The sequence below is a fragment of the Anguilla anguilla genome, chromosome 13 (genome assembly GCF_013347855.1).
Source record: "Anguilla anguilla isolate fAngAng1 chromosome 13, fAngAng1.pri, whole genome shotgun sequence".
NCBI lineage: Eukaryota > Metazoa > Chordata > Actinopteri > Anguilliformes > Anguillidae > Anguilla > Anguilla anguilla.
The window spans coordinates 17,671,218-17,810,706 of NC_049213.1; the positions used below are offsets into that span (position 1 = coordinate 17,671,218).

General features: G+C 41.7%; 16 protein-coding genes and 1 pseudogene across 18 annotated transcripts; 10 read left to right on the plus strand and 7 right to left on the minus strand.

The window, feature by feature from the left end:
• Nucleotides 1–5,495: 5,495 nt before the first annotated feature.
• akr7a3 (aldo-keto reductase family 7, member A3 (aflatoxin aldehyde reductase)) lies at nt 5,496–10,197 on the plus strand. Its single transcript, XM_035388860.1, has 7 exons — nt 5,496–5,862; nt 6,300–6,487; nt 6,673–6,777; nt 7,504–7,600; nt 7,866–7,962; nt 8,605–8,734; nt 9,272–10,197. The coding sequence occupies exons 1-7, from the start codon at nt 5,568–5,570 to the stop codon at nt 9,431–9,433; spliced, it is 1,074 nt and encodes a 357-aa protein (XP_035244751.1). The 5' UTR covers nt 5,496–5,567; the 3' UTR covers nt 9,434–10,197.
• Nucleotides 10,198–12,031: 1,834 nt separating this feature from the next.
• Nucleotides 12,032–15,034, minus strand: mrto4 (MRT4 homolog, ribosome maturation factor). The gene is made up of 8 exons (XM_035388862.1): nt 14,899–15,034; nt 14,475–14,533; nt 14,261–14,364; nt 14,025–14,106; nt 13,819–13,886; nt 13,504–13,655; nt 13,230–13,306; nt 12,032–13,019 (listed from the first exon to the last, which is right to left on the minus strand). The coding sequence occupies exons 1-8, from the start codon at nt 14,924–14,926 to the stop codon at nt 12,867–12,869; spliced, it is 723 nt and encodes a 240-aa protein (XP_035244753.1). The 5' UTR covers nt 14,927–15,034; the 3' UTR covers nt 12,032–12,866.
• A 1,610-nt stretch (nt 15,035–16,644) lies between these two features.
• Nucleotides 16,645–28,905, plus strand: aldh4a1 (aldehyde dehydrogenase 4 family, member A1). The gene is made up of 15 exons (XM_035388872.1): nt 16,645–16,861; nt 18,677–18,770; nt 19,535–19,627; nt 20,218–20,265; nt 20,606–20,761; nt 21,300–21,449; nt 21,961–22,035; nt 22,404–22,591; nt 23,198–23,271; nt 23,823–24,019; nt 25,558–25,605; nt 25,714–25,866; nt 26,431–26,552; nt 26,787–26,905; nt 27,123–28,905. The coding sequence occupies exons 1-15, from the start codon at nt 16,821–16,823 to the stop codon at nt 27,233–27,235; spliced, it is 1,671 nt and encodes a 556-aa protein (XP_035244763.1). The 5' UTR covers nt 16,645–16,820; the 3' UTR covers nt 27,236–28,905.
• A 4,118-nt stretch (nt 28,906–33,023) lies between these two features.
• On the minus strand, nt 33,024–34,173 carry her2 (hairy-related 2). The gene is made up of 2 exons (XM_035387311.1): nt 34,031–34,173; nt 33,024–33,909 (listed from the first exon to the last, which is right to left on the minus strand). Exons 1-2 carry the CDS (start codon nt 34,082–34,084, stop codon nt 33,475–33,477), a joined length of 489 nt encoding a protein of 162 aa, XP_035243202.1. The 5' UTR covers nt 34,085–34,173; the 3' UTR covers nt 33,024–33,474.
• Nucleotides 34,174–38,883: 4,710 nt separating this feature from the next.
• On the plus strand, nt 38,884–40,117 carry LOC118210851 (transcription factor HES-5-like). The gene is made up of 2 exons (XM_035387312.1): nt 38,884–38,978; nt 39,112–40,117. Exons 1-2 carry the CDS (start codon nt 38,913–38,915, stop codon nt 39,520–39,522), a joined length of 477 nt encoding a protein of 158 aa, XP_035243203.1. The 5' UTR covers nt 38,884–38,912; the 3' UTR covers nt 39,523–40,117.
• A 7,185-nt stretch (nt 40,118–47,302) lies between these two features.
• Nucleotides 47,303–51,814, minus strand: LOC118210790 (annotated as a pseudogene).
• A 752-nt stretch (nt 51,815–52,566) lies between these two features.
• On the minus strand, nt 52,567–54,150 carry LOC118210854 (transcription factor HES-5-like). Its single transcript, XM_035387313.1, has 2 exons — nt 53,987–54,150; nt 52,567–53,874 (listed from the first exon to the last, which is right to left on the minus strand). The coding sequence occupies exons 1-2, from the start codon at nt 54,047–54,049 to the stop codon at nt 53,455–53,457; spliced, it is 483 nt and encodes a 160-aa protein (XP_035243204.1). The 5' UTR covers nt 54,050–54,150; the 3' UTR covers nt 52,567–53,454.
• A 4,058-nt stretch (nt 54,151–58,208) lies between these two features.
• LOC118210855 (transcription factor HES-5-like) lies at nt 58,209–59,369 on the minus strand. The gene is made up of 2 exons (XM_035387314.1): nt 59,206–59,369; nt 58,209–59,093 (listed from the first exon to the last, which is right to left on the minus strand). Exons 1-2 carry the CDS (start codon nt 59,266–59,268, stop codon nt 58,674–58,676), a joined length of 483 nt encoding a protein of 160 aa, XP_035243205.1. The 5' UTR covers nt 59,269–59,369; the 3' UTR covers nt 58,209–58,673.
• Nucleotides 59,370–61,192: 1,823 nt separating this feature from the next.
• Nucleotides 61,193–62,673, minus strand: LOC118211662 (transcription factor HES-5-like). Its single transcript, XM_035389046.1, has 2 exons — nt 62,558–62,673; nt 61,193–62,445 (listed from the first exon to the last, which is right to left on the minus strand). The coding sequence occupies exons 1-2, from the start codon at nt 62,618–62,620 to the stop codon at nt 62,023–62,025; spliced, it is 486 nt and encodes a 161-aa protein (XP_035244937.1). The 5' UTR covers nt 62,621–62,673; the 3' UTR covers nt 61,193–62,022.
• A 2,722-nt stretch (nt 62,674–65,395) lies between these two features.
• On the minus strand, nt 65,396–67,312 carry LOC118211638 (transcription factor HES-5-like). Its single transcript, XM_035388992.1, has 2 exons — nt 66,826–67,312; nt 65,396–66,713 (listed from the first exon to the last, which is right to left on the minus strand). The coding sequence occupies exons 1-2, from the start codon at nt 66,886–66,888 to the stop codon at nt 66,294–66,296; spliced, it is 483 nt and encodes a 160-aa protein (XP_035244883.1). The 5' UTR covers nt 66,889–67,312; the 3' UTR covers nt 65,396–66,293.
• Nucleotides 67,313–72,185: 4,873 nt separating this feature from the next.
• Nucleotides 72,186–74,356, plus strand: LOC118211632 (transcription factor HES-5-like). Its single transcript, XM_035388986.1, has 2 exons — nt 72,186–72,407; nt 72,520–74,356. Exons 1-2 carry the CDS (start codon nt 72,345–72,347, stop codon nt 72,940–72,942), a joined length of 486 nt encoding a protein of 161 aa, XP_035244877.1. The 5' UTR covers nt 72,186–72,344; the 3' UTR covers nt 72,943–74,356.
• Nucleotides 74,357–78,523: 4,167 nt separating this feature from the next.
• LOC118211671 (transcription factor HES-5-like) lies at nt 78,524–79,755 on the plus strand. The gene is made up of 2 exons (XM_035389058.1): nt 78,524–78,639; nt 78,752–79,755. Exons 1-2 carry the CDS (start codon nt 78,577–78,579, stop codon nt 79,169–79,171), a joined length of 483 nt encoding a protein of 160 aa, XP_035244949.1. The 5' UTR covers nt 78,524–78,576; the 3' UTR covers nt 79,172–79,755.
• Nucleotides 79,756–83,557: 3,802 nt separating this feature from the next.
• Nucleotides 83,558–84,921, plus strand: LOC118211719 (transcription factor HES-5-like). The gene is made up of 2 exons (XM_035389135.1): nt 83,558–83,673; nt 83,786–84,921. The coding sequence occupies exons 1-2, from the start codon at nt 83,611–83,613 to the stop codon at nt 84,212–84,214; spliced, it is 492 nt and encodes a 163-aa protein (XP_035245026.1). The 5' UTR covers nt 83,558–83,610; the 3' UTR covers nt 84,215–84,921.
• A 2,163-nt stretch (nt 84,922–87,084) lies between these two features.
• On the plus strand, nt 87,085–100,216 carry LOC118211130 (draxin-B-like). Of its 2 annotated transcripts, none has more exons than XM_035388009.1 (7): nt 87,085–87,302; nt 93,208–93,709; nt 94,726–94,925; nt 96,536–96,656; nt 97,022–97,114; nt 97,248–97,337; nt 98,909–100,216. In XM_035388009.1, the coding sequence occupies exons 2-7, from the start codon at nt 93,226–93,228 to the stop codon at nt 99,019–99,021; spliced, it is 1,101 nt and encodes a 366-aa protein (XP_035243900.1). In that variant the 5' UTR covers nt 87,085–87,302; nt 93,208–93,225; the 3' UTR covers nt 99,022–100,216. The 2 variants fall into 2 exon arrangements, with proteins under 2 accessions (XP_035243900.1, XP_035243898.1); XM_035388007.1 differs by having other exon boundaries at nt 87,086–87,302; nt 93,205–93,709.
• A 1,760-nt stretch (nt 100,217–101,976) lies between these two features.
• On the plus strand, nt 101,977–108,826 carry LOC118211131 (type-1 angiotensin II receptor-associated protein-like). Of its 2 annotated transcripts, none has more exons than XM_035388011.1 (5): nt 101,977–102,133; nt 102,621–102,655; nt 103,045–103,153; nt 103,759–103,969; nt 105,932–107,137. In XM_035388011.1, exons 1-5 carry the CDS (start codon nt 102,107–102,109, stop codon nt 106,003–106,005), a joined length of 456 nt encoding a protein of 151 aa, XP_035243902.1. In that variant the 5' UTR covers nt 101,977–102,106; the 3' UTR covers nt 106,006–107,137. The 2 variants fall into 2 exon arrangements, with proteins under 2 accessions (XP_035243902.1, XP_035243901.1); XM_035388010.1 differs by lacking the exon at nt 105,932–107,137 and adding an exon at nt 108,029–108,826 and having other exon boundaries at nt 101,978–102,133.
• Nucleotides 108,827–117,771: 8,945 nt separating this feature from the next.
• On the plus strand, nt 117,772–120,958 carry LOC118211252 (protein-S-isoprenylcysteine O-methyltransferase-like). The gene is made up of 5 exons (XM_035388321.1): nt 117,772–118,049; nt 118,941–119,029; nt 119,270–119,439; nt 119,975–120,192; nt 120,583–120,958. Exons 1-5 carry the CDS (start codon nt 117,777–117,779, stop codon nt 120,763–120,765), a joined length of 933 nt encoding a protein of 310 aa, XP_035244212.1. The 5' UTR covers nt 117,772–117,776; the 3' UTR covers nt 120,766–120,958.
• Nucleotides 120,959–125,184: 4,226 nt separating this feature from the next.
• On the plus strand, nt 125,185–130,167 carry rpl22 (ribosomal protein L22). The gene is made up of 4 exons (XM_035388322.1): nt 125,185–125,281; nt 126,315–126,419; nt 126,590–126,714; nt 129,980–130,167. Exons 1-4 carry the CDS (start codon nt 125,270–125,272, stop codon nt 130,122–130,124), a joined length of 387 nt encoding a protein of 128 aa, XP_035244213.1. The 5' UTR covers nt 125,185–125,269; the 3' UTR covers nt 130,125–130,167.
• Nucleotides 130,168–139,489: the final 9,322 nt, after the last annotated feature.

The following is a 139,489-nucleotide window of genomic DNA, read 5'->3' on the forward strand; positions in this document are numbered from 1 at the left end:
TTATTAAAAAAAAAAAAACAGCATCACCACATTTGAACAAAGCAGGAAAAACCAGCTTTGAAATTAAGCATGCCCGACGCACCAAAATGGAAATCAAAATAATCTACACATTTTGACCTAATTAAAAATACAATCTTCCCTCCTCAACAACAATTCTCACCTAGTGTAGCATAAGCAACAATCTCCAAAAAGCCAAAAAAAAACACAGCAGCATTCCACCAGTGAAAGTACATAACCAGCCCCTTACCTTTGATGTCTTCTGGCAGACGAACCTACGACCCACCACCAACACCAACTGTGCAGCAGCAGCCCTGCTTCTAACTTCTCATGTAAACTACTCTCTCAAATGCCACTCTCAAATCAGCAACACACAGCTAAGATCTCTACACCTATAATTAATTCACATCATCATATTATCACACAGCATAATCAGTCCAGAAAAAACAATGACAGCACCAAAATGGAAATCAAAATAATCTACACATTTTGCCCTAATTAAATATAACCTTCACTCCTCCAAAAAGCCAAAAAAAAAAGCACTTCAGCACAGTGGCATTCCATCAGTGAAAGTACATAACCAGCTCCTTACCTTTGATGTCTTCTGGCAGACGCACCTACAACCCACCACCAACACCAACTGTGCAGCAGCAGCACTGCTTCTAACTTCTCATGTAAACTACTCTCTCAAATGCCACTCAAATCAGCAACACACAGCTAAGATCTCGATACCTATAATTAATTTACAACATCATAATATTATTCACAGCATAATCAGTCCAGAAAAACAATGACCGCACCAAAATGGAAATCAAAATAACCTACACATTTTGACCCAATTAAAAATACAATCTTCCCTCCTCAACAACAATTCTCACCTAGTGTAGCATAAGCAACAATCTCCAAAAAGCCAAAATAAAAAAAACAGCACTTCAGCACAGTGGCATTCCACCAGTGAAAGTACGTAACCAGCTCCTTACCTTTGATGTCTTCTGGCAGACGCACCTACAACCCACCACCAACACCAACCGTGCAGCAGCAGCACTGCTTCTAGCTTCTCACCTAAACTACTCTCAAATGCCACCAACTCAAATCAGCAGCACACAGCTAAGATCTCTACACCTATAATTCAACATCATAAAATTTAATTACAGAATAATCAGTCCAGAAAAACAATGACAGAACCAAAATGGAAATCAAAATAATCTACACATTTTCCCTAATTAAAAATATAATCTTCACTCCTCCAAAAAGCCAAAAGAAACACAGCACTTCAGCACAGCGGCATTCCACCAGTGAAAGTACATAACCGGCTTCTAACCTTTGAAGTCTTCTGGCAGACGCATCTACAACCCACCACCAACACCAACCGTGCAGCAGCATTGCTTCTAGCTTCTCATCTGAACTACTCTCTCCAATGCCACGAACTCTCAAACCAGCAACAAACAGCTGAGATCTCTACACCTATAATTAATACACAACACCATCATAATATTATTCACAGCATAATCAGTCCAGAAAAACAATGACCGCACCAAAATGGAAATCAAAATAACCTACACATTTTGACCCTACACATTTTGACCCAATTAAAAATACAATCTTCCCTCCTCAACAACAATTCTCACCTAGTGTAGCATAAGCAACAATCTCCAAAAAGCCAAAAGAAAACACAGCGGCATTCCACCAGTGAAAGTACAGAACCAGTTCCTTACCTTTGATGTCTTCTGGCAGACGCACCTACAACCCACCACCAACACCAACCGTGCAGCAGCAGCACTGCTTCTAGCTTCTCACCCAACTTCTCTCTCAAATACTACCAACTCAAGTCAGTACCAGGGCTTTGGCAACAACACCGCTAAAATCTATACACCTACAATTAATTCACAACATCACAATATCACCAGATCACTACATTATCAGTCCAGAAAATAAGACAGCAGCAATTTCCAGTCAGCAGCAATCGCTTCTGAACAGCACAACAGCAACGCAGCCATGATCCAGAAGAAAATGATATCAAAATCACTACAAATTCCTCACAGGAATCAAGAACTGGAGATCCAAACTAAAAAATATATAATCTTCACTTCTTGTCAACAACTCTCACCAATCATAAGCAACAATCTCCACACAGCCAAAAAAAAAAAAAAAGCAGAAGTCTTGAGCACAGCAGCATCCAACCAGTTAAAAATACATAACCATGGTCTTACTTGGTGTCGATTGATTGATGCATCCAGGTGGGTTTTACACAGGCTGCTGGGCTGTAATTGGCTGTAGGAATTTGAATTTGATTCAGCCAATTAAGAAGCGCGAGTGGCAGTCAGTGGGTAGATACCTGTTGATTGATTGATTGAAATTCTTTATTGATCATTAAAATACAAGTCTAGCCAGAGATGCCCCAGATACAGAAATCATCAAAAGGATAAATTACAATAAAGCCCAAAGGCTTATTTCCATTGTGGTCCTTTTTTATTTATTATTTGTGCATAGGGGTGCATGGGCTATTTTGATTTATGATAATCTGTTGGATTGTGCCCACCTGTCAATTTAAATGGTTTAATTTTGTCTTGACAGCTGATTCTCTTATCTCATTACATCCCAGGTTAATGCAGAAATTGCTATTTGTTTACCACTAGAGGGCAGAAGCATACACAAAACTAAGGCATATCCATTGATAAATGGATCTTCATGCAAGATTTGGTTCTGCTAAAGTAAATGCTATTCAGTAAATAGTGCTGCTGTAATCACTGTCCATTTAACCCACAAGCATTGTCAGAAAAATGAGAAGTAAAGTGGGGATGGCTGAGTTTTGAGTGATTTTTCACTCCAAGCTGAGTGAAAGTCTCTAGTATAATTGCTGGCAGCAATTGATGCCACGATGCTTTAAATGGTTCTTAAATTAGGGCAGGGGTGGCCAACTCTGGTCCTGGGGAGCCGCAGGATCTGCAGGTTTTTGTTTTGACCTTAACTCCAACAACCACTTACACAAAATAAACCAGATTGATTTTACTCTTTTACATTTGTTCCATTATTCTGAGATAATTCTTTTTATTCTAATAAAGCCATATATCTTATCAGTGAGAGATTGCAATGGCAATTAGGATGTCATTGCCAATTGGAGAACCACAGATTTATTGCACATTTGTTGCACTTCCCAGTGGAAACCAACATACACAATAGCCATGCATCTGACTTCAATTAAAACTGTTGTGGACATCCTGTTGCCACACTGCAAATACACATACACCATTGGCATTGTACTATTCACTTGAAGAAATCATAAATTGTGCGAAATGCAAGCTCAATTTTACCAGTACCATTTGTACAATGACTTCTGTATATATAAAAGTGTCATGAAAAGCACACTCCTAAACTACATAACACTCCACAGACAGGCTGGAATTGTCATGTTGATAGTAAAATAAACTGTGGGAATCTGTGATGTATTACCTTAAGATGAAAGGGAGATAAACGCCTGAGAAATAGTTTGGATTCAGACAGGCCTGTATGCAGAAATCTGAGAAGAGAAATCTGCGACTTCGGCAAAACCCATGAGATAATGATTGAAATATTCACCAATTTGGTGATAACGATCAAAATTAAGGTACTCGGTTGGATTTGGTCAGAGAAATCACTCCCTGTACCACATAATTATGTACCATGGCAAGGAGTTTAACAAGGTCTCTTGCTTGGTACAGGTTCTTGCACAACAATGTAAACATGAAAATAATGTTGACAAAGTTAAGCAGAACAATACAGTCTCTAGAGACACTGATGCACCATATTGTTATAGTACTTCAAGACATCATACATATCGTATGTTATGGGTTAACTAAATTTGATATTTACAAGCATGAGCTGACCAAACAGTAGGCAATTTTGCTCTGTTCATGCATATAAATTTAACAGCATTTTTTGGGGGTACTTACACATCTGTGATAACCACATTTTAGGACAGGCCCAGTTTCAATGATCTCTTTCTAAAAAATGAACACAAAATATTTCTCCCACCACGAGGACCCTGCTGTGTTACCATGCAGGGTTAAAGGTCACAAACCCCTGCCTTTCTCACCCCCACTGATCTCACAGCAGCTGAAAGGGTGGGCGGAAACATCTGTCATGGAAGTCAATGTGACAGCTAACGCACTGCAACTACTCTCCCATTAATTGTAGAAGAAAAATCAAACCTTTTCTACAAACCAAATAACTTTACTGCTGCGTTTGATTTGTCCTTCATACATGTTTAAAAAACAAAGTATCATAGTTCTTTCTTGATTTTTGTTTTGTGTTTAATGTGTTATCTCAAAACGTCACTGAACTGACAGTCAATCCAAATTAAGCACTGCCCAGTGCATGCAGTTGTTTTGAAATTAATTTCATATTTGAGCATATATTAGACACACTGTAGTAAGGCCTGGAACACAGAACCTTTTCTTCTTAATTGGTTTCTGAGCTCAGAAAGTTTTTGGAACATCTGGTCTAGAGCAGTCTAGAGTAGTGCATTCAAAATGGTGACTTGACTTAAGCAAGTAAGTTGAACAAATGCACATAGGTCAGTGTTTCGCGCGTTTACATGTGTTTTACTGACATCTTGTGGTTTTATTGAGAATTGCAGTATTCTTTCGAGGGAACGTTCATAACTGCGACGGATACAAACGCAAACAGAAGCGAACGAACAAAACTTTTATTTAAAAACTTGCCGTTAGTATGGTCGGGGAGTTTTTCCAATGCATTTGATGCAGCAAAGGCGAAGCAACATATAAATGTGATGATTGCATCACCACTGGATGACTACACCATAGACCATTGTTCTGAAACTGGTGTAGATGCTTTCTTGAAAACAATTTGTTTATCATTTCACTATACGTCCAACAAACCACGTAAACCTGCCTGTTATGGTCTTCAGAGTTGTAAACCACCCCCATTAATGTATATGATTTAACGAGGTTAGTTAATTTCATTTTTTTTTGAAAGGAGAAGAAAGGTGATTAATTTAGTTGTGTTAACACACCTCTTTCCTGGGTATTTAATATATTAGGTATATGTGAGCTATTAATTGAACACTGACATAAACACATTTTCCATTAAACTTGAATTTCACACATACATCAGTTCTTTGGGCTTTATATGTATTTTTTATTGAAGTGAAGCATATAATTGAAAGTTTTTTCTCTAGCATTCATATTTATTTAAGAAGATACACAAATTATAAATACAAAAAGTTGTTAATGTCCATTATAGCTAATTAATCGTTTTTTATTTATTTAAAAAAATACATCTACAAAAATACACACATTTCACTCTATGAATAGAAGATCCTAAGATAGATAGATAGATAGCAAAAACAGTATGATCTAAATTACAAAACAGAGACCCAGCACTGAACTTTGTACTGCTCAGTACTCAGTCAGCGTCCACCCCCAAATTCAGACCAATGGTACAGTATTTTCGTAGAGCGAAGCCACCCCTTTCCGTCCTAGTGTAGGCAAGAAATTTTGACACACTCCCTTTCTGCGCTCAGCGTGCGTGTCCTTTGCACTCGGTTATTCTGCTGACTCGTGGTTTCTATTATGCTGTGGGGTGCGAGAGCAGGCCTATGCGTAATCCAACGAACATTCACGACCAGAATCAAGCATTTGTCTTTAGTCTCACATCGAAACATGTCTTCGTTAGATGGAACTCCCTCTAAAATCCCCGCCACCCTACTTGGGACGATGGCGTTTGGGGGGCGTGCAGACGCGGAAAAGAGCACGGCTATGGTACGGGTTTATCTGGAGCGTGGCCACAATGAACTGGACACAGCCTTTATGTATACAGAAGGACGGGCGGAGACAATCATTGGCGCTATGGGACTTCCCAAGACAGGTAAATAAGTGTTAACATTGGGTGCTGTTAAGCAAACAAAATGTATCGCTTTAAATGCATGTCAAAACGACATGCATATACAATAGTCTAATTCAGCTTTTGTTAGCTACCAAACTTTTTCCTCCAGCCAAAATCAGGCAACCATTCAGCTGACTACACCAAATGTAGGTCTTACACTAAAGCCAGCGCCATTTCAAATTAACGTTATTGTCATTTGTTTAACCTTGAATAAAGACAGCTTGGTTACTGATTGTGTCAAATTGGCTGGCTACACGTTTTTAACCAGAAAACAACACTTATAAATTTTATCCATTAAACAGAGACGAGTCATAAAAGTTGCAGGGGAACAAAGGCAAATAATACATTAACAGGATATGATGTGTGAAAAACTCCAGGTTAACAACACTTAACACTCATAAAGTGTCCTGTCTCATCAGTGAAGATCGCCACAAAGGCAAACCCCTGGGATGGGAAAACCCTGAAGCCTGAGAGTGTGCGTTCCCAGCTGGACACCTCTCTGCACAGGCTCCAGACCCAGAGTGTGGACATCTTCTATCTGCACGCGCCCGACCATAACAACCCTGTTCAGGAAACCCTGCAGGCCTGCAATGAGCTGCACAAGGAGGTTCCACAATGCTTGAGAACACATCTGTTCACTCATGATCAGTGCCAACCCCTCCCCGTCCCCCATTACATGATTTTATTTAAAAAAAAAAAAAAAAAAGTGTGCACTGCTACAGTCTGCTGTCTCTTACTATTTTTTAAATGAAGCCTAAAATGCCTGAGTGTTCAGTTCTTCTTTGTTCTCAGGGCAAATACAAGGAGCTGGGCTTGTCTAACTACGCCTCATGGGAAGTGGCAGAGATCTACTGCATCTGTAAGCACAACGGATGGGTGCTTCCGACGGTTTACCAGGTGAAATGGGCGATCCTCAGTGTTCTTTTTGGGCGTCCTCAGCGCCTCATTGCAAGCTGTCCACAACACACAAAATATGGGTTATGCTGGACTCAGTCACATTTACATAGAGTTTGTGCAGATCCGCTGGTCTTCACCTGTTACGGATTGCCTTGGTGAATGGAATTTGCTATTCGCCTGCTTTCAAGATCATTGAATCTGACCAGATGCTAACCCCGTATCCTGTCTAGCAGGATGTGACCATACATTTTGGGCCAGGCAACAAATATTCAGTCACCATGCAACGATGAGTCCTGAGGATTCAACACTTGTTTATAAAATAACTGGGAATGTTTTTCCTACTGCTGCCTAATTTGTGATTTCTGAATTTACCATTTATACTAAATGTAATTGGAAAAAAGTCATTTTATTCATGATTGGGATATCCTTAGATGGCTTATGCAGCTTTAGTTGCATGTGTGTACATTAATGTGCGCATTACTGTACACAGTCTTGCCGAAAAGTACTGCTGTGGCATTTGTGTCTGGCTATTCAGTGTGTATTTTGTGTGTTTCAAATCCAGCCCCCAGTGAGATGGCACGAGCAATTCATTTTGTATTTGATTATCGCATAATATAGCATCATCATATACATTTAGGACTACCATCTCAAATGTGATTCATTAATCTCTTTTTACATTTGAGCCTTTGACAGTACCTCTTCCTCCCCATTGCCCCCTTGATACAGGGCATGTACAATGCCACTACACGGCAAGTGGAGACAGAACTGCTGCCCTGCCTGAAAAACTATGGCATTCGCTTCTATGCCTACAACCCCCTGGCAGGTAGGGTGTGCTCTATGGTTTTCTTTTTTTTTGCAAAAATGGCTGTGGATATAATTTGGGCCTGATTGACAGAGCCTGGCAGGTAGAGAATTAAAACCGTAGTAAAACTAACTCAAGGTAGTGGCTGACATGGTGGAAACGGGTGTGATTCCTCAGTTAAGCAGTAGATATCCCAGCATGTTCAGGGTCTTGTGCAAAAATGTTGGAGGTATTTGGGGATGTCAGATGCAAGGTGTAAGTCTCCTTCGCTGTTCCTCCCACACAGGGGGTCTCCTCACAGGGAAGTACCAATACCAGGACCAGAACGTCCAGCCCGAGGGGCGCTTCTTTGGGAACAGTTGGGCCGGTGCCTACCGGGACAGGTAAGTGACCTGCACCTGTCAGACCGCTGGATTCACATAACGGCTGTGAACGATGGGCAGCTGGGGGAGACATCCGTTTAGAAAGACGGGCGCGGTGGGATGCGTCAGTTTCACAGATCACAAAACACGAGTCAAGAGAAACAGTTGTGATTGATTTGATGTGGAACGACAGCTTTTAAGATGTGTTGTTATCCTTAGTGTGCCAGATTGACTTGAAGATCTGTAATTTGCTCTTCAAATCATTTTCTTCCAGGATTGGGTGCAATCCTGATTTTCAAACTAATATCATCCTTGAAAAACACTGATTTTATACAACATACCATTTAAAAAATACATATGAGAATACACACATAATAGTACATTAATTGTTTGGACAGTACTGAAAAATACTATAACTGCTTTTATATTACCTGATATATGGCATTGCTGGATGTTGGCCCAACCATAATTACAGCATGTTGTGTTGTGCTACTGTAAAAATAGCAATTGTCATTCTGTTAAAGCATATTTCTGTTACATTTTATTGAGGCTGTCAATCGGTATTGAAGGCCTTGCGGATGGTGATATTAGTGGGTGTTGTTGGATGGGGAGGTTGGCATTAATGGACATTGATGGTTCATTCTTGTTGGTGTGGTGAGCCAGGTACTGGAAGAAGAGTCACTTCCAGGGCATAGATCTGGTAAACGAGGCTCTGGAGGCAGCGTACGGTGCACAGAAGCCCACTATGACCTCTGCCGCCCTGCGCTGGCTGTACCACCACTCCAAGCTACAGGTACGTCACAAATGGGAGCATCACTGAAGCCCAGGGGCCGAATGTGGCCTACTACAGCCACCCCTCTCTCATTTAAAGGTTCTAATTTCCCTCCAGGGTTTGACATGAGAAAGCTTGGTGTGGATGCTGAAATCGTACCACAGCTTAAAACCTTTACACACATAGTGTATTGTGCCCTACAAGTGCCCACAATTGCTGGCACATAATTGCAGACGTTTTGGTTTTCCTTTTCACTGGGTTAGTGCTGAAATGCTCATTTTAATGTGTAAAATGGTGTGTAACCAAGATGCAGTTTTTCAAATTCCGTGACAGTTGCCCGTAAAAATAGCCAAGTGTGACCCATTTGCACTGTAATCAGTTGCCATGAATTGCCTCGCAGTTTGAAGTCTTATGACGTTGTGGAATCACCTCTAAGACTGGGTACATAATTTTCATCATTAGCAAAACACAGGATGAGCACACCTGTATGAGGTTACTATTGTTTCTGTGCGTGTTTCTTCTGTGCCAGAGATTGGTTTAGCAACCGTTTCCTTGCAGGGGGATCTTGGCGATGGCGTCATCATTGGCATGTCCTCCATGGAGCAGCTGGAGCAGAACCTGTCTGCCACCCAGGAGGGTCCCTTAGACCCAGTGGTGGTACAGGCCTTCAAACAGGCTTGGGACCTGGTAGCCCATGAATGCCCCAACTACTTCCGCTAAAAGAATTCTCTGCTCGGAAGACACCCCCTCTACCCTCTTCACAGTCGGCGAGGGACAACAGTGGATAAAACTAAAAAGTTTCATAATCCACCAGATAGGCTATTCACTATTCCATTGATCTTTAAGTCTTTGATTGACTTAAATAGAATTTTCTAAACTTAAGGCCTCATAAAGTAAATGTATATTACATTTGATATATTTGGTGTGACTGGGAGATAACTACATTGCAATTCTGCAACAACAATGTGCAAGTGTGGCAGATTGGTCCACGTGCAAATGAAAAACTGGAGAGAGTGGAATGGAGAAGACTGAAACTAGCGAAGAGACTGGAGACAGCCTCCACTGCCTGTGCTGAGAGCAAAAGATTTTGTTGCCCAATAAAACCAGGCTACTTTTGACAGCCTAATAAAATGTAGAGCCTCATGTAGCACTCTAACAAGCTTGCTTCTTGCATTTATTAGCTAGCTGGATGGCTGGCTTGCTACATATTCTTAGACCATATGAACATGTTTAGTTCATTTTCTTTGTTTTTTATATTGATACAATTGTTAGCAAATGGACAAAGTGATTGGGCAGGTTATAGCCCAATGTGTTAAACTAGATGGTAAAATAGAAAGTCCATGCAAACATTTAATGCTTCTATTAAAATTGGTTCATTTTCAAGTAATTAGAATATTGCTATCATCTCTCTATATCATTGCTAAAACTCATTGCTATCACCATATCATGCTTATTAATACCAGAATAAAACTATATGCTAAGGACCTTGCACGTTTAGAAACTTATATGGGCTCTCATCCACCCTGATCAAACTGGGTTTATGAAATCCCTATTAGCAACTGATAATGTCCATCACTTGCTGCATAGTATTGATTCTACAACAGATGCATACTCCTCACTACCTCAATACTATTCCTTCACTTGATATTAAAAAAACTTTTGACTGTGTAGAGTGGCACTACCTATGGCCAGTTCTGGATAACATGGGCTGTTGTCAGACCTCAACAGATATGATTAAAATAGTGTGATGCCAGGAAGGGAGTTCAGGCACTGTCCACCAGGGGGCAGTGCAGACCCTATGCACGGGTATGGCAGAGGTTGTGGCTGTGGCTGTGGCTGGTTGCTATCAGTGCAGCTGCTGCCTATTGCCTAATCATTAGGCCTAATAACAGGACTGGCTCCCAGGCCTAAAGGCCAGTTTGAGGGCTGGTTTCTAGTGGACTTTGCTGAATGTCGGTGTCTCTTTCCTTTTGTGACTTTCTACCTGTCCAGTTTCATGGTGTTTTGGTTCCCAGATAGTCATTTTCCTTGTTTTGAAAATATTTTTTGTCATTTTTAGTTTATAGCCTAATTAAAAGGCAACAGGCTAAATGTACGTTGTCTTTCTGTGTCTGTTTGTCACGTGATGCAAGGGCCATCTCCAGCAGTGCATCACTGTACTGTGTTCTCTTCCCAGCGCTCCTGTCCTTACAGGTGGTGTGCGCCCTCTGCTTGCTTCCCTCTTCCTGGAGGAACCAGGCCAGGTTGTCTCTTAAGTCCATTTCTTTTTGCAATTTTTGTGGAACCCATGGCTCAGACTTTCAGACACCAAGCCGAACATTCTCCAGTAAGTAGGTAACTTACAGCAGTGGATCCCTGTATGTGCAGAATCGCCGATCTGCCATCTCTGCTGGTCTTATTTGGCCGATCTAAACAGACGGACCCTAATGCAGATTGTTCAATCATGTCATTAAGGATACTCCCAGGTCTTTGCCTACCAAATATTTGGGGAATTGATATTTTATGAATTAGTAGCCAAAACTCTTTAAAAACTGGGCACTAGAAAGGATTGAATCTGATCTGGGGATTAGGATTATGTTACCGGTATCTCCTACCAGCGCTTCCCTGCCTTAATTTTGTGGGCTCCATGCTTCCCTTAGAGCCACCCCTTCCTGGATTTTGGAAGAAGTTTTATAGCTTTATCTCAAGGTTTATCTGGCAGAAAAAACTCCTCCGTATCAAATTATTCACTTTGTGGAGAATAGCCGTGGGGCTAAATTGCCCTTAACTTTCTGTAGTATTGGTCCTTTATGCTGTAATCTCTATCATATTGGTCTGATTATGGAATTTTTTGCTTATCAGCTTGGTAACCAATTTAACAGCCTATTGTAAGTGGAGAGAGCAGGGAGTGCATTCCTTTAAGAGCATCATAGGCGACGAGGGCCTTGGCTCATTCCTTGAATGGAAAATTTAAGGTTCCAAACCCTACATTTTATTTTTAGTCATAATTACGCAGGTTTTCATCTCATTACCTAGCATAAACTGCCGTTTCTGCCGGTCACATTGCCACTGTTCACAGCTGTGATGCCAGCTAGCCAGTGTCATCCTGTTTAACTTTCGGAAATTAATTTTTGATGTTCATACATCAGAATTAACCAATACAATTAAGTAATTTGTTCAACAAATTCCAGATTAGTCATTTTACAGCAAACCAAAGCATAATCTCCTTTTATTATGAGTAGACTGCTAATATACATAATACTTAATTCAGTTAATTACTTGGAAAAATTGGAAATTTTGTGTAAAACTACCATCAAACGCAAATGAACACCAACCAGAGGTTGAAAAGGACACAGTTTATTACAATGGCCCTGATTATGCACATCACCACAGCGAAATTCACCGCACTATGGTAGACTGCAAAACAGAACATTCACAAAGGCTTCTAGAGTACAGTTCTACCACGATTCCATTGCTGGCGATGTAAAAGTGAGGAATAGGGCAGTTACAGGCGGTGTTGCTCTATTCTGTCCATCTCTGACTTAAGGGAATTCAATTGCATCGCTATGCTTTAACAATGTGCGCTTTAAGTCACATCATCGTTGTTGGCAGAAATGCCTCCCTGTTGCAGAATTCACTGAATAGTTACCAACGACCGGTACACACCATAAATGTACACATGAATACTAACGCCATCCCTTCATATCGCTCTCAGTATGGCCTCCCTCATCCCCCACGAGTTACCCAATTTAATATTCATTTATCAGAGATTATGCTCTAATGTCTGCACTACTGGTTACAAACCATTTACAGTAAATACAGCAAACTGGGAAAATCCCTTGAGTTGAACCACTCAACAGCTTTCTGTATTCATCTTTCCAAAGTCAGCAGAATTAAGCATTTGGGGGGAAATTACAACATTTTGAACCGTCCCTGGAATATGCTGAAAAGTCACAAGTATTTGGTGAAATTCACGTTTAACAGGCAATTCCATGATGGAACACCATATCCTCCAATTGAAGATATTCATCTGGATGCACATCCACCTGTTACAGCATTCTTGTGTAAAAAAATTTTAATAAAAAAAAAAAAACCCTTGCCATTTGGGTTTTAGACCGCTGGTCCAACACACTGGCCTGTTGTAAAAACAAAGCTCTGACAATTTAGTCTAATCTCACTCATCCTCCTCTTCCTCTTCAACTTCATCACCCTGCATGGCCTCTTCATCCTCTTCCTCCTCCTGCAGTTTCTCAAAGTCTCCAGTCTCAGAGTTCCACATGCACTTTATTGTCACTTTGAATTCCACCATCTCAATATTGAAGAGTTTCTGTAAAGAGGACGTTGTATTGGTCATACAAGACTGAGTGATACTGTTCAGTGCACACAGTTATGAGTTTTACTAGTCTGCCATGTATTAAGTCTATGCGAGATCTCGGCATATATTCTTAACTGGCAATCCGGCAAGTAACAGGTTACTCAAGTGAAGGTGTGGTGAACCCTCGGGAAGTGTAGTAGCAACAGATGGCGTTCCACTCACCAAGATTCGCGCCTGCTCTGGTGTCAGTGTATCCCCATCTTTACACACCCCATGATCCTTCAGCAGTGTCACCACACCTAAGGAATGAACAGCGCAATAAGGACTCTTTCTGGAGAAGTCAGAAAGAGGTGTTGCCATGACCACATGTGCTGTTCTTAGAAACTTCAGTGTTTGTATAATGTTATTGCATAATGTTATGGCCTGTTTAACTGGTTTAAGATACGTTTTTAATCAAATAATGCACCCAAAGTGAAGACCGATGGCCAGACTTCACCTTTCTTGAGGGCTGTGGGTAGTCCCAACTGCCTCAATTGAGGCTCCATAGAGTGGGGGAACTGAGTGAGGGGTCCTTCATCCAGAGTGATGGCCATGTGTGCTTTGTTTCCTGCCCGAGCAAAATCCTTCTCCTTGAAGTTACTGAAATACCTGAGAAATATGCACAGTGGGTAAAACAAAGTAAAAAAACATCACATTGCTGACGCCACAGTTAAACAAGCTCTTATTTAACCTTAAAGAAGCAAAGAAATGTACATCCAAAAGTATCAGACCACAGTAATATACCAGCCATTAACGACAATTCACTACTCACTCTTGCACCTCATCCTTGGTTTTATTAGTGAACAGGACCCCCACTTCGCCTTTCAGGTACTTGCTGATCTACAAGATACACATACTCAGACACACTGGACATTCGAACCTGCCGGAGTTTAGCACTGGCTACGGAGTACAAAAGTATTTGTTTCGGGAACTCGGGACAAACGCTTGAAAGCAAATCCTTAGATATCACATACACACCTTGTGCAAATTGTCCTTGTACTCGTCCGTTGGTCCTTTCCCCAGAGCGATCATCATGACTTTGTTTTTACCAAAAAAGAATCTGAAAACAACAACGAGGCTGAGTGATGGAATCTGTACACAGCTCGCTAGAAAAATGGAGCAGCGTTCTAGAGATTATGCCAGCAGGTTGTAATCCTTACCAATGCGCATCAGTGAATCTGTGTTTTAAACCACTTTAAGTAAACGTTACTCACCTACTGTGTTTCCATGCCGTCCGTATGTCTTTCAGTTTGTTGTTCCTCATGTTGGCAACGGAGAAAACGAAGACGTATCTGTACGTGTCCACACATTTCCGCAACTACAGGATCAGAGACAAAACCGTTTATCCAAAAAGGTACTGGGTACCTAGTTAGCCAAATGAAAAACGAAATATAAAAATGAATAGAATTAAATTAAGTTATGGCATACCTCCTCCATTAAGTTCTGTTTCGCTTCCAATCCCTTTTTAGTCGTTTTTGTTAAGGAAACTGAAAACAAATAGGTTTTTAGTAATCAGGCCAGCTATAGCAATACTAGGCTAACGGTTTAGCTTGTAATAGCCATATACTCCGTACATGTACTGGCATAAAATAATATGCAGCCATTTCGGAAACAGCTGTAAAATGTTCGGGCTATAAGTGTCAATAGCGAAATAAATCTCACAACAAGTTTGCTATCGAAAAATGGATATTTCAGTAACACGTGCGGGTAGCCTAATCGCTCGCTATAGTAACGTTAACAGTAACAACACAAACTAACTGAATGCCAACATACAGTAAAACTCCACGATAAAGTCATAAATTATCATCAAATTATTCGAGCAAAATGCACCAATAAATATTTTAAAACATACTTTTCTTGTCCCTCTTTGATTTCGGCATGGTTGTCACGCTGGGCTGTATGACCACTGCAGGAAGGACCCCGTAATGTTTCTCTTGTCAGAAAAGGGCAACCTTAGAACTGCCTGAGCATAATTGTGCGAAAATGTATCAGTAACCTACACTGATACCATGTCTCCCTCCCTGGTAGATTCCCAGGCGTGTTGCCTAAAAGAACGGACAAATGCTTTTTAAATATAAGTTTTGAATATTTAAATAATTCTGGAAAAATTACAAACCTTAATCATCTGAAACCGCTGTAAATAACCTACATTCAGGTTAAGTGATGTTGATTTAGTGATAACAGAAAGGTCCCATTTTCTTTTGCATAAAGCACAACTGTGAAACATCACTGAAATTTGTTCAGAATCACACATTTTATACATTTTGTTTGGTTACAGTAAATGCAGTTTACTTTTGAGTTAAGTCAACACCGATATAATGTTCATAAATCAATTCATCTCTTTGTCTTTGGTGCAAAACTGGAGTTTTAACAGGGGTAGAAGAACCAGATTTATTTCAATTGATCACACCATTTTTACTACTTTGAGGCATACAGAGCTCCGATGCTTGCGTCCAAAACGGTCTGTGCAGTTGTGGTATAATTTGTTTCAGCTAGTTAGTTTCGGAGTTCTTTTTTTAAAAAATAAAGAACCCTTTCAAATGTACGAATGGCACAGTATTTCACAGTATAGTAAGAATGCAGATACTGGTCCTAATAAGAGACTTAGTGCTTACCATCCTAAAGAGGTTGTTCTGGAAACAAATTTCTGTCAAGTTCCAAAGATTTCTTCTGCATAATGCACTGAAAGTATTGAATTTATGTCACATATCCAAAATATTGCATCTCATCTTTCCTGCCACACTTCGTTCAAGCTCAGCAGATGCATGGAACATATATAACCAATGCAATATCGATTTCCCAAAATTGTCGTTTCATTACTGGTAGACGTGTAGAAGTTTAATACATTTGTGCGCTGAAATTATGCGTTAGCTTGTATAGTACATGCCTAAAATGTTTGATGTCTGACATTCTTTAAACCCAGGACTGGCAGTCAATTTTTTCTAGCTTAATTTTGCCTTAGTGTGGTAAACAATGTTTTTCCTGTAAATTGCTGTCTGTTTTCATGCTAATCACATGAAATTTTGGTTGGAGCTCGAATAATGTAGCCAACCTCCTAACGAATACAAATATCAATAGAAACACAAGTTATCACATAGGCAGACAAAAAGCATCCATTAAGCCAATACACAATATAGAAATACGTCACAAATTAAACAGCTGAATCGGTATAATATCAAGCCTACATGATCCCATACAGGACACCTACAAGTCTTATTTATTGAGACTTAAAATGCCAACACGCGTGTGCAGTGATGATGGTTGATCCCAGCCATTTAAAAATAGAGCCTCCAAAATAAAAAACGAGTGCTCTATGATTGGCTGTGGAGTTTTTCTCCTTCGCTGAATGGCCATGCACAGACTCGCCCACTAAGCCTCTCGTACTTTCCATTTAGAAAAAAAAAACAGGTGTGGAGGAATCTTAGGTCCATCGCAAGAAAAATTGAATATGAAACAAAACCAGATTAACTTTACAATAAATGACTAACGATGCTGTTGTTTAAAAGCAACCTTTACTGAATGTGAATAGTTTGGCACGCTTTTGGTCTTAATTAAAACGGTCAATTATAATGGAATTCCCCTTAATTGTAGTGGTATAGTCTAAAATAGTCTGCACTCGCGATACAGGAAGGCAGTTTTACTTTCAGGACAGTTGGGGTGGGTTGTGTATCTTATCGATTAGGTGCAACACAGTGGAATAGCATCATTTTAGACAGATTTTTAACCCTTATTTTTATTTATTATTTGCCTGTTGTGTTTAATCTTCTCTGAAGCATGCTGCGAATGAGAGCGGCGCTGTATCAGTCTTTGAGAAGGTACGTATCCTCACGCGAGCGCAAACGACCCTCATTCACCTAGACTACTTACGTTTCAGAATGGCTAATGCATCATAGTTAACGTTAGCTCGCTAATTTAGCTGCGTTCATGCTGGGAATATGGCCAACCCAGCGCCCGTTTCTGCAAGTCAAATTCATTGACTTGGCAGTACCACTTGCCAACAGTTGTAAGTCAGGTCCTGTTGGTATTACGCAACGACCATTTTAGCAACTTTGCAATTCCAGAAACACCAAGAAAAATGTCTGAATCTGGTTATTCGGTTTAGTATAGCACGTGAAAATATTGTATTGCTCGTGGGTACTACAGTAAATCTATGTGGTTACCCAGGTTCCTTTGCTAGGATACCTTTATTGTCTCATTTGTTTAAACCACTCGTTCATAAGGGCAATTCGACGGTAGCAATTATAAACTTCGTGCTCAGAAGACCAAGAAGTAGGTGACAAGCTAGTGTTTAAATAAAGCCCCCCCACTCCAAAAGAAGGAAAAATAAATAAATTAGGATAATTTACCTGATCTGCAATTTGGTGAGAAAAAAATGAACTAATGTTAGGCTAGTTGACACCTAGGTAGGCCTTACAACGTTACTTGCAGAACCTCAATTCATCCTAAACCATAGCATCGTTCTGGACTGGCTAGTTCATTTTGCTTAAACTGTCATTGCTAAGGTCAGTAGGTATAAGTAATCTATCAGATTTTGTCCTCTTGGTGTGCTTAGTCTGTTACATTTGAATTTGAAAAAATATCAAGCTGCTGCAAAGAGAGTAAATCTTTTTGCTTGTATGTTATATGTAAAAACAGTGCTGGACACGTTCAGTCTGCTACATTATTTCCAGTATTAGCTATGTTGTGTCCTGTTGAGTTTTTGATATCCTTCTGTTCCAGTCCTGATAATGTATTGACACAGAAAAAATGCTTTAACCATTATACTCTTATACTCTTGGGCCGCTCCTATACTCTTGGGGCATAGTTAAGTACAGTTAGACAATTTTTTGGCTGACAGAAGAGCTTTTGAGCCAAAAACTAACTGGTGACATTTGGAAAGCAAACAGGACTGGACTGAACTGTGCCTGCTGAGGTATCAGAGGTCAGACAGCTTGGTAGCATGCTTAACTGATTTGTGGTGCCATTAAAAATGTTTTTGAAGGAGAGGAGATAGTTTGCCCTTGTATTTTTTTCTCGCTTTGTTTAGGTAGGGGAAGGAGGGAGGGTACAATACATAGAATACTTGTATATGGGTTTAGAGTTGGCCACCCTACTGACTGTGCAACAGTGGTCTCCCCTTTGGTGCCAGAAATACCAATCTAAAACCCGGCTGAAAAGGACAATTGTTGGTTGTTGTATGTTTTGGACTGGATCGTGGGTCTTGTATTTTAGGATTTTCAGCAGTTTAACTAGCTATAAATACATACACTCACACACATGCAACATCTGTATTTGTACATATCAGTGACAATAATTAAACATATATCATATTCCTTATGGAGAGTTTTTGAGGCTACAGAAAGGCTGTAGTGCAGATCAGAGTCTTTGGACCAGGCAGTGAGTCAGTTGAAAGTGCACGACAGACCACTGTATGTTGAAGGTCAGCCAGTTACTGTGTGTGGAAGCGCTTACTCCGCGAACAGTTGATAATGCGAGATCTGAGGAGCGACCAGATTACTGATTGTGAGTGTATGTGCGTGTGTGTGTGTGTGTGCGCGTGCGTGCATGCATACATGTGTGTGTGTGTGCGCATGCATGTGTGCGCGCCTGTGTGTGTGATCATGTGTGTGTTTGTTTGTTTGTGTGTGTAGTTTCAGGACGTTTCCCTGTGCAGCTGTTGAAGTGAAGAATGAACCCATCCTGGGGTTTAAGGAGGGGAGCAAAGAGAGGGCGGAGCTACTAAAGGTGAACAAGCATACACTCTCATACACATGCATGCACGGAGTTGTCCATAGCGGTAGGGGTCCTACTCACTGCAGAGAAGATTATATTGAGCCCAGCTGAATCAATAGGCTTCAGTAGCAAACAACTCCATCATGCTGGTGGGAAGACAGTTGTACGTCAACCAGTATTGATGGCCTATTTATTTTTCCTTTGTTCTAATTTGCATTGAGTTCAGACCAACATGCATCTTCTCTGAAGTGTGTGCTGCCACCTGCTACCTTTCTCACTCTGCAGTCCACCAGCTGAGTTGTGCTATCATTGCATCAGTGGAGTAGACATTGTGCCCTTGTTGGCATGGACAGAGTGCAGGTGCCTGATCGATTGCAGGAGTTGCTCTTGTGAAAAAAAAACATGGGACAACCCTGTTGGCTGAAACCTTCCTCTCTTAGTGGTGCTACAGCCAATCATGTGCTTCTCAGTCTGACCACACTTCTGTTCTGTGCCTATGGGCAGCAGCACTACACGGAAGTCTGTGTGTTTTAGCAGGGCATACTGTCAGGCAGCCCAGAAAAGATTTTTTTTTTTTTAAAAACAACAAAAAAAACTTTTCTGTCCCTGCCTCGTATACCACTAGGGTCTGATATATACCCGAGGAAAGTGACAGCTGTGGTGTGGTGTATGAAATCCTAGAATCATTTAGTATTTCTGTGGTGTATCAAACCTGAAATCATTAAATATTGTATTGCTATTCTATTAATACTCCCACGATGGTGTTTGGTTGGCAGGCCCTGCAGGAGCTGAAGGGTAAGACTGAGGAAATTCCCTGTGTGGTGGGAGACGAGCATGTCTGGACCAAAGACATCAGATACCAGCTGTCGGTGAGCAATGCCAATCAGCTGCCAAGCCTGTCAGATACTGCAGCAAAATGACCCCACTGTGTGCTCTGTGCAGGCCTTAGGATCAGGGACATAACATTCGCTCCTAGACTGAGGAGTATGCTTCTGAGCACTGATGGGGTACTCAATTTTGGAGAACAGTGTTCTTGAAATGTCTGAAGTGACTGCCTGTGTGGTCAGTAATGGTGCAGAACCTGTTGTTTCTGGTTTCGTTATTTTAATAGAAGATTACATATTTTTGACACTTTGAGGCATAATAAAGCTTTTTGGCCTATCTTGGGTGATATTACCTTCTTTGCAACATATTGCATGTTTATGTTGTACTAAATGCATTTTTTATTTTGATAGTATGCTATGTCCTGTTTTATACATGGTTCTGTATTAATGTATTAATGTATTAATGTGTTAAATAGCCGCTGCAGCCTGCAGTGGATGTTGGATAAAATCTTTTCTTTTTTTTTTTGCGGATGGCAGGTACTCGGTCACAGCGTGGTCATTTTGGTTTTGTTTTTCTTGCTATTGTTGTTCCAAAAAAAGTCTCATCTTTTAATACATTTTTGCTTTTGTTTTAGCCCTTCAATCACTCTCACAAAGTGGCCAAGTTTTGCTATGCTGACAAGGTAAGCTAAATGTCTTCTGTCAATTACTGAAAAGGCGAGGAGTCTATCATAGTTATCATGAATCTGCAAGGTTTCTGCAAATGCAGCTACTGTATAATATCCTGTATGAGATTCTGTTTATGCATCTGCTATTCTGCATTCACACAGTAACCATTCCTTAACGGTATATTACGTTTGAATAGGGAACTGAAGATTTTTGCAGTGAATAGGGACTGTATGAACACTTTTAAAGTACTGAATATGAAACCTTTTCTCTATGTAAAACTGTCCTATTTATACTCTGTTGGTGGAGTCCCCGCAGCCCTCCTCACCCTTACCCCTGTTGGTTCTGTTTCTCCAGGACCTCCTGAATCGGGCCATATTGGCCTCAGTAGCTGCCCGCAGGGAGTGGGACCTGAAGCCCGTCCAGGACCGAGCCCAGGTTCTCTTCAAGGCTGCTGACATGATCAGTGGGCCCAGGAGGGCTGAGGTGCTGGCTAAGACTATGATTGGGCAGGTACTGTGCCACACCCTCTTCTGCCACCATCTTGCAATCTCTACATTACAACTTCTGCATTCTTTGAAAGTGCTTTGACTGTGATGGGCTAGGGTTGTTGCAATGCCCCACTGGACAGCCAGTTATCCCAGATTAGGTGCTTTCTCTGTAGCTTGCTGCTTTCTTCACAAAATTGGGCAGTTCTTGTCTGTACTGTGTAAATGTAGCTGATAATGGGTTACTTACTGTTTGAGCATTGGGGAGGTCGGGCTATAGGATATGCATAGGATATGTTGGCAGCGCAGAAGAGGAGTGATCTGGGAGATGTTGGAGTGTAGATGTACTGTGGGTGATGTTGGAGTGTAGATGTACTGTGAGAGATATTGGAGTGTAGATGTACTGTGGGAGATGTTGGATTGTAGATGTACTGTGGGAGATGTTGGATTGTAGATGTACTGTAGGAGATGTTGGATTGTAGATGTGGTGTTGTGTTGTGTTGTGTTGTGTTGTGTGGGGCATGTTGGGAGTATATAACACTTGCACTGGCTCTGCCCTGCAGGGTAAGACGGTTGTGCAGGCGGAGATCGACGCTGCTGCAGAGCTGATCGATTTCTTCCGCTTCAACGCCAAGTACGCCGTGGAGCTGGAGCAGCAGCAGCCTCTGGACAGCGACGGCAGCACCAACACCATGCTGTACCGAGGTCTGGAGGTGAGTGCCCTCAGCTCTGCCTGTCACATGACACTTCACTGTATGATTACACCTTCAGTCACTAACGGCATTAAATGAATATGAGCTTCTTATTTTTAATAACTTCAATTTTAATAAAGCTGACACATTGTTTTTTCTTTTGTATGTTTTCAAAAAACTGTCCTCCTCCTTCCCAAGTAGCAGTTTCATATATTTCTGTATTATTTTGAAGGAATTTTGTCTTTAAAGTAGGAATATGGAATTTAGTGTGGAAAAACCTATTAATAATATTGATTTAGCCAATTCACTATACATTTGTATTGTAATCCGAGTGATCATAAAATATATTATTGATTTCACACTATCTATGGTTTTTTTAGGTCTTGTTACGGCACAATGAAGGCAGTTGCACACTGTGCTCAGCTCTTTTGTTTTTTGCTTTTGAGAGGGCTTGCGTGTGGTTTCATTTTGTCTTCTACGCGGAAAGCGCTGGCTCCGCTCACGTTTGATTGGCTGATCCGCTCTCCTCCAGGGCTTCGTAGCCGCTGTCGCCCCCTTTAACTTCACGGCCATCGGAGGGAACCTGGCGGGGACCCCGGCCCTCATGGTGAGTCTCGTTCAGGTCTTTCACAGAACGCAACGACTGAAATGCATACAGCGGAGGATCACTGCGCAATGATAAGTCGGCTGGTGAAGTTTATTTCAGGTGTTCAGGTGTTGTGTTTCTTGTGGCTCGCCGCTGTGTGAGAAGGCTTGTGGGTCTGCTGGGCGATGCTCTGGGGGAGGGAGAGCACTGCTTTGAACGCTAACAGAAGAGTTCAGTCGGTTCAGCTGGGACAATGATTGCGGTAGCTGAAACAGGATGGTAAATCCGTGGCAGAAAGGAAAGCCCAGGTTGAGCAGCCATGCATGGTGCAGCTGTCCAGGTCGTGGGTCAATTAGCCCCGGGACTAAATGGCTCTGTGTGGTTGCCAGGGTAACGTGGTCCTGTGGAAGCCCAGCGACACGGCCATGTCTGCCAGCTACGCCGTCTACAAGATTCTGAGGGAGTCCGGCCTCCCGCCAAACATCATCCAGTTTGTGCCGGCCGACGGGCCCGTGTTCGGGGACACCATCACCGCTTCTGAGCACCTGGCAGGCATCAACTTCACTGGCAGCGTCCCGTATGTCCCTGTCTATGACTCTTTATACCGACCTATGTCATGATACCCCTGTGTACTGGTCATTACCCCTCTGTACCTGCATATGTCACGATACCCCTAAGTATTAGTCATTACCCCTCTATAATTGCATATGTCGCGATACCAAAAAGTACTTGTCATTAGCCCTCTGTGTCTGCCTATGTTACAGGATCCCTCTGTACCCATGTACCTCTCTCTGCCTGCCTATATTGCAGTTCTACCTGTTTATACCCATCTGTACTCGTATTATGTATGGATATGTCTGCAGGTATTTGTGTATCCCTCTGTACCATTCTCCCAGTCTGTACCAGTCTGAATGACTTAAATCTGTGGTTTATACCCTGTGTGGCCAGGGACCAGGTCAAAGTTCAACATGTTTGAACACCATTTGACCAATAACAATAGTCAATACAAATATGAATTGTATTTCGTATAGCCAAAGTATAACTGTGTACAATGTCAGCCAGGCAAAATACCCTTTATTACAGGCACCATAGTGAGTAAGGTACCACATGCCTCTTTATTGCACAAATTCAGGTCTTACATTTTGTTGTTCTGGAGGCAATAAAAGCCTATTCCTTTTCCCAGAACCTTCAAGCGGCTGTGGAAGCAGGTAGCCCAGAACCTGGATCACTACAGGAACTTCCCGCGAGTGGGAGGAGGTGGGTTCTGTCAGGAGCGTACGCAGAGAGATAATGGCCTCATTCCCCTCTAGCCTTATCTTCACTTTTTAAAGATTTAGATAATCTATCTTTCCTAGTCTTTAGAAGCTTAGATAATGTTTCTTATGACCCCCTGTCCCCATTAGAAGGTGTACACAGTGAAACCATGGAAAGTGGAGGACTGTGTTTGGGGCTATCAGAAATATTGGCTCCCTTTTGACTGTTGCACACATGGCCACACAGCAAAATATTCTGTGTTAATTCAACTTAAGCATTTAAAATATTTTTATATTTAATTTCAAGGGGGTAAAATGTATGCAGGTCCTCCCTAGTGAAAGAGGTTTCATTCTCTTTCAAGGGCTTTTTCATGGTAAAATAACTAACCTGGATAAATAATTAAAATGTGCTCTGTCATAGTTGTTTTAACACCGAATGTTTGACTATGTAAAGCCAGGCTGTATTATGGTAAGGCTCTTGTTTTGCGTGGCTGATGCTGTAAGACTCTCCCAGTTGGTGCGATGTGAAGTGTTTGTGCATTTCTCGCGGTGCAGAGTGCGGGGGGAAGAACTTTCACTTCGTGCACAAGTCGGCGGACGTGCGGAGCGTGGTGACGGGGACCATCCGCTCGGCGTTCGAGTACGGGGGGCAGAAGTGCTCGGCCTGCTCCAGGATGTACGTGCCGGACTCTCTGTGGCCCCAGATCAAGCAGGAGATCCTGGCTTTGCACAAAGAGCTCAAAGTGGGAGACGTGAGTGAGACGACAATGCATGCGCTCGCTTTCGCTGGGCCTGACCCCGTTTCTCTCCACCCCTGCGGTACCCGTTAGTGTAATAGCTTGCAAAGCAGACACCCCTCCCTTGGGAGCCCCTGGTTTTTGTTGTGTCCAAGGCCTTGATCAGTTCAGGTTGTTTTAAAGACGGGTATGTTTTTCCCTTATTCTTTCCCCTCACTACTCAGGCAGCGTTTTTTATTCAATTAAACTGAATTTTAAAGGAGCCATTTGCTACATAGCACATTACAAAAAAAACGAAAGAATTCCGTGTTTTGAGAACTGATCTGACATAATGGCCTTAAGAGTGTAAGTTATCCTTCAGCAGACTTTAAAAGTGATTTCATTAAGAACAAATACGCTCCAGTTAAAATTCAGGAGCTGTACTTATGGTTGGAACAAAAGGCAGCATACACAGGAGGAGCCCAAGGCCCAGTCTGGGCTTGTCTTGGAAAATGGCCACTTTCTGTTTAGGGCTGTTAGGCTTCTTTATGACATGCAGCATAGAGAAATCTCTGCACTCAGGAGTGCAAAACATCTCTGGGGGGAGGCAATGCAGGCTTTTTTTATAGTATGTCTGCATATGTAAAGAGTACCCCAAAGTTAGGATAGTAGAAAAACAAGGAGTGCTATGGACAGTTCAAGGGCGCTTGTTGGCACAGGTGGATAAACAATAGATGTTTTGCTTACCAGGGCAAAACAGAACATACACCTTAGTTCATCTACAGGACAGTGCTTTTTCTCTTTTATTTTCTCTTTTCATTAAGTTGTATAGTGAACAAAGCATGTGAGGCAGCAGTGTAGTATAATGGGTAAGGAGCTGGTCTTGTAACCTAAAGGTTACAGGTTCGATTCCCAGGACACTGCCATTGTACCCTTGAGCAAGGTACTTAACCTGTATATATACAGCTGTATACATGGGTGCAATGTAAATGCTATGTAAAAAGTTGTGTAAGTCACTCTGGATAAGAGTGTCTGCTAACTTCCTGTAATGTAATATGAAACTTTCAGTGGATGCACTGGCCTAAGGCAGCTTCTGTACTAGTGCTATGTGTTTTTGCACGTTAGTTTCATACAGCTCATTTTGCAAATCACTCACATTGTTAGCAATGACAGGAAACGAAGTACCTTGTTATGCTCTGGGTGATTTACCTTATGGCTTGAAGCAAATCAGAATTTCCCAAATAGACACTTTCAGAAGAATTCTGAAACATTTATGTCCTCGCTGTTCCTCATACTGCACACACTATTCATCAGTGAATAAGATTAAGGGAAAAGGCATTTTTTAACACACGTGGATGACACTTCTTTAAAATCACTGAAGAGCCATTCAATTTCCCTGCTTTGTTGTTCTCCAGCCCCTCTCAACCGACTTCACCATAGCAGTTAAACATCAACTGTCAAGAGGACACGGTTATATGCTAGTTAATATAGTTAACAAGATACTATGTGATGCAAAAAGTTAATTTTGTGACCTGTCTGTCTGTCCGCCCGCCCCCTTCCATCCCTCCCTCCAGCCTGTGGATGACTTCAGCACCTTCTTCTCTGCAGTCATTGATGACAAGGTATGTACCCCCATGCAAATCCAGTGCTAATGTGTACAACACTTTTGTGTAATCCGTCTTGGTCCATGGATTTTTAATAAGAGGTATTCCCTCCTCTGCCTCCTCCAGTCCTTTGCCCGTATTTCAAAATGGCTGGACCACGCCAAGTCTTCCCCTAACCTGACTGTCATTGCTGGGGGAAACTGTGACAGCAGCAAGGGTTACTTTGTGGAGCCAACCATCATCGAGACGAAGGACCCACGGGACGCTATCATGAACGAGGTACGGGAGGGGGGATCCATGCCGGTGCTTTGCTGTTACGCTTGAGATTTTCCGAGGCTGCCGGCAGGTGCATTGTGGGATATGGCTGTTGAAAGGAGTGGGATGAGTGACCGGCGTGAGAGAGGAGGCAGAATCCCGGACCACCGCGGCGGTGAGCTCGTGGCGAGAGGCGGCAGGCTTAACCGGGCGATTGCACCCGGCCGCTGGGCTCGCTGGCGCTCGGGGCTCTGCCTGACCTGTTTATTTAGCGGAAGCCTCCGCGACCCGCGGATTTCACGCTTGGGTGCGCAGGCAGGCCGCTGCTGCATAACGGCCATCTTCCCAGCCCGTGTGTGTCCAGCTCCTACTTAGAGTCTGCCCTCCCCTTTTACAGGAAGGGGACAGTGAAATGTCTGCAGCAGTGTGCACTGAAATGAGTTTGGAAGTTTTATTTAAGTTTGCTTGATCCAGCTTCTGCATATGAAAATCCATGTCCTTGTTTTATATGTTTGTTTGCAACAGTGGTATATAAGACGACTGATATCAGCGTCTGCAGTTTGATATCAGTTGTACTGTCCTCTGCAGGAAATTTTTGGCCCCGTCCTGACCGTTTACGTGTACCCTGAGAATGAGTACAAAGACGTGCTGAAGCTGATCGACAGCACTTCCCCCTACGCTCTGACGGGAGCCGTCTTCGCCCTTGATAAGTAGGTCATCCACTCATATATTTGCAAAGATATATTTAACACTGTTGAGCAAGTAGTAAAATAGTGCTGTCTCTGTTGTTAAACCTGACTAACTTATACTTATTGTAAAGAATGACTCTCACAGTGCCAGCTGTTGCAGTCGTATAAAAGCCTCTGTTCGGTAAGAGAGCGTTACTCTGACTCATTACTCTGGCCCTGTGCCAAAGAATAACCCACTCCCGCCATTCCTTTCAGGAATGTGGTGGATGAAGCTGCCAAGGCCCTGCGGAATGCTGCCGGGAACTACTACGTGAATGACAAATCCACTGGGTCCGTTGTTGCCCAGCAACCATTCGGGGGTGCGAGAGCGTCAGGTAAGCATGGCAAAACCATTCGTTCTGCACGAAATCTAGATATGTAAGGCTATACAAGCAGTGTGTCATCTAGGAGTCCAGCACACAGCCTAAGGTTCAAAGAGAAGTCGAGGTTCAGACCACTGCATTGTCAGCTGCCCTGTTTACAGCAGACATATTTTCACTTTGTGCACCAGATCATAGTATAACCCTGTCTCAAACTCTCGCTCGTACACAGGCACTAATGACAAGCCCGGTGGTCCAAACTACGTCCTAAGGTGGACCTCTCCGCAGGTTGTCAAGGCGACCCATGTTCCGCTGACAGAATGGAAGTACCCCTACATGGGTTGAGAGGGAACTTGATTTTCCCCTTTCTCCCCACACCCCCACCCTACCTTGCCTAACCCCAGAACAGCAGTGAACCCCCATCCTCTTCCGCCTTATCTTTTCTACCTATCACTGGAGACACAGAAAAATGTATCTACTTGTTACAGGAGCCCACCTTCCTCTGGAACAGAGCTTACACTGACCTGTAGCTGAGCCAGCTAAAGAGGGAGGGGGGTCCACAGTCCCCCAGCACTGCGTGGTACAAATATGGGATGATGCAGTATTTATGAAAAGGGATCGCTAATCCAACCTCCTCTCATTGTGTCTGAGAGGGGAGAAGGAACAGACTCTGCCTGGCTTGCCTGGCCACTGCACTCACCTCAGTGTGAACCGGCACTGAGGTGAGCGGTCTAGCGTGGTTCTACAGACGTAGGACTCCACTCCAGGTAATGCTGAAGAAGAGCGCCGCTGCTGGCTTGGCTTAGAAACAGGAAGGAATGTCAACGGGCCGTGCCGTAAACTACCGCTCCGTGCGCCTGGAAAAATGCTGAAAAACCTGCAGACTTAAGTCATTTAGCGTCTCACCCTTTGTCCTCAGAAGGTACTCCTGGCTTTTATATTAAAGTTTTAACTGTGCCCCTGGCACAACAATTTTTAAGGTAAATTGAAGATGTTACTTAGCCAAGGAAATGAGGTTATTTTTGGGAAAAAAAGAAAACTAAAACATGCGCCTGTATATTAATATCTTAATTGGAAGAAACACATTTGGAAAAGTTGTATTGTAGCATTGGACTGCAAAATGTTGTACTATCTTTGCTTTTAGAAATATTGGCCTTGAGCAGAAAGTTAATGGTTTACCTCGCTAACCTCACTGCCAAACAGCAGTTTGTTCAGTTAACATTTTGTCTGGGAGATGTTGGTTCATTTTAGGAGGTAGCAGAATAAAACATAAATTCTGTGATTGGTCCTTTGTTGCTTAAAATATTCAAGACTTTTCAGAAGCGTCTGTGTTCAGTGTATACGTATTTGTTTTTCAAAGCAAAATTAACAAATGGCTTTTCTGAGACATATCCTCATCAGTGCCCTGTGCCTCTCCAACCCTAAATTTTTAATTGGTGGAGTCAGGCATCCTGACCTCTGACCCTTTGCCCCTGGGCTGTGACTGTTGTGGGCGGTTACCTTTTCCACTTTGGCAGACAGCTTACACATTTACCATGATGATTGCAGCTATGATTACTTTATTAAGCGAATAAGGAAAGTGGATTATGCAGGCAATGTTACTCAAATGAAAGTTGCAAATTATTTTTATATTTGTCCTTTAAACTGCTGAACTTGCTCCCTGAACGGCAATTTATTTTCTTAGTTTTAAAATTTTAAATTATGGTTAATTAACTTATTCATCATAAAGTCATTTATTAATAAATAAACTATACAGCAATGCAATATAGTAACTGAACATGTGCCTGAATGAATGATTCTGAGATGGGTGATATTTGGAATATGAAACATTCTTCTTCATTTGTTTTAGTAAAATGACAAAATGGCTTGGTCAAATAGTTGTTTTGCTGTGTTATGTGTCTTTTCTTTGTTTTTATTATTATTGACTGTCCTTTCTGAATGCTGTTGACAAATTGGAACATCATAAACGTGTGCGTCTTCCTCAGAAAATAAATGCTGTTAATTCATCACCCTGACCATGGCTCAGCAGTTTTATTACCGGTTTGCTTATAACGAGCCTGTAAACACAATTAAACGTCTTTCATCAGTTGAGCAGTTATTTCCAGCACATGTGCATAAGAGTGTGAGAGCTCTGTAGATTGAAGTCTTCCCTGGGCAAAGCCTTGGCCAGTTACTCATTGATTAGTACAGGAGTTCTCCGACCTGCTCTGGAGCATTCCCTGTTTTGCTGATTTGTGTCACACCCAGTATGTACAAATCCGTACGGATGGATTATCACCTATGAAGATTTTTTTTTTAAAAAGGACACGCTGCATCAATTAGCACCAGCATGGCCATTTTCAGTCGGTCCTGTATGGTGACTGTAAGTATTCAGAGCACTTTTGAAAACAGGATTGTATAAGAGGCCAGGTATATGTACAATGGCTCAAATTTTGGATGCCCAGTGCTTGTCTTGTAGGGCCACAGGTTTTGCTGGTTTTTCTTTCACCTTAAGATCTGCAAACCAGTTTGCAAGGAAGAAGCAAGGAAGGTGTAGTGAATTATCTGTGTAATCAACTGCTTTAATGAATCCATTATGTATCGACTATCAACAAAAACAGATTGACAATGCTAAACATTTATAAGATTTCTGCCTTATTTTTTGCAATGGCCGAATCGTGCTCCCATTGCATATCTGTTTGAGCCACTCCATGTTTAACAGAAACAGGTCTTTTGGGTGGATGCCTATAACGAATGGCTGCAACCCATTACATACACCTACCGTTAGTGAGACCTTGACTGTCTGAAACTGATAAGCATTTAGTAAAGCTCAGCTTTCCCAGGTTGAACATCAGCCCATCATACATGAAGTACACTGGCACCTGTTCTATAAATTAATATTCATGTACTCATAGTAAAGTTGATTTGGTGTGAAAATTGTGAGATGTCCCTGGGCTTGTAGGAAATGATGCGTAAGACTATTCCACTGTCTCAGATGTCTAGCTTGTCTCTCTCCCCTACAGTAAAGTTGAGTGAACTCTTTCAGAGCAGTATCCCTCTGTTTTTTTGCCAGGAAATATTAATAATTCACAGCCTCGTGTTCAACCAGTTGGTGTGTGTGGAGACTGGATCACCATGCTGCCCCCAGAGGCGACGGTGACAGGCTCTGATTTGAAACCTGGTTGACTATTCAAAAAAATTGAGGTAACATTGCAGGTAGCTATGCTTACTGTGGAATAGTAATTTAGTGTGGTGGGAGAATGTTGCAACTATGGATTTCTGTACTTGTTTCAAGTTCAAAAAGCTCCCAGCAGGTGGCGCACAGTACCTATTTTCCCTTTGTTATTTTTGAACTACAGTTGAGTGGATATCACTGGGTAATACATGCTACTGCTGCTATGGCCACCAGTTCTGGTACTGCCTCTGCCACTGCTGTTCTCTTATGTTTGAAGTGCTCCTGATACAACTGGAGTGTAAAAAATTGGCCCTGCTTTGTGAAGTGTTATTCAGGAATATCTTGACTGTGTCATATATGTGTCTTTGTATCAGCGATGAGAAAATGTTTCAAGTCAAAGAGATTAAATCGAGAACCGTAACCAACCGTCTTGTCCGTTTTAAGAGCAGGCGCTGGTCATGTGAGCGTCCCCCTTTGTGTTCCCCCATGGGTCCACGTCTGCGCGTTCTGTCCGTCTCTGTATAGGGCAGAAGAATGGGACATTGTGCGGACAGACCGGGTAAACGTGACCGTGCCTTCTGTTGGCGCTGCCGACAGCCGGTGCCCCTTGTGCCGGTGGGCATGTGTGCCCGGGGTTGGCAGAGCAGAGTGGCTCGTGGGCTGAATGGGCAGGCTTGATTCATGCCCTGGTCCTCCCACAATGTCTCCACAGATGTCCCAGAATCCTCTTTGTGTTTCACATGGATTCACTGGAAGCCGTGGGTGACCCGCCCAAACTGGCTGACCTCAGATAGAGACCCCAAGCAGCTGCAAGACAACTGCTAACCAACAGACACACACAGCACTGAGAAACACTCACTTAACCATCAGGAGTACCACCTTCCCTGTTTATAAACACTCAACAATATTTGCACTGAACTGAATTTACAGTGGTTATCAGTTTACTCCGAACAAGGCTTTGAAAACATTTTCCACACTATTAGACTAAGCATTAACTTATAACTTCACAAGTGCATCTACTGTGGTTTTTGTCTTCCCATCTCTCAGCACTGACTCTTGAGTGAATTTTAAATCTCAATGTGGCTTATTCGCATTATGATTATATAATTGCCATTGTGTATTGCCAAAGAATGCACAATACATTAAAATACAATACAATATTTACAAAATAAATACAGTACTTGACAATGAAACAGAATCTCTCTCTTTCTGTCTCTCTTACACACCCACACCCACACACACTTGTGTCCCACGCAGCCAGTCATAGCAGTAAATAGGGTTTTGGTCTCAGAGTGATTGTGTATATCTGGGAAAGAACACCTTTGGTAAAACCTTTGTCTGATGAGAGCACAGGTGTGGTCTCGTTTATCACTGTTGTGTACAGTAACCGGCAGTCCACACGCACCCTTCACTTTGATCTGTAAGCCACAGTGCTGCTCCGGGCACCTGCCCGTGCGTGTCTGTCTGTCTGTCTGTCCCTCCCTCTCCGGCCTTGCTTTATGCCATAGCTCCCATGTTGCCAGCACTAAACTGCAATGACTATGCTCGCATCACCTCCCCCAGTCCTACACCCTCACAATAAACTTTGCCGCCAGGTGTCCATACACCTGTCCCACCTGCCAGACACACCGCATTACACAAAACAACCAAGACTCACCAATGTTCTCAGTCTGGCTGAAAACCACAAAAGGCAGGCACAGGGCACTGCCTGTTTGTTTAAACATTCTCACGGGCAGGTCATTCAAATCCGTGATATAGCCAAACTATTTAATCAGCACTTACATTTAATTGGTAGTCAAAGAGGAAATTTGAGGGACAGTTACCCTCACTGAGAAGTTCTCACAGTATCATGAAGGATAAAAGATGGAGATTAAACCTGCACTTTAATTTACCACCAGGGAATAACCGTCCATCAAATGATTCTTGAAATCATCCTGCATACACACACCATATAGGTCTAGTCTTACAATGCAGCAGGTGTTGGATTGGGTAACAACTGGAAAAAAAGGCACTGGGATTTTTTCATATCAAAAATGTATTTCAGTACTTAAATAGTATTTACGTGTACAAGTGCTTAGCTTTTTCACGTGTCTTATATTTAATAAATGTCATAGGCGACTCTTTAATGCTTAAAGTCACCTTATTTTACACTAATATTTGTCTCCATGGGTTCCAGTAGCCTGTTTCTTACATGCCTGTTAACTGTAATAGGCTAGAATAGCTTCTACAGGTGTATTTTTCTTGCATTTATTTATTCGCATCACTGGTAAACTCTATTTTCAGTTGGACATTATAGACGACTTAGCATCCCTTGGGGAATCAAACCGTGTATTGAATTGCGAAATAGGGCACACTTCTTTTGTCCGGCGTTTGAAAGCACTGAATGTGGAGGGAGTGTGGGAAAGCCGTTTAAGCTGGAGCTCATGCCCTTCTGGAGACGGGTGCTGCTGCTTTGTTTAGGATGGCGGCAGCTGGATTGGCCCCCTTTGAAAACGTGAACCTCAACAGACTTTGTCAACATGCTCCCTTGCTTTTCCCGCCCAAAATTTCCCTTCATGCCTCAAAGTTAATTTAATAAGATCAGGCCATTTAATCGACGAAAAGACAAACAACTCTTGTCCAAAAAATATTTGCCTCAATATTGCCAGTAAATTTAAATTAAAGTTAAATATGAATGCAGATGAAGTAACTATAAGTTATTTTTGTGTATGTTTTTTAACACTCGTATTATGAAATAAAATACTTGTGTTATTCCTGAGGCAGGTTACGGGCTACTACTGTTAAGGCAGTGACTTTAACTTTGCGCTCTAGGCCTAATATTTTATTCTTCACATGAAGACCAGTGACACTCAACTTATGGTGATAATGTCAATTTGGTAACGTAATGAGCAGTGTATGCAACAACTACTACCTTCCCACACCTTAACCAATTTTGACAACAGCTGCACATATAAAACCTCAGAAGGAAACAAGTCATTAATTTGTTTTAAATGATTTATTTTTCTTCACACAAGATTGCATGATAGAAATAAGTGCAAAAATACTATCAATATGATAAATGCACGATCACACAGGAAGCACAAGCCAGAAGCTGGGGATCTAGATCTGAATACAAAGCGTAAAAATCCCCCCTCAGAAGAACCCTGAGATAGGCAATGACAACATTTTTTACAATATGTAAAGAAAAAAAATCTCTTCACAGCAGTGAAGTTAGTAGTACAGCATTGTTAAATGCAAACGTGTACAAAATAAACCATTCTATACAGAATATTAGAATTTACGACAACTTTTGTCTACAAGTGTTAGATTTAAAAATGGGAATAAACATTTCCTACTCATTAGAGAACGATTTAACTATGGCTGCACAAGAAGCCAATGCGTCCTCTGGAATTTTACATGGACATAGTCTTAAATTGTGACGAAGACGCGTTCACCACGGCCTCCACAGCGGATTTCTGTCGCTTGTTCCAGCGCGTTTTGGAGCACGGACGGCGGTAGGGCAATGCTCTGCGACCGCCGGGCTGCGCTGGTCTCTGTCACCCTTCCATTCCGCCCGGTGAAAGTGTTTCAGCAGTTTGTGTTGAGAGTCTTTGGATCGCTCGTGCATGGACAGGAAGTGCAGAGTTTCCTCCAGGCATTTGGTGAATCCCTCCGTGTAGCTCTGGCGGGGAGCAGGCGAGTGGCATTGGGTAGTTGGATACGCACTGCCCCGCAAATAAAACACGGCCATTTCGAGAACGTCTGCTTTCTCGAGCTTGGAGCTGGACTGATTCGCTTTGAACTCGTTTTCAAGCAGCGCTTTCAGCTGCTCGATGCTGTTGTTGATACGGTCTCTGCGCATCTTCTCCACAACAGGTTTTCTCATCTGGAGGAAAATAAATTATAGGACAAGATTAGACAACTGCACGCGTACAACACACACGTTAGCCTGCAGCTAAATAAACTTAACATTACATTATATACCATGTTTGTAAATGTGTACTTACTTTAATTTTTTCTTTCGTTGTCAGGGCTGTGTTATACACTTTGACAGGAGCCATACTGATTGTAGACTGCGAACTCTTCGGTCTGTGCAAGTCGAGTAGCGAAAGCAGTTGTCTGGTCTCCAGCTTGCTCAGAGACCTGTATTTATACTTCTTGGCCGGAGTAAAACACTGTGGGTTTAAACCGGACAGGGGTTTCCCACACTCCACAGCCAATGAGAAACCAGAACAGGCAGGACAATAGAGATGGCTTCAATTACTTCATGGTAAATTGACAGCATATTGCCTGCGGATAATAGACGTCTTCCACATGAACAGGTGGAGGGTGGACGATAATGGGGAGCACCCGTGGAATCGTGTAGAATCTGGGAAATAGTTGACCACCAAAGGACCCTTCAGCCCCCAGCCCCAAACAGTTTTCCCTGCGACCACATTCCGAGACCACACGTCCAACCATTCAAGTAAAAAAGATATGCGCAGAAGGCGGGAAAATGACAAAAAGCAAATTCAAACGAAAGTCCAGAGGGGACCCATTATTCCTGATTAAGGGATTTCAGGCATTTATTATTTCCCGCCAAAAATAATTAATCCTATAGTTGTCACTGAGTCAGTCCTTTGGGGCGATGATTTAATAGGCTATATGTATGCTACATATTTAGGTTACTACATATATGTATCGTGCTAATGATAGGCTACCTGTTACAGACAATACAGTAGGCAATTTAAAACCGAAAATGTGTGATGTTAATTAAATCAATTTAAGTTAGGCCTATAGCCCATAATTATACGACGATGGTATGGATTTGATTTGTTACTGATTAGTTGAATCAACTGTTTTAAATGTAAAACAGATTATGCCAATAATCTGTTTTACATAAATAAAATGTCAAACATTTTCATCCCACGATTAATCATATCATATCAAAACAAACACAACATTTGATGCAAGGGCTAGTCTATACTGCATCTGGAACAGGAGGTGTTTTTAGATGATAAAAGGTGGGGGAAACTTGCACCAACCTGATACTTTTTCCAGATGTCCAACTGGGAAGTGGATAGGCTACTAAATAGCACCACTGCGAATGCTACACTGAACACGGCACACTTCCATTGTGCTGGTATTGAATGTGGTGTGTGGGAAAGTTGGGGCATCGCGGTCTCCAGGGCTCCTTTTAAAAGACGACATCCGTCGGCTCAAAAGAGCAGCTGCCTTCTGCGCGCGGGAATCTTAAGTAGGTGCTGACTGCTGTCATCAAAGGCAAGCATAACAACGCGTTTTTTTGCGGACACCCTTCACCATACCGCCTCAATATTCAGCGTTAGATATTCCGCGTGTTCTGGGCTCGTGTTTACGCTTATGGGCAGAATGCCTCCTATGCCTAATAAAAACGAATGGATTTTCACAAGTCAAATATCTAGTTATCTTCAGAGAAACTTGCTGTATTAAAGTATGGCTGCTGTACAACCCATTTTTCTGTTTCCCAGCAGGAGTAATTAAATGTTTAGTGTCGTATTAACAGTCTTATTAATAATTTAACCTCATAAATGTAATATTTATTAATATAATTTCAAACAAACATTTACCCTAAAATAAACATTACCAGGTCAATCAAATCCAGTCTTTCCCCCCAAAAAGAATAGGTGGTATCATGAAATTCAACAAATAATAGTTACAAAGCCATGTGTTAGTGTGTACTAACACCAGGTTCTACAGTTCCCCCAACAACCATATGAATTCACTACACACTCTAGTCTAGTCCCCCTATGGCTTAAAATGTAGGCTCTACCTGTCTATGTTTTATTGTCCTATAAACCCAGGGATTACACCACTGAAATGTGTGTGTCTCCACCTGAGCTATGTTTCCCACACTTCTTGCTTTGAATGCTGCTAAACAGGCTTTGGTGTGGCTTGCCATGCATGGTCCTATACAGAGGGGCAGGTGTGTAGCATTGAATGGAATATGAGCACTGGCATAAGCGTGACCCGGGCACTCGCGTGGGACCTGGGAAGTTCCTGACTCCCCGTGGGAAGGTTGAATTATTCTCCCTATCTGTGTGCTCTTCAATGGCATTCCAGTATCACATGATCTTCATGCTCACATTAAAGCCTTGAAAGGGAGAAAAGAGGCGGGAAACTGTTCAATGCTCACTGCTACCATTAAAGAAGGCCCTGTTTGGAATGCTGTGATATGTGTGTGGTCAGGTCATGTTTTTTTGTGAGATGGAGGTACCTTTTAAGCATTTTTCACCTCATTTAAAAGATCCTTATTTCTCTTCTCAGTAACCATAATCATTGTTTTCAATATCACAATTCAGCCTAACCACCTGCTCAATGCAAATACATAGAGACAAAACAATGTTGATAGCTTATCGCTTTTTTGTGTTAAGTGTGATATATACCTACATATTAATATCGGCCTATACCGGCGGTACCATGGGCTGGTCTACATTTCAGGATATTGTTTTCTTTACCAGTATTTTGATTAATTTATTCATTCTCATTCATCCAAATTAAGACAAACAGTATCAAGTCCACGTGTTTTTAAGGAGAGATTATCCAGCTCCATCTCCCTGTGCCCTCTACTAAGGTGTGCGAAGCGCGCAAGCGGGCTTGGCTCGTGCAGCGGATGTCCAGATGGCCTATTGAGGGAGAGACACAATGCAGGCCTCGGGGCAACCGGGGCACACTTGTTTTGGGACAATATGAATGGGCACGAATTGTGGGAAAGCGGTGCAGGTCCGAGCTCCCACACATTCCTGACTGGCTAGTCGAGTGGTTCTCTTGCGGTGTTTAAACACCAGGGCAGCTGGAGTTGTTTGGTGTGTGTGTGTGTGTGTGTGTGTGTGTGTGGGATGGGGAGGGAGGGGGGGGGGGGGGGGGTATGTGGCTTTTCTTCATGAATGAAAAGAATGTATTCATTGGAATGCCTTAATACCCAGATGATGTCTTTTTATCAGTATAGTGTGTTCCAATTCACTGTTGGGATACTATACAGGCTCTGAGCACAGAACAAAAAGAGAAGTGAAGTGGTGTTTTCCCTCCAAAATGGACCTCTGGCATCTGCCTTTGTAAACACTGGATGTTATTGTATGTTCCCCAAGTAATTCAATTTTCACTTGATTAAAATTTTGGCTATAATAAAATTATAACCTATGCATTTATTGATTTGTACAGTATATGCAGTTATTCTCCTATATCTCTGCAGATGCTGGAACCATTATTTGATATTATTTAGATTACAAAAAATTCAAACTGCAGAAGATCTATTTTCACGCAGGTCTCCAAAATGGATATGCAATATAGAGATGTGTGGAAAAACAAGGCTCTAAATTTGAAAGTTTGTTATGTTTTGTTTTACTTTTACCAAAACTCAGAATTCAGGTCAACTTTGATGACCAAGTTACAAAACTACCGTTTGCTAAAGCATACTAGCATACCTTTTGTGGGAAAATATACATTTTCTGATTTTGTAGGCTCACAGACACAGCTGAAACTTCTTCCCTGTGGCAAAAAAGTCTATGTATGATCTGGACCTATTCATAACTGAGTAGAAGGAAAGTTCGAAATTGTGGGTTATAAAAACAGAAACCTAAAAAAAAGTAGCCATAGTGTTATTTATTACTACTATACACAACCTTACTGCAGCATTGTAAAAAATGTGGTAGAATTTTGTACCAAGTAAAGCAACAAGAACAGTAACAGTAGTAATTATCATAACCATTAGTAGAAGATGTAATTATAAGAGTGTCTTGTGTTTTTTCTATCAACAATAATGGCTCCCACAGAAAAAGAAATCTTCTATTAAACCAATATATTGCTGTCAGCATTATAGTATTCTGTCATCTTCTTGTTTATAACTCCAGATTTCAGCTAGTGGCAGATGTTGGAGCGGCTCTGCAGTCCATAAAAAACCAGAGAGGGTGGGGCAGTCGGGTGAGGACAGCGGTGTAATCACAGAAAGATTAGTTCTCCGGAGATACAGAGAGCAGGTGATGGGTGGGGGCCGCAGAGTGAACACACACTCATTCTAGGGTGTGTCGGTGCTTCTGATCTCAACTGTGTGTGTGTGTGTGTCTGTGGGGGTGTGGATGGGGGGAGGGGGGGGGGGGGGGGCTCTATTGATGAGAGGACGTGTGAGCAGGAGTCCTCCCAGGTTTCCCACACTATCCACTCTTTCACCACTCAATATTCTCAGGGTGGACAACAATGGGAGTGTGCCGTCACTGAAGGGGCTGGATAATTGCATTTAATTGGCAGTCCCCCGCAGAAATGTGTGTGTGTGAGTGTGTATGTGCACGTGTGTGTCTGTGTGCCTGAGAGAGAGTGTGTGCGCGCACGTGTGTGTTTGCGCATGTGTGCATGTGCATGCGTGAGTCTGTGTTTTGATTATGGGTGTTTGAGTAGAAGGGGAAACAATGGGCAGAATGAGAACTTTGACGATGATTTCAGTCAGGTGAATAGTCTAGGATCTTATCTATATGGCTCAAATGACCCATGCAGTGATGTAGCTACTGTCTCACACACTCCCCATCTGTGCAGAGTGTGTGTGTGTGTGTGTGTGTGTGTGTGTCTGAGGCTGAGAAAGGAGTGTTCCCAGGTAATAAAATAGCAGTGGCCTGATTGTGGTGTTTATCAGTCTGTGCCACTGTAAGGATGATTGCTCCTCCCTCTGGGCGAACACACAGCCAGTTACCCGTGAGATAACGGATGACTCTCCCATTGTTGTGAAGGCCACGCGCACAGTGCTGTGAGTGTGGGAACCCTAATCCTGGAGGGGCCCCATGGCTTTGTAATGCTAATCTCCAGCTATAAATGAGGGAGAGGGGGCCCTACCGCAGATCACAGTCAACCTCCTCACACTCTGATAGCCTCACTGATACCAGTATGGCTCCAAGCTCACCCAGCAGTGACTACACAGGCCTCCAGCACTCCCACAGAGAAAAAAGAAAAGTAAGTTTCATTATCATTATGAAAATCTAACTGAATACTGAGATGATTTTGCCTACTAATTGTTATATGCTGAGAAGCGGTCACTGACAGAGCTGCTCTCTCTCTCTCTCTCTCTCTCTCTCTCTCTCCACAGCTGAGAAAGCCTGCAGTGGAGAAGATGCGCAGGGATCGCATGAACAGCAGCATCGAGCAGCTCAGGATCTTGCTGCAGGAGGAGTTCCACAGGGAAGACCCCAACGGCAAGCTGGAGAAGGCCGACGTCCTGGAGCTGGCGGTCAGCTTCCTGAAGCAGAGACTGCGGCGTGGGGCTGCAGTCAGTCAGAGGGCTCACAGTGAGGGTCACTCTCAGTGCTGGAGGGACACCCTGCACTTCCTGTCGGCGAGCTCTGAGAGAGAAGTGCCGCTCCAGCAGCTACACCGTTTCCATGACACCCAGAGAGACACCCAGGAGTTCCACCCGAAATCTCCAGTCATTCCAAAACACAGCCTGATCCCAGCAAAACAAGACACAACCACCCAGATGACCGTATGGAGGCCCTGGTAGAGTCTGTACAGGCACATCAGAAAAAGACTGTGACAGACATATCTGGTAGAGTCTGTACTGATGTATGTGAGTCTTCATTGATTGCCTAATAGGGTCTGTACTGACATATCTAAATAGTCCATACTGGTGCACCTGTTAAAGACTGGACTGTACAGACTTACCTGGTAGAGCTTACCTGCTTTGTAAACTAGAAAGGCACTTGATGACTCTCAAGGTGCCTGAAATATAAATTTACAATATTCTTCATTGTTAATATTTGTACTGAGTATGATTTGAATTGCTTTGTAAATTATTTTTACATTTGGAGAAAGCTTTTTTGGTTCAATGAAAAGCTTGATTCAAGTTACATATGTATCAGTGGCCTATGCTTTCAGTGTCTAACAGACCTATGCTGATAGTACCCTTTATCAGAAGTGTGTTGTTGCATAAGAACACAATGTTCAAGTTACTGTGTAAATTTTAAAGCTGTTTGCAATGCAAACTCACATCCCTGAAATTCACCCATTTTATGAAACCATTTCTTTGTGTAAAAGACCAGTGTTCATTTTATTGCTGACACCACTGTGTGGTTAAATTATTTGTTAACATTTTGTGATCTTCACTATGCCTTAATAAAATGTTAAAGGTAAAATGTTACTCAGTTGCATACCCTTTCATTTGCTCCTTTCACCTGTCTCTTTCCTGTCTGAAATGACATCATAAAGAGCCTAATTGAGGTTTCCCACATAAACTTAATTATTTAGTATTATAATTGCGACATAGCTCAGGAGGTAAGACTGATTGTCTGGCAGTCGGAGGGTTGCCGGTTCAAACCCCGCCCTGGGCGTGTCGAAATGTCCTTGAGCAAGACACCTAACCCCTAACCCCTAACTGCTCTGGCAAATGAGAGGCATCAATTGTAAAGCGCTTTGGATAAAAGTGCTATATAAATGCAGTCCATTTACCAATTGCCCATATTATCTAAAAATATGTTTTTGCTCTCTAATTGTCATTTTGAGAACAGTATTGACGTTGGTGCAAATAGCATCAAATGTATAAGGCCCTGAATTTTATGAAAGTTGCCATTCATAGACTCCCAAGTGTCTCAGTTGGTAATGGAGCTCAAATGACATGTACAGTTGCTTCCACAGCTGTTTGGATGCTCTTATTTAGAAATGTCATTGGGTAGGCCTGTGGCAGCCATGTTTTTTCTTGTTTCCACTTTGTTTAGCATTTACACATTTTTAGAGTATTTACACATGTATTAATGTGCAAAGGAGTTAAATGTGATATAAATTAGATTCATGGTAATGCTTTCTAATGCAAACATGTTTTAAGATAAATGAAGATATCTTAAGATACATTTAATGCATGAGCGCACCTTACAGCAGATCGTGCAGAAATGCTTAAAATGTACCTTTAAATTTGCTTAATTTGACCCAAACCAGTCAACTGGCTGTTCGTGGAAGCATGCCAATTCAGTAGTGCAGCTAAAGGCTCAGACATAGGGCTGCAGATTAAATCAGGAAATAGCCTGTACAAATGGGCATGAGGAAAGTAGCAGATGAAAGACTGCTGTCCTGAAGGGGGTGATTAGCTCATTTCACCACAAGGGGGCAGCAGCAGATTAGTGCAGAAGAGAGTGCTGAAATATGTGTTATGAGTTCAATTGCATGTATGTAAGAGAAAGAGAGAGATTTTGTTTTTGTAAAAAAAATAAGGAGGGTTTCTTTTAAACTGCATAACTAAACAAAAGAGCAAGCAAGTTTTAACCCTTCCTGTAGAATTTCTCGACAAAAAATAATTCTGATATTATTGTAGTTCTTCTTTGAACTGTGACATTTAAATAATTGAAATTATTGAACAGCATTGAACATTTGGGACCCACACACCCAATAATAAAACATTCAACTTCACCCAGAAATTATATTAACAAGCAATGTTTATTTGCAGATGTATGTGGGCTTGGATTGGTTGCACTGGATGCCTGAAGTTTTGATGATGTCATGATGATGATGAGCCCCTGACTTTGCCATCCGAAGGCCTGGAGTTCAAACACAGTGTGCTCTCCCACACCTTGCAGCTCACCAGAGAGCAGGGTCACGGAAGATAACCTTAATCGCTTTGCTCTGAATTGAGCCAGTCGTCGCCTGAGGGCATGCCTGCAGTGGCAGGGGTGTGAAGTGTGTCTGCTGGGGATGATTGGAGCTGGAAGAAGAAAGACTGGCACCTGTGTGAAGGGCTACAGCTCCCGCCTCTGGGAATCAAAAAACATTCGCCAGCACCACAGGCAGGATGTCCTAACAAGTCGACGGGTGGGTGTGATATAACTCTGCCTTTTTAAAAACATTGTATTTATTGGTTTTCCATTGAGACAGCAGCAATGAGACATACAACAAATTAACAAAATGTGAAAATGATCACTTTTAATGTGAATTAAAATGAGAATGTTTTCACAGTTAAAAAAGGCTGAAATAGGGACAAGACAAGGGAGATCACAGGGGCAATAACTTTTCACAGGAAACAGGAAAGATTTGCCATCGGTAGTGGCGTGTTAGTGTGAATTGCACGTGAATCACCCCTCCACTACAAACCACATTTTCTCAGTCATTTGCTACTGCAGACTCATACTATTGAAGAAAATACACTCTTTGATGAATGTAAGTTCATACAACCAAGTTTTACTGTTGATAAAAATGCACATGCATTATTATTTCATCATATTTGTTATATTTATCATAATGGCAGGCAATATGATCTATGATGGAATACAAGCAATAGGCCGTGAAAACTGCCTCAATCACAAGAAGGCATTTTTTCAGATTATTGTGCATATTAAAATAATTATATAATAATAGCTGCACTGGAAATCGACGTCACATACCCGTCTAACTATTGTGAACTGTAAAAAATAGTCCAGTAATACTGAGCATATTTAACTGTAATGAGGGTACCCTGTAAAAATGTCCTTTATTTATTAATTTTTTTCCAACATATGGGTTAGATAGGCTTTAATACAGCAGTCTATAGAGCATTAAAAATCTTGTGCAAATGGCAACCACAATTTGATTTGAGAGTTACAGATGAGTATTTCCATGCTCAGTGACCTTTTGCTTTGCAGTATCAGTCACATGTCAATTATAAATGACAGACCAATTCCTATTCTGCCCCCCAGAGAGATATTTCTTGAGGCATGGGGTCAAAGGCGTCGGAATTGCCACTTTTGCCCCATGGGGGAATTGGTGCGGCACACTTCTTTTGTCCTGTGGCTGAAAGGGGAGAGACAGAGTGTGGGAACCCCTGAGTGGAAGTGACCTCACACGTGTGACAGTGAGACCACTGTGCTCCACTCCACTCTGTCTGCGCTCACAAACTGTTAAATACAACATGACTGTAGTCATGGATACTGTGCCCATGCAAGTACTCTAAACATTCACCGGTAGTGTGCATGTTTGCGTGTGTGTGGTGTGGGCGTGATGTGCATGTGTCTGTGTATGTCCTGCAGCTCCAGGACGTCGGCCTTCTCCAGTTTGCCGTTGGGGTCTCCCCTGTGGAACTCCTCCTGCAGCAAGATCCTGAGCTGCTCGATGCTGCTGTTCATGCTGTTCAGTGACTGCTGCTCAGCACATAACACTTAGCACTTAGCAATGATCTCAGTTTGATTTTCATAATCATGATAAAACTTACTGTTTTATTTTCTCTGTGGGAGTGCTGGAGGCCTGTGTAGTCACTGCTGGGGGAGCTTGGAGCCATACTGGTATCAGTGAGGCTATCAGAGTGTGAGGAGGTTGACTGTGATCTGCGGCAGGGCCCCCTCTCCCTCATTTATAGCTGGAGATTAGCATTACAAAGCCATGGGGCCCATCCAGGATTATGGTTCCCACACTCACAGCACTGTGCGCGTGGCCTTCACAACAATGGGAGAGTCATCCGTTATCTCACGGGTAACTGGCTGTGTGTTCGCCCAGAGGGAGGAGCAATCATCCTTACAGTGGAACAGACTGATAAACACCACAATCAGGCCAGCAGTTTTATTTCCTGGGAACACTCCATTCTCTGTCTGTCTGTCTGTCTGTCTGTCTCTCTCTCTCTCTCTCTCACACACACACACACACACACATGCACTTACTCTCACTCACACACACATACACACTCCTGTACAGATGGGGAGTGTGTGCGACAGTGGCTACATCATCGCATGGGTCATTAGAGCCATATAGATAAGATCACAAACTCTTTATCTGACAGAAGACCAGAGCTCTACTGCAGGGGTGGGGAATGGCCCTCTAGTCAATATCACACGGCCCGCTGGATGTTCCCGAAATTTGATATAGCTAGTATATTTTTCCTGTTTTGAAAAACAAACAAAAGTCGGTATAACATAACAGCAATTTGCAAAACAAAATAAAACGTTGCCCTCGAAGATTAAGAAATACGAAAGATAGGAAAAAGGCAACAGTTTCATCATCCTATTAAAAACTAGCAACGTCACTCGTGCAAGCCCTCAAATAGTCATATCTCAAGTGTAGGCTACTTTTTAATTGGTGAAAATGGCAAAGCGAAGAAAAGTTGATGCCGAAGGTCGCGTTTTTAAAGGGAAATTGACGGAGGATTGCTTTTTTGTGGAAGTGATGGGCAAGCCCGTTTGTTTAATTTGTGGAGAAGCTGTTGTCGTTCTCAAAAAGCGCAATCTCGAGAGACATGACACCTGCAGACATGCAATATATGTTACTCCTGAAGGAATGGTGCGAGTGGAGAAAATCAAGGCGTTGTCGCTGCACAACAAGTGTCTTATCCTGCGGCCTGAAAAGGAGCTGGGCTGTGTCTCAGAGGCAAGTTACGTGGTGAGTGAACTGATAGCTAAAAGACCGTATTCCGAAGGCGAATTTTTAAAGGAGTGCATTGTTGCTACTGCGCAAATACTTGCTCCAGAAAACTGAAATTGTTTCGGAACCTTAGCTTAACACAATTAAACATTAAAAAACATACTTAAAATATAATATATTCACTCGTCTGTCGTGAGCAACTGTAATGAGACGGATTTGAACTGCTAGTCGGTGTGCTTTATGGGTCAAGGTGGGAGTATACTTGCAGTGAAAACAGACTTTGGATAGCTCATACAAACTAAATGACCTGAATGACACATTTGGTGTGCACGTCTCTGCTGGCCGAACTAGTCAAAATGTTCGCAGATGGACAGATATTGCCTACAATTGGTCTAAAATATCACAAGGGTGCCTGCATTGGCTGCATCCCATTTCCTACTCTGATTGCGGGGATAAATATACCATTTCCTCTTTCTTCTTTGGTTTGTTGCAGTGCTAAATAAACTAAAGAGACTTTTTATTAAATCATCAACCTCTATCTGACAGAGTTTCTGCTTCTTCACCGCAGCCATTGTTGGTTTCTGTGTTTGGTGCACCAAATGGTGTCAATTCCATGTTTCCCATGGTTATCACAACCGCATGATCTGAATCTGCACCCCTCACTGGTGTGGAGTGTTACTAAATGAACAGTTTGAAGCCGCAGTAAGTGTACACACATTTGCAGTGCCATGTTTGGCTGTAGTTCAGTTTTGGCTGAGTTCTTTTCAAGTATACACCTGTCTTTAATGTATACATTTAAGAACATCATGACAGAAATATGACATTAGAAAGATCCACTTTAGAATGTGATTTATTAATGGCTATTACACAGCTCTTTTTTAACACTCAGAATCTTGAACATCCTCTATTGGGGCCTCTTCAGCCACTTCGTCCTGCGCTGCCATTGGCTTGGTCTGCTGTTTGTCTGCAGGTACGTGCAGTTTGGTGCTGTCAAACTCCAGGCATTTCACAGATTCGCTCAGCTGCTTTATGGTGTTTTCCATTCCCAGGCCCTTTAACACAAGCTTATACAGCCTCCTGAAGAAGTCCTTCTCCTCGAGCTGCATGTTCTCCCAGGCGCTCTTCAGCTGGTGGATGTTGCGCTGCGTCTCCACGTATTTCTCCTCGCTCTCCTTCAGCTTGCCCTCGAGCCGTTCCATCTCCTTCTGCATGGACAGCTTCTCCTTTAGCATGTCCCTGCGGCGGCGGGTGTTGAGCTCCAGCCGCGCCTCGCACATCGCCAGCTTCCTCTGCGTGTCAGCCAGCTCGTCCTGCAGTCGCCACTGAGCGCTGTCTCCCTCTTTCCTCCTAGAGTCCGCAAATTTGGCAGATGTAGCTGCTAGCGCCTCGCCCTCGTCTGCCACGTGGATATTTTCCTTAACGTAAGATATTATCTTGCCTAGCCTGTCATTTATAGACTTTCTCTTCACAGTTTTGCCTTCTAGCTGCTCTTGGAGAAAAATGACTTCACTTTGTCCTTGTAAGGCCTGTTCAGCTACGGGTGGCGCCTCCTCCCCAACTTGTGCTGCCTTTCTTTCTTCTTCTGCCTGTGCATGGACCTCCTCATACTCTGTGTTCATCTCTGCCTGTTCACAAACTCCCTGTGTTTGAATGTCTTTGTCCATCACTGGCATAGCTAAGAGAGAGCAGGAATTCTTATACTCTGCACTGAGGCAAACAATGCCTTCAGTAAGCATAACAATACCACTTGTAACATCACAATACAATACCTTGGAATTCTGCTTATGAACATTCTCTGTGGCACAGTTCTAAGAGCCATAACTCCATGTGTACTTGCTGACTCAGATAGTACAATACTGATATCATTATTTTTTTTAGATGAATGTAAATTTATTTAGCCTATTTAGTTAAAACTCTTTACGGATTATCTTTGGGACTTGGCCTGTGGCCTCTTGCCCACAACCAAACCAAGTATAACAGCAGTCCCTCTCATTTAATATTGCTTATTTAAATGGTGTGTTTGAGTTTGAAATGCTGAACAGTGGTAACAAGGAATGCAAGGAAAAAACATATTTTTTGAACATTTATTTTCCTTAAATATTGCTGTTACAATTTTTAAACAAATGAATCAGTCATTCTTGAAATAAATCCAAAAATCAAAATCCCTTCATAGAAGGTGACAACATATTCCCAGTAAAATTTAAACAGTGGTGGATCACCACATCAATTGCTTGGAGACATCTCCAAAAGATGACACTCCTAATAGAATGTCCAGTACACATTGATTAAAAGACTTTATAGAAGACATATCGATGCAGACAGCTCCAGCCTTTAAACAGCTGTGAGACTGCTGACGCATCAATAATATTTCAGTTTAAAACAGAACTAAACATAATTTGTAGTCACAAAATACACATAAAGTAAAAAATTCCATATCATTGCAGATGATAATGTAATCTATTTTCAGTTTAAAAAAACCACTACCTTTGCTTGAAGACATCTCCAAGACATGAACACACTCTTAATAGAGTGTACAATACAATGTTGCAGGCCTTTATAAATACAGGCAACGTTAACACTTCCACATTTCTCAAATAACTGTGACAATAATCATAGGTCAGTGTAATATACACATCTTTTATACCATGCTGTAATCCATATCATTATAGTAAAACAGACAGATATCAGTCTTTCCCGCACAAAGCACATGCTACAAGATTCCATTATTCTGTCAAATAAGGTTACATTTCATAAAATTCAAATGAAAATAAGATTTAAAATGATCCAAATATGGAAACATAATCTTCATAGAAGAACACCTTTAGTATTGAACAAATCCTTAGTGGATGAAATACAATGGAAAGAACTTCATAACAAAGAAGAGATTGAAAAAGATATGCTAGACATTTAGCAACACTCATACTGGATAGTCTTACACCTTCTCATTGAGAACATATCTTCAACCTCCTGCACAAGTAGTTGGGGAGAATTTCTACATACAGAGAATAACTGTCCAGGCCCACCTTCGATAGGTCTCTTAAATTCTGTTTGACTGAGTACCCAGTGACAGTTTGTAAGACTCTACCAGGGTCTCCAGAGGGCACTGTTGGCTGGGGTCTCCTCTTTTCTGGTTGTGTGCCCAGCTGGGGGAACACGCCCTGACTCTTGATTGCATCAGAGGAAGGTGGCAGGTTCTGGAAATGGTTCATCTTTTCTGGGACTGAAACATCACTTCCTCCCTGGACAGGAAATGCTTGATTTCTTGGCCACTAGAAGAGCTGCTCACAGACTGCTGCTGCTGTTGACGTGTGAGGAAGAAAACGGCCATCTCCAGGATGTCTGCTTTCTCCAGCTTGGAGTCTGGCTGCTGCTGCAGGAATGCTGCTCCAAGGAGAGACTTGAGCTGCTCAATGCTGCTGTTGATACGATCTCTGCGCATCTTCTCCCCCATCGGTTTTCTCAGCTGCACGAACAAGACAGCAAATCTGTTAATAATCTGGATCTGGAATACAACATGACTGAAGCTAATGAAAAATGACATATGCATTTCTTCAGAGATCAAGTTCTGAATTTACCTTATTGGTCAGAATCAGGTGCTCCTTAGGGCAGGTCATTGCTGCAGGTACTGTAGGTGCCATGGCTGTGTGTCTGTGCTGTAGAGGTCTCTGTGTAGAGTGAGTCTGATCTGTGCTGGCTTCACCTCTCTTATTTATAGTCCCAAATCTCCATACCAATGTGTGGGTCTTGCTCTTGTTGGAGTTTCCCACAGTATGCAGCCAATGGGAGAGCTTGTGGGGACAATGAGGCACGTGTGGCTGTCACATGCTGAATGAAGTGCTTATTGCTGGGGGACAATGGCTGTGTCTCAGGGGAACAGGTGGAGGGGTGGGGGTGATGGAGAGAGAGTCACAGAGAGCTGAGAGAATCTGGGAATATGATGACCCTTGAGAGAGCAGATCTGCTGCCTGATGTTGGGATCAATGATACTGACAGAGCACAAGCTCATCATCTCCATGTACACATGTGGGACTGACACACATCTCCAGCATCACACTTTACTCTGCTCCATGATCCAACATGACATCTGCATTCTTCACTGTAGCCTTCTCTCACACATATATACACTGTCAGTCACATTTTACAGCTTTCAGATGGATTTGACCTCAAAGAAAACTGCAGGTGCTTCACACTTCACACTTAGAGCTTTTCAACCATCAATATTTTATTGATTGTGCATATTTGGGATTCATATTTTAAAAATAAAAGAAATTGATGTTTTGGCTATCACTGTCTATGCTCAGTGTCTAAAGGAGTACTATTCATTAGTAGTCACATTTTCTGTGTTTCTGGTAATATTTTTCCATGATTGCAAATGCCAGGAAATTACATTTCTTGATGACATTTAAAAAAAAAAAAATGTTCATAACACTGACTGTGCAAATGAGACGAAGCTATAGGCCTAAGTTCAGGAAATATGTGTAGTCTTAATGGATAAGCGTGATATATCACTGGCTATGAACACATTATTCCAACATCTCCTCTGCTCTGTTAGTTGACAGTGGACACTCAGCGGTGTGAGACCAGATGTCACAGATGTGTTCTCAGTCTTGTGGCTGGTGGTCAGTGTGAGTAGAGTGCTGATCTGTGTTTCCCACACTGAGTCCTGTGTGCTGGGATCAATGCACAACAAAAGCTGCTCCATGCACTGAATGGGCCATTAATGATGGCTATTGGCTCTGTGGTGTAGGACAGACACAGCCTGACGTCACAGACCATCTGGAGGGAAGGATTATCAGTGACTGAAACTGACTTTGGCCAGCCCATATTTCCTGTTTAATTTAACATGTTGTGCATCAAATAGCAAAACACAACATGAAGATCTATGATTTATGCTCAAAAGAGAATATTAACTTCAACTTGGTCTCACATGCTTAAAAAACATAACTATGATTATTAATTTGCAAAGTAGCTGCCCTCATTCAGTGCTGTTTGGATAGCATTGATGTTTTTAAAAAAATCAGTTCTTTCAAATTACTGTTTCACTACGGAAATTCAAGTACAGCAGCAAAAGCCCACATGGACATCAAATCTACAGAAATCTACATTTTTGGAAGAATTATTTTTTTAGATAAATTCACCAGTAACTTTTATGTGGAGTAAGATTTACACATTAATGATTACAATCATTATATCCTGTATTCTTAGTACATACACTCTTCTGCACTGCGAATAGGAGAGGTGATTTTCACTTATGGTTTTTTTTATCCAGTTGATCAATTTAAATTTACTGAATAGGCTCAGGGCAATTACAGTAACTGTAATGTACAGTTCTAGAAATCAGACCACAAACATTATGCTTGCAAGTCTACCATTAATTCAAAGACCAAAACTATTGCTGCTTTAAATGGATATTCTGAAACGACCGTTTTCATTCGAATGTACCCTCCTTAGAATCGCCTTTGCTTAATGGATATTTTTATTGGCTATTTGCTTTGGAACATATTTACCATGATTTCATCAGACTAATGTATGTATATATTCCTTAATATTCCAGTGTAGAGGCCTACCTGTGTCCAGCTGCTGCTGGGATTGAAGATGTTAATGACAGTGGAACTGGGACTCTGCTCTCCAGAGCTTTCCCACACTTCGTTCATTGAGATCATCCTATTGAACAGTATAAGTGTGCCTTTTTAAATGCTAATTCATCTGTCCACAAGCAGCCTTCAACAGGACCCTGGGGGTAAATACTACAAGTTAAATAATCCTCAATCAGGCGCCATTTAAACAAGGCACTGAGACAATGAGGTCCAGCAGTAGTAGTTGCTTTCGTGGACATCAGAGCGAAGAGAAACAACAAGCTAATAACAACAGCACCAAGTTCAGTATTTTTTCAACGAATGCTTTACTATTAACTGTTTCAAGGTGGACAAAGTCAAGTCAGTTCAAGTTTTCTTTTGAAATGGATCTGGTAAATCTTAAGAATTCATTCTGAAACCAATGTTTGAACATTAATAGTGCTTATGAAATATAATATTGGTTTGTAATGTTTGTATGAAGTACTCTCTGGGTGCAGCTCCCAGTATCCATTGTCCCAGTGGGGCTCTGTGACTGAGTCTGACTCTGTTTCCCACACTCTCTCTATTCACTGTGTTCTATGGGGGAACAAAAGAAGTGTGTCTCATTACACATCACATTAGCCACAGGGTTTGATCTCCTAGTGATGGAGAGGGGCACCTTCCTCCCACTGAGACCATCTGGACTACAGTTAGTGAGACAAGTCTAGGCTGGCCACACATCCACGACTGCTACACATACATGAATTGCATTTTAAACCCTGGCTTAACATTATCTTTTGTGACACGCGTTTCCTAAGACACATAAAGACTGACATTTCACTTTTACGATTGTATATCCTTGTGGAAAACACAGTCCTGCCAGAAGGTAAAATGTACCTTTTATGCTTAATAATTTGTCCTTCATCTTACTAGGAATGCCTCATTGAAATAAATAAATATTTTACAAGTGTCTCCTGAATAAAATACAATACATATTTTTAAAAACACAAATGATTGGATAATACAATGAAAAATTCCACAGGCTAAATATCACTTCATTTGGTTGTTAGAATCATGATCCTATCCCAGTTAATGTGCTTTCAGCCGAATCTTTGAATTCTGCCAAAGTAACAGGACTGTCAGTCTTTAGGCCTATTTGTTTTTTTGCAGCATGTTGCAAGATAAGCATATATTGTAATTAAAAGTCATATTTCTGAATTATGAAAAAATAATTATTTAAGAAGCAAAATAGAATTGGAACACAGATTAAAAGTACTTCTATTGTCTGTCAAATTAGCAGATAATTTGGAGGTTTACTTAAAATATCTTTGTAAATGAAGTACCCATAACACAATCTGCGATTGTTTAGAGTAGTTAGACCCACCCTCTGATAAAGGAGGCAATGATGGTTAAGTGACCTGGCATTTGTTATTACCCATAATGCACGATGATACACTGTGTGTAACAATGGTGTGTAACGCATGCAATATTTTAGTAATTTAAATATCCTAGTCTTATAAAAAGCAACTGACACAGCTTACAATCTTTTCACACAGAATCCATTGATAATGCTGGATAGTTACTTATGAGGTTACATGCATTGTTAAAAGGTACAGTGATAATATCCCTCCTGAAAATCGAACCTACAACACTGTAGCATTCGGTCCGCCGGAGAATCGGATTACTTACGGCTGCGCCGGCAGGTGGAGAGAGCACACGCACCTGGGTTGCGTTAGCTAATCAGCCCAGGTGCTTAAAGGTGTTCTGCTCTTCACAGTTCGGGCTCGAGACCAGGAGTTCACACCGAGAGTGCATTTATTATTTTAGTTTCTTTATATCTTGGAGCTTGGTTCGAGCAAAAAAAAAAAAGAAAGTAATCCGCCACTGAGAAGTTGGAGTAGCTGGCGCCGGCTGGAAGGCAGGCCAGCTACGGGCGGCGCACGGGAAAGTGGTCGCGCCATTTTACTTTCTTTTGTCTTTGTTACTTTAGCTTGTTGTTTTAGTTTATTGTTTTTGCCTGGAACCCGTGATGGGGAAGGGTGAAGATGGGTATTTATTTTATTTTGTGTTTCTGTGGGAGCGCGCTCTCTCTCCAACCGGCAACCAACGGTGGTTCCCGGAACTGCCGAATCTCCCTCCCAAGGATTATCACACTGGCGTGTGTCACTCTCAGAACAAAGTGTACAAAAAAGTGCTTAAAGGGCACACACACTTGTCACTTGGGCAGTATCGTTCAGGTACATAAAACTCTTCCCCTAGCTAGCAATACATAATTAATTTATACCCTTTTCAAATAGATCATTTTTGCACTTTTAGGGTACATTAGGAAATGTGTTCCTAAAATAACAAGGTACCTCAGTTTCTGAGAGTGAACTTCAGTGTTCACCCAGTTCTGTAATCATTGTTTCCCTGCTGCTCTGCTGCCCTGTTCACAAAAACAGTGAAATACTGATGATATCTGACTTGTGTGCAAAAGCCTCTGAAGAAATGGAAAAACATGCAAATATGATGACAGAATTTTAAATGTATGCGTAATTTATCAACAGTTTATTACTTTGATTAATTTGAAAAATAACAGGTGTTACAGAATAATTCCAGTACTTCATTTAGATGTTGCAACTAGCCAAGAATCATTTCTGTTTTCTGTTTTTTGGTGTCAGTTTGAATTAAGGAAGAAAACAAGGTATTTTTGACCATTTATTTTTCTTTTCTGAAACAACGCTTGTATGAAAATGTTTCATGCAAATAAATCCACAATTTTCCCAGAAAAATCTACATGTAAACGTGCCATCACAGAAGGCAACAAAAAATATTCTCTGCAAAACATAAACGATGAAAACTTTTCACTGCTATTGCTTGAAGGCAACTTGAAGGCAGGAGAACACACCAAACAGTGCCTTCATTAAAGACCTGTATTAAAGATCAAGCAATACAGAAACCATTAACACAGTAATGGCTCTCAACCATAATGAGAAGAATTATACTTAAGTGCATGTAATGACATGCAATTGTTGTGTGATTATTCAGATAAGTACCACAAACTAACTCTTACCATGTACATTTTAAGAATTATACAAATATTTCCTTCACTGAGCATATGCATGCTACAAGATTTCATCTTTCCTTCACGGAAGGTTACATTTTGTGTTGTACTGAACCATACACCTCATAATCCAGTAAATTAAGTGCAGAATATCCACAGTGGAAAAATAATACTCAATCTGAGTAATAATAATCATAGATGCTTTTTAAAAAAAAGCATTGAACATGTTTTTGTAACAAATTAAAATTTTTAAATCCTCTATAGGAAAAATATATAACTGACTTCAAGAAAAATACACTTTCTCAGAATGTCCTAGAGAAGAAAAGGAGAATTCTGAATACAATCTTTCAGTTAGAACCAACACTGGTTAGCCTTATTCTGTCTCATTGAGAGCATATATTTAACCTCCTGCACATGCAGAAGAGGAAGATAAACACTTCCTACAAGCTGAGAATTACTGTCCAGGCCCATATTAGACAGGCCTTTTTAATTCTGTTAGTCTGAGTGTCCAGTGAGCATCTGCAGGACTCTACCACGGCCTCCAGAGGGCGCCTTTGACTGGAGTCTCCTCTTTGCTGGTGGTCTGTCTGGCTGGAGAGTTCAGCTGAGGCAACACACTCTGACTCTTGGTCATATCAGAGGAAGATGGCAGGTTCTGGAAATGGTTCAGCAGTCTTTTCTGGGATTGCGACATCACTTCCTCCCTGGACAGGAAATGCTTGATCTCTTGGACACACCTGGAGTACCCCTGACTGACAGGTGAGGAGGAGCTGCTCACTGGCTGCTGCTGTCGTTTGAGGAAGAAAACTGCCATCTCCAGGACGTCTGCTTTCTCCAGCTTGGAGTCTGGCTGCTGCTGCAGGAATGCTGGTCCAAGGAGAGACTTGAGCTGCTCAATGCTGCTATTGATACGATCTCTGCGCATCTTCTCCACCACTGGCTTTCTCAGCTGCACAAACAAAACAGGAAATCTGTTAATAATCTGGATCTGGAATACAACACGACTGAAGATAATGAAAAATTACATAAACAATTCTGCAGAGATCAAGTTCTCAATTTACCTTGTTGGTCAGAATCAGGTGCTCCTTAGAGTAGGTCATTGCTGCAGGTACTGTAGGTGCCATGGCTGTGTGTCTGTGCTGTAGAGGTCTCTGTGTAGAGTGAGTCTGATCTGTGCTGGCTTCACCTCTCTTATTTATAGTCCCAAATCTCCATACCAATGTGTGGGTCTTGCTCTTGTTGGACTTTCCCACAGTGTGTAGCCAATGGGAGAGCTTGTGAGGACAATGAGGCGTGCGTGGCTGTCACATGCTGAATGAAGTGCTTATTGCTGGGGGACAATGGCTGTGTCTCAGGGGAACAGGTGGAGGGGTGGGGGTGAGGGAGAGAGAGTCACAGAGAGCTGAGAGAATCTGGGAATATGGTGACCCTTGAGAGAGCAGATCTGCTGCCTGATGTTAGGATCAATGATACTGACAGAGCACACGCTCATCATCCCAATGTACACGTGTGGAACTGACACACATCTTCAGCATCACACTTTACTCTGTTCCATGATCCAGCATGACATCTGCATTCTTTACTGCAGACCTCTCTCACACATATTTACGCTGTCAGTCACATTTTACAGCTTTCAGATGGATTTGACCTCAGAGAAAACTGCATGTGCTGCGGACTTTACATATGTGCAGCTGTTCAACCATGAATATGTTATTGAGTATACATGTATATATGGGAACCACTTTACATTGTATATGATTTGTGTCTAGAATGGGTTAGAGTATTCTTTTAATATTTTCTGCTTTTCAGGAAATATCTTTCCCGATTGCAAATGTCATTGATAAAACATTTGATGACACTGAATGTGAAAATTAAACAAAACTAAAAGTTCTGAGACACTTATAATGTGTAAATGTATAAGAGCCATATATCAAAGAGTGATGTATCACTGGCTGGAAATACATTATTCCAACATCTCTTCTGCTCTGCTAGTGGACAGTGGACAGTCAGTGGTGTGAGACCAGATGTCACAGATGTGTTCTCAGTCTTGTGGCTGGTGGTCAGTGTGAGTAGAGAGCTGATCTGTGTTTCCCACACTAAGTCCTGTGTGCTGGGATCAATGCACAACAAAAGCTGCTCCATGCACTGAATGGGCCATTAGTGATGGCTATTGGCTCTGTGCTGTAGGACAGACACAGCCTGACGTCACAGACCATCTGGAAGGAAGGATTATCAGTGACTGAAACTGACACTGACTGGAAGATATATTCTGTTTCACATATAATACACATATAAGTTTAATTTTTATTGTAATTTCATATTTTAAGTAATTTGTATGTGAAAACCTGTTTTGTTTTTAAATAAAGATAAACTTAATTAACTACACTCCTGCCTCCAAAAAATAAGTTTTACTTTTGTAACAATGCCATCGCCTATGCATTGTGGTTGTAAATGTGCCTTCCCACTGGGAGAGAAAATCCATAATTTCAGTGGTGCTTATCAATATATTCCATAGTAGCCCAGCAGTGGCCCAGTTGTCCAGCCACTGCTGGGATTGAGGATGTTAATGACACTGGAACTGGGAGTCTACTCTCTAGAGCTTTCCCACACTTCGTCCATTAAGATCATCCTATTGAACAGTATAAGTGTGCCTTTTTAAATGCTAATTCATCTGTCCACAAGCAGCCTTCAACAGGACCCTGGGGGGTAAATACTACAAGTTAAATAATACTCAACCAGGGGCCAGATAAGCAAGGCACTCAGAGATTTAGGATTTTAGGATTTTATTAGGATCCCCATCAGCTGATGCAGAACATCAGCTACTCTTCCTGGGGTCCACACAAAAACATCACAACAGATAAGCCACTTGCAGACAAAACAACCACATGAAATAAAAATCAAAAAAGTATAACTAACAATATTCTTTCTCACAAACATATTACTATACGATAGTAATATGTATAGTATAGAGAGACAACGCGGTCTAGCCATAGGTATTTTTATGGATGTCAGACCCCAAGAAATAAAAGTAACAACCCACTATAGACAATGCATGATCATCTTAAATATTCCATTTGAAATATCTGCTATGATAGGTACATTCTAGAATAGGTGAATGATGCTTATTAACAGTCATATTACATTGTAAATTAAATTTTACTTAACCCATTAAAAGTATTTCTTTCAATTCTTTCAGGGTACCCATCACTTTATATTATTACAACTGGTCCCTAAACATGGAATATATTTATCTGCAGATGTAAACCACCCTAAAGAATGTTCTGGAGTGAGACTGTTCACATACAGTATAACCCTGAGTCCTGTAGTCTCGGGGTGCAGCTCCCAGTATCCATTGACCCAGTGGGGCTCTGTGACTGAATCTGACTCTGTTTCCCACACTCTCTCTATTCACTGTGTTCTATGGGGGAACAAAAGAAGTGTGTCTCATTACACATCACATTATCCACAGGGTTTGATCTCCTAGTGATGGAGAGGGGCACCTTCCTCCCACTGAGACCATCTGGACTACAGTTAGTGAGACAAGTCCAGGCAAACTTCTCATAGTCTTCTGCCACACTGATGCTGTATACTGTGTTTCCAATGCTTAGTCCTAATTGCCCTCATAGTTCTGAAACTCATTGATGCAGATGCAATGCAGAGTAAAATAACCTGGATTTTAATCTTCTGGCTGATTATATGAGAACCTGCAAGTGGTTGAACAGTTTAAATTTAACTGTTGGAAAGTATAACATATTGTGGCATTTGGTCCACCAGAGTGGCTGATTGATCTCAGTTGCGCCGGCTGGTGGAGAGAGCACACGCACCTGGGCTGCGTTAGCTAATCAGCCCAAGTGCTTAAAGGTGTGTTGTTCTCCACAGTTCAGGGCCAAGACCAGGAGCATGTTTATTTATTTGAGTTGCATTTAATTTAATTTTTGTTTTTTTTTAATAAGACAGGGAAAAGTAAACTGCCACTGAAAAGTAGGAGGAGCTGGTCTGCTGGAAAGCAGTCCAGCTACAGAGTGGGGAACTGAAATAGTTGTCGCTCTGTTTTACTTTATTTTCTCTTCGTTATTTTAGCTTGTTGTTTTAGTTTATTGTTTTTGCCTGGAACCCGTGAGGGGGAAGGGTGAATGTGTCCGTTTATTTGATTTCGGATTTGTGTTGGTGCACTCACTCTCTCTCCATGCGGCAACCAATGGCGTTCCCCGGCACTACCGCATCTCCCTCCCAGGGGTGTCACGCTGGCATGTGACACACATGTTAACATTATACACTCCATTTCTAAAACTGTGGACACCCTTTCTAATTAGTGGTCTTTGCAATTTCAGTCACACCCATTGCTAACAGGTGCATGAAATCAAACATTCAGCCAGCAATCTCCATTGACAAACATTGGTAGTAGAATGGGTTGTACTGAAGAGCTCAGTGACTTTCAACATGGCACTGTCATAGGATGCCACCTTTTCATCTTTGTGGCAACAGTTTTGGGAAGGCTTTTTCCTGTTTCAGCATGACAGTTCCCCCCAAGCACAAAGCAGGGTCTATAAAGAAATGGTTTGCTGGGTTTTGTGGGGAAGAACTTGACTGACCTGTACAGAGCCCTGACCTCTGCCCCATCAACCACCTTTGAGATGTATTGGAATGCAGATTGCAAGCCAGGCCTTATGCCCAACATCAGTGCCCAACCTCAGTAATGCTCTTGTGGCTGAATTCGAAGCGAATTCCCACAACCATGTTCCATAATCTACTGGAATTTCTTCCCAGAAGAGTGTAGACTGTTACAGCAGCAAAGGGGGATCCAACGCCATATTAATGCCCATGGTTTTGGAATGTGATGTTCAACAAGTACATGTGAATGTGATGTTCAAGTGTCCACATACTTTTGGAAATGTAGTCTATCTGTCTTTAAAAATCATTGATAATCTTTCTTGATTCATCCATTTATGAGACAAAGAAAAAAATGTATTTAACCTGTTTTGCAAAACCTATTGCTAAGCGGAAGAGAATAGTTTCAATGGCTTGGCTGAAGTTTCGGTGCTTCTCAGAAAAAGGGAATACTTAAATTAGATGCTGCACATAGGTTAGGACTGTGGAAACGATTGATCTTTTTCAGTTTTTGTGTGTGTTTAAGTTTGAAATGAAGTGAAGAATCACAATATGTTTAATAATTTCTTTTTAATTCCTCAAAGAATTCTGCATTCAAAAGTTTCAGATAAATAGATTGTACTTTAACAAATACAAATGTGAATATGCCTTCGTTGAAGGAAACATTACATGCTACAAGATTTCATCTTTCCTTCACGGAAGGTTACATTTTGTGTTGTACTGAACCATACACCTCATAATCCAGTAAATTAAGTGCAGAATATCCACAGTGGAAAAATAATACTCAATCTGAGTAATAATAATCATAGATGCTTTTTAAAAAAAAGCATTGAACATGTTTTTGTAACAAATTAAAATTTTTAAATCCTCTATAGGAAAAATATATAACTGACTTCAAGAAAAATACACTTTCTCAGAATGTCCTAGAGAAGAAAAGGAGAATTCTGAATACAATCTTTCAGTTAGAACCAACACTGGTTAGCCTTATTCTGTCTCATTGAGAGCATATATTTAACCTCCTGCACATGCAGAAGAGGAAGATAAACACTTCCTACAAGCTGAGAATTACTGTCCAGGCCCATATTAGACAGGCCTTTTTAATTCTGTTAGTCTGAGTGTCCAGTGAGCATCTGCAGGACTCTACCACGGCCTCCAGAGGGCGCCTTTGACTGGAGTCTCCTCTTTGCTGGTGGTCTGTCTGGCTGGAGAGTTCAGCTGAGGCAACACACTCTGACTCTTGGTCATATCAGAGGAAGATGGCAGGTTCTGGAAATGGTTCAGCAGTCTTTTCTGGGATTGCGACATCACTTCCTCCCTGGACAGGAAATGCTTGATCTCTTGGACACACCTGGAGTACCCCTGACTGACAGGTGAGGAGGAGCTGCTCACTGGCTGCTGCTGTCGTTTGAGGAAGAAAACTGCCATCTCCAGGACGTCTGCTTTCTCCAGCTTGGAGTCTGGCTGCTGCTGCAGGAATGCTGGTCCAAGGAGAGACTTGAGCTGCTCAATGCTGCTATTGATACGATCTCTGCGCATCTTCTCCACCACTGGCTTTCTCAGCTGCACAAACAAAACAGGAAATCTGTTAATAATCTGGATCTGGAATACAACACGACTGAAGATAATGAAAAATTACATAAACAATTCTGCAGAGATCAAGTTCTCAATTTACCTTGTTGGTCAGAATCAGGTGCTCCTTAGAGTAGGTCATTGCTGCAGGTACTGTAGGTGCCATGGCTGTGTGTCTGTGCTGTAGAGGTCTCTGTGTAGAGTGAGTCTGATCTGTGCTGGCTTCACCTCTCTTATTTATAGTCCCAAATCTCCATACCAATGTGTGGGTCTTGCTCTTGTTGGACTTTCCCACAGTGTGTAGCCAATGGGAGAGCTTGTGAGGACAATGAGGCGTGCGTGGCTGTCACATGCTGAATGAAGTGCTTATTGCTGGGGGACAATGGCTGTGTCTCAGGGGAACAGGTGGAGGGGTGGGGGTGAGGGAGAGAGAGTCACAGAGAGCTGAGAGAATCTGGGAATATGGTGACCCTTGAGAGAGCAGATCTGCTGCCTGATGTTAGGATCAATGATACTGACAGAGCACACGCTCATCATCCCAATGTACACGTGTGGAACTGACACACATCTTCAGCATCACACTTTACTCTGTTCCATGATCCAGCATGACATCTGCATTCTTTACTGCAGACCTCTCTCACACATATTTACGCTGTCAGTCACATTTTACAGCTTTCAGATGGATTTGACCTCAGAGAAAACTGCATGTGCTGCGGACTTTACATATGTGCAGCTGTTCAACCATGAATATGTTATTGAGTATACATGTATATATGGGAACCACTTTACATTGTATATGATTTGTGTCTAGAATGGGTTAGAGTATTCTTTTAATATTTTCTGCTTTTCAGGAAATATCTTTTTTTGTTTTTTTTTAATAAGACAGGGAAAAGTAAACTGCCACTGAAAAGTAGGAGGAGCTGGTCTGCTGGAAAGCAGTCCAGCTACAGAGTGGGGAACTGAAATAGTTGTCGCTCTGTTTTACTTTATTTTCTCTTCGTTATTTTAGCTTGTTGTTTTAGTTTATTGTTTTTGCCTGGAACCCGTGAGGGGGAAGGGTGAATGTGTCCGTTTATTTGATTTCGGATTTGTGTTGGTGCACTCACTCTCTCTCCATGCGGCAACCAATGGCGTTCCCCGGCACTACCGCATCTCCCTCCCAGGGGTGTCACGCTGGCATGTGACACACATGTTAACATTATACACTCCATTTCTAAAACTGTGGACACCCTTTCTAATTAGTGGTCTTTGCAATTTCAGTCACACCCATTGCTAACAGGTGCATGAAATCAAACATTCAGCCAGCAATCTCCATTGACAAACATTGGTAGTAGAATGGGTTGTACTGAAGAGCTCAGTGACTTTCAACATGGCACTGTCATAGGATGCCACCTTTTCATCTTTGTGGCAACAGTTTTGGGAAGGCTTTTTCCTGTTTCAGCATGACAGTTCCCCCCAAGCACAAAGCAGGGTCTATAAAGAAATGGTTTGCTGGGTTTTGTGGGGAAGAACTTGACTGACCTGTACAGAGCCCTGACCTCTGCCCCATCAACCACCTTTGAGATGTATTGGAATGCAGATTGCAAGCCAGGCCTTATGCCCAACATCAGTGCCCAACCTCAGTAATGCTCTTGTGGCTGAATTCGAAGCGAATTCCCACAACCATGTTCCATAATCTACTGGAATTTCTTCCCAGAAGAGTGTAGACTGTTACAGCAGCAAAGGGGGATCCAACGCCATATTAATGCCCATGGTTTTGGAATGTGATGTTCAACAAGTACATGTGAATGTGATGTTCAAGTGTCCACATACTTTTGGAAATGTAGTCTATCTGTCTTTAAAAATCATTGATAATCTTTCTTGATTCATCCATTTATGAGACAAAGAAAAAAATGTATTTAACCTGTTTTGCAAAACCTATTGCTAAGCGGAAGAGAATAGTTTCAATGGCTTGGCTGAAGTTTCGGTGCTTCTCAGAAAAAGGGAATACTTAAATTAGATGCTGCACATAGGTTAGGACTGTGGAAACGATTGATCTTTTTCAGTTTTTGTGTGTGTTTAAGTTTGAAATGAAGTGAAGAATCACAATATGTTTAATAATTTCTTTTTAATTCCTCAAAGAATTCTGCATTCAAAAGTTTCAGATAAATAGATTGTACTTTAACAAATACAAATGTGAATATGCCTTCGTTGAAGGAAACATTACGTATTTTCAATAAAATATAACCTGTGATATATTATCACACACCTACTTGAAAACACGAAGACACTCCTAACAGAGTGTTTTGTTTACACTGATTTAAAGTCTTTATAAACAACCTGCAGAATAAGGCAGATCAAAGACTGACATTTACCAACCAATACGGGGAACAGTTATACTTCAGTGTAACATACACTAAACTGTGACATTATATTATAATTCACATCACAATAGCAAATAAACTGACATGTCAGTTTCATCTTTATGAATGACTTAACATTCCCCACCATGCATATAGATCATGCAACAATCATTATTTACTTCACTGAAGGATTTTAAAGGACTCACTACACAATCTGAGTAAACCCTGTTCACAGAAGACATTTCATCTAAACATTTCATGTTGAACATATTGAGAATACTTAGAACCAAATATTGGTAAATTTACAAAATCCTTTGTAGGAAAAATATGTAACCGACTTCAAGAAAAATACATATTCTCAGAATGTCATAGATAAGAAAAGGAAACACATTATATCAGTTGGCAACAGCTCCGGTTATTTGAGTTCTTTTTCCACTAAGAGCATATATTTAACCTCCTGCACATGCAGAAGAGGAAGATAAACACATCATACACACTGAGAATTACTGTCCAGGCCCATATTAGACAAGCCTCTTCAATTCTGTTAGTCTGAGTGTCCAGTGAGAGTCTGCAGGACTCTACCAGGGCCTCCAGAGGGCGCCTTTGACTGGAGTCTCCTCTTTGCTGGTGTTCTGTCTGGCTGGAGAGTTCAGCTGAGGCAACACACTCTGACTCTTGGTCATATCAGAGGAAGATGGCAGGTTCTGGAAATGGTTCAGGAGTCTTCTCTGGGATTGCGGCATCACTTCCTCCCTGGACAGGAAATGCTTGATCTCTTGGACACACCTGGAGTACCCCTGACTGACAGGTGAGGAGGAGCTGCTCACTGGCTGCTTCTGCTGCCGTGCGAGGAAGAAAACTGCCATCTCCAGGATGTCTGCTTTCTCCAGCTTGGAGTCTGGCTGCTGCTGCAGGAATGCTGGTCCAAGGAGAGACCTGAGCTGCTCAATGCTGCTGTTGATACGATCTCTGCGCATCTTCTCCACCATCGGCTTTCTCGGCTGCAGGAACAAAACAGGATATCTGTTAGTAATCTGGATCTGGAATATAACATGACTAAAGCTAATGCAAAATGATACAAGTATTTCTTCAAAGATCAAGTTCTCAATTTACCTTGTTGGTCAGAATCAGGTGCTCCTTAGAGTAGGCCAGTGCTGCAGGTACTGTAGGTGCCATGGCTGTGTGTCTGTGCTGTAGAGGTCTCTGTGTAGAGTGAGTGTGATCTGTGCTGGCTTCACCTCTCTTATTTATAGTCCCAAATCTCCATACCAATGTGTGGGTCTTGGTCTTGTTGGAGTTTCCCACAGTATGCAGCCAATAGGAGAGCTTGTGGGGACAATGAGGCATGCGTGGCTGTCACATGCTGAATGAAGTGCTTATTGCTAGGGGACAATGGCTTTGTCTCAGGGGAACAGGTGGAGGGGTGGGGGTGAGGGAGAGAGAGTCACAGAGAGCTGAGAGAATCTGGGAATATGGTGACCCTTGAGAGAGCAGATCTGCTGCCTGATGTTAGGATCAATGATACTGACAGAGCACACGCTCATCATCCCCATGTACACGTGTGGGACTGACATACATCTCCAGCATCACGCTTTACTCTGCTCCATAATCCAACATGACATCTGCATTCTTTACTGCAGACTTCTCTCACACATATTTACACTGTCAGTCACATTTTACAGCATTCAAATGCAGTTTTAAATTGCAGAGGTTAAATCCATGTGCTGCAGACTTTACATATGTGCAGCTGTTCAACCATGAATATGTTATTGAGTTTATATGTATATATGGGAATCATTTTGCATTGTATTTGATTTCTGTCTAGAACGGGTTATAGTGTTCATTTAATTCAGTATTCAACTGACGTCCTCTGCGTAAGCGGATGTACGTACTCATCCACGTGCCAGTGGCATCATATTAAAGTGCGAAACAACAATAAAGAAGCCACAACAACAGGCAAAATGGATTCTCGTGGATGCAGTACACACGAAACACACTTCTTCTTTTAATTTCCGGCAGACTAGGCACAGGTAGTGCATTGCTGCCTCCCGCCATTTAAAAACAACAATGCATTTGGTCTTTGCAAACGGAAATGATGTACATGTTTATTTGCATATTGAGCGGGGAAGTGAGATCCAATCACAAGTGGTCACTCGAGATGCATGTGGAGACGCATTCTGATGCCAGGTGTGAACTGACATCCGTCTCGACTGAATCTAGACACAATCTGGATATATCTGGATACCAAGTACAGATCTGAACAGGGCCTCAGTGGTGTGAGACCAGATGTCACAGATGTGTTCCCAGTCTTGTGGCTGGTGGTCAGTGTGAGTAGAGAGCTGATCTGTGTTTCCCACACTGAGTCCTGTGTGCTGGGATCAATGCACAACAAAAGCTGCTCCATGCACTGAATGGACCATTAGTGATGGCTATTGGCTCTGTGCTGTAGGACAGACACAGCCTGACGTCACAGACCATCTGGAGGGAAGGATTACCAGTGACTGAAAGTGACACTGACCAGGGGATATTTTCTTTTTCATGTAATACATACATAAATTTGGTCTTTAGTATAATTTTATATTCTTAATCCTATTAATTCATAAATAAATATTTATCTTGTTTTTAAATTAAGTAAAACTTAATTAACTGAACTCCTGCCTCTCCAAAAAATAAGTTTTACATTTGTGACAATGCTCATTTTTGCAGTGAAACATATATCATTGTTATAAATGTGTCTTCCCTTTTACAAAAAATCTTGCATACATAATTCCAGTGGTGCCCTTTCATAATTTAAAATACATTTACTGCAATTTTACAACAGTGAAGTGTATATATTCCTCAGTACCCCATGTGGAGGCCCAAGTGTCCAGCGGCTGCTGGGATTGAGAATGTTAATGACAGTAGAACTGGGACTCTGCTCTCCAGAGCTTTCCCACACTTTGTCCATTAAGTGTGCCTTGTTAAATGCTAATTCATCTGTCCACAAGCAGCCTTCAACAAGACCCTGGGGGTAAATACTACAAGTTAAATAATTCTCAATTAGGCGCCAGGTAAACATGACACTCAGAGACAAGGAGGTCTTAGCCGTAGGCATTTTTTTTGGACATTAGACCTCCTGGAAATGAAAGTTAGAAACAACTGTAAATGGCATATGATGGTCTTAGAAGGAGTGCCATGCTTTCAAAACATGAAAGTCAGCACATTTAAGTGATTCTGGTACAACATAAAATATTTCTGCCATAATTTCAGACATCACTCTGGAACAGGTACATGCTAGAATAGGAATGAAGCTTATTAAATGTTAAGGGCCTGATTTACTAAGACCTTTAGCATGTGAAAAACCTTTCAGCACATACAAGACTGAAGATGTTACTAATGACTGCTCATGGTATTTTTTATTTTATTTTTTGCACCAATTGATGGTTGTGTTATTAGTTGTGTATGTGCTAACAGGTTTCCATATGCTAAAGGTCTTAGTTGTAAAATAAATTTTCATTTGGCCATTAGGAATGTTTTTTTTCCAATTCTTACAGGCTATCATTACTTTCTATTTTTACTACCTTTCCATAAACATTGAACATGTGCAGTCATGAGAATCAGACTAAATAATGTTCTGAGGTGAGGCTGCACACACTCCCCCCTCAGTCCTGTTCTCGAGTACCAATTGCCTAATCAACTGTTCCAGAGCACAGGTACCTTTACACAGAGAGGATAATATGTACTATTTGAACCATAAATGAAGGTGTATCAAATTATGAAAGACAGATATACTAGCAATTATTCATTGATGGCAAACACAATGCAATAAAATTAAGTTATTAGATGAAGCTGAAGTTTGTACATGTAAAGTGATTTCATTGACCTTTGTAAAAAGAAATATTCTAACTATGCATACCCATTCTCCCATCCTGGTTTGTTGATTTGGAATTAGACAAGTTAGACAAAAACGGATGATTTTTACCATTTATTTTTGGTTTGTAAACATTACTGCAAAGAAATATTGCATAGAAATGGATAAGTAATTCTGAACAATAAACATGCTTCCATAGAAAGCAAAATAACATATTCTTAGTGAAATTTAAAGTGATACATCATCACTACCATTGCTTGAAGACATCTTCAAGACAGGAAGATACTCCTAACAGAGTATTCAATACATGAGAATTGAAGACCTTTATAAAAGACCAGCAGATACTAACAGCTTCCACAGGTTAAAATATCTCGAACATCAGTGGGAATACTGACAATTCTGTGTACTATACATTAATTTGTGATGTTATACTAAAATTCAAATTATCATAAAAAATTGACATGAAATCAGTTTGGTCTTTGTAATGTGACATATAGTATCTTTCTTCCACAAAGCATATACAGTATATGCTACAAGATAACAATTCCATAATTCCTTCATAGAAGGTTATTATTATTAACATAAACAATAAAATCACCCAAAATATCCTGCAAAAAGGCATACTCAATATGAGAAAACGATCGCCATGAATTTTTCAAAACACTGCTGAACTTGAAATTGTTACGATCAGAAGTAACAAATATTGAGCAACAAGTCCTTTCTAAATGAACTTCAGTTGACTTCAAGCAAAAGAAATTAAATCCATAGAAATGTGTGTTTTGTGTGTTTGCGTGTGTGTGCGTGCGTGTGTGTTTGTGTAAGGTGTTGCATAATACTACTTGTAAGTCTTGGACTTTCTCATTGAGAGTATATCTTTAAACTCCTGCACATGCAGAAGAGGAAGATAAACACTTCCTACACACTGAGAATTATTGTCCAGGCCCATCTTAGCCTCTTCAATTCTGTTAGTCTGAGTGTCCAGTGAAAGTCTGCAGGACTCTACCAGGGCCTCCAGAGGGCGCCTTCGACTGGAGTCTCCTCTTTGCTGGTGGTCTGTCTGGCTGGAGAGTTCAGCTGAGGCAACACACTCTGACTCTTGGTCATATCAGAGGAAGGCGGCAGGTTCTGGAAATGGTTCAGAAGTCTTCTCTGGGATTGTGACATCACTTCCTCCCTGGACAGGAAATGCTTGATCTCTTGGGCACACTTGGAGTACCCCTGACTGACAGGGGAAGAGCAGGAGGAGCTGCTCACAGGCTGTCGTTTGAGGAAGAAAACTGCCATCTCCAGGATGTCTGCTTTCTCCAGCTTGGAGTCTGGCTGCTGCTGCAGAAATGCTGGTCCAAGGAGAGACTTGAGCTGCTCAATGCTGCTGTTGATACGATCTCTGCGCATCTTCTCCACCATTGGTTTTCTCAGCTGCACAAACAAAACAGGAAATCTGTTAATAATCTGGATCTGGAATACAACATGACTGAAGATAGTGGAAAATGACATAAACAATTCTGCAGAGATCAAGTTCTCAATTTACCTTGTTGGTCAGAATCAGGTGCTCCTTAGAGTAGGTCATTGCTGCAGGTACTGTAGGTGCCATGGCTGTGTGTCTGTGCTGTAGAGGTCTCTGTGTAGAGTGAGTCTGATCTGTGCTGGCTTCACCTCTCTTATTTATAGTCCCAAATCTCCATACCAATGTGTGGGTCTTGGTCTTGTTGGACTTTCCCACAGTGTGTAGCCAATGGGAGAGCTTGTGAGGACAATGAGGCGTGCGTGGCTGTCACATGCTGAATGAAGTGCTTATTGCTGGGGGACAATGACTGTGTCTCAGGGGAACAGGTGGAGGGGTGGGGGTGAGGGAGAGAGTCACAGAGAGCTGAGAGAATCTGGGAATATGGTGACCCTTGAGAGAGCAGATCTGCTGCCTGATGTTAGGATCAATGATACTGACAGAGCACACGCTCATCATCCTCTTGTACACGTGTGGGACTGACACACATCTTCAGCATCACCCTTTACTCTGTTCCATGATCCAACATGACATCTGCATTCTTCACTGTAGACTTCTCTCACACATATTTATACTGTCAGTCACATTTTACAGCTTTCAACTGAACAATGCTGCATGTCTCTCAGCCCTCAATATTTCATTGACTATTCATATATTTGCAAGACACCATCATCATCACAGATCACTGTGTAATGAGGCAAGTTGTCCACAAATTTCTTTGAGAGATCCTAGGGAGATTTTTATTTATTGTTTTATGTTTTTGTTATACAGCTTGTCGCACACAAGGTGATTTTCCAAACATATTCATAGCAAGTCTATTCACATTTCATTGTTTAATCAACATGCAATGTAAATTTAAAGCTTGAAGTTCCTGCACTACATTGAATTACTGAGGTGCAAACACCTTTCGTGGAATACAATTACTAGAAGTGTTTTTAACAAAATAGGTATACAAATATCTTAGGAAGTATAATCAAATTTCCCACCAACCAGCCACTTTTAATGATTATTTAAAGCACAGACCAGGCAAAGGGACTCACAGGCTAATCTCATCTTCATGTCAGACTAATGTTACATCAACCCATATTCATACAGCATTTCACAGAAGAAGGGCTGTTTGTGGATCAGTTTTGCTCTTAGCTTTATAATGAATAAGCTTAATATGTGTTTACAGGGAAAGCTGCTCCTAGGTCAGAACTCCTACAGTACTCTGAGCTCTTTTTTAATATTGGACCAGATGTCACAGATGTGTTCTCCGTCTTGTGGCTGGTGGTCAGTGTGAGTAGAGAGCTGATCTGTGTTTCCCACACTGAGTCCTGTGTGCTGGGATCAATGTACAACAAAAGCTGCTCCATGCACTGAATGGGCCATTAGTGATGGTTATTGGCTCTGTGCTGTAGGACAGACACAGCCTGACGTCACAGACCATCTGGAAGGAAGGATTATCAGTGCCTGAAAGTGACACAGATCCAGGGGATATTTGCACTCATTTTATATTTCATACTAAATGGATTTTAGTCAGTATTACCAGCATATAGAACAAATACTATTGTGTACAATAATAATAATAATTATTATTATTAATTATTATTGTGCAAACTTTGCTGCACTCATAGAGAAAGCTGTATATTGCATAAATGATTTAATATTTTTCTTGTTTAAATAATAAAAAATATGTATATTGTACCCTTTATTTACATGTGAGGTCACTCAGAGAATAAGCATTTAATTGCCAGCTGCTAATATTCTGTTTTGTACTGGACATTATGACCAATAAACTTTGATATCTGAAAATGAAGATTTTAAATAAAAATGCAAATGCCATCAGTTGATTGTCAATGCTTTCTACCTGGCCTGAAGAAATCAGATGCCGTTTGTCAGTGTAGATTTAGCTATTTCAATGTATATTTTCTTTCGTCATTAGAAAGGTTTTCTTATTATTTTCCATGAGTGTTTTCAAACCAAACACTTACATATATTTCTTAGCGAACATGCCCATTGTCCTGCCTTTTTTATGTTTTATTAAATATGTATGTTGGTCAAAGTGCAGGCTGGCATTGCAGTGGGTAGCGATGGTTGCCAAGAAGGACCTTGGTTCGAATCCCGGCCTGGGCCTTTCTGTGTGGAGTTTTCATGTTCTCTCCGTGTCCGTGTGGGTTTCCTCCAGGTACTCCGGTTTCCTCCTGCAGTCCAAAGACATGCCGGTTAGGCTAACTGAAGACTCTAAATTGCCCATTGGTATGAGTGTATGAGTGAATGGTGTGTGTGCCTGTGATGGACTGGCGACCTGTCCAGGGTGTATTCCTGCCTCTTGCTCAATGCATGCTGGGATAGGCTCTAGCACCCCCTGCAACCCTGACCAGGATAAGCAGGTTAGGTAATGGATGGATGGATGAAGGGATGGTATCTGTGCAATCATGCTGTCACTGTGTAGGATGATAAGGACAATGAAGAAAGAGGATTGGGATGCAGAAGGTTTATTGATATTTAAGACAATTAACAATGATAAAACATAACCACAAATTTACAAAACTTTAAATGAATTCTCACAAACATAATCAATAAAAACAATCCTAAAAGAAAGGCTTTCTAAAATAAAAGTTCTATTTAAAAAGGTATTCCATAGCATTTAAAAAATAACAGTTTCCTTTTCATAAAGGAATACACAGTTGTACCTTAATGATCAATACTGCCCTCTGGCAGTACATTTCATTTAGTACATGTTCAAGTAAACTTTCTCAGAACAGAATACAGCACAAAAGCTCTGCTTTCATGCGCATTGACTAGCCTTAAGAAATGAAAGGTCAGAATATCTGCAGCATTTTCAAGACATATCTGTCTTTACAAAAGACCATTGGCCTTATGCTTTCATGTATATTCTATACAAACATTGACACATTTTTGCTTGAAAGCAAAAGGCATAATAAAATAATAATTAGCACACTAAAAAACAAGCATACAGAATACAATGTGAGGCCCTGACTGTTTCAGGAGGTCAAACATTGTTTAATCTATTCCTAGCTATGTTCCATTCCTGAGTATGCAGCATAGACCAAACTTTGTTTTGTTTGGCCTGTAGAGTCTATGGAGGGTCTGCTCCATGTATCTTCTGACCCTTGACCTTTGACCAATCCTTGGTCATAAGGTCACTTTTGGAAGCACAGCGGTGCCACATCTTCAGACGGAGCGTGAGACAGACGCAGTGCTTGGCGGGAGCACCTGGAATAGCCGTTGTGAAACAGGACGGCTTTCCTAATTGTGAAGAGGGACAGAGCCTTTTCCCAAACGTCCATAGATGGGACACCGTTCTGGCACTGAACTGCCACGGTGGTCTTCAGTCGATCCAAACTGCTGCTGCACTGCCTCTCCAGGCTCAGGAGCTTACATCTGCCGGGCGAGGGGAGAGAGAAGTGAGCGCCCTCTACTAGATACCACAGACTGTGCAAGCACTAGCAGATAATTGTACACATATATATCATCGGGATTAATGCATAGAATTAATGCAGAGAGAATAATTTCTGTTTGTTTCATTTAATCTCCATTTACCTGGTGCGCTGGTCCTTCATGGTGTCTTGTAGAAAGATGTCTCGGCAGTTTTTGGCTTGGTGGTTTTCCTGGCAAGTCTCCTTCTGGTTTGGTCTGCACTACCAGCCGGTATTTATGCTCAACTTAGTGGGTGTGTCAAGACTGGAGCAGGTTCTCAAACTCTGCAGCCAATCAGCGAGCTCAGAGGAAGGGACAATAACACAGACGTGCATTTATCATGTCAGAATCACTCAAAGGTGGGAGGGAGTTTGCAGAATGCCTGCTGTCAATCAGAAGAAATTTTGGCGAGTGGGAAAATATCTGAAAACTGAAGGGGTCCGTAACCTTCGCTCTGCTCATGGCCATAAACAGCGGTGGGAAAGTGCCGTGGAACATCTGTGAGCATTCTGTGTTTTACAGAGAGTCATCCAGAAGTAGGTCTATCGATATTGATAATGTACACTATCTGAAAACCAGTATCTTTTTAGTCCTAGTAAAAGTCATATGTGCAGTTCTGTTCCTTTAAATCAATTACTATTGGTTACATACGTGATAAAACTGCTAATCAACTGTCAATCAACAGTTAACTGTAAAATATATATTTTAAGATATTTATAAAGTCATTTAATAATGCATGTCTCAGAAATATCAATGATGAACAAATTAACAAAAAAAAGCTACCCTTTAAGGTAAAATGTATTTATTTATTTTAAATTAAGCCTATTTTAAAAAATGTATTGTATTTATGTACTTTTTCAAATATGCAAGAACTTAAACAGGTTATTACATCATCCTGAATGCAGGTAGATTTGAATCACTATCTTTTGAGTTTGCTTCAATTTTGAGGGCGGAAGCATTTAAAAAAAACTTAACCCTTTACATTTCATAATGAGCTCCTTCCTCATTTTTCTTTTTTATAAATGACACCGGCCAATCAGATGTAATCTACAAATAGTGACAGGACTAATAAATTGAGCTGTAACAGTATCAGCGAAAGATGATGGGACTTTCCCCCTCGGTCTGCCCAGACTTCAATGAACACTGTGAGTTGTGACCCACGCAGAGGTTTGAGACGGCTCTCACTTTCAGTGAAGAAAGTGAAGAGCCTGAGTTTCCTCTGAGATTAGAGGGTCTGGTGTTTCTTTTGCAGATGGTTGGCTTGGGAGCCTGTGCTGGAGGGTGGTTCTCAGGACGGGTCCGTCTGAGTCGCCACGCTCCCTTTGTCTGGCCGTCTCCCGGCCCTGAATACACGAGTGTGGGAAACGTGCGTCCCCGCAGCCTTATTGGGTGGGGGGAGGGGTTGTGGGTGGTTTGGGGCGTGTGACTGGGACACCATCGGGAATCAGCCAGTCCGCCAGCTGTTTGGTCTTCAGCTAAAGTTTCCTTTGCAACTCAGGCCACCTGGCAGATGCAAGCAAACTGTGTTTTCTATGTCAAAGAAACTTGTGTTTTTGTCTTAGACAGTGGAAAATGTATTTTGATCTGTCACAAAGTGTTTAGGATGGGGAGAGTAATGATGTGTTTCAGTGTTACAAATAATGTTATGCCCACATGAGAACACTGTAGTGACAAAAATATACAATTCACATACAATAACCAAAAAGCCAATAGCAAGATTGTTAGATTTAACGAGAAAACTAATTGAATAAAAAAATTGAAGACTTCCTCACTGTCAATGTCATTGATCCCAACATCAGGCAGCAGATCTGCTCTCCCAAGGGTTACCACGTTCCCAGATTCTCTCAGCTCTCTGTGACTCTATCTCCCTCACCCCCACCCCTCCACCTGTTCCCCTGAGATACAGTCATTGTCCCCTAGCAATAAGCACTTCATTCAGCATGTGACAGCCACACATGCCTCATTGTCCCCACAAGCTCTCCCATTGGCTGCATACTGTGGGAAACTCCAACAAGAGCAAGACCCACACATTGGTATGGAGATTTGGGACTATAAATAAGAGAGGTGAAGCCAGCACAGATCAGACTCACTCTACACAGAGACCTCTACAGCACAACACAGCCATGGCACCTACAGTACCTGCAGCACTGATCTACTCTAAGGAGCACCTGATTCTGACCAACAAGGTAAATTGAGAACTTGATCTTTGAAGAAATACTTGTATCATTTTGCATTAGCTTTAGTCATGTTGTATTCCAGATCCAGATTATTAACAGATTTGCTGTTTTGTTTGTGCAGCTGAGAAAGCCGATGGTGGAGAAGATGCGCAGAGATCGTATCAACAGCAGCATTGAGCAGCTCAAGTCTCTCCTTGGACCAGCATTCCTGCAGCAGCAGCCAGACTCCAAGCTGGAGAAAGCAGACATCCTGGAGATGGCAGTTTTCTACCTCAAACGGCAGCAGAAGCAGCCAGTGAGCAGCTCCTCCTCACCTGTCAGTCAGGGGTACTCCAGGTGTGTCCAAGAGATCAAGCATTTCCTGTCCAGGGAGGAAGTGATGTCACAATCCCAGAGAAGACTCCTGAACCATTTCCAGAATCTGCCATCTTCCTCTGATATGACCAAGAGTCAGAGTTTGTTGCCTCAGCTGAACTCTCCAGCCAGACAGACCACCAGCAAAGAGGAGACTTCAGTCAAAGGCGCCCTCTGGAGACCGTGGTAGAGTCCTGCAGACTCTCACTGGACACTCAGACTAACAGAATTGAAGAGGCCTGTCTAATATGGGCCTGGACAGTAATTCTCAGTGTGTAGGAAGTGTTTATCTTCCTCTTCTGCATGTGCAGGAGGTTAATTATATGCTCTCAATGAGATAGAACCAGTGTTGGTGCTAACTGATAGATCGTATTCAGAATTATTTTCTTATTTAGGACATTTTGAGAAAGTATATTTTTTTATATAAGTCAGTTATATATTTTTCCTACTGAGGATTTTTAAAATTTAAAATTTATTACAAAAACATGTTTGCTACAAAATCTTTACTTTGTTCCAAAACATGTTGCCATCACATTTTAAAAAATAACATCTTCTATGAAGAATATTACTCAGATTGAGTATTCCTTTTCAGTGTGGATATTCTGCACTTAATTCACTGGATTATTTGAAATGAGGTGTATAGGTCAGTTAACAAAGAATGTAACCTTCTGTGAAGGAAAGATGGACTCTTGTAGCATACATATGCTCAGTGAATGAAAGATTTGTATAATTCTTAGGAAGTTAATATGGTAAGAGTTAGTTTGTGGTACTTACGAATAATGACATAAAAATTACATATCACTACATGCATTTAAGTATAATTCTTCTCATTATGGTTGAGAGCCATTACTGTGTTAATGGTTTCTGTATTGCTTGATCTTTAATACAGGCCTTTAATGAATGCACTGTTTGGTGTGTTCTCCTGCCTTCAAGTGCCTTCAAGCAATAGCAGTGAAAAGTTTTAAGCATGTAGGAAGTGTTCATCTTCCTCTTCTGCATGTGCAGGAGTTTAAATATATGCTCTAAATGAGAAAGTGCAAGTCTTATCACCAGTGTTACTCAACACATTTTCTCATATTGAGTATGCCTTTTTGTAGGATATTTTGGGTGGTTTTAATGTTTATGTTCATTTTAATTAAAAAAATGTAACCTTCTATGAAGGAATTATGGAATTGTTATCTTGTAGCATATATTTGCTTTGCGGAAGAAAAATGTCACATTATAAAGATCAAACTGATTTTATGTCATTTTGTTGTAATCATGTGAATTTTAGTATAACACCACAAATTTGTGTGTAGTACACAGAATTGTCATTATTCCCACCGATGTTTGAGATATTTTAACGTGTGGAAGCTGTTAGTATGTGCTGGTCTTTTATAAAGGCCTTCAATGTTTATGTATTGAATACTCTGTTAGGAGTATCTTCCTGTCTTGAAGATGTCTTCAAGCAATGGTAGTGATGATGTATCACTTTATATTTCACTAAGAATATGTTATTTTGCTTTCTATGAAAGTGTGTTGATGTTTGAATTTGCTCAATATTACTTATCCATTTGTATGCAAAATTTTCTTGATTGAAATGTTTAAGAACTGAAAATAAATGGTAAAACTCATCTGCTTCCTTTCATGTAGTCTAATTTCAAATCAGAGAACAAGAAAGATTATAAAAAAATGTTTAAAAAATATATTTATCGTTCAAATTGACCAGCTATAAGAAAACAATTAACAGAGGACTTTTAGTTAGAGATTTTTTAATTTTTTATTTTTTTACAAATAATGCTGTTTCTGGAGAGACATTGATATTTAAGCCATATTTCTTCACCAGGGCTCATCTTCAAATGATTTTGCTCATATGCATTTAATCTTCATCCAGGTCAATGAAATTACTTACTTTAGCATGTACAAACTTAAGTAGTCAATACTTTAATGTTTTTATTACTTGTGGCTGCCATTAATGAGTATTCACTTATTATATATTGTATATTAATGTATAATTATATATAATATATATAATGTATTATTTGTCTTTCATCATAAATCATGCTACGTATATATGGATATTTTTTTCACATATGTACATATATAATACATTGTGCTGTCTCTCTCAGTAAAGGCAGCTGAGCTCTGGAACAGTTCACCTGGACAGATAAGAGCAGCTGAAATTGATGCACCTGACATCCCTTTAAGAACACATTCGTCTTGCTTTGAATCAAGGTTTCTCTTGTTTTTTCATGCCCCCCCCTTTTTTCCCCTCTCAATTTTAAAAGGCTAGTCATATTCATTAGTGCTCAAGTGCAGAAAAGCATGTTCTCTCCTCCAGTGCATGTGATGTCAGCTGATTGTTTTTTAGCACCCTGCAATCTACAAGCAAGGCTTGCACAGACATGAGGGGGAGAAAGGCACTTTATGTGCAGCTTGTCAGGTGGACCGGGAGTGCCGATCCACCAGCAGAGGTCGCCAGTGCGCAATGAGACACTGTCATCCTGGCCGGCTGAAATCGTCCCATGCCCTGGTGACACTACTGCTAACTGAGCGCCACCCGAGGGGGCTGCTGACAGTTGACCCTGGCAAGGTCCAGATTTGATACCACACAGCGGTGCCCATCCATGCCCCAGAACAGAGGTGCACAACTAGGACCGATTCATTTCAGGTTTTAGTGCTTCTGCACTTTATTATTCAATTAGCTCAATCATATCTTGATGTGTCATTTATGTAAGCACCAGCTACAGCTGCAGACTGCAAGTATACCCTAAAAATTATACTGCGCTCAAGTACAGCAGTAACCAGAATAGTTTATAGACCTGTCAGAAAACTAAAACTAAGGTAATCATTGGTTGGAACAAAAAACGGTATGCTGACTGGCCCTTCAGGACTGGAATTGTGTTCCCCTGCACTAGAGCAATCCCATAACAGGATGTGCCACCCAACAGCGTGAGAGTCACCTATTTTATGTTGCATTTTAATCCAATTTTATCTAGTTATATTTTGAATGGTACATTCCAGTCCTGTTAAGTTTTATCACATACTGATTTTGTCACATTACATTGTTTTTGTTCCATCTCATATCATTGTAAACTTTCTTAAGCACATTGAGGTGCAAATGTTTGGAAAAAAGTTGGTATTAGTTTATTATTGTTAACCCAATGATTTAACTGAATTTCTTCAATGAACACTGGTTATTGAATTGCCAGCAAGAAGATAAAAGTCCAGGAGAGTTTAATTTGCATTGAATCTGTATAAATGAGTTTCAGAACTATGAGGGCAGTCAGGACTAAGCATTGGAAACACAGTGTACAGCATCAGTGTGGCAGAAGACTATGAGAAGTTTGCCTGGACTTGTCTCACTAACTGTAGTCCAGATGGTCTCAGTGGGAGGAAGGTGCCCCTCTCCATCACTAGAAGATCAAACCCTGTGGCTAATGTGATGTGTAATGAGACACACTTCTTTTGTTCCCCCATAGAACACAGTGAATAGAGAGAGTGTGGGAAACAGAGTGAGACTCAGTCACAGAGCCCCACTGGGACAATGGATACTGGGAGCTGCACCCCGAGAGTACAGGACTCAGGGTTATACTGTATGTGGACAGTCTTACTCCAGAACATTCTTTAGGGTGGCTCACAACTGCAGATAAATATATTCCATGTTTAGGGACCAGTCTTAATAATATAAAATGATAGGTACCCTGCAAGAATAGAAAAAAAGTACTTTTATTGGGAAGAAAATTCAGTTTTACAACTTAATATGATATTTAATATGTATAATTTCCTATTCTGGCATTTGCCTGTTCCAGAGTGATGTCTTAGCAGTGCTATTTCAAGTTGTGCCAGAATCACTTATATGCGTTGAAGATTATGTTTTATGGCATGTCACTCATTGCAAGACCATCATACATGGTTTATAGTTGCTTGTTATTTTTTATTTCTGAGAGGTCTAATGTCCATAAAAACACCTATGGCTGGACCTTGTTGTCTCTGCGTGTCTTGTTTATCTGGCACCTCATTGAGAATTATTTAACTTGTAGTATTTACCCCCAGGGTCTTATTGAAGACTGCTTGTAGAGAGATAAATTAGCATTTAAAAAGGCACACTTACACAGTTCAATAGGATGATCTCAATGGACTAAGTGTAGGAAAGCTCAGGAGAGCAGAGTCCCAGTTCCACTGTCATTAACATTTTCGATCCAAGCAGTAGCTGGACACCTGGCCATCGACATGGGATACTGAGGAATATGTACACACTTCACTGGTGTAAAATTGCAGTAAATGCATTTAAATTATGAAAAAGCACCACTGGAATTATGGATGCTGTTTTTTTTGTAATAGGGAAAGCACATTTAGAACAATAATACATATTCCAATGCACTGGATGGCGAGGATGCAGTGCAGTGAATGAAATTTGCTAAAATAAAAGACAAGTATATGAATTCATAATCATACAGTATATGAATGAACATAACTTAAGAATATGAAATAATATTAAAGATTAATTTAATGTGTGCATTACATGAAACAGAATATCAGGCACTGATAATCCTTCCCTCCAGATGGTCTGTGACGTCAGGCTGTGTCTGTCCTACAGCGCAGAGCCAATAGCCATCACTAATGGTCCATTCAGTGCATGGAGCAGCTTTTGTTGTGCATTGATCCCAGCACACAGGACTCAGTGTGGGAAACACAGATCAGCTCTCTACTCACACTGACCACCAGCCACAAGACTGAGAACACATCTGTGACATCTGGTCTCAAACCACTGAGACAGAGAGAGGGAGACACTGGAGAAGTGTGTATCCAGCCATTGAAATATGACTGTTCGAAATGCATAAATGCTGAATTAATATCAACTGAATCAGATTGGCTGGAAAGCCTCCTCTCCTGACCTGTGATGTAAAGAATCATGAAACTTGAATCATGAAAAATCATGTAAAGAATCAGGAAACCTGCTGATATATGGAAAGTGCCATCAATATTGCTTCCTAATATATTAATACTTTGGATGAGCTCAGATCCATCTTTGAATGAGCTGACATCTCTATCCTAGATATTAAAATGAATTAGTAAAACTGTTGGTACTGAATTGGCCATTCATGATCAAAACAAGTAAAGTATGTTGGTAATATTATACAAAACAGTAAAAAGGTTTTGGGGACTACTGAGAAAAGCATGCATTGTGAATTTTAATTAATGGCTTCCCATTGTATACAATATTCTGAAATCTTGATGGCAAAAAAGACAATAATTCATGGTTTTAAAGCTGCATATGATATACTGTAATGTGTGCAGCACCTGCAGTTTTCTCTGAGGTTAAATCCATCTGAAAGCTGTAAAATGTGACTGACAGTGTATATATGTGTGAGAGAGGTCTGCAGTAAAGAATGCTGATGTCATGTTGGATCATGGAGCAGAGTAAAGTGTGATGCTGGAGATGTGTGTCAGTCCCACACGTGTACATGGGGATGATGAGCGTGTGCTCTGTCAGTATCATTGATCCCAACATCAGGCAGCAGATCTGCTCTCTCAAGGGTCACCACATTCCCAGATTCTCTCAGCTCTCTGTGACTCTCTCTCCCTCACCCCCACCCCTCCACCTGTTCCCCTGAGACACAGCCATTGTCCCCCAGCAATAAGCACTTCATTCAGCATGTGACAGCCACGCACGCCTCATTGTCCTCACAAGCTCTCCTGTTGGCTGCACAGTGTGGGAAACTCCAACAAGACCAAGACCCACACATTGGTATGGAGATTTGGGACTATAAATAAGAGAGGTGAAGCCAGCACAGATCAGATTCACTCTACACAGAGACCTCTACAGCACAGACACACAGCCATGGCACCTACAGTACCTGCAGCACTGACCTACTCTAAGGAGCACCTGATTCTGACCAACAAGGTAAATTGAGAACTTGATCTCTGCAGAATTGTTTATGTCATTTTTCATTAGCTTCAGTCATGTTGTATTCCAGATCCAGATTATTAACAGATTTGCTGTTTTGTTTGTGCAGCTGAGAAAGCCGATGGTGGAGAAGATGCGCAGAGATCGTATCAACAGCAGCATTGAGCAGCTCAAGTCTCTCCTTGAACCAGCATTTCTACAGCAGCAGCCAGACTCCAAGCTGGAGAAAGCAGACATCCTGGAGATGGCAGTTTTCTTCCTCAAACGACAGCAGCAGCCAGTGAGCAGCTCCTCCTCACCTGTCAGTCAGGGTTATTCCAGGTGTGTCCAAGAGATCAAGCATTTCCTGTCCAGGGAGGAAGTGATGTCACAATCCCAGAGAAGACTCCTGAACCATTTCCAGAACCTGCCATCTTCCTCTGATATAACCAAGAGTCAGAGTTTGTTGCCTCAGCTGAACTCTCCAGCCAGACAGACCACCAGCAAAGAGGAGACTCCAGTCAAAGGCGCCCTCTGGAGGCCCTGGTAGAGTCCTGCAGATGCTCACTGGACACTCAGACTAACAGAATTGAAGAGGCCTGTCTAATATGGGCCTGGACAGTAATTCTCAGTGTGTAGGAAGTGTTTATCTTCCTCTCCTGCCTGTGCAGGAGGTTAAAAACATACTCTCAATGAGAAAGTGTAAGATTTACTTGTAATGTTTGTAACTGATACAAAAGTATGAATGTTTTCTTCTCTCCTAAGAAGGCTGAAGAGATTTATTTTCTGTGAAGTGTATTATATTTTGCAAAATAAGGAGTTTTGCTGTGACGATATCAGAAATTTTAAGTTCAACATCATGTGTTTAAATATAATGTGCTTTTCTATTTAAGAAATCCTTCAGTGAAGTACGAATTAATGTTTCATGATATACTGCCATTCTTGGGAATGTTACATCCATTTATTAAGAGGAAACGGATATTATGTGAGTTTTTTGCTATTGTGACGTGAATTATAATATAATGTCACAGTTTAGTGTATGTTACACTGAAGTATAACTATTCTCCCTATTGGTTGATAAATGACAGACTTTAATCTGCCTTATTGCACAGGTTGTTTATAAAGACCTTTAATGAGTGTGCACAAAAGTATTTTCTTTGATGTGTATTATATTTTACAAAATAAGGAGTTTTGCTATGACAGTATCAGCAATTTTAAGTTCAACACCATGTGTTAAAAAATCATGTGCTTTTTTATTCATGAAATACTTCAGTAAAGTTAGAATTAATGTTTCATGATATACTGCCATTGTGGGAAATGTTAAGTCCATTTATAAAGATGAAACTGATATGATATCAGTTTATTTGCTATTGTGGTGTGAATTATAATATAATGTCACAGTTTAGTGTATGTTACACTGAAGTATAACTGTTCTTTAATCTGCCTTATTCTGCAGGTTGTTCATAAAGACCTGTAATCAGAGTGTACAAAACACTCTGTTAGGAGTATCTTCCTGTGTTCAAGCTGGAGTGTGATAATATATCACAGGTTATATTTTATTTAAAATATTTAATGTTACCTTCAATGAAGGCATTTTTACATTTGTATTTGTTAAATTATGATCCATTTGTCTGAACATTTTGAATGCAGAAATGTATAAGGAATTAAAAAGAAATAATCAAATATATTTTGTTTCTTCACTTCATTCCAAACTCAAACACACATAAAATCTGAAAAAGATAATTTTTTTCACAGTGTTGTGAAAAAAATGTGCAGCATCCAATAGAAGCATTCTCTTTTTTGCTGATGCATTGAATCTTCAGTCATTTAAATATTTATTTTCCGCTTTGCAATATGAATTATTAATGAGGTTAAATATAATTTATTTTAATTTTATCATAAATGGCTGAGTCACGAAAGACAAATATAGAATTGTCAATTATTTAAAGACACATATCATGTAAACATATGGTATACCTTCCACCTGTTTGATTGAAACCGCAATGACTTGCAGGTTCTCATATTACCAGCCAGGTTAAAGTCCAGGCTATTTTCCTCTGCATTGCATCTGTATCAATGAAAGAACTGTGAGGGCAGTCAGGATTAAGCACTGGAAACACAGTGTACCGCATCAGTGTGGCAGAAGACTATGAGAAGTTTGCCTGGACTTGTCTCACTAACTGTAATCCAGATGGTCTCAGTGGGAGGAAGGTGCCCCTCTCCATCACTAGAAGATCAAACTCTGTGGCTAATGTGATGTGTTATGAGACACACTTCTTTTGTTCCCCCATAGAACACAGTGAATAGAGAGAGTGTGGGAAACAGAGTCAGACTCAGTCACAGAGCCCCACTGGGACAATGGATACTGGGAGCTGCACCCCGAGACTACAGGACTGAGGGGGGAGGGGGGAGGGTGTTTGTACAATCTCACTCCACAACTATCTGTATCTCAGCTTCAGATAAATGCACTGTGTGATTTTGAATCGTGTTCAAAATATAAAGTGTTGTACATTACACAAGAAACCAAATAAAAAACAATGGTTTTGTCAGGATACTTCACACTAATATTACTAATAAATATCAAATGAATGACCTCTATTCCTGTTAAAATGTACATTTCAGAGTGAAGGCCTAAGACACACTTGAGACTTAAAAAAAAATATCTTCTAATTTCTATTAAATTTGTCTACATTGTTTTGACAAGAGAATTTGATTCCTTGTCAGACAATGATGAACAGGTTTCTGCAGTTCTTCTGTTGTTACTCTGAGCTCTGATGTTCACAAACACAGCCCACTGTTGGACCTCGTTGTCTTTGAGTATCTTGTATATCTGGCACCTGATTGAGGACTATTTAACCTGTAGTATTTACCCCCAGGGTCTTGTTGAAGGCTGCTTGTGGACAGATGAATTAGCATTTAACAAGGCACACTTATACTGTTCAATAGGATGATCTCAATGGACAAAATGTGGGAAAGCTCTGGAGAGCAGAGTCCCAGTTCTACTGTCATTAGCATCCACAATCCCAGCAGCAACTGGACACTTGGGCCTCCACTTGGGGTACTGAGGAATATACACACTTCACTGTGATAAAAACATGCGTTAATATAGCTTAGAAAATTAAACACACCTTAAAGAAGATGAGTTCCAGACTTTAAGTGCTGTAAGCAGGAGGGAGGGGTTATATAAATCAGCATATCACAATCTATTTTAGCATGGGGAGGACAAAGGAGGAACATCCTCACAAGTCGACACAAGGTTTTTTTAATTTATTTTTATTTTTTTTCAGAAGGACAGCAGTGTAGCCCTTGTGGGAAAGGAAGTAGGAACTAGCGATACTGGTTGAAATCCCATGTACATTGTTATTCCCAAATGGCATAGACATGAAATTATTTAATGTTCAATATTTCTTTAAAAAAATTGGGGATAACATAATGCCTCTTTTTTTAAAGCTAATATTTACTCAATAGGAAAAATGCATAGAATTAGATAATATTTCTGCTGGTCAGGGTCAGTTTCATTCACTGATAATCCTTCCCTCCAGATGGTCTGTGATGTCAGGCTGTGTCTGTCCTACAGCACAGAGCCAATAGCCATCACTAATGGTCCATTCAGTGCGTGGAGCAGCTTTTGTTGTGCATTGATCCCAGCACACAGGACTCAGTGTGGGAAACACAGATCAGCTCTCTACTCACACTGACCACCAGCCACAAGACTGAGAACACATCTGTGACATCTGGTCTCACACCACTGAGTGGCCACTGTCCACTAACAGAGCAGAGGAGATGTTGGAATAATGTGTTTTCAGGCCATAGTACATGACTGATTGAACTCCATGACTCTCAAATTTTGTGAAATTACTGATCAATGCAAGTTTCAAATAATCCTTATTGTAGTGAGCTTGTGACAAGCACATGCAACGTGTTTGTTTTGTATATAATATTACCAAAATGTTTACAATGACACAAAGAAATGTATTGTGAATGTATGTGGCAATTTTTAGACAATGCAAAATGAAATTATACCAAGCAATTTATATATGAATGTTTCAAGCAGGGAGACATATTCATAGAAACACAGAAAAATGTAAAAATAATGAACAATATTGGGTATTAGGCATTGATCAAAGATGATGAAGACCAAAACACCTAATATTTTTATTTTTGAAATATGAATCCCACATATACATGGATAATCAAGAAAATGTTCAACAAAGCTGTACGTCATGTCAAAAGTATGCAGCCTCTGCAGTTTTCTTTGAGGTCAAATCCATTGAAAACTGTAAAATGTGCATTTGCCATTCAACATCAAAACAAGTCAAATGTGTTGGAAACGCTAAAAAGGTTTTGGGGATAAGCTATGGTCAAAAGTATGCAATATGAATTTTAATGAATAACTTCCTTTTGTATACAATATTCTGAAATCATGATGACAAAAAAACTGACAATGCTTGAATAATTCATGGTTTAAAAGCTGCATATGATGTACTGTAATGTGTAGCACCTACAATATTCTCCAAGGTCAAATCAATGCAGTGAAGAATGCTGATGTCATGTTGGATCATGGAGCAGAGTAAAGTGTGATGCTGAAGATGTGTGTCAGTCCCACACGTGTACATTGGGATGATGAGCGTGTGCTCTGTCAGTATCATTGATCCCAATATCAGGCAGCAGATTTGCTCTCTCAAGGGTCACCATATTCCCAGATTCTCTCAGCTCTCTGTGACTCTCTCCCTCACCCCCACCCCTCCACCTGTTCCCCTGAGACACAGCCATTGTCCCCCAGCAATAAGCACTTCATTCAGCATGTGACAGCCACGCATGCCTCATTGTCCCCACAAGCTCTCCCATTGGCTACACACTGTGGGAAACTCCAACAAGACCAAGACCCACACATTGGTATGGAGATTTGGGACTATAAATAAGAGAGGTGAAGCCAGCACAGATCACACTCACTCTACACAGAGACCTCTACAGCACAGACACCCAGCCATGGCACCTACAGTACCTGCAGCACTGACCTATTCTAAGGAGCACCTGATTCTGACCAACAAGGTAAATTGACAACTTGATCTCTGAAGAAATACTCATATTATTTTTCATTAGCTTCAGCCATGTTGTTTTCTAGATCCAGATTATTAACAGATTTCCTGTTTTGTTTGTGCAGCTGAGAAAGCCGATGGTGGAGAAGATGCGCAGAGATCGTATCAACAGCAGCATTGAGCAGCTCAAGTCTCTCCTTGGACCAGCATTTCTACAGCAGCAGCCAGACTCCAAGCTGGAGAAAGCAGACATTCTGGAGATGGCAGTTTTCTTCCTCGCACGGCAGCAGCAGCAGCTAGTGAGCAGCTCCTCCTCCTCCTCACTTGTCAGCCAGGGGTACTCCAGGTGTGCCCAAGAGATCAAGCATTTCCTGTCCAGGGAGGAAGTGATGTCGCAATCCCAGAGAAGACTCCTGAACCATTTCCAGAACCTGCCACCTTCCTCTGATCAAACTGAGTTTCAGAGTGTGTTTCTTCAGCTGAACTCTCCAGCCAGACAGACCACCAGCAAAGAGGAGACTCCAGTCAAAGGCGCCCTCTGGAGGCCCTGGTAGAGTCCTGCAGACTCTCACTGGACACTCAGACTAACAGAATTGAAGAGACCTGTCTAATATGGGCCTGGACAGTAATTCTCAGTGTGTAGGAAGTGTTTATCTTCCTTTTCTGCATGTGTAACAGGTTAACAATATTTGTAGAATGAAGTATATGCTAAAATTACATATGTTTACATATTTTCTATTCTTCTTTCGTAAGAATTTATGAAAAAGTTATGACAAAGTCAATTATATGTAGCCTTTTAAAGGTTTAAAAAAAAATACTATTTCATAGTATGAAAATGAGAAGTTCAACACAAGGTGTTTTGAATAACGTTTGAAAAGATTTTTTACTCACATTGAGTTAGTATTTTTAATTACAGACTGAATGGGATTTTTTGAAATCTTATTTTTATGTGAATTAAAAAAAGAAATGGTTTCCTCCATGAAGAGAAGGCAAGATCAAATCTTCTAGCATGTAAATGCTTGAGAAATGTTTAAGTGCTTATACTGCCTCTACCTGTCTTTTATAAAGGTCTTGTAATGTACACTGTACAACCTATGAATGTCTGCATGTCTTGGATATGAATTCAATCAATTGTACTGATCATTTATCACAGTTTATATTTGACTAAGAATACCTTTTTCAAGAATTGGATGCTGTTACCTTCTGTGAAGGACTTCTGTTTTTCTTATTTTAAAAAAGATCCATCCATTTGTTTGAAACATTTTCATGCAAGAAATGATAAATAAATTGTCAAATGTATTTAATTTTCCTTGCTTAATTTCAAACTCCTACTGAAATTGAAGAAGAGAAATATAGAAAAATGGATTTAGTTAAATTTTTAAAATACTCTCTGTTAAAGTTGACCATACACTTCTCAGAAATAACATGCTCATTATGACAGCATTTTATTGTTGAGAATTTCAATAAATTCTCATGGACATCTCACGTGATGCAGGTTGCAAGAGTACAGGCCCCACATCAGGAAAAATCACACATGCCTTCTTTTCCTGAAGTGACAGTGAATGAGTGCTTTACACTTGACTGTCTCTGATTGGGGGGTAGGGTTGGTTCTCCTGCCTTAATGGGAGATTGCACAGCATGTCTAATGTGATATGCACAGCAGCACACTTCTTTTGTCTGGCTCTGAAAAGTCAGCGAGTGGTGAAATGACTGGGAAAATCAGGAATCAGCCACTCTAACGAGATTAGAGAAAATCCGGGGCAATAACTGTGTCTTTGTGTGTGCATGTGTGTGTGTGCACGTATGCATGTATATGGGAGTAATTCCATGTTTGTGTATATCTGTGTGTGCACATGTGTGTGAGGATGTGATGGTAACAGATATTAAATTGCAATGTGCTTGGTAGTTCCAGCTATAGGCTTGTGATAAACTCTAGAATGGAAATTAGATAAATTGGTACTAAATTTACCCATTGATAAATATGAAAAGACCTGCCATGTAGCAATGTGCATGTACAGTCAGTCTTTCAGAAGACATAGGTACAACTAACCTTGTAGGGCTTATAGCGTGCGATCATTAAGAGAAGATTTAGAAGTTCCAAGATTTTCTGATTTCAGAGTAAGTTTCTGAAACAAACTAAAGGAATCACTGTCAACGTTTTTCATGGAGTGGTTCTCTGTCTCGTTCCACTAATCACCACTTGGTGTCATAGTCACACAATGAATAAGTGCCAAGTTCCTCTGTGATTTTAACAGGTTTCCTTTGTGTCTTGTTGAATTATTGAACAGAGATGAGCAGGGAAATAATGTAGCCAACCATTATGTCTTCAGAATCTCCATTATATGTACAATTATGGCAGCATGTACTTAAAGTTTTATAAGTTTTTGTTTCTAAGATGTGTGGGCTTGTTGTTTTATGGTTGTGTGGTAGTGAAATCCTATGTGCGTGTGTGGGATAGTAGGGGGGCCCTGCTTGTTTGTATTGTTTGTAAGGTGGGGAGCTGTGTGCAAAGGACTGCAAAGTAAGTCTGTCAGGGAGAGTGAATCTCTCTGTGTGACTGTATATGCAATATAAGCAATAATGCAATCTGAATTTAAAAATAAAGTAAGACAAACACGTTGAGAAGTGCAGGAACATGTATTTATGAAGACTCCAGTGAGTAGCTAAAGTCCATGCTGAAATCCGGAAGATTCCACCATCACCACCACATGACCGTCAACCCGGTCGGAGCATGAGATGACACAAATTTTTAGCTCCGCCACATCGCGGAGAATTTTAATTGCTTATACAGTGAGAGCGAAATGACATCATGCGACATGGGAGTGCAAACACTGTGCGGCGGAACGGGAGGGCTGGCTCGTGCAGACCTGTGAGTCAATGCGCCTGCACACCAGATGGGTCTTACTGCCCAAGCTGACCATTAGCACAGCACACCCAATGGCAATGGTGCAAGTGGCCAACTGCAAACCTACAAACTTACTGTTACAAGCCTGTACCCGTTATGCTACACTGCCACCAGACAGCGTCTGATAGTCACTTTGCAATTATCTTGAATGACTTATAGTGACACTAACTGAGTCTTTTAATTAGACCTAGTACACTGATCACAGTTCCTTGTTAAAATAGTGTTTGTGTGCTGACATAATAAACTCAGAAATAGCAATGTTACGTACGATGTAGTTCTGCACAACAAAATAAAATATAATAGGCTATTCATTCAACTGTCATCGGTCCACATTTTTCAAAGTTACTGAGTATTTTGATAGTAGCCTCCTGTAGTAACTATGTATTTTGGGCGATTCATAAAAAAAAGAATACAATAAAAATCTCTGTAATTAAGTTTGTGATTCACACGTTGAGCGCGTGCCACGCCTATCCTATCACCAAGCGTGCCGCGTGCCGCACCTATCTTATCACCCACCACCCCCCTTCCCCCGCCGACATCAGTTGCCTGCCCGGAGCTTGACTCCCGTTATAAACCATCCCACAGTCGTAGGCATAAACCGCAACTCGTACGTTAGCGAACCATTCACACACAAACATCTTCGCCTCTTCGGCCGCTTTATGGAACTGGATCTAATTATTTCATTAGGCAGTCGTGTTAGGCAAATACCGGCACAAACAATCGATTAAAGCGCAAGGGTAAGTTTATTATTATTATTATTATTATTATTATTATTATTATTATTATTATTATTGTTCTTGTCATACTGCAGATTTTAGTTACTGTCACATTACGATCACCATTGTAGTCGTTGTAAGCGCTGTAATTATTATTATGATAATTGTTATTGTTGTCATACTGCCGATTTTAGTTACTGTCGTTTTACTATCACCATTGTCATCCTTGTAAGCGGTGTAATGTTTAACTTTCACAAGTGACTATCTTCAGAATCCTCGCAAATAGCGTAACTATTGTACTGGACACATTGTAACTAGTCTGAGGACATTTTAACTCTGGAAAGTTGATTTATCTGTTACATGAATGAAAGTATACAGTCAGGTGGGCAAGTAAACACATCATGTGGACACGAGTAGATCAGCACGAGACATAGCATATGCGATTACCTCGAGTTGTACCAAAAAAAATTAAATGATGATTATCACCAGGATTATGGATGATCACTGGCTTTTATCGAAGTGCAGTTTGACATCAACCATGTTCTCGTAAGGAAACGTATCCTCAGCCCTGAACGATTTATAGACATCAACTAATATACCATCACCTTTTTAACACGTGTGTACATGCATACATATATACAATTATGTACATGGTCCGCATACTGCAATCTAGGCTGTCTCTCACATGTGAAGTGCATTGCATTTATGTATGTGTTTGGGGGGGCTGAGGGTTGGAAGGGGGAGGGGTGCTGTGACTGTGTTGGATATCACACAATTATAAGTGGATTGAAAGCAGAAATTTTGGCATTTGTTCTGTCATCACCTTCAGGGATGTGTTGATTGAAAAAACCAATTAAGTGGCACATTTGTGCTGTGAATTCTTCACAAGCCTGGGCTACAAAGAAAACAGCCTCCCCAGCTTACCCCCCACCACGCAGAGGGGTGAGGGGAAAATGGGAAATGCATTTGTGCTGGAAAAAACACATTCAATGTGAAAAGGGAACAAATGTACAAATGTGCACAGGCATTCATGTGATAGGAAAGCGAGTGGCAGTGGTCACATCAACTGAGCACTTCACCCTCTGATTAATCTCTGCCATTATTATCGGCCCTGCTCTGGACACTAAAATAAGGGTGCCTTATCTTAGATTCTTCCCAGATTGGGGTTCATTTCACCCCTGACAGTTAGCAAAATTTAAACAAATGTGTCTCTTTGATTATATCCCAAAATGTCATTAATTAGATTTGCAAATAAAGTAATCCTGGTTAAATAAACATTTTTACACATCCTCAGTAATAGTAGGAACACTGTGATTTATTGCATATATATATTGTTCTAAACACATACAGAATCAGATACTGATCAGTGTGACATCAGGTTTAATATGTGCTTCAGTTCTTCAGTGTATAGTTTTGTGGTGTCTAGTGGATGATTGATGAAGGTGCATTTGTTTATTTTAAAGATGTGGTCCTGAGTCACAGTCGTCATTTTAGGGGGGTCAGGAATGAAAAGGTCTTAGGATCACTAACTTTTTCAATATCGAATGGATCTTATAAACAGTATCACCTGTTTACACAGCTGGATATTGACTGAAGATAAAGGGAACAAAACGATCAGGCGAACAACAGCCTCTAATGTGGGAATCAGAATCAGACCTGCAGTCTTCTAGTTGCATGCCTAAGTTGTATCCTCTGTACCAGGAGTGGGCAACTGTGCTTTGGAAGCGCTAGAGATTTTTCTGTTTTTTTTTTTTTTTCGTTCAGTGCAAACGGAGGCTTGATAATTAAACGGATAAAAAATAATAACAAAATGACACCCCCCCCCCCCCCCCCCCATTTAACCACCACAAAGAAATAGATGGAAATGTTTGGACTGATATAAGCCGATATTGCAATGCAATTGATTTCTTGTACTGTTGCTGAATAACCCCGTGCAATATAGTCTGAAACCACTCACAGATTTACCTTTACAATCACCTTTAAGAGGCTGAGAGTGAATATGATAATTGTGAATGGCTGAGTACATACAGCTTTTGGCCACATGCACTCATTAAACCTTACAACAGAGAGATTTATTTATTTATTTTCACTGGGAGGGGCAGGCAGGCAGTTACATGAAAGGAGTGTAAGAACCCACACAGGGACCAATCCATGCATTTATGAGTGATATATCTCAAACTCAGACACTTAATGCAGGATTCAGCTATTTATGCAATGTCTGCTGTTACTAAATGAGTGCAGTGTAGTGTGTAATATAGAGAGAAGTTATGGTTGCGTTCTTTGATAGCAAAGAAACAAGAGGCGTTGAAAGTGGTAGTGGTAAATAGACAATAATAGTAAGAACATGTTCTGAGGAATGAATTTAGCTGAAGGCTCATTAAACTCTGAAATGGCCACAGAAATGCTGTGCTCCTATGTGCAGTTTGGACATTGACAGCCAGATGAGAACAGCAATCAGAGGTTAAATTGGAGGTTGTTGATTGGCTAACAAAGAATAAAGTGCATAACTGAAAGAAGGGATAAGAACCATCAGTACTGCCTACAGAGTCAAGTCCTACCTCAAACCCAAGTATTAATCGCTGTCCTAATGCATTAAATAAGGGAAAAGGTTCATTTTCTTGTAGCGAATTTGACACTTTTCTGTTCCTTTGTCTTTTTGTTCTTTTTTCTAAATGTAGCTAAAATGAAGAACAAAATACATATTTCCCTTAATCTCACACATTAATTTGGTAAAAAGTTTGCTTTATTCCATTTGGAATCAATCATTCTACTCAAAAAGCTGTCCTCCTGCTGTGCATCTTTCAGTGTCTGTGGATGTCTGATTTGTGATAACTGTGTACAGTCTCTCTCGCCACCATCCACACTGTCTGTTTCCCTCCCCCTCTCTTTCTCTCTCTCCCGCTATCTTTCTCTCACCTTCAGCATTCTCTCTCCCAGATGGCTCTTCCTTATGGCACTCTTAACACCTTCACTGTTCAGAAGGAGTCATGCATCTGATGCGCATTTCGCACTGCACAGAAATCAGTTTCGATGTGAAATCATTGTTATTAATCCCACTAGAGAGTGAGACAGCACGACCAGCAGTCCCTTGTAGTTTGCAGTCAGAGTTTGAATTCTGTGTTGCTGTAACTGCACTGTGGAGCTGTATTGTATTATTTAATTCTATGGAATGGGAAGACAAAATATGCTCTTTGTGCCTGCCGTAGTCTGATTTGTCCCCCCGATAAAATTAGGGCAGGATTCAGGGATTCTGTGCCCTGTTATACACAGAGATGAAATAAATAGCCGCATTGGATTCATGCAAAAATCCTTTGTCCTTTTCCCAATCATCCCTGTATAATGAACCACGGAACCTGCTCCATCTGTGTCTCTGCTCTGCTTCGTTAGCTATTCGTTACATATGCATGATACGCACCCCCCTCACTCAGAAGTTACTCACCATAAATTTTAGTCTGGGGTTGGTGAGTTAGTTGTGCATGTCCTACGTTAATGTTTGGTTCACTGAATGTGAAACGTGCTGCAATCTCTCTAAAGTATCTTTCCCTCTCAGAGATGGAAGTGTACATCTGCTTCCTGTGCATGTCTCATGTGTATTAAATACATTAGAGCAGGAACTCCTGGAGGGCCAGTGTGTATTCAGGATTTTGCTCCCACCTATGGCTGTATGCGCAAATTCTGAGTAAATTAAGAAATGTAGCTGAAATGTCAGATCATTAAGCGGTAGCTGTGGCAGGAGGCTTCAGCAGGTGGAGCCCTGCACTCCAGAGCGGCTGCCCCACCACTGTTTTTTTTTCAGCCGGTTTCGGCCACCTACCGTTCTTATTTACATCCTCGTACCTGCGCCAGCCAATCAGAGAGCTGAGTTAATTTACTCTGGCTGGCAGTCTGGACCTTTCAGCCTCAAGGAGGCTGAAGTTTGCTCAGAAAGGATGGCGGAATTCTCTTCAGCGTTCGGTCAGCAGCTTGGTCTTGTCATCATTGTGATGATGATGATGATTCTCGCTGCATATCAGCTTCACTGTGGGTTCATGCTGAGATGGCTTTGCTTTTAATTTGTCTCTGAAGATCGGAAAAATGCAGAGAAGACAGAGGTTCCTCTCCAGGTTTGTGTAGCAGGTGTTCACTCTAGGCCTGCTGCCTCACGGTTGAGTGCTGGAAGAGATGCAGAGTTCCCCCTGTGCCCCCCTGTCTCACTCGCGCCCAGTCGCGCAAACCCCCGACCGTTCTGCCAGTGCCAGATGTTGTCTCAGCGGTGTCTCGTGCCACCGCCAGGGCGAAGCGTGATCCACATGGGGTGTGGTGGGGTGGGGTGGGGTGGGGTGGGGTGGGGGGGGGGGGGGTTTGGGGCGGACGGCGCGCTCTGCACAGCAGGGCAGCTGCTTATCAGGCGCGGACGCTTCGGCCCGCGTGGTCCATTTTGTTATCAGCGCGGCCCCGCTTCTTTTCAAAGGACCAGCTGTCGTGTGAACGGTCCGACTCGGGGGGGGGGGGCTGCTTTATGCATCTCGGCACGCTGCTGTATCTCCTGCTGGCTCCTGCTTTGCAGGAGCACATCGGTGTGACTGCATGCATCATATCTGCATGGCTGTTTTCTCATCATTCGCTGTAATTATCTGTGAGTGTGTTTCCAGTGATTAAACACACCAGTAATCTCAGCCTCTACCGCTCAGTACTGTAGATCTTTACAGTGGATGATTTTGAGTAGGAAACACAACCTCAGTGGGAACTGGGTAAATAGGGGCAAGGGCACGGCTGCCATGACTTCATCATCTGAGTTTGGAAAGTGCCTCTGAAGCTGGTCTACCCTTGCATATCCTGTTCAGCATTTAAACCAAGGGAATTAAATGTGGTCCTGCAGCATTTGTAATTCCTGGTCCTGCTGGGCCCTGCTGGGCTGCTCAGTCAGGCCTGGAGGCTGTGGCTACTTTTCCTGAGCTACTCTCTTGACCAGGGTTACCTTAAATTTTTTTTTAATATAAAAAATAAAGGATAAATAAAATAAATAAATCCTTCTCATGCTGAGTGTGCGTGTGTGTGTGTGTGTTCTTTTGCCTATCTGTCCAACTGTGGTCATTATATTCGAGCTGACAGTTGAAACCTATGCATCAGCACTTCTTAATCTAAACTGCTTGCCCCGGGCAATATTTAAATTGGCCCCGGCTATGAAACTGCTCTGAAGTGTTTTTGCATTACCCTGCTTTGCATAATGATGTTGCAACACAGTGGATTATTTCCATAGAAGCTATAATAAAATTTTGCTTTTTATTTTTGTTGTAGAAGGTTCTCAATAAATACAGATAAAACACAGACATTTATCTGAGGGTCTTATGGCTTATATGTGCAGTGTAAGTTATGCTGTAGATATGGGACTAGCTGAGATCAGCAGGGGATGAACAGTGGATGGGAGTAACAGATTACATGTTATAAGCACCTGAAAACATACTGTTTTTTCGATGACAATTTTGAACATGTGATTTACGTGATTCCATCTCAAATACTGTAATAATGTAAAATAAACCTTTTGATAGTATGTGACGAAAGCCATGTGAATGAAATTTTCTTTCAGAAAAAAGCAACCTGGAAGAATTGTCTACTAGGCAGTGACATATTGCTCATTTCACTCTGGTCTGTTATATGGGAACAGAGTTGACACAAATGACTTACTGTGAATCACAACTACAAATCAGTTCAACTATAGTCATGAGTTCAGATTTCTGCTTTTAGTATAGGTAATGTAAGTTCACACAGTTATGTACAGATATGAAAGGTTAGGTTAACTATGGATTATTGTGCTAGGGAACTCCTTAATATGCAATCCTATGCTAATATGCTAATGTTCAATATGTGAAAGGGACTTATGTTTTTCTTCCCACAAGATGCCAGTATGTGAAAGGGCATTAGAATACTGTCGGCTTCTCCCCAGCAGGTGGCGCGGTGTTTAAAGATGACAGCTCTCCCCTGGTGCCTGTTGCCAGCACTCCTCTTTGGCACCCTGGCAATTTCGCAGAGGACCGAGCCCAGATCCTGGAATGCCAGGAGGGGCATGACCCCGGTGTTCTCCACCAATCCCGACGCACAGCAGAGTCGAGCGCCCGGCGCACAGAGCGGCGGGAGGCGTCACGGTCGGCACAGCAACAGGCTGGGTCACGCATCACTTTCCCGCCAGCCATTGCTCCCCATGGGGGGTCCCGGGGATGATGGGATGGGCCGGGGGGGTCTGAGGCCCCTGAAGCTGGATGTGGGCCAGGGTGGAGGGGATGGGCGGGCAGTGAAAATGGGGGAGGGAACCTCACCGGGCTTCAGAGTCCAGTCCCACAGGGCAAAGCACCGCCCCCTCAAGGCTGAGGCTGCTCGGAAGGACAGGAGACTTGGGCACCATGGGCGCAGGAAACAGGGCGGCCGCCGGAACAAGGCCCGGCATGCTAAAGGTGAGGTTTTAGGTATCATGGCAGTTTCGAGCAAGGCACAAATATGTCCTTTCTCTCATGCCTTATTTCTACTTACCTATCCATCTCCTTTTATATCTCTTTTCCTTTTTGCATCTCTCTTTCTAGCATCCTCAATTTCTCCCTCTGCTACTCTCTTAGTCTTGCCATCTTTCAGTTCAATTTAGTTTAATTTAGTAAACTTTATTGGCATGACAGAGGATGGATATTTTATTACAAGTACACAGATATGGTTACAGTACAGTCAATAATGTTTGAAGGTGATGGCCCTGATGGTCCAAGTAATCCGCTTATTATTTGTAGTTATGTGTTAGTGTAGTGTAGGGCCATATATAGAGCCAGTCAGGTTTTTTGTGTTTTGCTTCATTATCCCAATGAAATAAGATATTTTATGTTGATATATATATATATTATTCTGTTTCCTGGGGCAGTACTGGTCTGCAGCTCATACATGCTTTGGGTTAAGTGATGTTAATGGGAAGGTGCTTCAGTATGAAGTCCTTGAGGGGTTTCTCACTTTGATTTTGTCTGTGTCTCCTCTTCCCCAATTGAAAGCAAGGATTCTTGCTTGCTGAACAAGCTTACTCTACAGGGTTGGAGTCCTGATCGATGTGGTCACTTCTGGCACTACGATCCTTACTTCACTCTAGTGTTTCTTTTGCGCCTCTACATCATGAAACCTATGCACTTGTTGTACGTCGCTCTGGATAAGAGCGTCTGCTAAATGCCTATAATGTAATGTAATGTAATGAATTGAATTGAATTGAATTGAATTGAATTGAATTGAATTGAATTGAATTGAATTCAATTCAATTCAATTCAATTCAATTCAATTAAGTTTGGTTTAATCGAGTTAAACCTAGTTCAGTTCAATTCAAATCAATTCAATTCAGTTCAATCTAAGCAGCTTTGGTTGAAAAACAAAGAAATATTGATTCGCAATTGTAACAATAGTTACGTTTATGATGAAAATGACAAACTTCTCTGCGTCTCTCCAGGCCATTTCTCTTATTTGCAGCCCAGTTTGGTGCAGCATGGGGATGTGTTTGAAGTAAATCCCTCCAGTGTGCCTCCACCAAAGAGCCCAGCCCAACCCAGCCCACATCCCTCCCCCACTGACACTGATCACAGCACCAGCCCCAGCACATCCCTGGTAACCACGGTGAAGAGCGAGCAGCCTCCCACTTCTAATCCTCAGGTACCTGAAACAGGGACCGTGTCTGAACTCACAACAAGAGGCGCATGTGAATGAAACATGAGTTTTTAGCACATTGAATAATTTCAATGTACTATTGGACATGCATAAATAGAGTATGGAAAGAGTATGGGTTTCTCCAAAGTTCCTTTTGTGTTCATTTCCTCTCTCCATCCAAATCTATCGCCAAACTTCTTCAGCAATCATCCTCCTTGTAAATTCACATCCCCTGTGTTAAACCTGACTCTTCATCACCCGCATCCACGGTCAGTCCTGTCCTCTATCAGTGCCCTTCGTCTCTCTGCTGTCGACAGTCAGCCTGTTCCTTTGCCGCGTCGCTCCGCTGTCGACAGTCAGCCTGTTCCTTTGCCGCGTCGCTCCGCTGTCGACAGTCAGCCTGTTCCTTTGCCGCGTCGCTCCGCTGTCGACAGTCAGCCTGTTCCTTTGCCGCGTCGCTGCGCTGTCGACAGTCAGCCTGTTCCTTTGCCGCGTCGCTGCGCTGTCGACAGTCAGCCTGTTCCTCTGCCGCGTCTCTCTGTGGAGTCTCTGCGCATCCCGCCGTGTAAGTCAGCGGGGCGACTCGGCCGGAAGGGTTTAATCAGCCTGCTTTATTTACCGCGTCACCCCGCCACCTGCCCACGGGCCCACGCCTCACTCCACCGGCTCTCTGTCTCACCCCATGCAGAAAATTACTCTCTTCTGTCTGTGGGTGAGAGCTGTTTGGGAGCTGGTTGTGTGTGTGTGTGTGTGTGTGTGTGTGCGTCTGTGTGTGCCTGTGGTTATGCTTGTGCATCCACATATGTGTGTGTGTGTGTGTGCACGCGCATGCACGCATGTGTGTGCCTGTGGTTATGCTTGTGCATCCACATATGTGTGTGTGTGTGTGTGCGCGCATGCACGCATGTGTGTGCCTGTGGTTATGCTTGTGCATCCACATATGTGTGTGTGTGTGTGTGCGCGCGCGTGCGTTTATGTGTGTGGTGCATTTGTATGTGCCTGTGGTTATGCGTGTGCATCCACATATGTTTGTGTGTGTATGAGTGCGTATGCATGTGTGTGTGCCTGTGGTTATGCGTGTGCAAGGACATAGGTGTGTGTGTGTGTGTTTTGGGGAGGGGGGCATTAAGCCCATGTCTTCCCATCCTCCACTCTACCATCTGTCCCAGTCGTGTCCCACTCTTGCCCACCCTGTCTCCCCCAGCCCTCACCCACAGGTTCTCACTTACCATCTACAATTAATTTGGCACAGGCATCGCACTGTGCTCATTCCAAGCCAGTAGAGAACCCAGAGTGAATCACAATGTTTTTATTCACCCTCACCCCCTGACTAATGCTAGTCTTCTAGTGGTAATCAAGCCAGGTTCTTGGAAGGCATAGAGTTTGCTGTTTTTTTTCTGCTTTCTCAGTATTTCATTAATCAATTAAATCAATTAGTTATAGTTAGCTCACCTCATGTGGTTTCTTGGGTCAAAATTTTTGGATTTTTAAGGTGAAAACAAGAATCCACAGCAAACCCTGGGGCTTTCCAGGTGTAGGGTTGGTGAACCCTGGGTGGAGGCAGTGGAGGATGCTTGGCGATTTGCCATCATACTTGGTTATGTCTGTGATTCTAGAAATCTGGCTGGAGGAAGCGGCAACATGAGGTGATGCCCACTCTGGACATGGCTCTCTTTGACTGGACTGACTACGAGGACATGAGACCAGCAGAAACATGGCCAAACTACAGAAAGAAAGGTGATGCTGCCTCATACAGACTTCCTTCAATCAGAGAAAGCCAGTTTTACTGAACAATCAACTGTTTAAATCATACTTTCCCATGTGCATTCATATAGTACCTGAGTCCTAATTTAATAATACATCAATTTTCACATGAAACACCATGTTCTTCCCTCTTTTAGAAACATTAAGTAATAAAATCAGCATTGTAACAATACGTTGTACTTATCAGTGGCTCCCTTGTCCTCTGTTCATCCCCTCCTTTTTCTCTTCACTCTCCTCTCCTGCCTTTCTACATGGCTTCTCTCTCGTTCCTTTCTTCCCTTCCCTTCTCCTTTCTTTTGCCTCTTGCCTCTCTCCCTTGGTGTACATCTGTGACATAGACAAGTGGCGCAGTAAGAATCTGAGTGGCGGAAATACGACAGTGGATGCAGACACCATTGAACCATGTGACCACCACCTGGACTGTCTCTCAGGTCAGTCAGCCTCCCTCCACACAGATAGTCCTTTGACCAATTTGTCAATGGAACCTGTCAATCACTGGCTGCTGTGACAAGATGAGCTGACGGTTTCTCCCTGGTTGTTCTGGCTCTGCCCCCACCCCCCCAGGATCCTGTTGTGACCTGAGGCACCATGAGTGTAGGCCGCACAATCGTGGGCTAAATAACAAATGCTATGATGACTGCATGTGCACAGAAGGTAAGGGCTTCTACACAGAGGCGTTTTTATTCAAATTCATCAGGCATCTGAGTACGTTCTTTGGAAGATTCTTCCTCTGAATTGTGTACCAAAAGACTTACGGTATTAGGATTTAGGATTTTATTAGGATCCCCATCAGCTGATGCAGAACATCAGCTACTCTTCCTGAGGTCCACACAAAACACAAAAACATGGCAACAGATAAGACACCAACAGACAAAACAACCACATGAAATAAAAATCTTAAAAGTATAACTAACAATATTTTTTCTTGCAGATATATTACTATACATATTCTTATTCACATACACTTAATATACACTAAATTAATAAGAACTAAATATACATACAAAGTGAAATATTACAACATATTCATATACATATTGATATTCTATACATAAAAAATGTACAAAATGTGGTTACAGGTGTAGGGCCATTAGGTGTTGCTTCACTTGTTTTTTAAAGCTTGCTTTATTGTGTGCTTTAGCAATCTGAGCTGGAAGTGAGTTCCATGCAACCGTGCTCGATACAATACTGTGCGTTGCAGCTGGTTGAGGCCTTCTTTATCATTGATTCTGATCACTGTGGAAAGGAGTGAAGTTTTTGTGAAAGCAAATAACTCAGAAACAAAATGCTTTCCTGACCTGCCAGTTCATAAACCGTCATAGAGGGGGCAGCCAGCACATGAGCTCTTTAGGAACCAAGTGGAACTCTGTCCATTACAGGAAAGAACCTGGAATACTTGTCAGGACTCATGGGGGGTATGGACCCAAAAGCAGAGGGACAAAACACAACTCCAAAATGGAAGGGGAACAAAAGACTTTACTAACAAAAAAAAAAGGCAAACAAGCAGGGAACAGAAAAGGCCACGATGGGCAAAAACACAAACTCAAAAACTATCTAATAAAACAGAAAACAAGAGGAACTCAAAAACACGGGCAGGGCAGAACACAGGTAGGCAGAGTACAAAGGCAGGTACAAATGGTCAGAGCAAACATACGTAGGAAACAAACACAAGGAACCAGCACCCGAGTCAAGGGGACAAAGAACTTAAATAGACAGGGGGTAACAAGACACAGGTGAACTCAAAAAACAATCAAACCAGAAGAGGGGATCACAAGACACAGGTGGGAACAATGATGGAATAACGAGACAATTGAAAACAATCATACAATTAACAGGGGGGAGCAGGACACAAAACAGAAGTGCCGCCATCTGGCGGCCCAACAAGGGAAACACAGACAGGAAAACACAGAACCATGACAATACTGGGTTCTCACTGGAGATGAAGCATCTTTAGGATAATTTGGTTTAGAGGAATATTCCATTTGGTGGGAAACTTTCCCTTGCTGATTAATGGCCTACCCAGAATCTGCTGACATGTGGCTGGCCCTGAGTAATGGGATTCAGCAGTGATATCCATTACTAGTGCAGAAAGTGCAAACTGTATGCAGTCTGCAGCCCAGGTGCAGGATACGGGGTGAATCTGATGATCATGTTGATTTACTGCAGCTAATTGTATTCATCTTTGCCTGTTTGGCGGTTGGGGGGTGTGTCCTTATGCATTTAAGGGCTTCGCTGTTACGCCAAATTTCATCGCAAACGTCGGGTGACCAGGCGGAGGGGGCGCTGCGTGGAGCCTGAGTCAGCGAACGCCGACCAAGGGGCATTCATCACAGTGTGAGAGAGCTGGGGGAGGAACGAGAGAGCTGGGGGAGGAACGCTGCATCGCCCTTCCCCTGGCCAAATATTCAAGAAAAAGAGCACAGCCAAACCCACCCCCAGGAATCCGCCTCAGTCTGTATCCCGCACACACACACAGAACAGTAACTACACATACATGCACCGAATGGCGGAATGACAAAAAGGACTTGTACGTCTCCACCCATGCAGATCGCAGTCCTGTCATGTTCTTATTCACTGAAATATCTTACAAGAATGGATTCACATGATCGGTTTTCAGAACTGTCCTTTTTACTGTATTTTTTATACGTAGGTTGTCTTGTTCAGATTGACTATGCTGCAGTGTTTGTGATGCTTCGTCGGCCTGAAAGCGAAAAGAAGGCTTCGATTTTCCTCCAGAGGAACTCATATTTAACTCCCACAGTGCCTTCTTGGGGGCCTACGTGTAACATCGGGGTACGGTAGGAAAATCTACGGGGGCCTTTGCGGCAGGCAGCGGGAGTCACAAGTGAGGGTTCATTGTGGGTATCGTAGGTGTTGAGGCGGGGTTAGCTGGAGATTAATGGTGCACAGTGAGATTGTATATAGGCTCTTGTGTGTGTACACAGTTCCTAACCGCCATAAAAAACCAGCTGGTGCCAATACATTCTATGGTAAAATGTTACATAAAAAAGGAATGTTTTTTGAATGTAAGTCAGTTAATATATTACAATGTGTATTTGTTGTTTCCACTTCCACATTACATTTTATGCATATGTTGCAGATAATTTTTATGGCATACTTCATGGCATGCATAAACAATGAACGTATTGTTTAAAAGTTGAAATAGTGCACATATTGTGTAATTCATAGGATGCAGTAAACGTGACATTGTTTTGAAAAATGTTTTACTTCCATTTTTAATATATTGGTCACAGGTATGGGGTGGATGATCTGTTGGATTTTATAGGGATTTTATTTGTCTCTTAATCGTTGAGTTGTGACAACAGTATCATAGACATGGTCAAAACTCAATGATTAAGAGACAATTAAGGTGGTGTCTTTGTCACAAATTCTGATTTGCTAAAGTAGTGTTTTTGTGATTCTGATTTTATCATTAAATGTAATTCAAATGGTATTCTTTTAGTCTTTTACCTGCATACAATAAAGACAGCCTGTGACTGTCTTATCACATTATTAAACATAGTTTTCCTATGGTGTATTACCACATTGTTATCCATCCTTCAATCCATCCATTGTCTATATCCGCATAACTAGGGGCAATTTAGACTCTCCAATTAACCTAACCTGCATGTCTTTGGACTGCGGGAGGAAACTGGAGTACCTGGAGGAAACCCGCACGGACACGGAGAACAAGCAAACTCCACACAGAAAGGCCCTGGCCGGGATTCAAACCACAAATGTATTTTTCTCCAGCATTTCGGCTCCTTTTTTCTGCAGAAAACCCCAGAATCCTGCTTTAAAGCAGCCGGTGTGTGATATATATGTGCGCGAGTGTGTGTGCGTGTGTTTGTAATGAATGATGTAAATCTATTGTATGTAAAAAAAATAGTGATGAACCAGTTTCAAAGCTGTCACAATAGCTTGTGTCTTTTCAGATTTGCTGGTATAGGAGATTTTGTTAACCCATTATCATTCATGGGGTATTGATCATCTAAATGGTTTTATGAATTCTGAATATATGTGAGTGACTCCCTTTCTGTGCGGTTTTATAATTATGCCTTTTTTAGTGAAAAACTAAAGTTAAACTTTGAGGCTGTAATGATAATGAGTTTAAAACAATAGTGAATGTCAGTCAGACTATTCATTTAGTGTATGACATCCACTTTACCTCTGGTCGTGACAGGTGGCAATATAGGTAACAGGTAACAGTGAATATAATACACTTCTTTTCACTCTTCTGACCACAGCTTGCACCACTGCGTGTGTTATGAAATGTACATTACAGCGGTTGCTGATTCCCGCTGAGACAACGTTATGGTATGTGGAGAAAATCACACTTGTGCCACTGCTGACTGTGACCAGCAGCCCGGCAGGGAAGAGCAGGATTAGTCACAGCATCATTGAGCTGGTTTTTCTGTCTCATCACACAGCAGTAAGATCTTCTGGTCCGCCTTGGCTAGTTATGTGAAGTGCGACCGCAGCTCAGGCGGTGGACTGAAAAACTGACTGCGATGAGGCGATGCGGTGCCTGGCAGCACAAACTTCTGAGGAGAGTACTTCTCTGCCCTCTCTGGAGCTGAAGGGAGGAGTTTGCAGCAATGAGACCAACTAAAAAAAAACTTTATACAGCCCCCATACCTTGCATGTTAGATGTTCTGCTTTTACTAGAGCAACTGAAGTGAAATAATTAGCTGAAGGGTAAAATGGCTGTAGCTAACCTGGGATTCAATTCCGTAATCTTCGGACCATGAGTGCCGTTCATTAGTCACTATTTCTCACTGCTGTTTAATAACTGTTATTTAGAAATTATATTAGATTTTTGAAACCTTTGACTAGCATTTGACTAACTGCTATAAATGCAGATGTGTGACATTTCATTCCTGTTTTAGCTCTTGTGTAAAATACATGTTGCCATCTGGCATTCTTATTAAAAATATGTGCTAAATATTGAGGAGCTGTTGTACTATAAATAAATAAATAAATAAATACATAAATAAATAATAGTACCAATGATATGTGTGTATAAACAAAAAATGTTTATTTAACCTAAACTGGTATAATATATTTTTTAAAGTTTTGTTGGCTGCTTATTGCTTACCCCAGGATTTGGATCCAGAGAATGAAAACATATAAACTATAAGATGATGAACATATGTTAATAAAAAGGATATGAAACGTCCCCTCCCAGGATCTTCCTTATGATGTATTATAACTAATTAGAGGCCACTTCTGATGTTTGGGTCATGTGGGGCGGTAGGGTAAATAGTCACGTGGAGAGAGTCAAGCTGTTGTCACATGGTTAGTGTTTTATGCTTGACTGGAGGGAGGGGTCGGACACTTAGGCAGGAAAAAGGAGCCCGGTTTTGTGCTTTTTAATGTGACATTCTAAAAGCTAACGGGAACGTCTACACTTTCCAGTTAGAATGGAAATTCCAGCCATAAATTTGAAGGTAAGCGCGAAGGTGCGAATTTAATGACAACGAAAGCAACTAGATTTGGCGTTACAGTTTCTTATGAAAGTGATCAACTTTGTGAAAGTTTTTACGCACCGTATACGCAATGAGAACATTATGACAGCAATTAAAAGCAGTGTGTCGTGTGTCTTTCATCGTTGTTAGCTAACATGTATGTCGTCGTAGGCTACATGGCGAATTACCGATAGCACTAACAAGACAAGCTATTAACAAGATATAGGCTGTCCGATATTCTAAGATAGTGGTAGACTCGTACTTTCTCGTATCTTGTAACGATAACTTCAGAGATATCGTTTATCACGTGTTTATGTTAACTGTTAATTTTTTATAACGACTATTGGTAGTTACTAGCCTTCAATTTCGAAAGTGCCTACGTTAATTGCTGTAGAGTTGTTCCTCTACTGGATTGCGAAAGTGAGACAAGTGTGATGGGAGGGTGATGTGTTTGCGTTTCTCCCCGCAGGCCATAGTGCTAGTCCACTGGCTGCTGACCATCTGGTGAGTCGGTTTGGATATTGTGTTTTTCTCCGCACACCTGAGGAATTTCTCGAGTTGTCCACTCCAGAGCCTCTTTTAGCCGAGCTGTGAACTGGCAATGAAGAGGGGGCGGGGGATCGGAGATGTGTGCTTTCTGTTTCAGACAGGGACACTGTTTTGCACAATGCTTGGGTACTGATGATAATGCACGTTTAAAAGACCAATCATGCATTGTTAAATCAGGAAGCATCATTTAATGCCATTCCTCTACAAAGCTCACAAGATCTTTGCAGGTTAACTGACTTGAACCTTCCTGAATACAGTACCAATTTAGACAGTTCTCATTATCATAATTTTTTTCATGTGTGTGCGTGTGTGTGCTTGTGTGTGTATGTTTGTGCACTTCTCAGGGGCTGTATGGCTTCGCTGCCAGCCTCTTATGCTTGGGGGAACTTCACAATCCTTGCTGTGGGCGTGTGGGCCATCGCACAGAGGGACTCCATTGATGCTGTGCTAATGGTGAGCAGAACCACACCACCTTTCCTAGTCATGTGTCAAACACCTGAAGCACTTGTATACCCTGTGCGAATGCACCGAGCAACTGTGTTGTGAACAGAATACGGATGTGGAGAAAATGCCCCTCTATGGCTACGTCAATGTCGAAATTAAAACAAAAAATATGTTTCTGAAAGTGACAAAAAGGGAGCTGTGTTATTTATATGTACCCTGATTAGAAGTCATCTGGAATGTAGGAACAGATGTGAATACCTCTCTCCCACTTGACCCCTGAGGAGCCGTATACAGCTCAAGGACTTTCTTGCTCTTTCAAAACCTTATTTAATTTGTAATCTCTGATGCTGCATTCTTCCACACTCTTTTATGTCTCTTAAGCTGGGTCATTGGGGAAAACAGTTCAGTGTACCAGAATATTTCACCCATAGGCCTGATTGGAAATTAAGTCCAAAATGTGATCAATGTAGTTCTGAAGCTCAGGCTGAGAATGTTACCTCTTGTCATCCCCCCTAGCTTGTACATTTCTGATTTTTGAAAACAGACCTGGTTTAGCCGTGTTTTTCACTCTGTTGATTTTTTTCATCCCCATTCCTCCCCACCTTATTTTCCAGCTCCTGATTGGGATGATTGTGACCATGGTGACGGACATGGTTCACATAGGGCTTTTCTACCCAGTGGGCGATTCCTTGCCAGAGCGTGCCCGGGACACATTCCACTTCAGCGTGGGAATGGCCATCCTCAGTCTCCTGCTCAAACCCGTGTCCTGCTTCTTTGTCTATCAAATGTACCGTGAGAGGGGCGGGGACTACAATGTCAACTTTGGTGAGTGGACGTCCTGAGGGAGAAGTGGAAGGTTAAATTGGCGGAACTAGGGCTTTATTCGCAAAACCAAGTGGAAGTGAAAGAATCCCTGGCACTTTTTCATATCCCTTCTCCTGCTGTCACAGTGTTATTTCATGGATATAGGAGGGTAATATTTGAAGATCTGACAGGGATAATATTTTCACTTGTTGCCTGTGTTGCGGGGGGGGGGGGGCTGTGGCAGAGCCTCTGCTTTTATGTGTGATAAAGGATAGAACTCAAGCTGAGAGTCTCTGTGCTAACCACACACTCATATCACAAGAGACCCAGCTAATCTAGTTAAAGCGGTGGTCACAAGACAAGCACTCTCAGAAGCGGGGAAACCACTGTGGAACATTCAAACTGCTAGCTGAGAATTCTTTACTGCAGTATATACAAAGTATTTTCAGAAGTTTCCTTTGTGTTTCTCTAATGCACTGATAAAAACTGATTGCTAAAACATAAATTATTATGTTAACATTATTTTTTGGCATCAGTTTTTAAGACCAGAGAGGAATTAAGTTGTTTAGTTTCCAAGATTGCAACCCAGCTAACACTATACATGTGAAGAATGTTGTGAAACATTCTGGTTAGATCCTAATTTGGTTGTGAGATAAGATGAAGAAACAGTCCCCTAACACTACTAGAATGCATTTAGTCTTACAAGCAAGTTTTGAGAGAAGTCACAGTAAAATGTTCCAGGCATGTTGCATGCAAACTAACTGATAACATTCTTTAATGGTTATCTTTTATTAATGAAGATACATTGTGGAGCCTCCCCATGGGCTGCACCACATAGTCTCCCCATGGGCTGCACCACACAGTCTCCCCATGGGCTGCACCACATAGTCTCCCCATGGGCTGCACCACATAGTCTCCCCATGGGCTGCACCACACAGTCTCCCCATGGGCTGCACCACATAGTCTCCCCATGGGCTGCACCACACAGTCTCCCTATGGGCTGCACCACACAGTCTCCCTATGGGCTGCACCACACAGTCTCCCCATGGGCTGCACCACACAGCCTCCCCATGGGCTGCACCACATAGTCTCCCCATGGGCTGCACCACACAGCCTCCCCATGGGCTGCACCACATAGTCTCCCTATGGGCTGCACCACACAGTCTCCCCATGGGCTGCACCACACAGCCTCCCCATGGGCTGCACCACATAGTCTCCCTATGGGCTGCACCACACAGTCTCCCCATGGGCTGCACCACACAGTCTCCCCATGGGCTGCACCACACAGCCTCCCCATGGGCTGCACCACATAGTCTCCCCATGGGCTGCACCACACAGTTTCCCTGTCAGTATCCAAGAATGGCCTGTGTGTCAGGCACATCTGTGTGATCTTTATACAAGTGACAAATCTCTTTCGAAACATCCTTATTGAAACCTTCATGGTTCTTTTCGGTGAGTGCAAAATTTCTTTTTGGATACCTTTGTAATGAAGTATTTAAAAAAAAAAAAAATCAATTTGGTCTTATTTTTTCCCCTCTTGGAAGTATCTCTTTACATTAACAGAACATAGACAGAGATAATTTTGAAACTAGTTATTTTTCAGCATTGTTTATTTTGCATGTTTATTTCTTTCACATAATCTGGAGGAATGGCAGTTGTTTACATTGAGTGCACAGTGCTCTCATTTGGGATAAACATAAACATGCTTTGGTTTCACCCAAGAGAGTGTTATAATGGTGCATGCAGCTGTGTTGCGTCAGATGCTTTATTGTAACAGGCCTTTCATACTCATTTGAACTTGCAGTGAGATGTTAGCTGGTCTTGATCTCATGTCCCCCTTACATGATTATATCCTGGTTTGTCTCCCCCTCCTCTGCAATTTTCCTGTGTCTTTTCTGTGTCCCCTCTGCCTGTGATTTGACTCTGTTTTTCTCCTGTATTTCTCTTGTTTGGCCACCTGTGTCCTTGTGTTTTGAACCCCAGACTTGGAGACCTCATTGGACAGTCGCTGCACCACGGACAGTTGTGACAGTGCCTTGCTTGGTCGGCGCTACTGAACCCCCCACTCCCTCCTCCCCCCCGCTCCTTTCTCTCATCTCTTCATTCAAAGCGCTGTCCTCAGATGACCTGAGTTCGGCCTTCCCAACTGTCAGCCCTACTGTATTTATCAAGTCAGGATTGCCCAAACACACCCTCAGTCCTCCTCGAATCAGAATGAGGGGGCACCTGTGTTCTCATTGGAACTTTCTTGGTCCTTTCTCCTTCCCTCCTCCAATCACAATGCAGGACCTTCCCCTGAATCCCTCCTATATCTGTCATCCTCAGTCATTCCGTCACATTAAAATCACCTTTTCCTGTGTTTGTACCTGTTTAATACATGTTGTGTGTATAGATTTCTTTTCCTAGCTGTTGATGTCTGCTGCTGTCTCAGATGTTCCTTTTTTATCTGTGTGTTTGCATGATTGTATGTGCATTTGTGATGTTATTCTGTATGGTATAGAAGAAATAAGATTATTTAAATCTGCAAGTATTTTATCACTGTCTGGCATGTGTGAGGAAAAGCCATTTAAGAAGCAAAATTCTTATTTATTTTAGTGATTAATACCACAAAATATAAATTGCACAATTTCTCTCAGTTTTAATGCAAAGTGTGTACTGTATCTCACTGGACAGACAGAATTGATTCCCTTTTTTAGTATTATGCATTGCATAGGTGATGTAGATGGATTGTTTTTTTGCTCTGAAAATAATGAAGGGAATAATTATATGATGTGGTGCTCACTTAAGAAATGCTTGTTTTTTATATTGTTTGGTATTGTGTTTTTTACATTTACTTATTACTGTGTGTTTATAATAAGAATAGTAATTTTTTTTAGAATATACATTTTTAAATGGTTTAGTTTTAATAAATTATATTCGGGAAAATCAACAACATGATCTGTGCCTTAGTGTCCTTAAAATGCCTAAACTGAATTGGACAGGCCTCCTTTTGGTATAAGCCACTGCTAGTACTTACTGACTGTGTTGGTTTCCTCAAAATAAGCTGCAAATTTGTCAGAATTTGCTCTGCACTCAGGTTTCACTGGTTTTGACTAATAACCATTGTTTTGAATAGAAATGGATGGTGTTAGTGCATGAACCAAAATAATTCAGCAATTACAGTGTATTTATTAAAGACTTACACTCACTGTTTTTCAGTATAGAGGCAGATTTTAATTCAAACATTTCAGCATCCTGTTTGATCAATGAAATGGTGGTGTATTCTGATGGTGATCTTCTATTCTCTTACTCTGAAACAATCACAGGTATACAGGTTAAACTGAGATGATTTGCCAGTCAGAGTCTCTATTTCACATTGGCTATTTACAAGTACGTTGCAGTACTATTGTTAGAAAATGTAATAGCTATATACATTTTAAATGGTTGCTCTCTTTTTTCAGCCTTTTAGGTTAAAGACAGGTTTGTGGAGTAGATTAATTCAGTAACTGCACTGTTCCCCTTAATTAAACCAGTATGGTCAAACATTTAAATCCTGAGCTTATCTTTAAGGAAGAATGTTTATTGCTGAGCTTTTATGAATGTAGCTACAGGAAGTGTACTCCCTGTAGAGAAGGAAGAGGCATTGAGGTTCTTTCCTGTGCCTTTTCTTGTCTGCACATTTGTTTCTTTTTAGTACCATTCATAAAATATATTGAATTACCTTGGTCTTCATTGCTTTTGAAGATTACTTCCCCCCTCTTAGGATTAGCAGGATGCTTTGTGATGATATTGCAGCAAGGTTTCATTGATTAGTTGGACAAAAGTACTCTAAAGATGGTCTTAGTGACCAGCCTTGTAAAGTCTAGATGTCAAGGCTGAAGTGCTGCTGCGTGTGTGCATGTGTGTGTGCGTGTGTGTGTGTGTGTGCATGTGTGTGTAAGTGTATTTGTGTGTGTGTGTGTGTGCGTGTGTATGTGCATGTGTGCATGTGTATGTATGCGTGTGTGTGTGTGTGTGCTCGTGTGCGTGACATGTGTCTGTATCACATGCACTAAGCCTGTAGCAGTTGGCTGACTGTGCCCTGTTTTTGTTTTCGTGCAGGCTTCCCCACTGTTACCCGCAACCGAGACTCTTACCAGTCCATCGACCAGCAGGATCAGTCCAGCAGCCCAAGCACGGCATACGGGCAAGCGGGGGACCCCAAATCTGGGCCACGTTCCTACTGAGAGAGACATGGCGGAGCATGTTGGGGCTAGCTGGGGCTAGCACTTCCACACCACTATTTGTAGCTTGGGGAAATCTTAAACATTCCCTTGTTGCTGCATATAAGCATATCTGTTATGCATTTTTTGCCTGTTATGTTATCCCCTAATCTTTAGTGCTATTTTGTGTAGTGGCCATTTTTCCTTCTTTTCCTCTTCAGCCTGCCTCAGCCTGTTCCTATTGAGAGACATAGGAGAGCATGTTGGAGCTAGTTGAGGGCCTTTTGTGGGTAGGCTGAGGTGACAACAGGTTTTTCGGGAGATAGGCGGGGGGGGGGGAGGGGGGCAGGGTGTGAAAAGGTGTTTTGTGCATTTCCTGAAATCAGCGTCTTACTTCAAGCTTGAAAACAGGTGAGACGTTAAAAAAAAAGCTGTATTTTCTCTGAATGTTTCATTCAGTTCAAAGAATGTCATACATGGACATATGTGCTTTATGTGCTCAGAGCTCTGACTAATGACATGGTCCAAAATGCATCAGCAGGTTCTGGTTCAATAAACTATTGGGAACCCAAGGGAGTGGCATATCAGTACTAACAACATTTTTATCGCTAACACTGGATTGTATTAATATTTATATTCGAGTGTTTAGTGTTAAAGGTAGCTTTGACTTAAAAAATATTAAACTGTATTTTAAGCAGTTTGGTGTTGATAACTATTCAGCTGAAGTGGTGATACAGTTGGTAAACAAATGTTGGTAATTGTTGAGCGCTTATTAGCAGACTGCTGTTTGTTTGCCATTTTCAGTGTGGATTTCAGAGGAGGAAATGGTTTGGGTTTGTGCAGTACTCAGAAAAGTGTGGTGATTCACACACCAAAGTATCTCCCATGTCCTAACTGTAGCATATGAGCTTGTGCCATGCCCGTACTGCAGGATAAGGGAATATGTGCTCCTACTGTAGCATATGAATCATCCTAATATCCAACTTCAGGATTTAGGAACACTTTTCATAGCCTTACTGTAGCACACAGGAATCTGCATTCCACCCACTGCAGTGTAACCCCTGCAACACCCCTATCATAGCAATTACACATTTATTCTATGCCCTTGTGGTGTGGGGATGGCTGGTTTAAGCAGCCACACCTGCCCTGGGTCAAGCTAATTAGACCTGGCCAATTGGATAATTGGTTAAGAATTAGATAATTGGCCAGGCTAATTGGACCCAGGAACAGGAGTGGCTGCACCTGTGCATAGTGAGGTAATCACTGCGCACAGGTTAAATCTGCCATCCCCACCCACACAAGGGAGCCTCTGTCATGACAGCGTTTTTACATCTGCTCCTTGGCAGTAACATCTTGCCAAACCCTTGCAAATAAATCTGGACTGCTTGAACATCTTCTCCCTGTGTCTCTGTGCTGGAGGGCCCCTAGGAAAGCCACTTCGGTGGCCTGTGGCAGGCGTGTTTGCCACAGCCCTTATTATTACAGCATAGTGGAAATTTTGCCATATGCTTATTATAGCACATCCATGCCCCCAATGTCGCATAAGGGAATATCAACTAAATCCCTGTTGTAGCATGTAGGAATCTCCTGTGCTAATCTCCTATTGCACCATGTAGGAATCTCTGTCATGCCCCTATTATAACATACATCTGTGCCGCAGTCTTTATAGCACATCCACCACTGTGTGTAACTTGTAGAAATTTTAAACATTCCCTTATTGTTACACATGAGAATATCTGTCATGCCCCTAATCTTTAGTGCTGTCTTTGTGTTGTGGGCATTTTTATATCTTGAAAGTCTTTCTTCTTTAGCCTCATGCCGCTGCCGCTTTATTTGTGAATATTTATACTTGTACAGATTTGTCAACAGGGTTTGGCTCGAGGTGGAATGAAGTTACTGGCCGTTTGGCTCACTCGGCCCTGACTGGACTTTAATTGAGTGACATGGCAGAGACAGGGTCTCACACTTGCTTCAGTGAGATAATGTTAGGCCTTCAGACGCAGTTTAACTCGCACTGGTTTTCACCAGATCCGGGTGGCGGAACACGTGACAGAGTTTCTGTGAAGTTTTTGTCTTTTGAGCTGCAGTATTTGTCCCTATGGTTTTTTTAGGAGTTGTCTATTTTTAGCTTAAACTAAAGTCGATTAAAGTGAATCCAAAAAAATGTATTAGAAGTGAAGAATGAGCTACAGAACCACGTGGTCTTCTTTAAGCAGAGAAGAGTTTTTGCAGCTGTCTTCATGGAATTTGTTATCATTGCTTTAGAAGAATACGCCTTCAGTTTGTACTGCTTAAGACAGTCATACGGAGGGTACAATCTCTTACTGAAGTGGCTCTGATCTTTATTAATCTCTATTTCCCAATTTTATGTCCTCATTTTTTTGTTTGCGTATTGCATGTCACTATGCTTCAGATCAAGGATAGTGAAGATTTTTGCTGTTTACTTATGTGTAACTGAATAAAAAGTGTGTATTGCTAATATAATTAAGAGGTGTGTAACTGCTGTGTGTGTAGATTTTTATAATCACCCACTCAGGAATCCTAGGAAAACCTGTTGGGTTTTTTTTTTTTTTTTTACGTTGATGACTGCTTATCATTGTGATTGTTATAGTAGTTCAACAGAGATCACCCTGGTTCTGCAGAGGCAAGCAACCCTGGTACTGGACTGTAGCAGTTTCTCCACTAATGGTTAGGTCTTGAAACTGAATGGAGATAAAGCTTGGGAGGTCTATACGTAAACTAAAGCTAAACTCTGGAGACCACTGAGTTTTCTAAATTAACCTCTGTCCAATGTCTGTAGTGAATCAGCATGAGTGTTTCTGCTCCTTTTTCTATGGTGGCATCAGTGTCTGATTCTCACAGTTGTGCTAGCGAGCTGGCCGTCTTGCGGTTGACTAGAATGAAAATAGTATCAAAATGGTTTATGAAAAACAATGTGGTAACTCCGCCTTGAGCCATGTGGTCTGTGTTTGGCTCAGGGCCCAAAGTTCAAAGTTTTGAGTTTAAAGAGCTCACTGTTGGCCTCACTCACAGGCCCACAAGCCTTAAAAAAGACAGTGGGAAAGGTACCTGTGGGTGAGTTCTGAAGAGCTGCATTTCTGTTGAGTTCTGATATTGGGAAGGGGGCTATTGTCTCTGGTAACAGTCCAAGGGGGCCACAGTGTCTGCAGGACTTTCTAAAGCTGGTCATGGGGTACAACACTTGAGACCTGGGTACTAAAACCTGGGTACTATAAGAGTGCTAACATTTTATAAAGAACTTGAAAAGAACTTTTCTCTAAGATATAAGGAGTCTCTAAGATATCTGCACTGTTTCTTTTTACTGCTTTTTTGTCACATCAGTTGGAATTGGCAGTTCAGTAGGTGCCTGGCCAACCCTGTTTGATTCTGTAAAACTCATGCAGACAATGAGAAATGCTGTGTACGATTGTGCAAAGCCTGGAGCCATATGGAAAGTCTGCAGCCTTGCAACATGCAAGGTTTTCTTACCATTGGATGATTGTTTGATAGGTATGCCATGATAAAATATATTTATTGTTTTCACACTTGAAGCAGAACTGAGAATCACTGCTGCTTTGAACTTATTGGTACTGGCCTGCAGGGTTAAACTCACCAGCTGGATTGTACATTCTAATTATCTCTTGTTACTTTCTTTAGTTTGTGTTGCGAGAGGTTCAATTTAGAGAAGAGCAGCAGGTTTACCTGAACAGGCCATCACATACATTGTAATGCCGTGAAGAAGATTCCACAGACTTCCAAGGATGCAATATGTTTAACCACAATGATATTACTATACCAACTGCTAATGTATTTAGCACCTATGGTACTAAAACAAGTTCTGGGCACATGCTTTGTTACAATCCCTGTGGGGAAGTAAAACAATGAATGTATCAACTACACTGGATCACTGAGTAGCATTATTCCAAATTAAATATGTGCTGCTTTCATAATTAAATGTTCTGTGACTCCACCCGTATGTTCCTGCCTGATCTGAAATAAATTAACCTGCTGGTCGAACTGGCATTTCATTATTTATTGCCTTTCTGTTGTTCAAGGGCATCACAGGTCAATCAATGGGGAAATAAACCATTCAAGTAGAGTATTGATTATTGTTCAGAGACTGCCCCTAAGTGTCCTTTAATGTGTGGAGCAGGTGTCCTGTAATGCATCACGTGCGGTTTGACCATTCAGTGCATGCGTTTGCCCTTGGGAGCCTGGCTGCTCTGCTGTATAACTCAGGTGTCTTCTCTTCCGCTCTCATCTTCTACCCCCACTATTAGCTTCTTCTCCTTTCTCCTCTTGCTCAATACACAAAAAAATGAATCAGTGCTTGAGATGTGCCCTGCCTTCATGTCTATAAGAAATATGAGAGCTTTCCATTTTCAGTTCTAATGTGGATTTTGAGGTTTGTTAGAAGTTGACCAGTTCATTATCCTTTTTGTGCTGTATTTGCCAGTGAGCTTTCTATATTAGTTTGGTCTGTTCTGTTAGATGAGTGTCTGTGCTGTATTTTTATTGTGTTGCCATGCTGTAGTGTCATTTGACAGACACACCTTGTCTCTTCTGCTCCATTTCCTGATCACTAAGCAATGTAAAAATCAGAACATGAATTTTGTGTCATTCTAATACCAGAGTGCTTTAAATAAAAGTCAAAGTAGAAAAAAGATACATTTTCTGATGTACCTGGAATAATCTCCACACCTAACATAAGGAACTTCTGTTTACAGAGGAACTTCTGAAATTCTGCTCTGTAGAGTTTCCAACACTGGGTTGATATTGGACACTAAAACTGTAACCCACCTGTTCTGACTCCTGGTCTTTAGAGTGAGGAAATGCTTGTATGTTCCCTCTCTCTTTAACATGGCAAATCTCCCCTGTAAAATACTTGAGAGATCACAAAGGGTTTTTCTTGAAAGTCATGGTTGATATAGTACAATAGTGTTTTGAACTCTGCAGCAAATTGGGCAAAATCAAGAAACTGAAAACAAGAAATTATGACATCGCTGACTAAATTGTGATGTACTACATCCCTGCATGGTTTCTTCTGACTCTTCTTACTTACCAGAAACGATTCCAGTGTAATTAATCTTTGGTCTCATCAGGCTGCTATGCTGTGGCAGAATAGTCAGTGAGTGGGGTGCCTGAGTGTTCTTAGAGAATCTATCTTAGGAGAAGAGAAGCATTGGTGTTTTAGAATTGTAATCACCTGATATCTCCTCCACACACATTTCAGACAGTCTCTCGCTTTCTCTCTCACCTCTCTTTCACTCGCTCCCTCCTTCCATGTGATGAACTCCCCAGTGAAATCATGCAGGGTGTATAATGAGCATGGATTGAGGTCAAGGAGGAGAGGCCAGGCTACAGAGCAAATTGATTAACCACAGACACAAGGTCTCTTACCTGTATCTCATCTTGCAAGCCTGACTTGTCTTCATCGGCTACGTCGCTGGGTCCTGGGTCCTAGGGAAATATTTTATTGTTAAGTTATTGAATTCCAGAGTATTCTAAAGATGAATAGTATGTGTATGCATTGATCTCCATAATGTTTCGGGAATTTTTATTGATTTGGCTCTGTGCTCTGTACTTTAACCACATATGACCTGTTTGATTACAAATTTAAAATTGTGGAGTACAGAGACAAATTTAAAAAAAGCCTTTATCCCAAAAAATTCTGGAGCTCACTGTATGTAATATATGTTTTCAATTTAAAGGTTATCAATTTTTGAGATTATTGAATTGATATACTATTTCATATTTTAAAATATAATTCCCATTCAATGTTGTTAAGCAACCATTGTCCATTTGTTTAAAATTTAGTAAAGCTGCTCCAGAGATTAAAGTGTTTTTTGATTCTTTGTTGTAAATCTTATTGAAGTAAGATTTCATATTATTGCGTGTTCCGTGATGTCAGTTTTCATACTTCTCCCACTTTTTCTCCAAATCTGAAATGCCCAGTTGCATTTACTAGCTGTGCTTATTGCTTCAACCACCACTATTAATTTGGGAGTGTACAGAAGCACACACTCTGCTATGAAATGTGATGTCAAACCTTCACTTATTTTTCCACCACAGCCCACAAACATATATGCTCCCTGAATTAGCAGACTGGGCACCCAGTTGACCAGTGGGGGCTCGGTAGTGAGTGACGATGAACAGTCATCTAGGCCAAATGAGTCCTTCCCTCCTTGGGCAAAAACAACCGCAAATTGTGCATTGTCCTTTGGAGCTGAAGACCACAATAGATTTGATACCAAACCATGAAACACATCCACACACTGGGACGGTGCCCTAACAGGATGTGCCACTCAGCACTCCCATATTTTCACTTTCAATGCTAGATTCTGTGACTGCTGTACCAACTTAACAGGTGAAATCACAGCACACGTACATGTACAAGTGCCTTGTAAAATTGGAGAGTGCATTACATTTACAGTAGTTTAGGTGTTGAATAACCATTTTTGAGCTATATTGTGGAATATCCATCAATTTTTCACTGGCAACTATTTCTAACGGTTGACTAAAATTACCACTACTGTAATAAACTATCCCTCTGCTGTTTAATTGCAATCAATGATGAGTTTCAGTGGAACAGGGCTCATTGACCTCCAGGCATGTTTCATTAGGATTCTCTGTCTGCTTCAGATTTACTCAGTCATGGCTGAGCATGTATGCCTCGTAGAGAATTTGCCTCCGAAGATTGGTTTGAAAAATTGCAGAGCTCAGTAGATATTCTGCTGGCATAACCATCACTTTACTGTCTGTTCTAATTATGAGTCTGAGCTCCAAGCTGCTAGGATACTTCAGCAAACACTGAAATAATTCAGTTGTATAGTGGGTGACAATGACAGGGTATGGCAAAGCTGAAATGGGATGTGATTCTCATGCAGTAATTCAGAAGAAATCTGTTACCTGTGTTAACTATTAAAACACACTTTATATAGCTTTATTACTTGCTTGTACACATACAGCAGATATGTTACAATCCAACATAACAGGGAAATGTAGACAGGGAGAATTTTAGGAATATCTACGATGTATATTTTGGATTTATGTGCCTCCAGTGATGTCATTTATGTCATTAAAAATCCTTATACATTTTTGAGGAGGAGAAGACTGGTGCCAAGAGCAAGGCTCAAATGCAGGCATCCCTAGACCCTAAACACAGCGGCTTCAGTGGTGACAGCAGGGACCCGGAGGTAGAGGAAAACATGGCTCGCTGCCTAGACCAGCAGTTTTTAAACTATGGGTCTGGAACCAAAATGGAGCATACAGTACAAGGTGGGTTTATAGTCCATTAGGCTATGCTAGTATGTGTATTGGAAGGGTCCCTACATGGTAATAAACTTCTATTTTGAGTCCTGTCTTAAAAAAGTTTGTCCCATGACTACATTTAAAAAAACTGTACTTGAGGCTAAAAAAGGAAATGTGTTGCACTCATTTCTTTTAATACAACAGTCATTTCAACATATCTTACCAGCAACTATCACTGCAACAATATGATGAGAATGTGACACTTGCAACACAGTGGTTACAGTCCAGCCCAACCAGCCCACACCAACCCCCTGCGAGGTCTGATGGCAGGATTGATAGTTTCATGTCACAGCCAGGGGAAGAGAGGAAGCAGTAGGTCAGCCCCAGAGGAACACTCTTAAGCCAGCTTGACTTGTTCCTTTTTTCCCACGATTTTGTACTTTCAGGGTTGAGTCTGAAAGGAACCGTCCATGTGGTACAAGTACTCGAGAAGCCCCTGGCTCCATTAACACCTCTGCTCCTCTCCACTGTCACGCCCAACACAACCATGCCAGTGACCTTCGCCAGGACAGCAGCTGTGTTAAATGTGATGGCTTGGAGAGTGGGAGTTATAATTTTATTTCATGAAACACAGTATAAAAAGGGTGCATGGTACTGAGAGGAGATCTGAGAGCATAACACGTGATGTTTGACCTTTTGACCCATTTTTGCTCCCCCTCCACAGATTATGGCCCTGGTGATGGCCAGGGTGGCAGTGTAGCATAATGACTAAGGAACTGGTCACAGGTTGAATGCCCGGGCAGGACACTGCCGTTGTACCCTTGAGCAAGCCGTTGTACGTAACCTGCATTGCTTCAGTATATATCCAGCTGTCTAAATGGATGCAATGTAAATGTAAATTGTGTAAGTAAATTGTGTAAGGGGTGATGGGGGTGGGGGGTCTGGAGGAGCAGTCCCATGTCACACAGCTGATCAACAGTGACTTTTTCTCCACAGGAGTGCGAAATCATCACCCCTCCTCTCTGAGCAGTGTGTGGTGTGATGGGCCATTGCATACATATTGATTACCAGGGTAAAATTAAGAGTAATTCATGTCCATTTACGAAATGGACATGTAAACACCCTGGTGGAACATATTTGTTTTGGGAATTGTGATTTGGGTACCTACGTAAGCTGGAGCTGTTAGTCGAGAGAGCTAATACAGTGATCTGTGAGTAGTGAAAACAACTGAGAAGCTCACCCAAACTGCCATGCGCAGGAAACCTGGGTCTGGGTTTTCATTATACTATGTGTATACCATCTGCACCAAATTAAACCAGGAACAGTTCAACTCAAGTCTATTCAAAGCTTACCAAACAAAAGAGAGTTGTTTCCCATCAAGTAAAATAATGCTATTGAATTACTCATAGTAAATGATGTCTGCACTTGGGAAAATAGAATAAATACATGTGAATACGAAGAAAGAACAAGAAATGTATTTGTGAAAAAGGAGCAAGAGAAAGCATTCATTGAGAGGAAAAGAAGGGGAAAAACCCTTTGTCCATTCATGAGTATAGTGCTGGGCCTGACTCTAGCAAATGATCCTGAAGAAGAGAGAAGACAAGGATATTTAAATTGCACCTTCAAAAACGGAGAAATGAGTAAAGAAGTTCTGGATACAGAGGTGAGGAAGGCCTTCAGTTCACAAACATGTTCTCCATTGCCCTATGGGTTTGGCAATGCATCAGATATGGCATTCATTATCCAATGGCGGTCTAGCTGAAATCCTCCTTTGAATAGCAGCATGACTCACCAGGAAAGTTCTCACAGACTAGTTCGACAGAATGGTAGTGTGTCCTTTTATTCATTGTAATGCATAGTTTGTTCTTGTCTTGTTTGTGGAACAACATTATCATTTTCTGTTTATTTATTTATTAATATTTGAATGCACTTGCTTATGCGTATAGCCCCCTCTCGAGGCTAAGGCACACTGGCCTCCTGAAGGGCAATGAGCAGATACAGAAGTGACTGCGAACCTATAACCTATTGCGTATTTACCTACGGAGGTTTATTTATTTATTTTTTATTTTTTTATTTTTTTTTTTTTACATTGGCCCAGTACGAATTAATATTTGTAATGGAGTGTGTATACTTATCTGTTTGTTCGTTCTAATAAAAATGGTAACTATACTGACTTGTTTATTTGTTTATTCGAATACATTGTTTTAAGAGTTTCATAATTAATCATACTGAGCGGATATCAATGTACGCTGAACATATTATCAGCTAATTCTCTGTTTATCACAGATTTGTGTTCTTTCATTATGACTGCCATTCACCAGAGGGAGACAAATATTTATTCCAATTCCTTTTTTTCCGCAGCATCTTTAGAGGTTTTGAGCGTGTCGCATATATCTATGGTGGTCGCATTGAGAAACCTCGCGATGTTCAGAGAGACCGCACTTTCCAACATGGCAGGTAGTAAGACCGTGTTAGAGGGGCGAGTTAGTATAAAAAGCTTCATTTTGGGATTCTGTGTTATTTTAATTCCCATTATTTCATCGCTGACGTCCCACGTTTCCTGGGTATCAGACTATCTAACCGGTGCAGGGGGCAAAGTGACTATTGCTGTATATCTGGTGGTGATTAACAGCTTCTTGCTTGTCGTGTACAAAGGACCTATTTATAAGGTAAAGATAAACACTCGTGCTTACCGCACTCTTCTGTCATTATAACATGCTGTGTAGTGATTAGTTACTGCTCTGTCGTTTGACCAGACATCAACGGCGGCACCTGTGGCTAACATAATGTAGCATATTTCAAGTCAGTTATATTAACGTTGGCTATATCTGGTTAGCCGGAATGGGTCTGTCTCTGAAAAACTCAGATGTCTGTTGCTCTAAATAACTCATGATAGTTCGCAAAACATGCTTTCACTGCGTAGAAGATTTACATTTTGCGTTCATTTGCTAAGAAATTCATTTGCAAATTTTTTTTTCCTCTTCCGGATTTGCTAAAGTAGCACAATTCTTCAGTCAGCAGGTAGAACTAATTATGAAACTGAGATCAGTTAGCTGAGTTCATGGATAACATTTGGCAGGACTTTTACTTTCTGACCCCAGGACTTTCCATCTCTGAAGCATAAAGTTATTTACCTTGTAGATGTCGACATTGCTTGCTCTTACCTAATGACAGCTTAATAATGCCATTATGCAAATTAATGTAGCTAATTGTCCGACTTAGCTTCAAGTTGTGAAATAAAATGTTTACATGAAGTATGTAATTCGGTGAATGACTGAAAGGAAGGGAGTAACGGATTAGGTTCACTGTCTTTCATTAAATGGACAAGAAAGTTTATTTCTGACCTGCTTTCTGATAAAGTGGTTACACTTCTTTTAATTTATTATCTGCACTAAGCGAACATCTTGTTTGCAAGCTACTGTAGTTAGTAAAGAGTTTTACCTGTCCTTCCAGATTACCCAAAACTGTTAGGGAACAATGTCTTACTGTCAGATTTTATCATTGTTCTCTCTCTTCCCCTACCCTTCTCCCTCTCTCACTGCCCCTCTCTGTTCTCTCAGGTTGCTGTGCGGGCTTGTTTTCTTGGCTTTACCTTTGGCTGTGGTCTGCTGATCAGTTTGAGTCAGACAACATGGACACACTTTGGCTGGTAAACTCTTCAAATTAATACTTTATGCATTGTACAGATGCATTTTGCCATTGAAATTAATTCATGTTAAAGTTAATGTAGGAAGGTCAAACAACGACTTGTAAACTTTAAAATTTAGGGCTGTCCTTTCATCCCTTCTTGTGCTTACTGTGAGCTGGACGATATTTATGTGACTTCATGTCTTTGGTTAAACGTGGTGTCAGACACTTATGGTTTTATTGTGTTTGTGTTTACTTGCAGGTACATGTGCTCCTTGTCCTTCTTCCACTACTCTGAATACTTGGTGACGGCCATGATTAACCCCCAAAGCCTGTCCTTAGACTCTTTCCTCCTCAACCACAGCCTGGAGTACAATGTGGCTGCTCTGTCCTCATGGCTGGAGTTTACTGTGGAGGTGCTTCTGGTCCCAGGTCTGTCCTCTGCTGAGTGTGGTGTTCAGTGTGTGTGTATCCACAGTTATGCTTCGTCTATCGGTGCCCTGTTAAATTTTACGTGGTGTTGATCTTAATGCCCTTGTTTGTATCCCATTTATGCCTGCTCTGTCTCTGCCTGTTTGGTCAGTCAACATAATCAGCAAGGAATATGCCCTAATAGAGACTGTCCATCAGTTCTCTTCGACCTGAGTACAGTGTTTACTCTTTTGGTCTTTTGGTTTTTCCCTTTTTGTTAAATCCACACTTGTGTCATTTTTGATTCTGATCAAACTTAAAAAAAGACATATTTAAAAGTCATCCCAGGGCATTCTTTGCATTACTTGTCTTCCCTGTTGTTTTAACACTGCTTGCTGTGTGCGTACGTGTGTAAGAAGGCAAGAGTGAGTACAGTGTAGTGTGCGCTGTGTGTAGAGAGTGACGTCGAGCCTGTCTATGTGTGTAATGTGGAGAGAGCGAGTGTGCGCGCTGCGTGTAAAGCCTGACATCAAGCCTGTCTCCCTCCATGCCTCAGAGCTGAAGCAGTGGCGCTGGCTCAGTCTGATGGGGTTGCTGATGGTGGTGTGTGGGGAGTGCCTGAGGAAGTCTGCCATGCTGACCGCTGGCTCCAACTTCAACCACATCGTCCAGAACGAGAAGGCCCAGAGCCATGTGCTGGTGACCACTGGGGTGTACTCCTGCTTCAGGCACCCCTCCTATGTGGGCTGGTTCTACTGGAGCATCGGCACGCAGGTACCGGCATCTAGTTTTTTTACACGTCTCGGAGAAACAAATAAAAATAAAAAGCAGGCACGTGTGTAAATGAGTATACAGATGAACATACTGTTCTGTTGTTACAGAGATATCTAAAGGTAGTTTGTAATCCAGGCTATTGTGTTTATTAATTCTTAATGTGTCTTTGATCTCATTTAGAAATCTCAGCCATTCCTCACTTATGTTTCACTTGCCTCAGCCTGGTCTCTGTCATTCAAAGCATTATTGTGTGTGTGTGTGTATGTGCGTGCATGCGTGTGTGTGTGTTCGTTTGTTTGTGTGTCCATCTGTTTGTTTGTGTGTGCGCATGTGTGTGTTTGTTTGTGTGTGTGTGTGTGTTTGTTTGTTTGTTTGTTTGTTTGTTTGCAGGTGGTGCTCTGTAACCCTGTGTGCGTGCTGGGCTACACGTTGGCCAGCTGGCGCTTTTTCCGGGAGCGCATTGAGGAGGAGGAGATGTCGCTCATTCTCTTTTTTGGACCAGAGTACTTGGAGTACAAGCAAAAGGTGCCTACAGGCCTGCCCTTCATCCAGGGCATGTGTTTGGAGCCCTAAACTGACTGCAGGGGAAGTGAAAAAGAAATGATAATATATTTGAATAAACATGCCAAAGCCTCCTCAGGCCGGCTCTGAGTTGGGGGCAGCTGGCAGTCTAGTGACACTGTGGCTCTGCCCCCTGGCTGCATGGAGGTCCCAGTGCCTGCGCCAGGCAACCAGAGACACTGATACGCTGAGCACTGTAGAGCCCCCCAGCAGAAGTGCCCATACCTCCCAGCGTCTCCCCGCAAACCCTCAACCAGCGACTTTCTCTTCCTGCTTCTTTACAATTTTTGTTGATTCCCTGTGCATCTCTTGAATTTCTTGATTGTTTTTTTTTTGCGTTCTGTTAGTTACTGATGAGTGAGTTTGAGAGCAAGAGGGCTTTTTGTTCCTGGAGAGGAACCTGTGCCTGTGAATTGGATTTGAGTCACATGAAACTGTATGAAGCCGGTTTATGATCAGATACCTCTGGCTGGAAATCAGTGTTTGTTGAGAGTTGGGACAAATATTTTCCACGGTCACAAATGATAAATGTTTGTTTGTAGGAATGCTGCGGGGTTGTTAGTGGTAATTTGTGAAGGTATACCAAGATTTTACCGTAATTGCTTTGGCACATGTTACCAGTGAGTGGATCTGGAATAATTGTGCAGATTATATAAAGTTGCACTCTCCACAGTGTTTGATTGAAAAGTGGAACCTGGCTATAGCTAAGAAAATCTGTGTTTGTGGCGCAAATGCAAGGAGCCGTTGGCTGTTTTTCCATGTAGCAGAAGCTGGTACCAAGTTGTTTTGCGTGCTTAAATGTTACGCTCTAAATGCACACCGTGAGTTTATTTTATTTTTTTCACACCAATACTGTGCAAATTTTTGCCACTTACTGTAAATAATGCAATGGTCTTGAGGAGGAGAAAAAGATGTACAATGTCCATTACTACTTGTAAAATGACACCTCAAATGTCTCAGACTGGGTCTAAACAGTGGGCATCACCATTTCCTGACTCCTTGTGTGAGCTCTAAACTTTTACACAATTAATGGGCATTATTCCACACTCTTCTCTATGTTCTCTCTGTGTCACAAAGATTTTTAAGTTTGAAACTTTATTTATGGTTTTGTTTTACATTTTTATTGATTTTTTTTATTTTTTTATTCTGATTTTTTAAATGCTGTGGCTGAGGGGGAAAAATTAAGTAGGCTAAACAGCTGCAAAATAACATGAGAAGAAACATTGCTGGATGTGATCATTCCACTAAGCTCCGCAGTAAAACGTTTGAAGAGATTCTGATCCTGGATATTGCTGGCTTCATCTGGGTCTTTTTCCAGTTGCCTCAAATCATCACTTTTGACAGTGAGGTTTACAGTGAGGTTTGTGGTGAGTGGAAGGCTTCATGTAATTACCTTTACTGTTTCACATAGACAGGGAGCTGTGTGTGGCCTGATATTGGTGGATTTTGGTTTGATGATTTTAATACCATACTGCGTACCTGATTTCATTTGAATCCTGGTTACAAAGTAATCAAACAAACATGGATTGCCTTCATTGTTCTGAATCTGTCAGTGCTTTCATGACCGTTTTTGATTGTAATTACTCACTACATTGGTGAAATGTTTTTAACTGTATTGTAATAAAAGTTATTGTTTTGGGGAAGCGGTACAAAAAGGAACTTGTTTGAATGTTTTTGACAGGACTCAGTAGGTTTCAGGTGGTGCAGATGATTAAGATTTTGAATTTAAATCTGATCTTTTAGGAATTACATTTTTCACTCCTGATTTGAAGAATTCACACCTGTATATGTGTGTTCACATCTGAACAGTCACAAGATACCAAATAATCTGCACTCAGTTTTGCTGTAGAGAAGAGGTATGTTTTGGCATATTGCTTTGGCTTGTGGATGTGAATAATAAAGTGTATAAAAGTTTCTTATTTAATGTATAGCATTGAATGTGGATCTTTAAGTATGTATTGTTTGGAGTAATGTGTCTGTTTTAACCAAAAATGTGAAATTAGTGCAAAATCCATTTCTGTTCAAATAAGAGCACCGTCCATTTGTATATAGCTCATGAAAAATTCCCTCTAGGTTTGAAACAATTTCTGGTCTAATTCAGCCGTTGTGTTTAAGTACACAGAAAAAGCCTTGAAGTCAAACTTCGCTGTTTTAGCGTTGTAGTCCAATCTCCTCCAGCATTACCTCATCAGATTTGCTCATGATGACATTTCCTGTGGTCACTACACTAGATAAGCAATATGCATGCATGAAACAAAGCTTTGCACAGTTCATAAAAGTACCACAGAAAATAGCTTTTGCTCCTTGGACTCCTTGTGTCTGGATTTAAATAACATTGATTACTGTGTATTCCAAGAGATCAAATGAATTTTGATCAGACACTAGCTCTCATCACTGCTGTTAGTTTTGAAATATAGATAAAACCTGCTCCTGTCAAAACAGGAACTCTTAACAGATCTAGTCATGCAGGGGAGTTTCATAAGTTGGTAACTTCCTGAAGCATTTGTCTTTGTGGTTGTCATCTGGACTTTGTCTATTTGACAATGCTTTGGATGTTTTTTTTTTTTTGCAGGCTTAATGACACATAACACTTCAGGTAACTCCATCGAACCTTTCATTAATTCTGAATTTTTGGTAGTACTTGTAGTTGAGGGTATGCCTTGGTCTGCAAGCCCCATTCTGGGAATCAATATGTTCAAATCTTTCATGCTGTACATAGAGGATGCTATGAGACATGGTTGTAGACAACTCCTGACAAAATCAAAACATAACAGCACTCTTGTGAAATTCAATTTAAGCCTTGTAGTGATGCGGCCAGCTTCACCCATGCTTCCTGCTTTTCTGGTCTATTTCCTGTCACTGCTTGAATAATAGGCTCTGATAGGCTACTGAATGTTCCAGCTTCTAAGTTTGTAAAATACTGAGGTTTGGGCCATTGCCTTATCTGGAACATCTAAAAGAGCCAAATTTTATAAATAAGGTTGTTCTTTTTGAGAACTATACAGTGTTTTCAAGATAATCTTTACACACACAGGGCCTCATTCACAAAACGTGTACGATCACATTTGATCGTAAACTGCGTCTAAGAACGTTTCCAGGAACATTTCGGCATTCATCATTTAAAAAAAAATCTGTATATATTCATGGCTGTTTCTTCATACAAATCACATGGAACAGGATTGTGCATTAAATTTACAAACAACCAACATTCATCATCTCATGCACCTGGGATAGGCACAAATACAAAAGTCTCCGCATGTGTCATGAATCTCATTGGTTTTTTGTAAGAACATTTTTAAGAACAAAAGTAAGAATAATGTAAGAAGATTTTTGTGAATGAGACCCATTGGGCTTAATTCCCAGTCCCACTAATCACATTGGTGTGCTTTATTATGTTTTCATAATTCAGGTACAGTTCAAAAGTAACCTCAGTGTAATTGATTAAACAAAATCAGAAAAAAAGACAAAGTTGTTCTGCATGGAAAGTTGTTGCCTCAATTCACTGTTTGACAGTTGGAAGACATCTAGTGGTCAAAATATACAGTGCCATAAAAAAGTATTTACCCCCTTCTTGAATTCCTCTATTATTGCATATTTATCACACTGAATGGGTTCAGATGGCTATTTGATAACTTTTTTTCATTAAATAAATAAAATAATAATTTTAAAAATGAGTTTTGCGTTTACTCTGGTTTTTACTCTGGAAACCAGTGTAAAAAATATGCAATAACAGAGGAAACCAGGATGGGGGCAAACACTCCACAGCACTGTATTCCTGTTTTTCACTATTGTATTATTATACCATGCTATTAGTTTATTATATTCTTTTTGTAAGTTATGGTATTACTTTTTGTTTTACCTTTACTGGCATTTATCAGATGCTGTCAGTCAATGACACTTACAATGCAAACAGTAGCATAATCAGGGACTTGAGGGCAGTACTTTCCTTGGAGAAGGGAGAAACCATAATCCCAAGAGTGACTGCAGAGAACTGAGAATTGCCTTCGACTGACAACTTACCAACTGCCCTCCAGAACATTAAACTAAGTTATATAGACAAGAACATAACTACTTCAATGAACATTGGACTACATGAAATGAAGAACTGCAAAGAACCACAGCATCTAAGAAAAGTGAAGGAGCCAAGGTATAGTCAGAAGTGATGGGTCTTCAGTCTGTGTTGGAGGATAGTCAAAGTTTCCTAGCCTCATATGTCAATTATGGCAAACATTCTAGGTTTAAAAACAATCCTGCTTGACCCTGTTGCTCTGTGTCTTTATATCTTTATATTGACATTTACTTTCCTAATTGCATTGCATTAAAGAATTTATAGATTGCATTCACAAATAGACAACTGAATTCTGGATGTCCATCTTTTCAAATTAATATCAGAATTTAATGTGAAACCTCCGTTTAATCACACTCAGATTTAAGGATCGCATCGATTAGTTGTGTCTGAACTGTGCCAACGCGCTTGCGCACGTCTTGTTCTTCCTTTCTGCGAAAGGCTTTCGCCATGGCTCCACTGGTAAGTATGATCATACCTTAATACTGCATGAATTTAGTCGGATAATATAAAGCGGAACCTGTTTTCGATCGGCTCTTGCCAATATGTATAAATGCTGGAGCTAAACTAGGAGCAGAAGACTTGATTTAATGCTGTGAAGATGTAATTACAGCCGGTTGTAGATAGGTGAGTTTTCAGTGAGGCCTGCTATTTTAAAACCACGTTGTAGCCACAACTAGCTAGCTAGCTACGCCTTAGGGCTGGACACGATGGGGTATCGCTACTATTTGTGCACGGAAACGTAGTTTATGGGGTTACGGACGGGTTTTGTAATCGATCTGGCCTAGAAAGTTCTCAGTTGTGGCTTATGTAAGTGGTTTGTTTGAATAGACTACAGTACAGTTACGAGGCAGGCTTGGAGGTGAGGGGAGGGAGTTCATGTTTTGCGTTACCAGCTAACGTTACCGTTAGCTCGCTAGAACTGCGAGGTAAAAGTGGAGTAACCTTTGCTAGCTATTCTTGTCTTTGACTGGTTAACACGAGTGCTTGTTTCCATAACTAAGTCTCATTTTTAAAAACACGTTTACATCTTCACCCATTGCAAACCACGTAGATTTCATAATTGTTGGTAAGACAACCCTTTCTATTTGCGAGGCGGGTTTACTAACGTTAGCTTGCTTCGCATAGCGAAGACTTTAACTTGGCGTAACTGACTGGTTTGATCTCCAGCGTGATTCCCTAATGCGCTGCAGCTAACTTCGCTAAATATTTGCCATACCAGCTCGCTAATATTTCTAACTTGCAGGACGTGCATTGCTGCTTGCTGGCTTTTTTGCCAAATATAGTTGATCAAAAAGCTTAATATAGTCTCCTGGTTAGCTTGTCGGGTCTTGTCGGGTCAGACCATGTCAGTCTGAACTGCTCGCTTGCTGAGATGTGTTGAATTAAACGTGGTGCATATAGGCCAAGTATTGTTATGAATGTCACTGTTAAGTCAAATGTTGCTTTGTGCCAAGTGTTGCTTGCGAGAATTTATCTTCCACCAAAATTGCAGAAAAAGCCAGCCCCCAAAGGTGGCAAGAAGAAGAAGCAGGTCCTGAAGTTCACTCTGGACTGTACACATCCTGTGGAGGATGGCATCATGGACGCTGCCAACTTTGTAAGGGCCCAGATATACTACAGTTTAAAAAAAAAAATCTTTCTATATACTTAACAGATGCATTTATGTGCTCATTTAAAATGGCATTTGGGAACTCTGCTACTGCGGTTGTGTGTTGTGGTCATGATGGGGTGGTGTTACGACAATGTGGCTGTGTCCCTCTGTCACAGGAGCAGTTCCTGCAGGAGAGGATCAAGGTGAATGGCAGGGCTGGAAACCTGGGTGGGGGAGTGGTCACCATCGAAAGGAGCAAGAGCAAGATCACCGTCACCTCTGAGGTGCCCTTCTCCAAAAGGTAAGATGTCTGTACTTGTGCTTCTGTGTGAACCTTATGTCTGCGTTATAGCTAGCGTCGGATCACATTACCTTCCCCCAATTACTTTGACTGCATGGCTAGTAGCCAAATCACTGATACCTGACTGTCTCTGACCCTGTGACTATTGTGACCTGTTTAGTTCTGAGTGTTCGTTTAGGCTTTGTACACAACCGCTCTTAATGTTGGACACATTCCTGTCAAATTCTCAAGGCTGTAACGGATTCATGGTTTCCCTGCTAGTTTCTTCATGTCAGATTCAGCAGGACATGGAACCAGACATGTATGCCCTGCATTTTGGCCTTAATTCCCCTTCAGTAATAATGGGCATGGGCAATAACGCTTGTAGAAATAATTCCTTAGAGCGTCTTTTTCTCTGCGTGTCAAATCGGTGCTGTTCAGCAGCGCTTTCCAAGGCATTTCCATCACCTGGGCTCCAGCTTCGCATTCTTGGATGCAGGCTTGTCTCCCCACTCTTTTACATCAGGCTCTCAATTATGCACATCACCATATGCTTCCTCTGTACAGCTACATTGATTTAACTGGAGAGCATCCGTAAAGAGAAACCGTTGAATTAAGTTTTCCAATCCTGTTCTGAAATGGTAGTTTTCAAACATTTTAGAAGTTACCTAGCTACATGACTATATTTAGTAATGATATTCAGAGAATATATAAATAATGTGTAGGGTAAACTGTGTAACACAGTAACAACCCCCTAAATATTTTCTGCATGACATTAGATTACTTTTCTTTAAGTGACTTTACCATTAGAGAAAGTTAAACACTGCCATGTTTAATATTTTCATAGAAGCAGTGCACTGTCAGACATCGTTTTACGTGTCCTTTTTAACCCTGCAGTTATCAGAAGTCATAAAGTTTAGTGCCACACATCTATTACAGCAAAAATAAATTGATTAAGATGTGTGTTTGGTAATAAAAACAAGTGGTGTAAACTGAAGAATTACAGTCTCTCTGGACTGTGAAGTAGGAATACAGTTATTCACCAATTTATTGGAGATGAGTGGGAGGTTGATTCCACTGAACCAATATTGATTTAGGGTTTAAAATTCAATACTGAGGGTATGGTGATGGAGGGCCATTTCTGACCCTGTGGACACAGGGTGCATATGTAATATGAAGACTATGCTAGGTTTAGTAGACAACAGTGAGCAGTTTTTGCTTCATATTTAATAATAATTGCTAATTTTCAATGCTTTTTTGCACTGTAGAAACTCTTCCTTGCTCTGTGGCAAGATGTATTCATGCGCACAAGGGGGGTGTTTTTTCAGTTATTCGCTAGAGTAACGTCCTTGGCTTTATGTCGTGCTTCTCTGCTTGCTGTAGTTCTCAGAACAATGTATGGTACCGCTAAAAAAGTAGTCTGTCGACTGAAGCGGAAAGTGCTTGGTAATGGACGGTTGGAAAATGAGGTACTTAATGTCCCTTTCAGACTGTGCAGTTATTATTTTGAGTGAGGCTTTTTTATAGACATTCCGGGGCTCATTTGCAAGGCCTCATTAGACTGCATTGCAAAGCAGAGTGGAGTGATTATCAGGATGATCAAAGTTACTCAAAGAAAGAAGTAACAAAGCGATCAACTCCGACCAGCATAGTGGAGTCAGTTCAAAAAAATGGACGAAAATGGACCGAAGTTATCCTTTAAGACCTGCTCTTGGTTATTTTTTAAAAAGATCTGGTTATTTAAAAAAAAAAAAATTAACGCTTTAATTTTGTGATCTGCTCTGATTCAAGCACCCTGTTTCTATTAGTGGTATCCTGCATCACACTGTTAAAAAACAAAAAACAACTATTTGTAGTTTATTCCCCTTTTCAGACAGCAGGTACTCAATGGTCAGAAATTTGTGTTCACATCCCTAGTCTGGAATCAACCTGCCGGTTGTAATGTCATTCTGCCACTGCACACTGACTACATGTTTTCCAGAGTCATATAAACGATCCTGTGATTTTCACTCACTTATTTGTTTCCCAATAACATTGAGAAAATGTTTCTAGGTAGCACGGCCATATAGGCAAAAATCTCAGGAAAAAGAGGGACATTTTTCTTGGAATGTTGTGCTAATTAAACATTTGCACATGGCATTTTATAGCTTAATAGTGATTAATATTGCTTGGGGCCTAATTGTAACGAAAGAAAATGAACGGTTTCAAGGGGAAGTCGAGGAGAAAATTTGAAATGTTTGTCGCAGCTTCTCTCTGCAGAATGGCACTGTGTCCTTTATTTTGCCTGCTTGAAATTTCCTTTATTCATAGTTGACCCCGTTGTTTCTAGCATGTTTACACTGGAGTGGATGCTTGCTTGTCACTATAGAAGACAAAAGGAAAATATGACAAAAAAACAATGCTAGGGTTGTGTTCTGAATATAATTTGTCAATGTACCAATAATTGTGAATTGGAGGCATTTAAGTATTTCTGTGACATCCGCCCAGCAAACCAGAACCAACACTTCTCAGGAATCAGATTCTTCTATTCAGCACCTGTTTCCGTTGGCTGTGTTTATCATAATTTTATTAATTTTTTTGAAACAATGCTTTATCTCCCAGAGTAGAGGGAATTCATGTGTAGTTGTATTTTATTAATTCATTTATTTATTTTGTAATGTTTCCAACCATCCTCCCTCCTCGTGGGATTTTAGTTCAGTTTCATTTTGGAGAGAATTTAAGCTAAATGGACAGGAGATGTGTTCTACCCCAAGAAGCTGTGAATGAGAGGCGATACAAATTCATTTGGTTATTTTCACAACATGCAATATAAATTGTGGAAAATAGATTGTCTGTTGCTGGCAGTCTCGACGGTGGATAAATAAATCCTGAAGGGAGAGTTTTCAATGGGAGAAGTGGCTTACTAAACAAAGTGCAGAGAGAAATCCTTTGGAATATCATAAAAAAAGCCTGTTGCACACTTTTAATATTGTAGTGGGGAAAGGCCGTTTGGCTTTATTATTGGCTGTATATTGCAGATGGATTAAACTAGGTTCTTTACTTTCCTTGATAGCCTCACCAGTTAAGAGGTAACCGATAGACCTGGCATTTCATTAGATATCTATTACATTGGATTGAAAAGCACTTGCATTGTAAAATCAAAAGCATGCAGTCAGACCTCTTGTCTTTTGGTAGCCTTTATTAAGAAGGCAAGAAAGTTTGATATCTCGTTTTTCTAGGTCCCTAACCCCCAATAATGCCGTGTCTGTAATGTTGTCCCCCCCTTTGTTTGTCTTTTGATCTACAGGTACCTGAAGTATCTGACCAAAAAGTACCTGAAAAAGAACAATCTGAGAGACTGGCTCCGTGTCGTTGCCAACACAAAGGAGAGCTACGAACTGCGCTACTTCCAGATCAACCAGGATGAGGAGGAGGAGGAGGATGAAGATTAGTCCTGTCAGTTTTGTATATTCAATAAATTCTTTGATTATTTCACTGGGTTTCTTGTTTATTTGTTTAGGGTGGAGGGACACTGATCTGTGGTGTTTGTTCTTTGTGGCAAAATATGAACACGGTGTATTCCTTTGACAACACTGCTTTAAACTATTAAAATGGAGTGTAATGGGTCTTGACAGTTAAGTCGTTGCAAGGATTTTGCAAGGATTTGTTCCTCATGTCTGTATAAATGTTCAGAAATAAGAGTGCTGCACAAAACAGTTTGTATTGGAGCATAATTTCAGTGATACTCAGCGCGTTTTGAGCCATTGCATACCACTGTGAGCTGCTACTTACACTTTGTGCTAACCTGCTTCTCGTGAAACCTGCTATGGCTCATTTTTGTACATTAGGAATTTTTATTTGGTTTTGGCATCAAATTGGTTCTACGTAGATTGTAGGGACGGAGAGTGTAGCACAGTGGGTAAGGAACTGGGCTTGTAACCGAAAGATCGCAGGTTCGATTCCGGGGTAAGGACACTGCCGTTGTACCCTTGAGCAAGGTACTTAACCTGCATTGCTTCAGTATATATCCAGCTGTGTGAATGGATACAATGTAAAATGCTATGTAAAAAAAAAAAAAAAAAAGTTGTGCAAGTCGCTCTGGATAAGAGCGTCTGCTAAATGCCTGTAATGTAGATGTACAGTGCCACAAACCCTCGTAGGTAGCAAATTAAGTTATTTGCTTCCAGTAGTCTTCTTTTTCCTCTGAGAGATAATGCATATTTGTGTGAATGAAACATTGTTACTGTTCAGTCAAACACATTAACTGGAGTGACATCTATAATGGCCCTTTCCCACAGTAGTTGCCTGACTGCAATCTATCTGTAGTCCAAAAGAGGGCAGTATCCACTAACGTTTGTTAGACTAGATGCTGTTGATGCGGGCTTGCAGAGAAAGTGATGGTAAATGATAACTGTAAATAATGAGCGCTGAGAGAAGGAAGAATTGTTACTTGCTATTTTGGAATGTCTAATTAAAAGATCGTGTTTTTAATGGCAGCATTCAACAGCCTTACAGACATGATGAATGAGGCCATTTTCTTTTGTTAAAATGGCAGATTATTAGTGTTTGTTTGTAAAGCAAACCCTTATCTCTTGTTACTGCCTCTAATACTCACTGTCAAATGCAAACCCCAGAAACATTTTCTCACAAGGGACAAGCAGAAGTCCCCAGGGTGAAGTCTGAGCCTGGACTCCATCACAGGGTCACCTGGCTGGAGAAAGGTGTGGCCCTATAGTAGGCAGGCAAGGAAGATTATCTAGGAGCTGGGGCTCATTCCAAATGCTTATTTTTTTACCTCCTTGCATCCTTTCCTCATTCCTTACCTCCACCCATTGAAAGATGCAAGGGAAGGGGGTGAGGAAAGGACGCAAGGATGGAGGAATCGTGCAAATGTGTGTTAGGCAATTCAAACGTCCGTGTTCAATCAAGTGTCAGTTTGAAGCCACGTAAATTCAACATGGCAGATGGGGAGAGGTGGATCCACAGGTCGATAATTTATACATCACGCATTCCTAAAGAAATACCTTGGCAAAGGATGCTTCTCAAGCATCCTTTGGGAGTGTCCTAGCTCCTTGCACCTAGCTCCTTCAAGGAGCATTTAACAGGTGCGAATACCCTTGAAGATGGTGGACCTCGATCGATTTCTGGGTCAGGCGGGGAACGAGGGGACGGTGACTGGTAAAATAAGCGATTGGAATGAGCCCCTGGATTTCAGGGTATGAGGCTGTGCCTCCAATGTTTTAGGAGTCTGAATGCTATCGTTTATTCACAGCAATGCTGGACAAAGAATTTATGTTGAATGAAATCAAGTGCCTTGTAATAGCTTAATAAAGGTGTTGTAATTAAACAAACACACTGTTGATGTGTATTAATGGGGTAGTTTCCAGAATGGGTAAAATTCTGCAGTGGGTTACAAATAGCATTTTCCCCATATAAATAGAGTATATTGTAATCTTTCAAATTGTGTTGACAGCTTGCTCTAGCTAAATGGCACTGATGCAGTAGCTGCCTAATTGATCCTGCGCTCCATACATTTTGACAAATCTGTTGCTAAAGGTGCTGCATGCATTTACTGCATTTATGTGACGGCCCCTGCTATGTCACATGTACACTAGATACATGCACCTATTTTAAATGTAGTCCCAACAGAAATTGTTTTCAACATACAAATATGCCAGCTTTCTCACGCATACAAACACTGTCTATAACTCATTAAGACTTGCAAAAATCTATGCTTGCAGAAGTGTCAGAAGTATTGATATTAAAATGAGGCCAGTTATAACATGCAATATTGGCTATCTTAACTCACACAAATTAAACAAGCTCTGTTCCAAATCAATGCTACCCAATGTTTCATGAATTATTTAAAGTTTTTTCAGCTTTCCATCTGAAGAGAATGTAGTCATTCAAATTTTGTGTCAAATTGTTCAAATATGAGCAGAAGTGTTCTACAACAAACTTACTGCACCCTTAAATGGCCATGGATGGTCAAACTGATCATTATTTACCTTGCCTGTATGCTTGGTCATTTTGATTGCTGCGTGTAGCATTGGGAAAGGACTCCAATAGTACGCCGCTGCAGGCCCGCAGAACAAACAACCCCATGGCTGAGCGAAGCCTACAGTCATAATCAGAGGTTTTAGGACCTACCTTGTAGTCAAGTAACTGTCTGTCATGAATAGGGTTGAGTAGCAAAACCCGATAGCACTATGGCACTGGTTCTCATACAATTGGTACCTACCGGAAAGAATCGCAACACAGATTTTGGTGCTTAATTTCGGTGCCATCTTCACTAATGTTAACTTGCTCTCTCACCAAAGTCAGCTCCTGCAGCTACCCTTAATAATCTAGCTAACGTTAAACTCGGTCAAAATACCGAAAAATCTGAAGTCTGAAGTGTGGCCTTATTTTACCCCGAAGGATTCAAACAAATGAACTGGCCACAATAAAGATGTTAAATAAAACAAAATAACTTTACTCAGTTCAGAGTAGACTACAGGTTCAGAACAAGCAGTGTAGCATACACATGAAAAGGGCCAGATGGTCACAAAGTTTTCCTTTAATCTGCTTCTCTTTTACCCAGAATTTTATATGAAAATATTACTTCACTGTTTTGACAACTTTCTTTTGAAAGCGGGGGACACAGAGGTTAATGTAATACAGTTTCATTGGATCTCCTTTGGCATTGTCACTATCAAATTTTAGAATAATATGGAGAAAATTAGAGTGCACATATCTTTGAAAGAGCCTTAGCTATTGCAAAGGTTTTAATTTTGTTACAACAAAGAGGAAACTTCATTTATTGCCATTGGAAGATAAAAAAAGCATTAGAGCCTCTTCTGGCTGCTTTCAGTAGCTTGTGTGTGTGTGTGTGGAGGGGGGGTGGGGCGTGTTGAAGAGAGAGGTAGAGGCATAAAGACAAAGTGAGTGTTAATAGTTCTGGCCTTAATGTTTTTTTACTAAAATGTTATAAATTACGAGAAAGGTGTTTCAGGCATCATGCCCGAAGCATAGGCTCTGCATCTCGGGGCCGCTGTCTGTGAACACTCTAGCTGGGGTTTGATGGTCCTAGGCCCTATTGTCTGGGAGCTATTGAACTTTGAAAGCTTTAGCCGGCTGCATTTTTTCCCGATCGGCGGCTTTAAGTCACGGTTGGAAATTTTTGTGTAAAATCGCGCGGGGTGGTAGCGCCCGAAGCATAGGCTCTGCTTCTCGGGGCCGCTGTCTGTGAACACTCTAGCAGTGGTTTGATGGTCCTAGGCCCTATTGTCTGGGAGCTAATGAACCTTGAATGTGTTAGCCGGCTGCATTTTTTTCCGATCGGCGGCTTAAAGTCACGGTTGGAAATATCCGTGTAAAATCGTGCGGGGTGGTTGCGCCCGAAGCATAGGCTCTGCTTCTCGGGGCCGCTGTTTGTGAACATTCTAACAGTGGTTTGATGGTCCTAGGCCCTATTGTCTGGGAGCTATTGAACCTTGAAAGCGTTAGCCGGCTGCATTTTTTTCCGATCGGCGGCTTAAAGTCACAGATGGAAATATTCGTGTAAAATCGCGCGGGGTGATAGCGACCGAAGCATAGGATCTGCTTCTCGGGGCCGCTGTCTGTGAACACTCTAGCAGTGGTTTGATGGTCTCAGGCGCTATTCTCTGGGAGCTATTGAACTTTGAAAGCGTTAGCCGGCTTTATTTTTTCCCGATCGGCGGCTTAAAGTCACGGCTGGAAATATTCGTGTAAAATCGCGCGGGGTGGTAGCGCCGGAAGCATAGGCTCTGCTTCTCGGGGCCACTGTCTGTGAACACTCTAGCAGTGGTTTGATGGTCCTAGGCCCTATTGTCTGGGAGCTATTGAACTTTGAAAGCGTTAGCCGGCTGCATTTTTTCCCGATCGGCGGCTTTAAGTCACGGTTGGAAATTTTCGTGTAAAATCGCGCGGGGTGGTAGCGCCCGAAGCATAGGCTCTGCTTCTCGGGGACGCTTTCTGTGAACACTCTAGCAGTGGTTTGATGGTCCTAGGCCCTATTGTCTGGGAGCTATTGAACCTTGAAAGCGTTAGCCGGCTGCATTTTTTTCCGATCTGCGGCTTAAAGTCACAGATGGAAATATTCGTGTAAATTCGCGCGGGGTGGTAGCGCCTGAAGCATTGGCTCTGCTTCTCGGTGCCGCTGTCTGTGAAAACTCTAGCAGTGGTTTGATGGTCCTAGGCCCTATTGTCTGGGAGCTATTGAACCTTGAAAGCGTTAGCCGGCTGCATTTTTTTCCGATCTGCGGCTTAAAGTCACAGATGGAAATATTCGTGCAAAATCGCGCGGGGTGGTAGCGCCTGAAGCATTGGCACTTCTCGGTGCCGCTGTCTGTGAACACTCTAGCAGTGGTTTGATGGTCCTAGGCCCTATTGTCTGTGAGCTATTGAACCTTGAAAGCGTTAGCCGGCTGCATTTTTTTCCGATCGGCGGCTTAAAGTCACGGTTGGAAATATTCGTGTAAAATCGCGCGGGGTGGTAGTACGCGAAGCATAGGCTCTGCTTCTCGGGGCCGCTGTCTGTGAGCACTCTAGCAATGGTTTGATTGCCCCAGGCCCGATTTTCTGGGAGCTATTGAACTTTGAAAGCGTTAGCCGGCTGCATTTTTTTTTCCGATCGGCGGCTTAAAGTCACGGTTGGAAATATTCGTGTAAAATCGCGTGGGGGGGGTTGCTCCCGAAGCATAGGCTCTGCTTCTCGGGGCCGCTGTCTGTGAACACTCTAGCAGTGGTTTGATGGTCCTAGGCCCTATTGTCTGGGAGCTATTGAACCTTGAAAGCGTTAGCCGGCTGCATTTTTTTCCGATCAGCGGCTTAAAGTCGCGGTTGGAAATATTCGTGTAAAATCGCGCGGGGTGGTAGTACGCGAAGCATAGGCTCTGCTTCTCGGGTCCGCTGTCTGTGAACACTCTAGCAATGGTTTGATTGCCCCAGGCCCGATTTTCTGGGAGCTATTGAACTTTGAAAGCGTTAGCCGGCTGCATTTTTTTTTCCGATCGGCGGCTTAAAGTAAGGGTTGGAAATATTCGTGTAAAATCGCGTGGGGTGGTTGCGCCCGAAGCATAGGCTCTGCTTCTCGGGGCCGCTGTCTGTGAGCACTTTAGCAATGGTTTGATGGTCCTAGGCCCTAATGTCTGGGAGCTATTGAACCTTGAAAGCGTTAGCCGGCTGCATTTTTTTCCGATCGGCGGCTTAAAGTCACGGTTGGAAATATTCGTGTAAAATCGCGCGGGGTGGTAGTACGCGAAGCATAGGCTCTGCTTCTCGGGGCCGCTGTCTGTGAGCACTCTAGCAATGGTTTGATTGCCCCAGGCCCGATTTTCTGGGAGCTATTGAACTTTGAAAGCGTTAGCCGGCTGCATTTTTTTTTCCGATCGGCGGCTTAAAGTCACGGTTGGAAATATTCGTGTAAAATCGCGTGGGGGGGTTGCTCCCGAAGCATAGGCTCTGCTTCTCGGGGCCGCTGTCTGTGAACACTCTAGCAGTGGTTTGATGGTCCTAGGCCCTATTATCTGGGAGCTATTGAACCTTGAAAGCGTTAGCCGGGTGCATTTTTTTCCGATCGGCGGATTAAAGTCACGGTTGGAAATATTCGTGTAAAATCGCGCGGGGTGGTAGTACGCGAAGCATAGGCTCTGCTTCTCGGGGCCGCTGTCTGTGAACACTCTAGCAATGGTTTGATTGCCCCAGGCCCGATTTTCTGGGAGCTATTGAACTTTGAAAGCGTTAGCCGGCTGCATTTTTTTTTCCGATCGGCGGCTTAAAGTCACGATTGGAAATATTCGTGTAAAATCGCGTGGGGGGGTTGCTCCCGAAGCATAGGCTCTGCTTCTCGGGGCCGCTGTCTGTGAACACTCTAGCAGTGGTTTGATGGTCCTAGGCCCTATTGTCTGGGAGCTATTGAACCTTGAAAGCGTTAGCCGGCTGCATTTTTTTCCGATCGGCGGCTTAAAGTCGCGGTTGGAAATATTCGTGTAAAATCGCGCGGGGTGGTAGTACGCGAAGCATAGGCTCTGCTTCTCGGGGCCGCTGTCTGTGAACACTCTAGCAATGGTTTGATTGCCCCAGGCCCGATTTTCTGGGAGCTATTGAACTTTGAAAGCGTTAGCCGGCTGCATTTTTTTTTCCGATCGGCGGCTTAAACTCAAGGTTGGAAATATTCGTGTAAAATCGCGTGGGGGGGTTGCTCCCGAAGCATAGGCTCTGCTTCTCGGGGCCGCTGTCTGTGAACACTCTAGCAGTGGTTTGATGGTCCTAGGCCCTATTATCTGGGAGCTATTGAACCTTGAAAGCGTTAGCCGGGTGCATTTTTTTCCGATCGGCGGATTAAAGTCACGGTTGGAAATATTCGTGTAAAATCGCGTGGGGGGGTTGCTCCCGAAGCATAGGCTCTGCTTCTCGGGGCCGCTGTCTGTGAACACTCTAGCAGTGGTTTGATGGTCATACGCCCTATTGTCTGGGAGCTATTGTACCTTAAAAGCATTAGCCGGCTGCATTTTTTTCCAATCTGCGGCTTAAAGTCACGGTTGTAAATATTCGTCTAAAATTGCGTGGGGTGGTTGCGCCCGAAGCATAGGCTCTGCTTCTCGGGGCCGCTGTCTGTGAACACTCTAGCAGTGGTTTGATGGTCCTAGGCCCTATTGTCTGGGAGCTATTGAACCTTGCATGCGTTAGCCGGCTGCATTTCTTTCCGATCCGCGGCTTAAAGTCACGGTTACAAATATTCGTGTAAAATCCCGCGTGGTGGTAGCGCCCGAAGCATAGGCTCTGCTTCTCGGGGCCGCTGTCTGTGAACACTCTAGCAGTGGTTTGATGGTCCTAGGCCCTATTATCTGGGAGCTATTGAACTTTGAAAGCGTTAGCCGGCTGCATTTTTTTCCGATCGGCGGCTTAAAGTCAGGTTTGGAAATATTCGTGTAAAATCGCACGGGATCGTAGCGCCCGAAGCATAGGCTCTGCTTCTCGGGGCCGCTGTCTGTGAACACTCTAGCAGTGGTTTGATGGTCCTAGGCCCTATTGTCTGGGAGCTATTGAACCTTGAATGCGTTAGCCGGCTGCATTTTTTTCCGATCCGCGGCATAAAGTCACGGTTGGAAATATTCGTGTAAAATCGTGCGGGGTGGTAGCGCCCGAAGCATGGGCTCTGCTTGTCGGGGTCGCTGTCTGTGAACACTCTAGCAGTGGTTTGATGGTCCTAGGCCCTATTGTCTGGGAGCTACTGAACCTTGAAAGCGTTAGTTGGCTGCATTTTTTTCCGATCGGCGGCTTAAAGTCACGGTTACAAATATTCGTGTAAAATCCCGCGGGGTGGTAGCGCCCGAAGCATTGGCTCTGCTTCTCGGGGCCGCTGTCTGTGAACACTCTAGCAGTGCTTTGATGGTCCTAGGCCCTATTATCTGGGAGCTATTGAACTTTGAAAGCGTTAGCCGGCTGCATTTTTTTCCGATCGGCGGCTTAAAGTCAGGTTTGGAAATATTCGTGTAAAATCGCACGGGATCGTAGCGCCCGAAGCATAGGCTCTGCTTCTCGGGGCCGCTGTCTGTGAACACTGTAGCAGTGGTTTGATGGTCCTAGGCCCTATTATCTGGCAGCTATTGAACATTGAAAGCGTTAGCCGGCTGCTTTTTTTTCCGATCGGCGGCTTAAAGTCAGGGTTGGATATATTCGTGTAAAATCGCGCGGGTGGTAGCGCCCGAAGCATAGGCTCTGCTTATCGGGGCCGCTGTCTGTGAACACTCTAGCAGTTGTTTGATGATCCTAGGCCCTATTTTCTGGGAGCTATTGAATATTGAAAGTGTTAGCTGGCTGCATTTTTTTCCGGTCGGCGGCTTAAAGTCAGGGTTGGAAATATTCGTGTAAAATCGCGCGGGGTGGTAGCGCCCGAAACATTGGCTCTGCTTCTCGGGGCCGCTGTCTGTGAACACTCTAGCAGTGGTTTGATGGTCCTAGGCCCTATTGTCTGGGAGCTATTGAACATTGAAAGCGTTAGCCGGCTGCATTTTTTTCCGGTCGGCGGCTTAAAGTCAGGGTTGGAAATATTCGTGTAAAATCGCACGGGATCGTAGCGTCCGAAGCATAAGCTCTGCTTCTCGGGGCCGCTGTCTGTGAACACTCTAGCAGTGGTTTGATGGTCCTAGGCCCTAATGTCTGGGAGCTATTGAACATTGAAAGCGTTAGCCGGCAGCATTTTTTTCCGATCGGCGGCTTAAAGTCAGGGTTGGATATATTCGTGTAAAATCGCGTGGGGTGGTAGCGCCCGAAACATTGGCTCTGCTTATCGGGGCCGCTGTCTGTGAACACTCTAGCAGTGGTTTGATGGTCCTAGGCCCTATTGTCTGGGAGCTATTGAACATTGAAAGCGTTAGCCGGCTGCATTTTTTTCCGGTCGGCGGCTTAAAGTCAGGGTTGGAAATATTCGTGTAAAATCGCGCGGGGTGGTAGCGCCCGAAGCATAGGCTCTGCTTCTCGGGGCCGCTGTCTGTGAACACTCTAGCAGTGGTTTGATGGTCCTAGGCTCTATTGTCAGGGAGCTATTGAACATTGAAAGCGTTAGCCGGCTGCATTTTTTTCCGGTCGGCGGCTTAAAGTCAGGGTTGGAAATATTCGTGTAAAATCGCGCGGGATGGAAGCGCCCGAAACATAGGCTCTGCTTCTCGGTGCCGCTGTCTGTGAACACTCTAGCAGTGCTTTGATGGTCCTAGGCCCTATTATCTGGGAGCTATTGAACTTTGAAAGCGTTAGCCGGCTGCATTTTTTTCCGATCGGCGGCTTAAAGTCAGGTTTGGAAATATTCGTGTAA

Bases quoted from the DNA above. Each gene is read 5' to 3' on its own strand.
- LOC118211662 (XM_035389046.1), bottom strand. From the start codon at position 62,620: ATGGCACCTACAGTACCTGCAGCACTGGCCTACTCTAAGGAGCACCTG. The intron at 62,446-62,557 runs GTAAATTGAGAA...TTGTTCCTGCAG, and splicing joins ACCTGATTCTGACCAACAAG to CCGAGAAAGCCGATGGTGGA.
- LOC118210854 (XM_035387313.1), bottom strand. From the start codon at position 54,049: ATGGCACCTACAGTACCTGCAGCAATGACCTACTCTAAGGAGCACCTG. The intron at 53,875-53,986 runs GTAAATTGAGAA...TTGTTTGTGCAG, and splicing joins ACCTGATTCTGACCAACAAG to CTGAGAAAGCCAGTGGTGGA.
- LOC118210855 (XM_035387314.1), bottom strand. From the start codon at position 59,268: ATGGCACCTACAGTACCTGCAGCAATGACCTACTCTAAGGAGCACCTG. The intron at 59,094-59,205 runs GTAAATTGAGAA...TTGTTTGTGCAG, and splicing joins ACCTGATTCTGACCAACAAG to CTGAGAAAGCCAGTGGTGGA.
- LOC118211632 (XM_035388986.1), top strand. From the start codon at position 72,345: ATGGCACCTACAGTACCTGCAGCACTGATCTACTCTAAGGAGCACCTG. The intron at 72,408-72,519 runs GTAAATTGAGAA...TTGTTTGTGCAG, and splicing joins ACCTGATTCTGACCAACAAG to CTGAGAAAGCCGATGGTGGA.
- LOC118210851 (XM_035387312.1), top strand. From the start codon at position 38,913: ATGGCTCCAAGCTCACCCAGCAGTGACTACACAGGCCTCCAGCACTCC. The intron at 38,979-39,111 runs GTAAGTTTCATT...CTCTCTCCACAG, and splicing joins CCCACAGAGAAAAAAGAAAA to CTGAGAAAGCCTGCAGTGGA.
- LOC118211131 (XM_035388010.1), top strand. From the start codon at position 102,107: ATGGAAATTCCAGCCATAAATTTGAAG. The intron at 102,134-102,620 runs GTAAGCGCGAAG...TTCTCCCCGCAG, and splicing joins TTCCAGCCATAAATTTGAAG to GCCATAGTGCTAGTCCACTG. The intron at 103,154-103,758 runs GTGAGCAGAACC...CTTATTTTCCAG, and splicing joins CCATTGATGCTGTGCTAATG to CTCCTGATTGGGATGATTGT.
- mrto4 (XM_035388862.1), bottom strand. From the start codon at position 14,926: ATGCCGAAATCAAAGAGGGACAAGAAAA. The intron at 14,534-14,898 runs GTATGTTTTAAA...ATTTGTTTTCAG, and splicing joins ATCAAAGAGGGACAAGAAAA to TTTCCTTAACAAAAACGACT. The intron at 13,656-13,818 runs GTGAGTAGTGAA...CATATTTCTCAG, and splicing joins ACCAAGGATGAGGTGCAAGA to GTATTTCAGTAACTTCAAGG.
- LOC118211130 (XM_035388009.1), top strand. From the start codon at position 93,226: ATGACAGCTCTCCCCTGGTGCCTGTTGCCAGCACTCCTCTTTGGCACC. The intron at 94,926-96,535 runs GTACCTGAAACA...CTGTGATTCTAG, and splicing joins CTCCCACTTCTAATCCTCAG to AAATCTGGCTGGAGGAAGCG. The intron at 97,115-97,247 runs GTCAGTCAGCCT...CCACCCCCCCAG, and splicing joins CCACCTGGACTGTCTCTCAG to GATCCTGTTGTGACCTGAGG.
- aldh4a1 (XM_035388872.1), top strand. From the start codon at position 16,821: ATGCTGCGAATGAGAGCGGCGCTGTATCAGTCTTTGAGAAG. The intron at 22,592-23,197 runs GTATGTCCCTGT...TCCTTTTCCCAG, and splicing joins AACTTCACTGGCAGCGTCCC to AACCTTCAAGCGGCTGTGGA. The intron at 25,606-25,713 runs GTATGTACCCCC...TGCCTCCTCCAG, and splicing joins CTGCAGTCATTGATGACAAG to TCCTTTGCCCGTATTTCAAA.
- LOC118211638 (XM_035388992.1), bottom strand. From the start codon at position 66,888: ATGGCACCTACAGTACCTGCAGCAATGACCTACTCTAAGGAGCACCTG. The intron at 66,714-66,825 runs GTAAATTGAGAA...TTGTTTGTGCAG, and splicing joins ACCTGATTCTGACCAACAAG to CTGAGAAAACCAATGGTGGA.
- akr7a3 (XM_035388860.1), top strand. From the start codon at position 5,568: ATGCTGTGGGGTGCGAGAGCAGGCCTATGCGTAATCCAACGAACATTC. The intron at 7,963-8,604 runs GTAAGTGACCTG...GTGGTGAGCCAG, and splicing joins GCCGGTGCCTACCGGGACAG to GTACTGGAAGAAGAGTCACT. The intron at 8,735-9,271 runs GTACGTCACAAA...GTTTCCTTGCAG, and splicing joins ACCACCACTCCAAGCTACAG to GGGGATCTTGGCGATGGCGT.
- rpl22 (XM_035388322.1), top strand. The intron at 126,420-126,589 runs GTAAGGGCCCAG...CCTCTGTCACAG, and splicing joins TCATGGACGCTGCCAACTTT to GAGCAGTTCCTGCAGGAGAG. The intron at 126,715-129,979 runs GTAAGATGTCTG...TTTGATCTACAG, and splicing joins GAGGTGCCCTTCTCCAAAAG to GTACCTGAAGTATCTGACCA.
- LOC118211719 (XM_035389135.1), top strand. From the start codon at position 83,611: ATGGCACCTACAGTACCTGCAGCACTGACCTATTCTAAGGAGCACCTG. The intron at 83,674-83,785 runs GTAAATTGACAA...TTGTTTGTGCAG, and splicing joins ACCTGATTCTGACCAACAAG to CTGAGAAAGCCGATGGTGGA.
- LOC118211671 (XM_035389058.1), top strand. From the start codon at position 78,577: ATGGCACCTACAGTACCTGCAGCACTGACCTACTCTAAGGAGCACCTG. The intron at 78,640-78,751 runs GTAAATTGAGAA...TTGTTTGTGCAG, and splicing joins ACCTGATTCTGACCAACAAG to CTGAGAAAGCCGATGGTGGA.
- LOC118211252 (XM_035388321.1), top strand. From the start codon at position 117,777: ATGGTGGTCGCATTGAGAAACCTCGCGATGTTCAGAGAGACCGCACTT. The intron at 118,050-118,940 runs GTAAAGATAAAC...CTGTTCTCTCAG, and splicing joins ACAAAGGACCTATTTATAAG to GTTGCTGTGCGGGCTTGTTT. The intron at 120,193-120,582 runs GTACCGGCATCT...GTTTGTTTGCAG, and splicing joins ACTGGAGCATCGGCACGCAG to GTGGTGCTCTGTAACCCTGT.
- her2 (XM_035387311.1), bottom strand. From the start codon at position 34,084: ATGGCTCCTGTCAAAGTGTATAACACAGCCCTGACAACGAAAGAAAAA. The intron at 33,910-34,030 runs GTAAGTACACAT...ATTTTCCTCCAG, and splicing joins CAACGAAAGAAAAAATTAAA to ATGAGAAAACCTGTTGTGGA.